The 135731-nt window shown below is 60.7% G+C and overlaps 7 protein-coding genes across 11 annotated transcripts; 1 reads left to right on the top strand and 6 right to left on the bottom strand.

Annotated features, from left to right (window-relative positions):
• Positions 1 to 14196: 14196 nt before the first annotated feature.
• On the top strand, positions 14197 to 19997 carry SOX13 (SRY-box transcription factor 13). 2 transcript variants are annotated; one of them, XM_086627355.1, is made up of 14 exons: positions 14198 to 14413; positions 14781 to 14789; positions 15018 to 15123; positions 15319 to 15405; positions 15505 to 15677; positions 16295 to 16363; positions 16536 to 16650; positions 16730 to 16812; positions 16894 to 17053; positions 17284 to 17393; positions 17523 to 17619; positions 17705 to 17848; positions 19388 to 19604; positions 19724 to 19997. In XM_086627355.1, exons 1-14 carry the CDS (start codon positions 14198 to 14200, stop codon positions 19995 to 19997), a joined length of 1860 nt encoding a protein of 619 aa, XP_086483481.1. The 2 variants fall into 2 exon arrangements, with proteins under 2 accessions (XP_009987586.2, XP_086483481.1); XM_009989284.2 differs by lacking the exon at positions 14781 to 14789 and having other exon boundaries at positions 14197 to 14398.
• Positions 19998 to 23884: 3887 nt separating this feature from the next.
• ETNK2 (ethanolamine kinase 2) lies at positions 23885 to 32029 on the bottom strand. The gene is made up of 8 exons (XM_086627327.1): positions 31751 to 32029; positions 27672 to 27931; positions 27042 to 27179; positions 25694 to 25836; positions 25495 to 25578; positions 24900 to 25069; positions 24130 to 24203; positions 23885 to 23957 (listed from the first exon to the last, which is right to left on the bottom strand). The coding sequence occupies exons 1-8, from the start codon at positions 32027 to 32029 to the stop codon at positions 23885 to 23887; spliced, it is 1221 nt and encodes a 406-aa protein (XP_086483453.1).
• A 3111-nt stretch (positions 32030 to 35140) lies between these two features.
• Positions 35141 to 39872, bottom strand: REN (renin). The gene is made up of 9 exons (XM_086627334.1): positions 39772 to 39872; positions 38997 to 39153; positions 38718 to 38841; positions 38319 to 38437; positions 37963 to 38168; positions 36658 to 36780; positions 35938 to 36082; positions 35729 to 35827; positions 35141 to 35302 (listed from the first exon to the last, which is right to left on the bottom strand). The coding sequence occupies exons 1-9, from the start codon at positions 39870 to 39872 to the stop codon at positions 35141 to 35143; spliced, it is 1236 nt and encodes a 411-aa protein (XP_086483460.1).
• Positions 39873 to 45605: 5733 nt separating this feature from the next.
• GOLT1A (golgi transport 1A) lies at positions 45606 to 47050 on the bottom strand. Its single transcript, XM_009979399.2, has 5 exons — positions 47026 to 47050; positions 46346 to 46437; positions 46058 to 46236; positions 45829 to 45892; positions 45606 to 45644 (listed from the first exon to the last, which is right to left on the bottom strand). Exons 1-5 carry the CDS (start codon positions 47048 to 47050, stop codon positions 45606 to 45608), a joined length of 399 nt encoding a protein of 132 aa, XP_009977701.2.
• Positions 47051 to 50846: 3796 nt separating this feature from the next.
• PLEKHA6 (pleckstrin homology domain containing A6) lies at positions 50847 to 100454 on the bottom strand. Of its 4 annotated transcripts, XM_086627348.1 has the most exons (28): positions 100372 to 100454; positions 99918 to 99994; positions 99223 to 99280; positions 68905 to 68985; positions 68595 to 68730; positions 68420 to 68524; positions 68241 to 68313; positions 67592 to 67692; positions 65121 to 65296; positions 64403 to 64891; positions 63501 to 64011; positions 62943 to 63029; positions 62089 to 62142; positions 59570 to 59650; positions 58014 to 58082; positions 57508 to 57588; positions 57106 to 57255; positions 56536 to 56631; positions 55988 to 56099; positions 55711 to 55850; positions 54817 to 54966; positions 53387 to 53513; positions 53155 to 53264; positions 52717 to 52899; positions 52380 to 52544; positions 52018 to 52151; positions 51735 to 51877; positions 50847 to 50962 (listed from the first exon to the last, which is right to left on the bottom strand). In XM_086627348.1, exons 1-28 carry the CDS (start codon positions 100452 to 100454, stop codon positions 50847 to 50849), a joined length of 3888 nt encoding a protein of 1295 aa, XP_086483474.1. The 4 variants fall into 4 exon arrangements, with proteins under 4 accessions (XP_086483474.1, XP_086483475.1, XP_086483476.1 ...); XM_086627349.1 differs by lacking the exons at positions 99223 to 99280; positions 99918 to 99994; positions 100372 to 100454 and adding an exon at positions 70922 to 70953 and having other exon boundaries at positions 68616 to 68730; XM_086627350.1 differs by lacking the exons at positions 68905 to 68985; positions 99223 to 99280; positions 99918 to 99994; positions 100372 to 100454 and having other exon boundaries at positions 52018 to 52189; positions 52367 to 52544; positions 68616 to 68717.
• An 8957-nt stretch (positions 100455 to 109411) lies between these two features.
• Positions 109412 to 115710, bottom strand: PPP1R15B (protein phosphatase 1 regulatory subunit 15B). Its single transcript, XM_009992943.2, has 2 exons — positions 114160 to 115710; positions 109412 to 110909 (listed from the first exon to the last, which is right to left on the bottom strand). The coding sequence occupies exons 1-2, from the start codon at positions 115708 to 115710 to the stop codon at positions 110706 to 110708; spliced, it is 1755 nt and encodes a 584-aa protein (XP_009991245.2). The 3' UTR covers positions 109412 to 110705.
• A 1656-nt stretch (positions 115711 to 117366) lies between these two features.
• On the bottom strand, positions 117367 to 131999 carry PIK3C2B (phosphatidylinositol-4-phosphate 3-kinase catalytic subunit type 2 beta). The gene is given in 33 exon segments (XM_086627155.1): positions 117367 to 117555; positions 117643 to 117771; positions 117856 to 117962; positions 118059 to 118140; positions 118365 to 118482; positions 118559 to 118683; positions 118818 to 119019; positions 119144 to 119253; positions 119337 to 119493; positions 119638 to 119807; positions 119935 to 120071; positions 120363 to 120492; positions 120615 to 120707; positions 120794 to 120901; positions 120982 to 121162; positions 121244 to 121338; positions 121413 to 121506; positions 121645 to 121833; positions 122403 to 122545; positions 122623 to 122734; positions 122916 to 123083; positions 123942 to 124064; positions 124996 to 125191; positions 125500 to 125533; positions 125844 to 125990; positions 126233 to 126296; positions 126377 to 126456; positions 126564 to 126675; positions 128716 to 128836; positions 128994 to 129148; positions 129275 to 129375; positions 131087 to 131503; positions 131505 to 131999. Coding segments are annotated over 33 exon segments (4884 nt in total).
• Between the last annotated feature and the right edge of the window lie 3732 nt (positions 132000 to 135731).

Genomic DNA, 135731 nt, shown 5'->3' with positions numbered 1-135731 from the left:
GCGGGACGCTTCGCTGGCTGCAGGGGAAGCCGGGTCACCGCCGCTGGCCCCAGCCCTCCCGTGTGCTCGGCACAGCCACGGCTGCTCGGTGATCCCACCCGTTCTCCGGCGTGTGGCAAAACCAAACTTTGAAGGATTTTGGTGTGGTGCTGGCGGGCTGGCGTCGCAGCAGTGCTGGCAGCTCTGCTTTTGGGGGTCCCCACTGCAGACCCAGCCGGTAAGCCCACGGCCCGTGGCCGCTTGCCGTCCTGCACGAGCCGGCGTGGAGCGCGGCGAGCCCCGCTTTGTCTGCGCGCCGCGAAGCCGCGTTCCTGCGTGCTCCAGCTTGATCCCATTGTAAACACTTACCGCGGGATTGTTGGTGCGTGCACGTGTAATCGCAGAAATCAGAAAAGCTTTTATTCCCGAAGCGACAACCTTCAGCAGCCGGCCGCCACCGGCTGTAGGGACGAGCTGTCAGTACAGCTCTGCTCTGTTTTTACACCCTGGAAGTTCCCAGCCGTGCTAAGAAAGCGTGTACTGCTCGTTTTCCTGAAGAAATACATTTATTGACAAAAAAATAACCCGCTCACAGGCAGGGCAGTCGGTACCCACAGCTGTGGAGAAAGCCGACTGGCCTCTTTTGTTCTCTCCTGCGGCCGCGCTGCCGAACGTGGCATCGCTACAAACTGGGGACTAGTGATGAAATATTTTTCGTTTCATTTTCCCTGGGCTAGAAAATACCGATGGGTCAAAGCTGCCTCTTTTTGTGCGTCTGACAGCAGCCTGGTCTGGCAGCGGGGCTGATGGAGGAGTCGTGCTCGGCGGGAGGGAGAGCCCAGAAAGACGGGCAGCCCCGGGGTCGGGCGTTCCCCGGCTGGGGGGTCTCTTACAGCATCACGGCCACCCCTGACCAGCCAGGGCTGGGCTATCCTCAGCTCTGCTGCTTTATTTTTCTCAAATTTTGTGGAGGTTTTGGTTTCATTGCACTGCGGGGAGGAAGGTTTGGGCCACTCAAAAGTTTTGCGCGATGCATCGCTGATTTCCACCCCATTTTAACCCAGTAAAGAACATGCGAAAAGGAAATAAATTAGTGCGGCTTGTGACAGTTTGGCTGGAAAATATCCCGGTGCCTTTACCCCATCCTGAACCTTTTGGGGAGTGACTTCAGGAGCCAAATCCATTCCCTCTGGTAGAGCTGCCGCTGGCCAGGCCATGCCCCCGTGAAGCTCCTCATGGCTGGGTGCTGCTTGTGCACGGCTGAGAAGTGCGTGGGCTCCTCTAGCACGAGGAAAGTTGGCAGGGTCGGAGGCATCAACTTTTCGGAAAATTTTTCTGCTGCTTGGAAGCCCTCCCTCCTTCCCTTCCTCCCACTCCATGTCCACCTGCTCCAGGACCACATGTCCCAAGCTGGAACCGCTCCAGCCCCCAAACAAGGGCCCTTGGTCTGCCCAGTCCCACCAGCTCGGCGCTGGCGGGGAGGGAGGCTGGGGAGGTGCAGGGGGCATGGCCAGCCGTGCGGGGCCCTGGTTCGCATCCGAAACGCTCCAGCACTTGGATGGGTCAGTAAAAAATACAAGTAGGGGATGCAGCAGCTGAATCTGCCTCAACCAAGCATTTGTACAAAGTCCACTGGAGCACATGGTTGAAGTGGGGAGTAGCAGTAGGGGCACTGCTGGAACAGCCTCATCCCCTTCGCCTCCGAGCACCCTACCAGCACCTTGGACCCCAAATGGCTCAGCAGCTGCTTTTAGCTCAAAAGTGTTGTTTTTCCAGGTGAAAGCAACTTCTGTGAATGCTGTAGTGGAGGGAAGCTCCCTTCCCTGCCTTCTTGTCCCGCTCCTGCTTGCAGCCCTTCAGCTGAAGAATGAAAATTGGGATATGGGTCTGAAATATTTGAAATTCTGCCTCTCTATAATTTAATGCTCCATTACCACCCAGGCCTGCTCGAGGCATGTGACCATTATAAAAGATGCAGTCTGGTGGCTGCAGAGGCCGGGCAGCCTCCCCTTGCAGACCCCTGCCTGTCTTATCAGAGAGGAACGAGATAATGTAGCTCATCATTAAAGCCACCTGGAAGATCCCTGTGAGCACCTACTAGCCCAGGCCAAAATCAGCTGGCCCAAATTGCTATTTTTCAGTTCTCCTCCCTGGTGAAGGCAGCTCGTGGCAGTTCATTGTCTGTTGGTAGGAAGGAAGAGAAGGTTATAAATTAAATATAGCAAAGAGAATTAAAAGAACGTGGGGCAGCAGTGAGCCCAGTGGGGGTATTTGATCCTTTTTGCCTGTGCAAAATGGGGTTATCGCGAGCTGGGCTGAGCCAGAGTCTAGCAGGAGAAGGAAGAGAAGATGTAGAAGCAGGTAGATAGAAGTACCCGATGGCATTGCCAGCACCACGCAGCAGCTTCTGCTGCTGTGGTGCTGGAGCTGCTGCCTTCCCCTGCCGCTGGCACCCACACTGCTGCCAGGTGAGAGCCACAAATCAAAACTTTTTGGGACATCTTGTCATGATTCAGTGGGGCTGGCAGGGCTGAATGTGGCCAGGTGACGCGGTGGTGGACCCCGGCGCCAGGCATGCTGGCAGAACCCGTCCAGCAGTGCTGCAGGGAGGGAGCGGGGGTATTTCCCAGCAGAGACAAGGCTGTTGGTGCTGCTGTGCTCAGCACCCATTGCAGCAGCAGTCACCTTGCACGGCTTTGGCCTGGGTGCCTGGATGAGTGTGGGTTTGCAGTGAGCAGCCCTCATCCCCCATAGTCTCCCTCCCTTGTCTGTCTGAGTGCCGACAGCACAGCGCAGCGCGGCTGCGGTTTGCAGCCTCGTTCAGAGCCTGGAAACCCACTTGTTTGAAAAAGCTGAGCTGGGTGACGGTGCGGGTCGGACGGCAGCGGACGTGCCGGGGTGCGCAGAGCTCGGCGGTCCCGGGCTCACATGTCTGCTCTGTTTGCCGTGCTGGCTGGCGAGGCCACTGGGGAACCAGTCCCCAGTGCCGGGCAACCCACATCCCTCCTGCCACCAGCCCATGGCTGGCAGGTGCTTTGTCCCTGTGGGATGCCAAGAGGAGAAGGAGCTCAGGGTGCGGAGAGGACAGGACTGAGGGGTGTAAAGAGGCTGGGCAGGCACTGGGCACCCAGCTCGTCCCCAGGGTCCTGGCACTGAGGACATGTGGGTGCCTGAGAAACTGGGGACCACGCAGAGCTGGGACAAAGCCCTCGGGGCAGAGCGAGTGTGGCTGCAGGGATGAGGTGGGGGGGTGTGTGTGCATGGGCGTGCAAGCTCCGAGCTGGGCAGGAGGGTCACACACCCCACAGCATCTGGTTCCCCTGCTGTAAGTGAGCTGATGTGGGAAGGGTTTAGAAAACCTCTTGCCCTGGCCCAGGGTGGCAGCTCTGCCTCCTGCCTGCCCACGAGGGCGGAGGGGAGGGAATGCCAGAGCCCGGCTTATCTTTTGTCTGGAACAATAGAGGGCTTGGCCCTATTGTTCTACCTTGCACGCCCGGCCGGAAAGCGAGTCCCCCGGGGCAGAGTTTTGCACAGGAGTGTGCCTGTCTGCGGGAGGGGGTTTGTGGGCAGGGGCAGGCAGGGTTGGCAGGGCCATCCTCACCCATCTGTGCTGGGTGGCCCTGCGTGTGTGCTGCCACCCGTGGGGAGCTCTGCAGGTGAATTCCCAAGTGTGAGAGGCGGCTGCTCAGGACCTTTCCTGCTCATTTTTCTTGCCCGTGGCGCAGGGATTTCAGGAGCTGGAGGGTTAATCTGGGGGAGGTCTCCAGGGCTACGCCTGGGTAGGCTGGAGGACCCATCGGTACCTGCGCAGGCTGCAGCGTGAGCAGAGGCAGAGCAGTATTTGCCTTTCTCAGAGGCTCTCGGGCTGTCATTTGGGTCTCCAGGTGCAGCACTGGCCTTTGGGCTTCCCGTGCCCAGTCCTGGCTGCTGCATTGCCTCGACTCTGTGGGTCCATCCTGGGAACTGGCTTGGGGAACACACGGTTCTGCAGGGAGGCGGTTGTGCGTGCGTGTGTTTCCACGTAAAGCTGGTACTGGGGGCTGGATAGTGGCCGTGGCTCTCGGTGTAAGGGGCACAGCCCAGGGGAACATGCAGCTCTGCCCGTGAGCACCTTGTGCTGCAAACCACAGCCCCACGGTCCCTTCCAGCCCTCCTCCTCCCTTCATTTAGGGGGGCAAAGCGAGGCTGACCCGTCCCCTCGAGGGTCCCAGCACCCTCAGCCCAGCAGCTGCTTGACTCCAGCTGCCACGTGTGACTTCGCCAGGGCAGCAGGAAACACCTCTGGTCCCTCTTGTCCTCCCCACGCTGCCCCAGACCCACCCCATGGCACATGAGTGGTGTGCGGCACCGTGGGGTACGTGTGCCCGCCGGTGCCTGCCCGCACGCCTGTGCAGGCAGAGCGACTGTGCCTGCCCGCAGCTCTGCAAAGCTGTGCAGGGACGTGGCACGTGGAGGCAGGAGCTGCCAAAGCCGCTCGCTGGAGGGAGCAGGATTGGGGAAATCGGGATACAGCTGGAGGGGGGGGGGGGGGGACACAGGTGCCACTGGGCACAAAGAGCCTCTTGTGCGCTGGCGTGTGCTGTGGGATGCGGGGAGCCCCGGGCTGGCGGGGGGCAATTGGACACCCCAGAGCAAACGGGGAGGGCTCACGGCTTCTTGCTGGAGCGCCTCTGCCCTCTGTGCCATGTTTTTGTTGTGCAATGAAAACTATCCCAGGGGGCCCGTAAAAGCTTGGCCCCAAATCTCTCTGCTCCCGCAGAGGAGAGGAGCCAGGCTGGGAGCTGCGGCACAACCGGGATTCCATCGGCTTTAGTTCCTCCAAAGTGAGTGGGGCGAGGAGGGGCGAGGTGTGAGCCAGGACAGTCACAGTTTGGCAGGTCGCTGCCCCTGGCTCCCTTGGGTCCGGCAGTGGGATGGGTGGTGGGGGACAACCCCCCCAGAGTAATGGCAGCGATAAAAATGGCATGAACCAGACCCCTGCTCCCTCCTGAGGTTTCTCTCTCGCAAATGTGAGACCTGCCCCGTTAACGCCACCGCCGGCCCCGGCAGGTGAGGCTGGTGGTGAGCCCCGTCGCTGCTGCTGGAGGATGCTCTGGCTCGGCCGCAGGGCACAGACAATGGGGGATGAGCTGTGTCCCGAGCTGAGAGCACAGGAGCCCAAATCCACACCATAAATTAGGGGCAGCGCCATCAAAGTGACTGCAGCTTACGCTAATAAGGGGGAAAAATCGGGCTGAAAGCGTTTTCCTTGGGGGGCCTTCATCCAGCCTCAGCCAGCCTGGCTCTTCTGCACCGAAGCACAGCGGGAACAGAGGCAGGGCTCCCATTAGGGAGGGTGTGATGATTTGGGGCAGATGATGGGCATCTACTGGCACCAAGCACCCGTCCTTCAGGCACCCTTTTCTTTCAGAAGGAGGTTGACCGTGGCCCTGGTGGCTCGTGGGGCAGCTCCCGTCATACCGGCAAAAAAAAAAAATCTGTTGCTGAAATGTCAAGTGGTCCCAGCAGCTGGAGCTCCCCCCGGCCCCGAATTTGGGCAGCAGCTGGGGAGGGCAAAGTGGCTCCATGGAGGCTTTGTACCTCCGTGTCCAAGCATGCGACAGCGCGGGCATGGGGACTGGTTTGCTGCAGCTCAGGATCCCTTGAAAAGGGATCTCGAAGGTTTCAGGGTGCTGACGGCCGCGGGGTGGGGGGCACTGCAGGTGGAATTTTGGCTGCCACCGTGGGCTTGGGTGCCACGTGTGAGAGGTGCCACGTGTGAGAGGTGCCAGAGCTGGCTCCGAGCATCCTTTTGGTGCTCACGTGTGTGCCCGGCTAATCCAGGGAAACATGGGTGCTAACAGGATGGGATGGCCCCCAGCCCCCGCAAAAAGGAGCCCCCCCTCCAAAAGCCTGGAAACTGGAAAAATAATGATATTAGTGGAAGATGTAAAATGCCATGAGAAGCTCAGCGAGGGTAGGGGTGATGGATGCCAGCCGATGCTGTGGGATGCCATTGGGATGGACCACGGGGCTGTGCCGAAACAGCACCAGATCCCACGTGCCACAAACCTCACCCGTGGCGCCATCATGGCACAGTGCATGGAAAAAGGGTTCGGGAGGTGCAGGGCAGATCACTGTCGAGGCGAGTGAGCCCCGTGTCTTTTTTTTTTTTTTTTTTTCCTAAGCAGGAGAGGAAAAGGGTCAGATGTCTTCGCCCCTCCGTCATGCGATAGGAAAGTATTGTTTACGAAGCAGCCGAGTCAAACGTGCCCTCCGCTCTGCCTGGAAACGCTGAGTGAGTGAAATTACACAAAAACGACGCTGAGATTGGCCTCCCTGATAAGCCCGAGGGCCGCTTTTGGGTGAGGGGAGGACAGAAACTGTGAAGAAAAGGAGGGAGACGCGCTAACCGCGCTCCCTCGCCGCGCCGTGCCGTGCCGAGCCGGCATCACCCGCGCCGTCTCGCCGGGGCTGGGTGAGTTGTCCCCATCCGTTGGCTCCTGCTGGCCGCCTGCTACGGGGGTGAATCTTTATTTGCTTTGGCTTTACTGATTTTTAAAATTTCCTTCCCAGAATCGATTATTTGATGCGAATTGGTTGAACTGGGGAGCGGGGAGATGGAAGGAGCCGATGGCTGTGCTGGGGTGGTGGGAGGGGGTTTGGGAGCAGCCCCAAGCACCTCCACTGGGTCCCAGGGACCTGGCAGCTCTCCTGACCACCCGCCACCCCGGGGACTGTTGGCCACTGCTGGCATTGATGGGACCACGGGCCTGATCCAGCCACCTCCAGTGCTGCCCATAAAGGCTCCGCACCCGCGAGCCGGGCAGGTTTTGCTGCCCCCCTTTTTTTTTTTTTTGCATCCAGGCAAAGCCTTGTGCAAAGGAGGAAACTTGTTTTAAAAATTATTTCTGATGCAGAAAAAGGGAAAGAAAGAGAAAATACCCCTTCTTCAGAGTTCTTCCCTCCTCATGCTTCCCCTGCATCCTCCCTCGTTCGCACGTTGTGGTATTTCTGTGTTTCACTGGCCTGTAGCGGGGGGGAAGAAAGGAAAGGCGGAGGAAGGGGATGCGATAGGAAATGGGGTCTCTGAAAATATTAAGATTATGGGATTTGTGCTTCTCCGTGGAGCGTTTAGACCTGTGGGGAAGGGGAGTTTCTTCTTTCAGCGCTTCTCTCCGGCCACCCCTGCCCGCAGACCCCAGCAAAGCGCTCACCTCTGCTGAGCACCCCCTGCTCCCGCTGCGCACCCCTGCGCCCCCCCAGGGCTGCCAGGCCTTTGCTTAAAGATGCTTTGCACCCCGTAACCTTCCCTGGACAAGAAACCCATCTGCTGCAAAGCCAGAGACGGTGCAAGGAGATTTTTTTCCTTATTGATACGTCTTCTGGAGTGGAAGAAAAAAAAACAAACTGTCCGGCAGACTGTCTAGTCTTGAGGGCAGGAAACGGGAATGACCAGCGCGGTCCCCAGCCGTCACGTGGGCAGTCACTGGGATTGTTCCCGCGCCGCCTTCCTCCGGGCTTTGCACGGTTTTGAATAATTCCAGCGCGCAGGAGTTTCCTCCGCTTCCCTGATGAGATCATTCCCCGTCTAATAAATCTCGCAGCCAGGAAGTTCCACCTGAGGTTCAGTTTAATTTTTCCCCTACTTAAAACCATCCCATCGCTCATCCCAGTAAAGGAAAAATGTGTTTGGGTCACGGCTGCGAAGGTGGTGGACCTGTGCCAGTTTACACCCACCCCGGGGAAGGATCCGACCGCCTCTTTGTATTTGATTTCATTATTTGGGTAGTTGTAAAACTACTGGCTGGTTTTTGCCTGCATCCTAACACAGCTGGGCTCACGGGAGGCAGCATCCTTTGATTTTGGGTTGTGCTGGAGGGGAGTCCCAGCAAAGCCCTTGTGCTGGGGGACAGCACGGACAGGGAGTGACTGAGTAATCCTTTATGGCAAGGCAGGAAGACGTTTGGCAGCGATGCATCCCTCTGCCATCTCATAAGAAACCAGAGCAAGGTGATAAAACCCCCTCAGAAGCCCTGTGAAACCAGTTGGCAGTAAGCTGCAAATTGTTAGTAAGGGGCATCGGGAGGCTGGGACGTGGCCCAGCTGAAGTGTGCGCTGGGCTGGACCTGACGGACCCGTGTAGCCATATGTTGTCCTTGTCTCATCTTTATCGTGAGAGGCTTCGTTTTTCTCTTCCCACCTGGAGCATCCTGCCCCATCACTGGCTTCTTGGGTCCAACTGGTCCCGAGGCAGCGGACAGCCCGACCCTGCAGGGATGGGGCAGGGCACAAGCCCGGGAGGGCTGAGGTGGATTCCAGCAAGGGGGATTATTCCACGAGTCTTAGAAAAGCGGGAGCCGAGTCTCTGGGGACAGAGCTGCCCTCCAAAAACTCGATCTGCTGCAGCTCAGTGCTCGCACGAGCCGTCGGCCGGTGCCCTGAGACAACCTCCGCAGAGCTGCGCTCTCCTGCTGGACGTGCAGCCAGCCTGTTAAGCATCCCAGATCCTTTTCTTCCTCCTGCCACAGCCTGAGAATTCATCTTTTTTCTCCCTGTCTTGCAAGCGTTCACTGAAGTGAATTTAGTGATTAATACAGTTTTTTTTTCCTCTCTCCCCCCAAGTTTTGAATAGCGGATTGATTCCATTCCCCCTGAGCTTCTGCAGGGTTTCTCTGCTGGCATGCATCAGAGAGATATGCATTTCATTAGCAGGTTTGGATATGGCCCAGAGGCCTTTGAAGAAGGCAGGTTGGGTGGGTTTTTTTGCTAGAATTAGTAAATGCCATGCTAGCTGGTTGTAATTGCTTTAGGGTTAAATCTTCCCAGTGCCATGTGGTAATAGGAGACCTGTGTTGCTGCTTTTCATCTTAGTAGATGGAGAATTGGTGCTCCCCCCCCTCAGAGAGCTGTAACGTGGCGGTGCTGAGGCAACAGGAACTCTTCCAAGAGCACAGGGGGAGATATCCTGCCATGGGGGACACCAGAACGGGGGTCCCAGGCCCAGTTGGAGAGGGGACAGAGGGGACCTGCGTGGAAGGTGGGATGCTTGGGGTGGCACGTGCAGAGGGGTGACCCCCTGCTCCTTCTGCGCTGGGAGTTTCTGCGATGCCAATGCTCCCACCGTAGCATCACTGCTTTGCTCTGACCTCGTAGAGACGTTTCCGGAGACCGTTATCCTTCGCGGGGAGAGAAATTGCCTTCAGGGAACTGATGGTGGATGGGGGTTGGACAAAGACTGCTCTGTTTTGTGTGAACAGCGGGAAAGCCCATGTCCTGCTGACGCCAGAGCTTTTCGCATGGGACCTTGAGTCTTGCCAGGATGGAGGGGGGCAGTTGGGATCTGGGGGTCTCTCTGGGATGGTGAAGCAGCCATTGGCCACTGCTGGGCAGGACGTGCCTGGCAGCTCACATGGGCATCATCCTGCCCGTGGCAGGTCTTGGCACACAGGTGCCAGCCTGCTGCCCAGCTCTACGCTTGCTGCTGCCCCTCTGCCCCCCGGGGCATTACCCTCCCAAAATGCCCCCACCCCGCCTGCCAAAGATCTCCCTTCTCGGCATTGATTTTGCAGCTTTTCCGGCAACCTGAGCTCTCGGCAGCCTTCTGGGCAGATGGAGGTTGTGGCTTTCTGTGAGAGTGCTGCTGCCAGGTAAGATGTTAAAAACGTGGCATTTGAGGATGCGTAAGGCGTTGGCTCGCTCTGCCCCAAGCGCAGAGGGTTTCCGTTGCTGCAGCACCCGGATTTGTGGGGCGGCACGGATGAGTTCGTACCAGTGACGCAGCCCCCGCGGAGGAACACGTGTGCCACGAGCACCGCTGCTCCGAGCGGCTGCCATCCGTCAGGGACACGTGGAGCCATGGCTCTCGCGTGGCGACAGCATTTCTGGGGCTGGATGTGTTGAGCATCCAGAGGTCTTCTGGGTTTAAACCTGCTTTTTCAGAAATGGTAAACCCTGTTTCTATCTTATTTTACCTACAGCGTGTAGAAAACGTGCTGGCATCCCTCGCCACCCGCGGCTAGGGATGGCTGGCAGAGCCTGCATCCCCCTCGGATGCCCGTTTTTGCCTTCCTGGGGAATAACCCACTGTCACAGGATGCTTGGCATCCCCAGGGAGGGCTGGCAGCCCCGTGAACTTCCCCTAGCTGGGGCCATTCGCCTCGACCGTCCCTGGCCATCCCTGCCCGGGCACGGCGGAGGAAGCCATCCATTCTTTTATGTGCGAAGGCACGCCGGGTGGAAATGCTTGGAAACAGCCCCAAAAGGACATTCCGAGTCTGGCAGGAAAGCGGCCCGCTCATCTGGCAGGGGATGGGCTATTGTCTGTCCCAGTGGCCGTCCGGGATTCCTCGAGTCCTGCTTGGAAGAAGAAAACGTTCGTGTGTGTCTTATTTTTTCCTCTGCCCCTCTCTCTCTTGGGGGTGCCAGGGGCTGCGAATGCTGCGCGTGGCGGGTGCGTGCACGGCGGTGGCATCGCGCCGCGCCAGCTCTTGTCGGATTGGTTACCTGCGCCACGGTGGCAGGATGCGTGCCGCTCAGGGTGGCTGGGTTTGTTTCGGGGTGACTGGGCACCATGCTGGGCTCCGGAAGGGAAGAGTCTGCCGTAACCCGTGAGCCGATCGCTTTCTGCTGTAATGGGAGAGAATGAGGAGAACAAAAGCGCCAGGAGCCTGGAGCCTCCCCTGCTGCCCTGGTCTGCCTGACGGACAGGTGGGGCCGAGCCAGCCCAAAAATCTGGGCAGCCCGGCTCCCCCCGCCGACCACCAGCCACTCTCCAAGTCCCCCTGCTGTGGGAGCCCTTTGCACCGCAGTCCCTGGGGTGGGATCAGCCCCCGGTTGAGGGGCAGGATTAGCCCCGAGGCAGGCATGCCATGGCACAGGGCAGGGGTGCAGGACCATTCCGGCGCTCACATGCTCTCCCTGGTCTGGCGAAGGCGGCCATGCCGTGGAGCGCCGAGGGGATCGGTGCTGCGGCTCTTCGCGCCCCGGTGGCACGGGAGACGTTGCGTGTTTGCGGCTTTCTGGCCTCCTGTGCTCTCCGGTATTTTGGTAAAGAGCTTGGGTGTCATGTAACCTCGGTGCCTGCTTTGTCCCTGCCCGAGCCGTGGGCAGACACCCCCCTGCCCCCCTGCCTTTGGCCAGCCTCCCCAGCCAGCCACCGGGGAGAAAGCCTGGTCCAGCCGGCACCACACCTTTGCCGAGTGGCTTTTCGGCTTTTCTTCCCCTTGTGCTCGGGGGACGATGCTGGCAGCCCCCTGCTCTGCAAAGCCAGAGCCAGACCAAGTGACCAGGAGGAGGCTCAGGGTGCCCAGGGGGGTCTCAGCATCTCGCCGGTGCTCCCCAGGCTGCTGTGGTGCTGGGCAGGGTGGGGGCTTGCTGGCGCCTTGGCTCCCCCCGGCATTTCGAGCTGTTCTGCTGCCACACAAACGGGGAAGATAGGATCGGCTGGCAGGCAGGAAGGGTGGCACAGCCACGGGGAGAATTGCAGGACGTGCCGTTCGGGGGTACGCATGGAGAAAGAAAGGCTGCCCAGCAGCTGGCTGTCGCCATCCCAAAAATCTCAGCCCTTGGACGTGCTGGGCTGGAGTTTGGAGGCAAGGTGAGCACATGGGTACCTGTGGAGTACGGGTGTTTTAGGGCTTCAGTAAGATGAGCCTCCCTCGAGCTCCCCAAAATGCCTTATCGAGAGGAAGCAGCCCCATGCTGGGACCCTGGTCCCTCACCCAGGACTCGTGGCTCCCCAGCGGGTCCGTTTGGGCCCTCTAGGCTGGTACTTCACGTCCAAACGCCGTTCCCTCCCTTCCCCTCGGCCCTGCATTAAATGGGAAACATTAAAGGCAAAGATCTGTTCCGCTCCCCGTGCCAAGGCAATTGTTCCCGTCCCTATTGTGTGCCACAGGCAGCCCCGGAGCCCGGCACCTGAGCCCGCAGCGCCGGGCTGCCGCGGGAGCCAGCCCTGTAACAAGATAACGGCACCGTTTTCTCCTTTTTCTTCTCTTTTTTTTTTGTTCGGCAAACCGAATAATAAACCCACAATGAGGCCCCTTTCAAACAGACCCCTGTTAAAAGTACCGGCCCCATTTTAAGAGCAAACTTCCAGTGGCATCGGGAGGTTAAATACAATGGAAACGTGACCTGCTGGAGGAGTGGGACGTTGCTTTTGTGCATGTCTCAAATGGAAGGCGTCGAAGGCATCGCTCTGTGTGGCAGCATTGCTGCTGCCACCCCATTCCCTGGGCAGCATCCCAGCTGCAGGGAGGGAGGGCAGCACCTGTGGCAGGGATGCACTCAGCGGGGCCTTTTGTCTTTAAAAACCCAAAAAGGCTGGAAAGAGGGAGCGGCCGTGCACCCACACCCGCAGGTCCCGAGTTAGGAAAGCGCCTAGGGCAAGGTGCTGCAGTCACCATACGTTCGTGCCTCAGTTTCCCCACCTGCAGCACGTCGAGAACACCGACTCTGGGGCAGCCTCGCAGGGCAAATCCTACCTCTGCGGGTTGTTGGAGCCGGCAGAGCCGCGGGCACGGCTTCCCGCTGGCTGCCTGCCACTGCCACGCCACTGCCAAGCGTGTCCGGTTCCTCCCCGGCCGAGGCGTGGCGAAGGCAGACGATGTTTTTTTGGGTGGGCGCTGCCCGTGCCCGGGTCACCCTCCTTATGGCTGAGCTGGCCAAGGTGAGCCGGGGGCAGGAAGGGATGATGCGGGCGGTGCCGCAGGATGCAGCAGATACCGGGCGATGCCGACGGCGGGAGGAAGGCCACCGGCCCGGCGAGTGTGATGGTTTGTGCAGCGGAGACCAAGGGAACTGAGATTAAAAAAAGCCCCGCTAAGATCAGAAAGGCTGGCGCGCACAGTGCCCATTGTGGAGCTGTCACACTTCCCTTTACTTTATTGCTTTTGTCCAACACCCTATTGTTCCACTTCCTTTTGTCCCCTATTCACAGCCCTGGCTTTTCATTACCCAGCCGGCCGTGTTGTTTTCGTTTCTTTTGTTTGAAGTTCCTGAGAGGAAGGTTTTATTTTCAACGGTTTGATTAATTCGCAGCTTGAGCTGAGCTTTGTTTGTTATGTAATTGCTGCCCCGAGTCGGGCTCAGCCCCCCTACCCCGGCTCACACCCCCAGCACCGATTTTGGGAAGCGGGGTCCTGATCAGCCGTCGGGGTGTGGGGAGGCGAGAGGGAGCAGAGCGCGGGGGTCCTGGTTGTGGGGTGCCAGAGCCCAGGCAGGGTGCTCTCTCCATCCCGCCACGGCCCCTTCCCACCTCGGCAGCCCCCGTGGTCCCGCACCGTGGATCCTGGCCCCTGGCAGCAGCCGGTGTAAATCCCTCGGTGAAGGCATGGTGAGCTCCCGGCGTGCTGGCACTCGCTCGGGGATATGGTCCCTGCAGCCCTGGGCTCTGCAAGGGACGTGGCTGTGACACTTTGTCTGGGGCAAAATCCATTGAAAATACTGACTCTGGATGTGCCTGGAGTCCCCTGGGGTTATACAGCTCATCCACCGTAAGAGCTCGTGGTCAGTTCTGCGGTGCCTGGCTGAGCGGCTGGCAGCACCAGGAGTTGGACTGGCACTGGCAACCGTCCATGTGAAGTTGGGAAGAACCATTCCCCAGGGCTGACCCCTCACCTTGGCTGGGGCTTGGCTGGTCCCAGCTCCGTGCTGTGCTGGAGACTCCCGGAGGAGCGATTCTGGTGGCTGTCCCAGCCATTGTTTGGCGGGGCCAGGATTTCCATTTTCCGTCGGAGCGGGAAACCTGCCTGCCGTCCTGCCGGCTTTCTAGGCATGGCTGCTGGAGCGGTGCGGGAAGGCGGCTCGTGAGCCAAAAGCTGGGGACCCCTGGGGTGCTGGCTCAGGTCTGGCACGGATCTCTGTCGTGGTGAGCCTTGGGTTGCTCTGCCAGGCTGCTGGCTGAAGCACGAAGGCATGTGCTCTTACCAGCCCTAAAGCCCATCCTCTAGGTCGCTTTCTTTAGGGCTTTGCTTTGTTACTCCGTTCCCTTTGCAGCCCAAAGTGTGAATGACATTTTTCCTTGGGGGCTTCTGGCCAGTGAGCCCCAACTCTGCAAAAATCTGAGCTCAGGAATTCAGGAACAAGAGCTCAGCTTCGCTGAGCCCTGGCAAAAAGAGTGTTACCCCTGAAAAACCAGCAGCACAGGGTACCCCAGTATGTGGCCAGGCTGGGAAAAGGGGTGCCCATGGCCGGGGGTTGGCCTATGGCTCTGCTGACAGCCCTGCTGCCCTGTAGGATGTCCATGAGGAGCCCCGTTTCTCCCCACCTGGAGCTTGATGGAGCGGGCAGCATGGTGAACTGCACCGTCAAGACGGAGGAGAAGAAGGAGGGTGGCTACGAGTCCCCGCCGGGGGCTGCCCCCAGCACGGAACCCCGTCCCAACGACCCGCCGGGGCCACCACCGAGGGAGGGCACCGACCCCCAGGCTCTGCCACAGGTGGGTGATGTAGCTGTGACCAACGCCGATCCTGGCCGGGGTCTCGCCAGGCTGGCAGAGTGTTGTGGCCATCCTCGCTCCGGACCTGGGCTTCGTCCCCTGGCAGAGGGGGGTGGTTGTTTCCCCCGGTGGTTATTCCTTGTCCCAAGGAAGCAAAGCTGAAACCTGAGGTTCCCCCAAGGCTTTCAGACTGTTGTTGATGCTCTCGGGTCCACCCTGGGGTTTGAGCACTTCACCTTTGGCGTGGAACCCCCATGGCCACCTCCAGACGTGCTCTGTCCCTTCAGCCTCCCTTTTTAATTGCTCTTGGGTCTTCCCTCACCCTGACCCGCAGCCTCAGCCCTCCCATTCCCCACGCTGCCTCCCGGGGGACAGGGCTCAGGGGAGCTGGGTGGTCTAAAGAAATAATAAAAACCTCCAGCAACCGATTCTTTGTGGCATGAAGGGCAGAGATGCTCTCAAGTCAGGCTGGGGGAATGTGCCTGGCAGAGAGTGGTCCAGCAGTCAGCTGGGCAAGGCCAGCTCCAGGCATCCCTCCGCCCCAGCATCTCCTGCCCGGAGGCCTGGGGATGTCCCCGTGCCGGGGAGCGGGTGCCGAGTAACGCTGTGTGTGGTGCAGGAGTCCCGCTCGCCCGCCGGCGATGCGCCGGAGCCCAGGCGCTCTGCCTTCGAGCCGGCCGTCAGCGGCCAGGAGAAGCTGGACTTCAACAGGAACCTGAAGGAGGGTAAGAAATGTTCTGAGTCACCTCTTGAGACCACCCCCCCGGCTCCTTTTGATCCCCTCAGTGTTTTCCCAAAGGTGCGGGATGGCACGAGCCACCCCGTGCCATGGCGCAGAGCCTCAGGCTGTGCTCACCTGCCCGTCGTCTCCCTCTCCCCATCCCTGCTCTGCCCACCCCGGTCCCTGCCGGCGCTGCCAGTGATGCCAACCATCGAGAAGTTACTGTCCAGCGACTGGAAGGAGCGGCTGCTGGGCAGAAACACCGCTGAGTCCAAAGAAGTGAAGGGTGAGGTCTCCCCCTGGCCACCCACCTCATCCCAAGGGTGGTGGTGATGCTGCTCACCCTCCCCAAGCCCCTGACCCGCAGCTGCTTGGCTTCTTCCAGGAACCCAGGAGAGTCTGGCGGAGAAGGAGCTCCAGTTACTTGTCATGATCAACCAGCTGTCCACGCTGCGGGACCAGCTCCTGACGGCCCACTCGGAGCAGAAGAACATGGCCGCGATGCTCTTCGAGAAGCAGCAGCAGCAGATGGAACTGGCGCGGCAGCAGCAAGAGCAGGTGGGCTTGGGTCCCCGTGGGCAGCCTGCTCGGGGAAAGCGTTTGCCAGGGACCATCTATCCCTTCAGGGATCCCTGTGGGATCTGCTGGCCATGGGTGCAGGACCAGGACCAGGTGCCCTGGGAGTGGTGGGGAGATGGCTTTGGCATCAGGGGCAGTGGGACTTCGCTGTCTGCCCAGAAACCCTCCCGTTTTCTTCTCTTGCTCCCTGGTGCCAGGAGGATGAGGGTCAAAGGAGTTGGGAATTGCACTCCTTAAAATAATTAAACCACACAGAGTCCTTCCTGACTGTGCTCTCTTTGCTCTTTGGACACCTATTTTTCCCTCTCCAGTGGCCCATACGGTGCCAAGGGCCAGGGTGACGCTCCTGGCACACCCCAGGGTGGGGGTGACACCGTCCCTCCTTCCCAGCCTGTTTCTCTCCCAGTGTCCCGGGAGGTGGCGCAGGGGCAGCTCAGCCACCCCTGCCTGCCCTCCCCGCAGCCCTCAGAACCCTCCGCAGACCCCTTGGCTCCATTTTGCCGGTGTTGGGCAGGTCATGCCAGGCCATAGCCCCACCGGGGCTGTCTCGGCACTGCCCTTGATGCCACTGAGCCCCACTGTCTCCCCCCTGCCAGATCGCCAAGCAGCAGCAGCAGCTCATCCAGCAGCAGCACAAAATCAACCTGCTGCAGCAACAGATCCAGGTAAAAATGGGGTCCACCTCCCCATGTCCCCTTTCCTGGGCTGGGTGATTGCATCCCTCTTGTGTGCCAGGCTTGTGTTCCCTCCTGGCGCCGAGCAAGGGGATGGCACCTGCCCGCGGTGCCCAGCAGCCGTTATCTGGTCTCTCAGCTTCTCTCCCCCTCTTCCCTCCAGCAGGTCAACATGCCCTACGTCATGATTCCTGCCTTCACCCCCAGCCACCAGCCTCTCCCCGTCACTCCCGACTCCCAGTTAGCGCTGCCCATCCAGCCCATCCCCTGCAAACCAGGTGAGCGGGGTCCCCCAGGGCTGCCCCAGCCCTGTGGGGTGGCCCTGTCCCCCAACCCCTCTCCCTCTGCTCCCCACAGTGGATTACCCGGTTCAGCTGCTGCACAGCCCCCCTCCTCCCACGCTGAAGAGACCCGCCGGCTCGGGCCACCTCCAGATGCAGGTACAGCCCCAAAGCACCTCCATCCCCTGGGCTGGGGTGCTGCAGGGTCTGTGCTTCACCCCCTGCTCCCCTCTGCCACAGGAGACCTCTCAGCCACTGAACCTGACAGCCAAACCCAAAGGTTCTGACCTCCCCAGTGCCTCCAGCTCACCCGGTTTGAAGATCACCAGCTGCCAGTCCCTCACGCCGAGCCACGGGGCCACCAGGGACCTGCAGACCAGCCCGTCCAACCTCCCTCTGGGTGGGTTCCCAAGTGCCCTCACTGAGGTCCCATGTCCTCCCCTGGCCACCTCCCAGAGCTGGGGGACATCGCTGCTCTCTGGGGTCCCTCCTTCCTGGGGTGGGCATCTGCTGCTCTGTGCCACCTGCTTGGGGCACGCGGTTGTGATTGCCGGGGTGGGATGGGGTGCCATGGGATGTCAGAGGAGTGGGCGCTGGTGCTGATAGGTGCCCATGCTGGTGTCGTGCCAGGGTTCCTGGGCGAAGGCGATGCCATCACCAAAGCCATCCAGGATGCGCGCCAGCTGCTGCACGGCCACAGTGGAGCCGTGGAGGGATCGCTAAGCAGCCCCTACCGCAAGGTGAGGGACGCCTGCCGGGTGGTCACCAGCCCCATCGCCGACCCCACCATCAGTGGCCAGAGCCGGGTCTCCATCTGTGGGTGGGGTCCCTGGCTTGGAGCTGGTTCCTGACTCCTTGCTCTCCTGCAGGACCACGTCGGGATTGAATCTTCCCCAGTGAAGGAGCGGATGGAGGAGACCCCTGCCCACCGGCTGGACGAGGCTCTGCTGACCTGTGAGATGGACGGTAAGGATGGCTGAGAGCACTACGATGTGACCCCGGGCTTGCTCCTTCCTCTGGCTCCTGACCTCGGCCGGGGTCTCCCTCGCAGGCTCACGGCACTTCCCCGAGTCCAGGAACAACAACCACATCAAGCGGCCCATGAATGCCTTCATGGTGTGGGCGAAGGACGAGAGGAGGAAGATTTTGCAGGCCTTCCCTGACATGCACAACTCCAGCATCAGCAAGATCCTGGGTGAGTGCCAGGGATGGCGGTGGGGGGGCTGGAGCAAGACCCTTCCCCTCTGCATCGCCATGGGGGGACACAAGCTCCATCCAGCTGCTCACTCCGCTCGTCCTCAGCCACCCACGTACAGGTGATGCCCACCAGGACAATGCATCACTCTTGGAGGTGCCTGTAGCAGCGTGGGCTCCATCCAGCCAACATCTCCCCCCGCCCCGACAGCAGCGGTCCTGCCGCAGCGCTCGGTCCCACCGGCTTTTCCCCGCAGCCACGTTGCTATTAAAAGCAGCGGCGCGATCTCCGGCGAGCCCGTCCGAAGGGCCGGGAGCCAGCGAGCGCGCCGCGGGTTACCCCAACGCACGCCTCCCCTGCCATGGCCTCGGTTTAGCAGCTCTGGTCGTTAAAGAAAAAAAAAAACAACCACGAAACCGCCAAGCCTTTCCCCTCGAAGGAGCGCGCGGGCAGGATCAGCTCTACTTACCTCTCGTGACCACGGGGGCTTGGTGTCACGGTAGATGTCCATGGCTTTAAATAGCTGGCGCGGTTCTGCCCGGAAGCCGGAGCTGCTCGCTGCTGGGGGGGTGCAAATTTAGCAGGTGGAGAGCTGCAGATGGACGAGGGGTCCAGAGCCGGTATGGACCCAGGTGTAGGAGGGGTTCGGTCCCTGTGTGCTCTTCTGCCCCTGGAAATGTGGGTCTGAGCCAGTGCCAGGGGCTGAGCGCGTGGGGAAGGAGCTGATGGAGGACACCTGCGCAAGGGGCTTGCTTGCCTCTGTGCCTCGGTTTACCTGGGCCGCCTGGCTCGTGGAGCTCCCTGGGGGAGCTGGACCATGCTAGCAGGTGAAGGACACCCAGGAAAGGGGCACATGGAGACTCACAGGAGGATTTAGGTGATGGAGGGATGTCTCTGGAGGTCTCCAGCCCAAAGCCCTGCTCAAAGTCCACCTAACTCCATAGTTCCATCAGGATGCTCAGGGCTGTGTCCTGTTGGCTGTTGAGCATCTCCAAGGATGTTGAGGATCTCCAAGCATCTCCAGTTTGTTCTTCTCTCTCCCAAACTGGACACTTGTCCCGTTGCAGCCTCCCAGGTGCTGAGCTGAAGGGCTTAATCCCTTCTCTCCGCCAGCCTGGTCCTGAGCCCCCTCCCAGCCCAGCAGCCTTTGTGCTGTGCCCAGCTTTGCCCTCCTGCTGAGGGTGCTGTCGGCGATGACAATAAAGGTCAGCCAGTGGGAGAGTGTGAGTCACATGCCGGCACAGCTGATTTTAGCAGCAGCACCTGCTCTCCATACCTTGGAGAGGATGGAAAGCTGTGGCTCAAGAGGTGCTGGAGGAAGGTCAGGGCTGGGGACCTGCTCCTGGTGTTCCCTCTGTGCCACGGGGCTCCCGTTGGCACAGCTGCGCTCGCTGGCTCTGTGCAAATTCAGGTGCCGTTTGCACAGAGGATGGTAGAGCATTAATTAACTCTCGTGATGGTTTTCCCAGCTGGGAAATGGTGTGGGTTTCGTCACAGCGGGCAGGGTGTAAGCATGCCCTGCGGCTCTTCTCTGCACAGGCTCCCGGTGGAAGTCCATGACGAACCAGGAGAAGCAGCCCTACTATGAGGAGCAAGCCCGGCTGAGCCGGCAGCACCTGGAGAAATACCCCGACTATAAGTACAAGCCCCGACCCAAACGCACCTGCATCGTGGAGGGGAAGCGGCTGCGCGTGGGCGAGTACAAGGCGCTGATGAGGAACCGGCGGCAGGACGCCAGGCAGGGCTACTTGATAGGGTAATGCACCCCTTCCTCCCATCCAGGGGGTCTCACCACGGGGTGGGTGCCCTGGGAGGCGGGGGGGCATGGGAGCACTTCAATGCACCAGTCGATGATTGCATTCCCCTGTTCTGCAGGCCCCAGGGCACCCAGATGCCCCCCGCCTCCTCAGACGTGCTGTACCAGCGGCCGGTGGGCATGCAGCTGACCCCTCCCCTGATGGAGCACTACCTGCCCCGCAGCGTGGACCCCAGTATGCCCGTCATCGTCAACACGCGCAGCCTCAAGGAGGGCGACGGCGGCGACGACGGGCACTCGGTGGCCGACGGTGAGATATACCGCTACAGCGAGGAGGAGGACTCGGAGGGCGAGGACAAGAGCGATGGCGAGCTGGTGGTGCTGACGGACTGAGGGGGGCCAGGGAGGGTGGTGGGTGGGGGTGGCAAGGCTGGTTGCCACCAAAAAGGAGGTCACAGCATCTCCTGATGGGATGGGACTCAGGCAAAGGGCTGTGCTGGGAGCAGGGGAGAGCTGCTGCCCTGGCAGGCAGGAGTCATGCCTGCCACCCCGCAAAGGTGGGCACCCAGAATTTTGGGTGAGGGTGCTCCCCAGGGGGGGTGATGAGTAGTGATGGGGTCATGGCTGGGATGTGCCAGTCCTGCTGGGCAAGCTGGTGAGGGCTGGCTCAGTCACACTCCAGCAGCAGGGACATGGGAGGCTGAGGCCACCTGGCCTGGGAATGCGGGTGCCACGGGTGCTGAGCTGTCACCCACTCACAGCCCCCTGGGAGGGACCCGAGGGTATCGGGGTGCAGGAAAACCTCCAGAGCATCTCCCAGCCCTCCAGCACCCCTGGGTCTCTTGCAGAGAGCCTCACCTGCAGCAGCTCCAGCCCCCACTGCTGGGGACACGGGCTGGGGACACAGGATGAGGACGCGGTTGTCCCTCACTCAGCCCACTGACCTCCCTGCTCTGTTTCCCACTCGGTCTTTAGCACCTGCCAGCAAATTCCCATGGAGCCATTTTTAGCTCTTGCCTGGCCCAAGTACCAGCCAAGGGCTCTGAAGAGCCCTTTATGTGCCTGACGGCTCTGGCCCACTTTGTAAATAAAGTGGGTGCCTGTTCCCTGGCTGCGCCGTTACCCCCACCCTGCACCAGCCCCTGCCCCGGGCATGAGCCCCGGCTGCGGTGGGTACATGCCCCGTCCATCCCTGGGCACCTCTCCCTCCCTCACCCCGGCTCCGCGAGCTGCAGGCTCCACCTGTGATGTGCATCGTGAGAAAACACAGAGGGAGAGAAAAATAACAGCAATGAAAAAAGAGAAAAAGAAATAATTTAAAAAAAAAAGTACCTTGCTCTGGTCAGAGCCCGGCCCAGGAGTTTTGGGGTGCAGTGTGGCTGTGTGCCCGGCTGGGCATGCAGTGTCTGGCTGTGTGTGTGCACGGTGCGCAGCTGTGTGCATGCACGGTGCCCGGCTGTGCATGCATAGTGTCCGGCTGTGTGTGTATGTGTGCACGCACGGTGCCTGGCTGTGCATGTACAGTGCCCAGCGGTGGGTGCACGGTGCCCGGCTGTGCATGCACAGTGTCCGGCTGTGCGTGCACGGTGCCCGGCGGTGCAAGCACAGTGTCCGGCGGTGGGTGCACAGTGCCCGGCTGTGTGTGCACAGTGTCCGGCGGTGCGTGCACGGTGTCCGGTTGTGCACAGAGCCCGTGCACCGCCCTGTGGCAACAGCCAGAAACAGACACCGTGGCTCGGGTTGCAGCCACAGCCCGGCCTCCAGCCTGGCACCACGGGGACCTTGCTGGGGGTACAGAAGGAGCCGTGGCCGCCCAGGCTCCAGGCTGCAGCGGGGGGACGAGCCCTGCAATGGGGGCTGTGCAGCAGACTCATGTCCTCAGCCCCAGGGTGGGGGTCCAGAGCAGCAGCTCTGCAGCATCGGGGCCCCGGTGCTTATCCAGTGTTTATCCAGGGGAGCACCCTGCCCCCTCGCCCACCCACCAAACGCCTCTCTTCTCTCTTGCCCTTTGTCAGTGCTTTATTTATTCCCCCTCCCTGTGCTGCTCTGGCTGGGGCCAGGGTCCCTGGGGAAGGGGTGCCCATGCCCGGGATGGGCTGGGCTGTGCTGCAGAGGGGGCTGGAAGCAGACGTGCCCAACAAATGCAGCTCTTCCTCTTTTTTTTTTCTTTTTTTTTTTTTAAAAAAAGACTGTAAATATAGATAGAGCTTTATTTTGTTAATAAGACGATGAGTAACTTAACCTGTATATTTCACATACTTGTTTACAATTGTCTCCCCACCCCTTGGCACAATAAAGATGACTTTTTGGAGCAGAGATCCGAGTCTGAACTTTCCCAGCCTGGCATCGGGGAGAGCCGAGGGCTGGATGGGGACCTGTCACCCCAGGCAGGCAGAGCACAGACAAGGGGTGCTTGTTCTCTCCCCTCCCTGCCCCCCTTCCAGCACAGCCCCCTCCTCAGACTCTTGCTCCCTCTTATCTTTTCACTTGTGCTGTTTCTCAGCTTTTTCTCCTGCCCTGTCCATCCCTGGTGGGTCCCAGGCTGCTCCCCCTCTCCTCCCCACCTCTCACCTGTGTTTTCTCAAGGTCTCACCCCACATGGCAGCAGGTTTGGGGTTCAGCCTCCCCCACCTGGTTCCCGCTGCAGCCCAGGGGTCCCGCCTGCCCTTGCCTGAGCCCAGCAGGGCCTCAGGGGGCTGCCAGGGCACCCACCATGAAGCTGGGGAGAGATGAGCTCTGCAGAAGGCTGCTTTAAGCCAAAGAGCATCACTCTGGGACAAGGATGAGCCCCAGCAGTTGCTGCCAGCAGGGAAGAGGCAGCGAGTGGTGCATGCAAACACCCTCCTGTGCTGCACAGCTGCTGCTGCCCTGCAGCACCCAAAGAGAGGTCGGGAGCACGAGGGGGACATCGTCAGCCCACCCTACCAGGGGACACCTCCAGCTGCAGGAGGGGCCAGGTGTAGCCCCAGGTCCCAGGGATGCTGTCCCTGCTCCAGCACCAGTCCCCATAGATCCGCCATCCCCTATTGCCAGCAGCTTTTATTTTGCACCAAAACGAACACCACATGTAACAACAGCCCCCGTTCTCGCTGGGGTAGATCCCATGCCCGTGCAGAGGGGACAGCCACCTTGTCCCCACGCCACTCACTGTGCAGCCAAGGCAGGGGCAGAGGGGTCTGAGCCCAGCTCCCAGTTGAGGCACAGCCACTGTCATGAGCTGGACAGTGCTCAGCAGGTCGGGATCACCCTTGCAGAGCCTGCGGCGGGGGAAGCAGTTGAGTGCTGACGGGATGAAGTTGTGCCCGGCTCATGGAGTAGGTCAGCTCCGTTCAACCTCCTGCCAGGGGGTCCCATGCAGGGACACAGCCTAAAAAAGGAGTACACGGCTGGTGTCCAAGTGAGAGGCAGGACTGACCCCTCTGGGAGACAGGGAAGGCAGAGTTGGGACCCCCTTGCTCTGGCAGCACGGGATGCTACAAGGGAAGCCCTGATGGGAGCAGGGAGCTAATGGAAGTCTGGGAGACCACGGCCGTGGGGAAAAGCAGGGCCAGCCGTGGGCTGAGCACATAACAGGGGGTGCAGGCACCCAGCGCCAGCCAGCAAAAGTCTGCTGCTGCCAAGTCCACATGGCTCACAGCCATCGCCTCCCCCCGCTGCTTTGGCACCATCCGAGCTGGAGCACAGCAGCACCCACCCCTCGAGGAAAAGAGTCCCATGTTCAGGGTCAGCCCCAAGCCCAGCATCAATACAGACCCAAGAAAGGTGCTGGTTTGGGGGTGGGAGCCTCAATGGCACCGAGCAGGCAAGAGGGGACAGAGGGAGCAGCGAAGGCGATGGGCACAGCGTGTGTGTTGAGCAGCTAAAGCAACTGGGCAGCTCTGGGGGCTCCCGGGCAGACGGGCTGGGGGACCTGTTTTCCCCCTCAGGGACAGCACAGAGGGAGCAAACTGGGTGCCAGGCCAAGCAGCAGTAGTGCCAGCAAAGCACAGACCTTCCGGGCACCGGGGCCAAGCTGGGGCTCGGCGTTAAGGCGATGGTAAGGCTTCCTTGCGTAGGCGGGGGCCTCTCTGAGGCCGTGGTCCTCTCCAGCATCTCACTGTCCAGTATCAGGCATGTCCAGGGTCTCCTTTAATTGGTGGCCGGGACAGAGCTCCTCTCCCCCTTCCCACCATCGGGACCTGCCCTCGACCCCCAGCTGGGGCGGGGAAGGGGCGAGGGGGATGTGAGGGCTGTGGATGCACCAAGGACAAAATAGCTCAGGGTCTCACGGGCCGGAGATGCTATTTAGAGATCTGCAGGGCTGTGACCACCGGCTTCATCTTGAAGTACTGTTTAAACCTTAGCTTTGCATATCTGCTGAGAGACGAGAGAGGGACAGACGTCAGACGCTCGTGCCCCAGCCCCGTGTCCCCTGGGTCAGAGGATTCCTCCAGCGTGGAGGGATCACCGGGATCCTCTTGCTCCCGTCATTGAACACTGAACAACAGCACTGGGAGCAAACATCCCCCAGCCCCAGCGGACTCACCTTAAAAAGTTAAAGTCTATAGTAGAGTATTTATCCTGGATCAGGCCCCAGCACGCCCAGAGGAAATGAGATGCCTGCAACAGACAGAACAAGGATCAGAAATGGGCACGGAGCATCCCTGACCGCAGGACGAGTCGCTGGCCAGGTTCCAGAAGTCCCGTGGCTGTGACGGCAGGATGTGGGGTGGCAGTCAGCTGGGGCTGGCCCACACATGTGTTTTTATATGCTCGGGAGGCTGGTCCCAGCCCGGGCAGGGATGCCAGCAGGAAGGATGCTGAACAGCTGCACAATGTGCTCACGGTACCAGCCTCTGCATTTGCAGCCAGGATGTCCCTCCTGGCAGCTCTAGCCAGGAAACCAGCTGGGATTTTGCCCCAAGTTTCCAGAAAATCAGCTCCGCCTGTCCACAGCATTTACCAAAGAGGATTTCCTCGTGCCTGGCTGTGCCCAAGGTCTGCCGGGCCCCTGAATGGATGCCCAAGGCTGCAGCTCTCAGAGACACACTGTCCCTTGGTACGAGTTGGTGGGACGGTGGGCAGCCAGCGCTATCTTTGACCTTGCCCGAGGGCTCAGCATCTCCAAGGTGCAGCTGGGCTCTTTGGGGCAGCCTCGTGCTGCAGGTGCCTCCACACCCCCAGGCTGCTACTTGCACCTCTATCCTCACCAGCCGAGCCGCAGCAAGAAGCCCCAGCTCACCCGAGAGCAGAGGAAAACCCATCCCATGGGCAGCCCTCAAGAGAGGCTGGCTCCTTCCCACTTCCACTACTCACCAAAGAAAACTTGTTCACTTGCACGTAGAGAGCCTCCAGCTCCTCCTTGGACACCCCCGTGCCTCCTTGGTCCCCCTGGGTGAGCTGCTTGTAGGCCTGCAGGTACGAGTGCAGCCACTGGAGCTGGGTGTCCTTGCTGGGGTAGAGGCGATAATCCACCTCCTTCATGCCTGCGAGGGGAGCTGGGGTCAGCGATGCCCACAGGGCAGAAGGGAGAAAGGGAGAGTTCCTCCAGGGCAAAGCTGGGGCTCCCCCCATGCACAACTGGGTGAGCTGAGCAAGACCCCTGCAGCTTCCAGGCTCGCACAAGCTGGGGATCAACCTGCCAATTCAAGGCACACACCCAGCCCTTGCGTGGTTAAGACCTGGACTGGTGCAGGCGTCACATCCCCGCAGCAGCCAGGCTGCTCACCGCAGACAGAGACCCTCCCTCGCACATCGCTCCAACCCTGGGCAGCCCGAGGGGAAAATGCCCCATTTCCCACCATGGTACTGGGGATGCAACCGAGTCCTCCGTCCCCCTGGACTGGGAGATTCTGGGGCAGCTGCTGCAACCAGGGGACACTTTGGGTGCCATGGGAGGAGCGTGACTCACCTGCAAACTCATTAAAGTGGTTTCCAATGTCAAAAGCCTGGTAGTTGTAGCCAGTGTACTCGTAGTCTATGAAGCGGACGTGCTCTGCGGAGGCAAAGGCAGAGGCTGGGAGAGCAGCTGGGCAAGGAGCCGCTGGCCCCCGGGGAGGTGGGTGAGGGACAGACCCCTCTGCTGGGCGCGCGAAGCTGCTGCCCCGAACCTTGTGCCCTGTCGTAGATGATGTTCTTGCAGAGCAGGTCGTTGTGGCAAAGGACGACGGGGGACCCCAGCTGGGAGAGCGTTTCCTTCATCCAGGCCAGCTCGTGTTCAAGCATCTCCAGGCTGGGCACATCCTGCTGGAGGCTGGGGAAGGGGATGGGGTGGAATCACTTCTGCTCACAGGGAACCTCCCTCGGGGGCAGAGGGGCAGCGTTGCCCCTTGGTTCCCTCCGTGCATTTTATAAACCAAATCATCAGTGACATGAAGCTGGGCTAATAAGGCTGTTTTCGGTGGGGAAGCCAGGTTTGGCTTGGACATCCTCTGGCGTGCTGGGTGGCACCCAGGGTGCCCAGCAGTTGCCACGGTGCAGCCTCAGCCCTTCCCTTCTCCCCACTAACACCCCATCCATCCCCCAAATTCACCCAACCAGCCACCGCTCTCATTCCCAAAGCACCCGACTAATCCCCAGGCAACAGGAATTTTTTGGACTCTGCCAGTGCCCATATCCTCTCAGTAACCTCAGAAGTTTCAATGCCAAGAAGAGAGCCAGTTAATGATTACTTAATTGGCCACACTGAAGGTGCAGGTTTGGGCAAAGTCTGCCTGCAGCGGGGCGAGTGCTGAGAAAAGCCCTGCGTCTTGCCACTGCTGCTCAGGGAGCAGGTTAATTATTCGCTTGCCTTCGGGTTCGTTCACCTCCACCGCCTCTTGGGGCTGCCCACATCCTTCCCAGACATCCCGGCACTCACCCGGCGTGAACCCAGGCTCCCAGAAATGGGATGAACTGGGTTGAAGTGGGAACTGGCTGGTTTAGTCTATACTGGGTTTCTTGCGTCCCCTCCAGCATCAGCCCAACCTTGCTGCTCAGATCCCTGCCATAAGAAGGGCTTGAGCTTCAGCTTATTCTAGGGAGGGCTTAAAATGCAGCCTAGATGTGCAGGGAGCAGGAGGAGGTGGATTATTACAGCAGGTGGGAGTCTCTGGCTCAGGTCAGATCCTGCCTGGGTGCTGTACAGACACAACCCAGAGCTGTCTCTGCTCTAACACTGCTCGTGTACTGGCAGGAGGAAAGGTGCTGAAGGGTGCTCGGAGATGCCTCCACCCCACCTGCTCTTGGGGGCTTGGCCACAAGTTCACTCCTGGAGGGATCATGATCCAGAAGTGGCCACGTGGCCAGATCCAGCCCCAGCACCATCCCCAGCCCCGCTCACCAACGCCAGGGTCCTACAGAGGCTTTACCTGGGAACTGGGGCTCTTCCCCCCCGTCCCATACAGGGAAGACTTCGAGATGGGTGGGCAGCGGATGCCCAAGCCAGAGCCTGGCTCTTTGGGATCCCTCTGCCTTTACCTGGGGTTGGATACCTTTGGGCTGAGATTCGTCTTCACGAGGGTGAGGTATTTGTGCAGCTTCTGCCAGAGGATGGGCTTGGGGAGGCTCCTGTTGGCGTGGATGGTGTGTACCCGGGCCATCTCCCGGGCCACCAGCCTGGAAGGAAACATGGGTGAGAGGTGGCTGTGGAGCAGCGTTCCCGAGAGGACTGCTCCTCAAAGCCAGCCTTGAGACATCTCGAGGGACGTTCCCCGAAAGCCGTGTTTAAAAACACAGGGTCAGCTGAACCCCCCCTCCACTTCAGCTGCCCCCGAAGCATTTCAGGACCCTGTCTGGGTCAAAAGCAGCATTCCCCTTTCCAGGGTGAGTTCAGACCAAAGCCGTGGTTCCTGTGAAATCTCTATTCACCAAAAGCCGATGCTTTTGAAACACGATGGTAAACCCATCTGCAGTTTGGCCCATTTATCACCCAGCACCACCCAGGTTTGCGCACACCAGCGATGCTCGAGCACCAATCTGGAGCAAAGGCAGCGCCAGGGAGAGCTGGAAACACGGAGCAAACCCCTCGTGCCTGGAGAAGCACTGGTTCCCTCGTGCCATGGCTCCCCCCTAGACCCACACATCTGAGGACATGGGGGTCCTGCACACCTGAAGATGTGGGGGTCCCGCACGTGGTCGGGCCCCAGCGCGATGCCCGGAAGGAACTGGTAGCAGAGCCCGTTCTGGAAGGTGCAGTAGAGATCGGGGGCACAGCCGTGGGCACGCAGCACCTGGAAGTTCCTCAGCTCCGTCTCCCGGTCCACAAACAGCTCCGTCTTCCTGCCATAGACACGGACCAGCACCGCGTCCGTCATGCCCTCATCCGTGTAGCAGGCCATGAGCTTGTTGGTGATGCCATCGGTGAAGAGCTGGAGGGGGAGAAGGGTGGCAGAGCCGATGCCTGTACATCCTTGATATGCCAGCTGGGCACCGGGGAAACCCCCTTCCCACCAGCAGACCCCAGGGAGAAGGCAACCTAGCAAAGGCAGGGACAGGCAATGGGCAAAAGAAAGCAGGAAGCAGCAGTGCCCACAGAAGCCAGGAAAGCTCCCAGGGCAGGTGGCACAAGTTTGCAAGGCCTCGAGGCTCGGGCATGAATGGGGGCTGGTAGTTTGGGTAGAAATCCTGCCATTTTTTCACCTGGGAGCTCAGGAATATCTCAGGCCAGATGTGCCACCAGCACGCTTGGCACCCAAGCGGCACCAGGACTCACTCTCCCCCCAAAAAAAAAATCAGCGTAAATCTTTTGGCACAAAGTGAAAAGGCAAAAAAAAAAACCTCCAGCAAACAACACGGGGCAAACACCACCACCACCTCATCTCCTCCTCCCGACCCTCCCCGCGGGCCGGGTCGCTGATAGGCAGGGACGTCTCTGCTGGGGACATCTCGTGTCATTGCTCTGATGGCTCCTCACAGATGGAAAGAGAGTTTTGTTCTCCCGTCGCCCCGGCTTGGCCGCCTGCCCGCGCACATGCAGGGGCTGCCGCTGCCGCCCGCGCCGGGTTCCTCTCCCCATCCCGCGGCGATTTCGGTCACCTCCGGTGCACCGAGGGGTTTGGGTCTCTCTCACCCCACGGGAAACCCCTGTCCCATCGTTCCCCACACAGGCAGGATGCTCAGCTCCACATGGATCCTGCTCGGCACCGAGGCTGAGCACCCCAGGGTGCTGCTGCTCCCCAAGAGAGTGATTTTTTTATCCCCTTCGTGTTTGGGGAGTCGGAGCAGGTGTGATGCTGGCGGAGCAGGAGGGGGTGAGGGCACGTGCTACGGCAGCAGCGGTGCTCGGGGGTGGGATGGCTAATTTTAGACATCCCACTCAGCAACTCACGCTCCTATATAGGGTGCCTATATATAGGGCTCCCCATGCAGCCTCCTGAGGGAAACTCAAAGCACTGGAATGAGACACGCCAAGTTAGACGGCGCTAACCCCCCTGTTACACAGCCGGCTGGTGTTGGATTTGGGGTGAGAACGGAGAGCCGGGCACCACATCTCCTCGGGCTGCTGCCTTCTTAAGCAACTGAGCTGCTTTTCCCAGGGCAGATAATCTGTGTTTCCATCGCGGTGCCACGCTCAGCTCTCTCCTCTCCTTGTCCTGCCGGGCCCCAGAGGCCAGAAATTCAGCAAGCACAAGGTGTCATGGCCCATCCACGCAGAAGATGGTGCACACCGGGGCTGGTGCCCTCCACCAGCCACCTGCACATCAGCCGCAGGTGAAGGGCTCCACGTTGAGATGCTCAGCGCTCCCTCACCTGCAAAGTCCTCGTGCTGCTTTGTTTTGCTGCTCCACAGCCCGATCAGCCCTTACCAGTGGGTTTAACGGGATTACTGAGCCTTATCCCCCCTGAATTCCAGGCCACTAACTTTGGAGACACACACGTGGTTTGTCAGCAACCTGCACGCTGCGCACACGGGTTTGCCAGGTTTGGAGGCAGCAGCTCCTCCAGCTCCTGCTCATGGCTGCTCGGGAGATGCCCGGTGCTATTCCTTGTAGATCCATATCAGCAGGGCCACAGCGCTGCTCCCAGCCCAAATCCTGCCCTGCTGCGGTTGTGCAACAGCAGGGAGTGAGGGAAAAGTGAGTGTGACTCCACACCAGGAGCCTTGCAGCAATCAAATGCGAAGCAAGATCCAAGCCTGGTGCAAAGGTGCCAAAGCGAAGCAGCTCCATCCGATGTGCCGGTGCCACGCCTGCCATGAGACTCCCTCGGCATCCCCGAAGCGCCGTCGCGTTGGCTGCCTCCCTGCCCAGGCACCCCCAGCACCGCTCCCCAGTCCGAGAGGCGGCCAGCGGCCTGCGGTTGGACTGCAGTAGGGCACCTTGTTGCCAAAGTGGGGCTAAAAATGTCCAGCCACGCCGGAGTCCTGGCAGGGCTTTGGCTCCACGTCGCTGCTGCTCTTCTTATTGCCGGATGAGGGATGGAGGAGACCCTGAGAGCGTGGCTGCTTCCCTGGTAGGGTGGCTGGCTGACTCACCGATATTGCCTGTGTCTTCTCGGTACAGAGATGCTTCTGCTCAGGGACAGAGCCTAACAGATGAGGAGCAGGAGCTCTGGAAAGCAGGCATAACCTGGAGCACAGCGGGGCTAAAGACCCCACCAAGAAGAGGGCAGGTGGGGGAGGCCAAGCACCCAGACCCTTCCTCCTCATCTTCCACGCCCTGCCCCAAGCGCCCAGATATGTTTCCATGCCACTGGCACAGCCTGGTACAGCCCCTGCAAGCAGCTGTGCACCGACACCGTGCAGCGAGGTGGTGTGAACCGGGCACTGCTCCAGGGCGAGGAGCAAAGCTAACAGGAACACTAATAGGAACCAGCTGAGGACCAGCACACCGCTCCAATCCCTTCCCGAACAGCTCTTGCAATAGCAGCTAAAGGAAACACAACTGGAGGTTTCCCCCCGCCAACTCCTAAGGACTTTTTTTTTTTTTTTTCCTTTTAATTAAAAACACACGCACGCACACACAAGCTGCTGTTGAACACTGACCCCCTCCGATGCCTGGAGAGAGCCTGGATACCAGACAGCCGGTGTCCTCCTCAAACAACCACTGCCACCGAGGTCTGTGCTTGGCGCTGCACAGAGCCCGAAACATTTCCTGCCCCTACAACTATGTCCTCTGAGGAACTCGAACCCCGAGCTTCCTGCTATTGCCATCTGCCCTTTCATATGTATTTTCCTGCAGCTTCTTGTATTTATTACACTTGGCTATTAATACATTTTTAATGACACTCCAGGCACACAGGAAGCATGTGCCTTCAGAGGACATGCACACGCACGTATATATGTTTAAGTGCACCCAGCTCCGCCACCTCCATGCTCCCGTGCCCATCGCCAGGAGCCCAGTGAAGACACAGACACCACCAGCCTTGCATTTCCACCCAGACCTGGCACCACTGAGCAGAAGCAAGGAGGGGGAAAGGGGCTCCCACGCCAGGCAGCTGCCAGTCCCACTCTTCCAGCCGCTGCAGCGAAGCCCTGTGAGCTCGGGACAACTGAGCCCCGTCCCATGCAAGGAGCCAAGCGCTGAATCCCAGCTCCCATCCGAACCTGCGCTCAGCCCATGAACGTGGCAAAGGTGCAAGCCAACTAGTAACGCGAGTGAGAACTGCTCCTGGGAGCAGCTACTCCTGCAAGCAGGGCCCCAGCAGCACTGGGCGCAGGCAGGGGAGACTTTTGGGGGACCAGCAGTGCAGGCTGCCACCCTGGCAGCCCCTCAGCCTTCACCCACCTTGGCAGCCTCGAGGGACCCTGAGGACACTCTTGCATTCACAGTCACCCCTCAGTGACTGCACGAGGGGTCCCCGAAGCCTGGGGGAGGGGCACGCGGTGTCACACCTTTGCACACCTGATGGGACCTGGTTACGCTCTTACAGTGGAGGGGAGAACTGGGGGTGAGGGGACAGCACGTTACACCCTTCTTGGCAGGTCCTACAGCCCCCCATGGTGGGTTCCACAGTCACCCTCACGTGGACCTTATAGCCCCCCCAGAGCGAGCACTATTGCTGCCCCAGTTCCACAGCACCCAGGGTGAGCCCCACAGCCCTCCTCGGGCTGACCCTATCGCCCCTCCAGGGTGGGCTCTGCAGCCCCCTCGGACGAGCCCCGCGGTGGGTGCGCAGGCAGCGGCGGCCGGTCCCGGGGGGGTGGGGGTCCGCGCAGGCTCCCCCCGCCCCTCCCCGGCGGGGCGTACCTTGGTCTTCACCCTGGCCGGCTCCCAGCCCGGTCTCAGCTCCCGCATGAGCCGCAGCGCCCCGGGCAGCACGTCGCCCTCGTCCACCGCAATGCCGAGGTGAAGCACGGCGGGGGTCTCCCCGCCCCCCCGCTCCCGCTCCGGCCCCGGGCAGTCGGGGCAGAGGCCGGGCGGGACGGCCATACCCTGCTCCGCTCTCCCGGAGCCGCGGCCCATGTGCCGGGGGCTGCCGCGGGGCCGGCGGCCGCGGGGAGGAGCCGCTCGCCGTTGGGAAGCCATGAGTCACTGGCCCGCCCCCCGCCGCCCGCCTCCCGCGGCAGCGCCCGCCCGCATTGTGAGGTCAGCGCGACCCGCACCGGACCCGCACCGGGACACCCTCCCCTCCGCACCTGCCGCCGCCCGGTCGCCTCGTCTATCCCCGCTCCATCCCCGGAGGCACAGCCCCACCATCGCTTTGGGATCCGGTATGAAAAGGATGGGGATGCCGCGCGTGGGATGCGCGCTGGGATGTGCTGGCAGCACCCAGGGCTGCAGGAGGGGACGTGTTCCCTGTGGATTGGCCCCTCCAGCCCACGCTGCCATCTCACCCACCAAGCGCTGACCCCCACAGCGGATTTACAGGTGGGCTGGAGAGAGGTTTGATAGTTACAGATAGAGCACGACTGGCCCCTTGGCACAGCCCCCCGCAGCCTGCTGACCCCGTGCCAGCCCGCCTTCATTATCAGAGGAAATAACGACCGCACATGGCTGGGAGCAGAGAATGCCCCCTCCAAAGTTTACAGCTGGCTGCGGCTGCAACCAGCTAAATGGACCATGGAGACTTGGGGAAAATCGTTTAAGGAAGGGGAAAAAAATAAACCAGCCAGTTCCCCGGGTTTCTAAATATAGAGTGAGCTCTGTCAGTTTTAATAGGATGGTCATAATTGCTGCTTTGCTGGGCTGAGCGCGGCCTAATTGCTCGCCCGTAACAACCGCGAGCGGCAGTCCTGGGCAGCGGCGGGCGGCAGTGCCTCGCTGCCAGCACCGCGCAGCAGCCAGCGGGAAATTGCCCTGGCACAGATGATTAGAGGCGTTAATAGACCGGCTTAAGGGGCCCAGGAGCAGCACTGCAGCAGCCCAGGCATTTTTCTCTCCCACTGCTTGTCTAGAATAGAGCTGGATCCACAAAACCATCTTATTTTAGGCCAGCCTGACCATTTTCCAGCTGAGGCCTTACGCAGAAGCCATCATGGGGGCTTAAGTCACCTGGTGCTTTTTCAAGCTCGCAACCACTCATCTTCTGCAGACCAGAGCCTTGGCAGTGTAAAATAGGAGAGAGGAGGCTTAGTTATTTTGAAGTGGAGAGTTTCCCTGCAGTAGGAAGGAAGAGGAGAAGCTTGCCAGCATCTCTGTACCAGAAGGTTGCAGAGAAGCCAGGCTGGAGCTCCAGTGCTGATCTGTGCAGAAATCCCCATGCCGAGGGTTTCTGGGCAGCTCTGCCCTCCCTCCTGTGCCTTCCCTGCCTGCGCTGCTGCTGCTTCCCAGCTCCTGGGGTTTCCTGCGCTGCCGAGCAGCTGCCTGGAGCACCTGGGTGTGCTCAGGAAACGTTGGACAAAAGCAAGATACGCCGAGCGTGGGGGCCCCATCCCTCCACCCCCAGGCCCCAAAAAAGCCCTCGCCACTGCTCTCCTCACCCCGCGTTGGAGGTGCTGGATCAGTGCTGCAGGAGGCGATGGTAAGAAACAAGTAACATCACTGGGTGCCTTGAATTTCCTGTCCTTGGAAGCCCAGGGTTGTGCATCCCGGCGTTTAGAGGTTTAAACGCTACATGGCTGCGGAGACCCCCCCGGGAGGGACAAACATCCGCTTAGGCACATCCTCTCTGCTGTAAGGCTGCGCTGCCGCTCCATGGGGCAGGGGACGAGGTGCTGTGCTGGGAGGGAGGGAGGGCTGGCAAGCGGTTTTGGTGCTGGAAGGAGCATCGCTCTCCCAAACATCCCTACAGCCTGAGAGGCAGGGATGCCTCATGCCAGCCTGTGCTTCGAGCAGCACTGGGAATTCATCAGCAGCCATCGCTGGTGGCAGAAATGTGGATGAGAAGCTTCTGCGAGCGATCGTGCTCAGATGGTGGCTTGCTCCAGGCTCTGCTTTACAAGCACATTTCCCAGGGCTCGGCTGCAGACCACGGCAGTCACAGCACCTGAGCTGGTCGAACCGGAGATGAGAGCATGTTGCAAACCACTTGGCATTGGGGAGAGCTTGGATTCGCAGCTGCTGGGCTGTAACTTGAAGCACTGCAGCTCTCCCGCAGAACTGGAAATGTCAGCCTCTCACTGGGAGCACTGGCCTGCCCCTCCTGCCAGGCCAGCGGGCACAGGGCTCGCAGCTCCAGTGTGCTCCTGCTGAGCATCTCAGCACACGGCCAGGACAGAGACAAGCCGAATTGTTAGCTCGAGTCAGCATGGCACTGAAAACGGATCCAGGCACTGGGGCAGCAAGAGCTGCCTTCCTGGTGGGATGTCAGCCACCCTTAGCCAGACCCGCAGGCACCTTCCCCTCCCCAAAGAGCAGCAAAACAGATGTACAGCCCTGTCCCTCTGTCCCCAGCAGTGCGACCAGTGGTCCTGAGCCCTCCACGGGAAGGCAGGTCAAGGCATGGGCAGCCCACACAACAGCTCATTGCCTGCAGAAAGGGCTTGTTTGCTGTTTGAAAAGACCTCGATTTCCCTACGCGCAGATGCTGTGACACTAACTGGGAGGTTGTTTCAGTCTTATGAAACAGGGAGGGATGTAAATGCTGTGTCTGCTGTGATGGATCCCAGCAGAGGGACACTTGTTGTCCAGTTCTCTTAGTAAAACTGTCCGGTTTTTCCCTTCTGCAAGAACAAGCATCCACTCAGCAGCATCCTGTTGCTCTGAGACTGTTTATTATTAAAGTCATGGAGAGGGGCAGCGTTAACACCAGCTAAATCTATCATTAAACACAGACATTATTTTTCTCCTGTCCAAAGAATAACACAAACTTTAGCAGATCATCCCTCCTCAGTCTGTCTGCAACCTGCAAGCACCTCCAGGTCAGCCAGCAGCGACCCACTGCATGCCAGGTGCTCTATTGCCCATCACCCTAGAAGTCCCTGGAGACGCAACTCTGGACACGGGATCCTGCTTTGATTTCCAGCCTGAACACGCTCGCTAGAAGATGTGTTTAAGGCTCAGTTCTCCCCAGCAGCAGAGGCTCTCGGGAAGCAGAGCGGGGGTTTTGGAGTGGGAGAAGGCGAGGTTTTGCAGTTGCCTCAGTGCAGAGAGGAGGTGGCTGAGCTGTAAGGAAACGCTGTTCTCGTTTGCACTTCAAATCATTTCTTCTGCTGGTACTTTTGCCTCCAGGCTGGTTCCCCCGTCTCTCCTTGGCCGTCAGCGGGACGTGGCAAAACCGATGCAGTTGTTGCGCCGGTCGAATTTGGTGTAGTAGTGCCCGATGAAGCTGGCGCCCAGGATCCAGAGGGGACCGGCTGGGGGTGGGATGTCCAGCCCTGAGAAAGCCACTACACAGATGTCCTCCCCATACTGGGATTGCTGCAAAGAGGAGGAGATCCGTGCAGTGATGGAGGTGCCGGGAGGGAGATCTGTACTGCAGCTTGCCCGAGGAAGGGCTGTGATCCCCAGCTCAGCACCCTCTGCTTGGCCTCAACATTCCTTCCTCCAGGAAGAAGGATCCCTGCCTGTCTCTGCTCTTTGCCGCTCACCCCAAATTTCCCCAAATCCACCCAAGGAAGCAGTGACAGGTTGGTCTGGCTCATCTGGACACCTCTGCCGAACAGGAAGGTTTTGGGAGAAAACAAGAAGCATCATTCTGGGGCTCATCTCAGCTGCTTTAGGGGAGCCAGGAAGGCGCAGGATGCTGCAGGAGAGCTGCACCCCGAGGTGCACAGTTCTCCCCAGCAGAAACACCCAGCCTGGGGAGAGCCACCCTCCCACCCTGCACGGAGGGGTGCACCTTACCCGAAGGATGTAGGCTGAGCCACTGAGCGCGTAAGCCTTCCCCCCCAGGTGGAAGGAGATGTTGGGCAGCTGAGGGACTCGGTCGCAGTCAACCACATACTGCAGGAGGAGGAGACAGCACTGAGCCCGTTTGCTGGGGCAGGGATGGGCCAGGGAATAGGTGGTGGGGGTCAGGGACGCGGAGCGGGGCAGAGTGGGGGTGTGCTCACCTCTCCTTCTGCCATTTCTGCTGCCCCGATGGCTTTCATCAGCACGGAGATGGGGCCAGCTGGGCCCGTGATGTAGGATGCTCCCGTGTCGACAGCCACTGAGCAGCCTTCCTTGCAGAACAGGATTTCAGCCCCTACAGACACTCTGGAGTGGGAGGGGAGAGGGGTGACCCTCAGCCTCTTGCACTGGTTGCAGCTTGGATCCCAGGGCTGTACGTGCCCACGGGCGAGTGTGCCACATCTTTGTCCAGGGAATATTGACCAAGCAGAGCATGTGCTGCTCCCAGTGCCTCCGGAGCACAGGCTCTCCAGTAGCACCAAGAACCACCCCTTCAGGCTTCTCAAACCTGAAAGCTAAGCCTCATCATGTGTGGTTTTTCTTTTTTTGAAATTAAACAAAGCAGAATTGTTTCAGTGCTTCACACTCCTGCAGAACTACAGGGGGTTAAACTTCCACTGCAGCTTCCAAGTTGAATCAGCCCACGGTGCCACCCCCTCTGCATTCCGGGCACTTGCAGAGCACCCGAACAGCTCTGTGCTGGAGGAACCCACCCCGCTCCCCTCCAAAGGGAAAAGCATCCGCCAGCGACTCCGAGGGAACACCCGCCTCCGTGGACCACGTTCCCCAGCACCTGGGAAGCTTTTCCCAGGCCAGCCCTTGCACACCCGGGAGGTTTGCAGGATGCGGCCCGGTGCTGTGCAGATGCTCCTCGGCCTCACCCCTTCATGCTGATCTGCCAGTAGCCACTTCTGCTGACATTCAGGTAGTGGAAGTCCCCGGTGTAGTAGGTTGGGTCGCTGCCTCCCAGGATTATTTCCCCCCCAGGTTTCAGAGGAGCATTCCTAGGGTGCAAAACACAGTGCAGTGATTCCCCCTTGGCTGCTGTCCCTGAAAAAACAGCGGGAAGTGACCAGCCTTGCCCGTGAGGCTCTGCTGACCCGGTTAGCAGTGGCGGAGAGCAGGTTGGAGCAGAAGAAACCCCGAGTTAGTTCAGAGGGGTGCGAGAGCCAGCAGGAGAGGGGGTACCACATGCTGAGGTCTCCAAGCAGGTCGGTGCTGTCTCCTGCACAGGGCAGGCATGCAGGCAGAGCCCGGCGCGGGGCTGCTGCCATGTGTGAGCTCCTACGGACCAGTGCCAGGGCTGGCTGGGGGCTGGCAGCACGAGCAGGGTCTGCTGCCCGGCCCTGAGGTGCACGGGTGACTGTTAGTGGGTGCTGTCTCGAGAGTGCTCGTGTTTTTCGTCTTCTTACTTGGAGGCTCTGCAAAGAGAGAGGTGCTCCGTAAGCCCGTGGTCCCAGGGCATCTGTGTCCCCAGGGTGACAAGGAGACCCAGGTGGCACCCAGGCAAGGCTGCGCTTGCAGCCAGCATCATTAGGCTTTGTTCATTATTGATGGATCCACCTTTAGTCGAGGTAAAGAGCCACCGTGCCTGCTGTAAGCATGTGCTTGTGGGTCTGTTTGTCCCTGCACATGTCCAGGCTGCTGTACCCAGGGCCAGTGGGGAGTGCTGGGGCAGGGGGACAGCATTCCTGCTCTGCCAGGATGAGCCCTCCCACTGCTCCTGCAGGTTTTGGTGCTGCTGGGAGGAGGGCTGCTTGGGCAAGAAATGAAAGGAGGTTTGGCTGCTGGTGCAGGATTTTCTTCAGTAGATTTTTGGGGTTTTTTGTATTTTGCCTGTAGATGAAACACTAAATCCACTCCTGGCTGGGATTGCTCCAGCCCCGCCAGCGGAGCTGGTGACTTTGTGCAATCTGACAGTGACAGACGAGCGGGGAGCAGCCGCTCCCAGCATCAGCACTCCCTGCCCAGCAGCTCTGGGTAAGCATCCACCTGGCTCTGCCTCTTGTGCGGCCTCATTCCAGCACAGCTCCTCCACACACCCGTGCCCTCCACCCCACCCCAGGCCCTGCAGCCCCAGCCACGGCTCTTTCCCAATTCTGAGACGTAAACCCAGCACCGCCGCGGTTGCAACACTCATGCCCTGCAACACAAACACCTCCCCAGCCCCGGCGCCTGCTCCCCACGAGACCCACCGGCTGTAGTAGACAGAAAACACGTCTTCCTTGAGGATCTGCTGGGAGAGGATCCGGTCAAAGACGGGGGTGATGCCGTCAATGGCCTGGCTGGGGTAGCCCATCCCCAGCACCCCGTCAAACCTGGCAAAGATGAAGGGGAAGGCAGGCAGCACTGTCGCCTCGGCAAACACCTGGATGATGGGAATGTCTGATACCTGGGGAAGGGCACAAGTGTCCTTGCAGGGAGCTGGTGGGGGCTAACTTCCCCAAAGAGCCCCCGTACTCTTGGGGGAGCAGAGCCACATGTGGGCATCTCCTGGCTGAGCCAGCGGCTCTGGGTGGGAGAATTCAGGGCACACACTCACCATGACGATGTCCTGGCTGAGGAAGCCTTTGACATTCCCTGTCCCATAGCGGATAGCGAAGCCGGTGCCGTTGGCTATGTATGTCCGTGACTTGGAAGAGTCGTAGCGGCTGTGGGAAACTGGGGAGAGGGAGAAGGTGCATCAAAGAAAGCAAGGGAGGTGGTGGTGGCAGGACTGGCTGAGGGTCTCTGCTCCCCCAGCCTCTGCAGGATGATGAACCCACCCTGCTCCAGTGCCAGGGGACTGGACAGCAGCAGACAGACCCCCCCATGCAAAGGTAAGCCCACCACAGCCCACTTTGATGAGCTCTTGAGATGGAGGGACTTGCCCACGTTTGCTGGAGCTGAAACTGGAGGGGTCCAGCCCCCACCCAGCTTCTGGCCGTGCCCCCGTACTCACTGCAGGCGCTGTAGAGGGGGGAGCACTTGTAGGATGGCACCCACAGATTGGCCGAGCCCGTGTCGAAGACCACCTTGAAGGTCTGCGCGGGGGTGCCGATGCTGATCTCGCCGAAATACTGGGTCTAGAAGAGGCACAGCATGGGGAGCATCACGGGGGGCACAGCTCAGACAGGACGGGGGGCTCACGCAGACCCCGGCAGCAAATGCACCATGGGGCGCAGTGGGTGGGACCCAGGGGGTGCAGGGCCGTGTTGGGGTGACACAGGGACATACTCACATCCAGGTAGTTAGTGAGGAGGGTGGGAGCCGTCCCGTTTCGGGGACCAGCTGTGCTGCTGCGTCTGCTCTGCCTCAGCTCGGGGAAGACGTCCGACACCTTCACACCCATCTCCTGCAGCGTCTGGCGGATGGAGGGCATCCTCCGCAGCGCGATCCTGCGGGGGGGGGGGTGAGGCCGGGGCTGGGGGACCGGGGAGACCCCCATCACTCCCCCAGCACTCCTGCCTTGGGAAATCCAGCCGGGTGGCTCTAGATGGCAGCAGCTCCCCGCGCCGTGGGGCTGCCAGCCGGGCCCCCGGGGGTCCCGGTCCCGCGGCACCGCCAGCCCCACACCGGCCCCGGGGGGATGCAGCAGGGGCGATGGAGCAGGTGGGATGCAGCAGGGGGGGATGCAGCAGGGGGGATGCAGCACGGCCCACCCCGGGCAGGGACCCCACGGGGTTCCTGCTGTAGGAGGCACCTACCGACACAGGGCAGCCACCCATGGGCTGAGCCCAGCCCCATGCCTCGTCTTGCCTCTTGGGTTATTTGGGAGACAGAGATGCTGCTGAGCCGTGCGGTGCTCAAGGGGAGAGAGGAAGAGGAGCAAGGAAGAGCAGGTGTGGTAGTGCAGGACAGAGAAGGAGGAGGAAGAGGGTTTCCCAGCACGGCTGCAGCACGTATCGCAGGAGGAGAGTCCTTCAGTCCTCAGCACCCACCCAAGCACCCAAAACCAAGGGGACACTGCAAGACCCGCGACGTTGTGGGCCACCTGTGACACGCAAGCCTTCTACCTCTGCAAAGCCTGGGCTGGCGAGGGGAAGAAGCTGGCACCCCAGGTCACAGCCAAGACCACCAGATACTGCTGCACCCTCCTGCTGCATCCTGCTGGCATCGTGCTCTCCAGGGCAGCTGCCTCCTTTGCCAGCAGCCTCATTGCATCCCTAAGGGGAGGATGCTTTTATAGCCTGGGCTTCTGCATCCGTGTGGGTTTCTCCTCCCCGCTGGCCAGGGGAGGGCTGGAGATCCCATGGGCAGCACTGTGAGCAGGTGGCTGGATGCTGACCGACCACGACAGCCCCCATGGAGGGTGACGTGGCTGGGAGAGCCCCGTGCCCAGCAGTAGGTGCGCACAACTGGCAAGAGTGCCTGGCAAGGGGAGCTGTGAATAGCTGGGAGCTGTGAACCCACGCTCCTAGCAATTACTAGCGTTGCTACATGTCAGCACCTGGCCATCACTAACACTGTGTGTGCAGGGCATGGGCCAAATGCCTGCTGGTGTCAATCAGGAGAGCTGGTGGGTGATGCTGACACAGGTGGTCGTGGCTTAGGTCTAGATGGCAGTCTGGCCAAGGAGGTGTCTCTGAGCTTCAGCCTGTAGAGGAAGGGGGTTTTCCCCAAAGAACTAGGGTGGGGAACAGCAAAGGGTGCTCAGCCACGCAGACACCAGCTGCAAATCCACCAGATCCCACTGCCCTTATAGGGGCTGCTCTGAGCACAGTGAGGAGGGGAAAGCTCCCCCAGCTTCATCACACCAGTGAGGGGGCAGAACCCTCACGCAGAGCCTGAGGCAGAGAACAGCTAAACTCTATGCAGTTGTTACATATGATATTAGACCAAGGTACAAGCACCCACAGCCCAGCCAGGCACGCCATGGTTGGAAGTGTGGTCTGTTCTCTGCCTTGTAGAAGCAGGGTGCAGAGGAGCCCAGTGTGGCCCTGGGTGCCCGAGCTGCTGTGCCCAAAAACCCCAGTGTGGGTTGCAGAGGACTCCTACAGTGATGTACAGGGTGCATCCCTAGCCCCCAGCTCACGCCCGGCTGTGTTTCCCCGAGCAGTGTACAGCCCAGGGTAGGGGGTGCCGGATCAGGCCCCGTGGTTCCCAGCCCAGTGCTTGACCTCAAGGAACCTTGGTGGGAAATGACTGCAAAGGCAATAAAAATGTTCTTGCAAGAGCCCTGATGACACACTTGCCCCTGCCTCGAAACCCCCAGCTACGCAACCATGCCGGCGCACTCTTGTTGCGGATGGGGTTTGTCTCAGGCACTGCTGCCACCCTTGTTCAGGGGACACTGGTGCTGGAGGGTGAGAAGGACACCCCACAAGGTCCAGACAGCTTTTGCCCAAAAACAGGGCTCCAAAGCCTCCTTCCCTCGGAGGATTTCGGCTGCAGCATTTGGAGCCAGGGGAAGGCTGACCTTGGTGGGCACCGAGGCTCTGCCCCGTGGGTCGCAGCTCTGCTCCCTCTGGCCCTGACGTCTTTTCCCACGCCGAGCCCCAGTGCTGCGTCACTCGGGGGAGCCTCGTGCCCCGGCGCAGGTTGCAGTGAGGTGCAGAGGTCAGGAGGCAGCAGCCCAGCCCGGGAGCCGCAGGGATGTGAGAGAGAGAGCCTGGCAGGGAGCCACCAGACATAAATCCCCTTCCCGGGCATCCCGTGGGCTCTGCCTGCTTTGCAGAGTCCCGTTCCCTAAAGGAGAGGTGCCATGTTGGGCAGGGGGAAGGTGGTCTCAGGATGCAGGGCCATGGGGATCCAGCGTTTCCAGTTCCCCTTTGGCCCAAGGCCAAGGGGAGGCATGTCTGCAGGAGCCCCAGGAGCGTTAGATGCTCCGGGCATGGCTTTCCCCTGGAAGGGACTGACAGACTCCTGTTCCATGGGGCAGCTGGAGTGGGATGCAGCTGGGAACACCGAAGGGAAAAGGCAGCACCCACCTGCTCTGGTCCTCAAGGAAGATAACCACTCCATGCCAAGGGGTTGGCACCACAGCCCTTTTGAAGGGGAACCAAGGCAATAGGCAAAACCAGCTTACTGAATCCCATCACAGGACTGAGGGCTGTTGCCTTGCAGTGGCCAGTGCTAGCCCTGAGACTGACCCAGGCAGCACCAGGGCTCAAGGATGCCCCTCAACACAGGGCACCTTCCCCCACACAAGGAAAATTCCTGCAAGGCATTTTCCAGCCATCTCCAGCAGCAGCGAGCAGGGATGAGCAGCTGCTGCACGGGAGCAGAGATAAAAACCCCTGACATTGGGCCTAAAATAACCTGCAACGGGTGTGCTCGTGCCCAGGGTTATAGGAACCAGGGGAGGGGGAAGGAGCATCCCTCCGCTGGCACGAAGGGCTGGAGCAGGAGCCGTGTCGAGGGCCAGGCTCCACGGAGGGATGGCCACAGGGACATCAGCCAGCTCTGGGATCCCTAACCCTTCAGGAGAACACTCTCAAGTTCTTTCCCTGCCTGCTTTCAAGGAGCCAAATGATCGAGCTAAGAGTGAATTCAAGGAAAACACTTTCCAGAGAGAAACAAATGCTTTCCTGCAAGATAAATGCGTTTCTCTCTAGCGTTGGGCTGAACAAGCATGTTTCTTAAAATAAAATTTGAAATATTAAGTACTTCCCTCTCTAAATGGAATCATTAGGAAGTTTCACTGAATAGCCTTATTTCTTGAGAGATCTTTTAGAGCAGCACAAAAAGGTAGGCGCATTTCTGGCCTTCCCACACATTCTACACACTTTTCTAGTCCGTGATTTTATCGCTAGTAAAAACACATGGGGCTTGTGAGGATCCTTGTTCCAGATGACCGAAAAGCTGGAGCATAAAAGCAACTTTTGGGAAGGACTTAGAAGAGGCTCTGGATGGCACCAACACCGGGGGAATTCAGCCATTGACGTCAGCAGAGCCAGGGCTTCACCCAAAGCGTTTGCTCAAAACCAAAACTGCTCTGGCAGGGCATGTTGGAACGGCAATTTATTGAACCAGAGGGAAAACATTCCCTGCAATAAGCTTCGGAAACGCAGGCTGAGGGGGCAGCCCCTGCTTGCTGCTGCCTGCTCCATCCCAGAGGCAGCTCCCAGCCATTCCCCGGGTCACTTTGGAGCCTGATGGGAAGCATCCCTCACTGCTGCCCAGGGATGACGCTCCATCCCGGCTTGATTTTTCCCGACAGGATGAAGTGACGGCATGTCACAGCACCCAGGCTGTACCCCCTGCTCACCCATGCCTGCTGCCATGGGGTTGGGGGCATTAAACAGCGGGAATCACCTTATGCTGCACGTGACATCTCTAGGACCGTTACTCTTCCTTCTAGTGAAGCTCTGAAGATGAAGCTTGACCAGGAAAAGTTGCTCTGCAGCCCAAGCCTGAGCTTCCAGCTGGGGTGAAGCGAAGACAGGAATCACAGACAGGCATTAGGGAGGCTGCAGCCCCCAACCACCCGCAAGATATCCAAGCCCATGCATCCTCTCCCGTCCTTCCTCCACAAGCAGCTGTGCAACTCTTGCTCTGCTCCAAATCCCTCCACTTACATCATCAAATCTGGTCCTGAGACCAGCAGAGCTGGACCCACCTCTACCTTTCTCCTGCCCGCAGCTGAGCTGCCGCCGAGAAGCTGCTAGAGCTTTTTTTCCCCTCTCAAGACCCTCCCACTACAATCTGTGCTCAAAGTCAAGGCACCCCCTCAAAACCAGCAGCAAGGAAGCAGCTTCTTCTGAGCCAGATCTCCCAGGGATGCAAAGGAACCATACCCAGCTTTGCTGGGGGAGGTCTACCCTCATTTATACCTGCTGGGGAGCTCGTCTGCTGGGATCCACGGCTCAGCTGGGTTGCTGGGGCTGGGTTTTGGGTGCCCAAATGAATTACCCCAGGTCAGCTGAGCCATCAGAGCAGCTCCCAGCTCTGCTTTCACCTTGTGCAAAGCCACTGCAAACCTGGGCATGGGTGCAGCACCTGCCAAGCGCCAGCAGGCACTGCCACCAGCTCAGCCAGGCAGCGTTTCAATCAAGAGAGAACAGGTTTAACGCAAACTCATTAATTAATTCTTGCAAGTTAAGAAGGGTATCTGCACAGGGACCAGCTTTGATGTGATTGCCTTGGTTTAATTAAACTCCTGCTCGCACCCAGCTTCCCAAGTGCTCATAGAAACCTGGCTCGCATCCATTTAGCTTGTGTCTCTGATCGCACAGGCCCAGGGAGTTATCCAACCAGTTCTCCGGCAGCGTTGGCTGCGCTCCTGGGGAGAGGAATTTCTGCAGCCCAAACAAAATAGCTCCTTTAAGCTCATCTGACGATGCTGTTCTCAGACCCCTGCCTGCCAGGACAGTCTCCCAGTGAGCAGCCAGCCCCTCGCACTGGGGGATGCTTGTCCCCCTGAGCATCCAGCAGCGCAGGTCCTGCCTTCAGTAGGGTTTAAAAGCACCTGATGTACCTGGGCCTGAAGGGTTCTTGAGGCCAAATCTGCTGCAGAGGGGATTCAGGGGGAATGTGGTGGGTGATGTGCCTTGATGGAGTCCCCAACAGCTGGCCAAAACAGCTCCTTTCTGTCCCGACAGAAACAGGCTGGAAAGCAGCATCACATTGCCCTGGCAGAAGGCAGCTGGAGCTGCGAGGATGCACGGCAGGTGAAAATGTCCTTTGAATGCCAGTGGATGGGGCCAGATCCCTCCCAGGGGCATAAATGTGGGTCTCAGCTGGCTCCCCTGGAGTGGTGCAGATGTCCGGATCATGGGTAGGCAGCCAGCCCCGCCCCAGCACCCATGCTGGCGTTGGGGTGGGCACAGGGTGCTGGAATTGTTCCCCTGGCTCAAACCCCAGCAGAGCTGTCCTGGTGCCCACCACCACCACAGCTCTCACCAGCTCCATCGTGCCAGACAGCAGCCAGCAGGTCCAGCTCCGCTCCCTCCCAGCTGCATCCCGCGGGAAACGGGTCTATGGGAAACGCGAGTCCTGGCCCATAACGCTCAGAGATATCAGCTCTGTAACTCTGTGGATTTGATCCAGCCCCCCCTCCCACCCCAGCATCTCTCAATTAATTAATAACCCCAGATGTCATTTGCTTTTTCATGGTTGCTGAATTTGAACGGGGTAATTTACTCTCCTCCGATCAGGTCATGAAATGTTAATGTGGTTTAATGGGTGTTTTCCTAACCCCCCCTGCCCTCTCCCGCGGCTGCCCCGGCTCTGCTCTCCGCAGCCCACATCCCTGCGGGACGCGTGGGAAGGCAGTGCCATGGCTGCTGCCTGTGGGCCAGGGCTGCCCACACTGGCCGGGGCTTGTGGCCAGGGCAGCTGGGGCCATCAGCTCTTCCTGACATGGGAAGGTCCCCCTGCCATCTCCAGCCATGGCCATGGGAAGGTCTCTGTGTCTTCTGCAGCTGTGGCCATGGGAAAGTCCCTGTGCCACCTCCAACCACAGCCATGGGAAGGTCTCTATGCCACTTCCAGCCATGGCCATGTGAAGGTCCCCATGCCACCTCCAGCCATGGTCATGCTGCCTTTTGGTGACACTAAGAGGAGCCAGAGCTGGTGCAAGCCCTGAGCCACGGGAAAGGAGCACGGTCTGAGTTCAGTCTCAGACACACTTTTTAATTAAATCTCTCAACAAAGGAAGACAAAAAGAATAAAATAACATTAATGATTCCAGAAGCCTGCCTGGCACAGTGTTTGATCCCCAGAGCCTCGCTCAGGAGCTGCTCACAGGATCCTCGAGGGACAGTGAGGCACTGTCCCCATGGCGAGGGTGGCTCTGACTGGCACTGAGGGTCCCAGGGCTGGGACAAGTGGCAGCTCACCGCGGGACGGCCGGACCCAGGGCTCGCTCACGCCGTCCCTTCTCCAGCGATGCGGCCCATCTCACAGGTCACACCATGGAGCTGCTGCCTCCCATCTTCTGCAAGAGCTGCAAGAGGGACAGATCCTGATTAGCAGGAAAATCCTCCAGTGGGTCCTCAAGGGGCTGCGGAGAGACCGCAGGGACCTTCCCTGTCCTGTACCAGCCACCAAATCGGATTGACAAGACCCAAGGACTGCAAACCCCAAGAGTCACATCTGCCCAGGAGAACCGTGCCCAGCGCCCTGCTCACCTTGTTCAGCACAGGGATGTTTGCCAGCGCGCCCAAAAACCCAAAAGCCACCGGGAAAAAACTCCTGCATTGAAATAAAAGTCTCGGTCAAGCTCTGTGCCAGGATTTTGCCGGGAGGGGAGCAGCAGTCACTCTGTCCAGGGCTGCAGAGCACGAGGATCACCTGGCTCCCGCTCTGCAGCCCAGGGCACCCTTACTTCACCAGGGAGGTGGGTGCTGTCGGACAGACCTGAAGAGGGTGACGAAGCCATAAGCCTCCAGCAGCATCCCCAGGAGGGGCCACCGCATGAGGACGATGAGGATCCCCCCAAGGAAGAAGCTGGTGCCCTTCAGCTTTGGCCGCTGGAAGAAGAAGGTGAAGGTCCTCCTGAAGCCGATGATGAATACCAAGCCGGAGAGGAAGAGGACCTGAGAAGATGAAGAGGAGTGGGTCAGAGAAGTCCTGCCCAGATGGACCCTTTGCTCCATCCTGGGCATCAGTGCCCACTGCAGGGAGCCCCAGCCCCACTGTACTCACGTTCCCGAAGGCCAGGAGCACTGAGTCGAAGTACAAGAGTATCCCAAAAAGGACAAAGAAGAGGCCAAAGCCGACCAGTCCCACGCCGATCCCTGCGGAGGACGGGAGGAGTGATGAGACGGAGGCTCAGGCACACAGCTCTGGTCCCACCTTGGGCTGTGGTTCCTCTCCTCAGCACCTCCCTGACCACTTCCCTCCCAGAAACATGCTTTGGATTTGTCCCCAAAGCTTAGAAACAACCTTTCCGTATGCCCAAGCCTTGGGGACACTGTCGGATACCCCAGAAACTCCTCTGGGCTGCCAGACGAAGAATAAACCACAAAGAAACAATGAAGGGGAAGGTCATCTCCAGCGTGTTCTGAGCAGCAGCATGAAGGGAGTCGGTGGGAGAGGCTAGCTGAGCCAGGCAGCCCCCCAGCTGCCATTCCCGATGCAGACCTGGGGCAGAGAGTGAGGACAAACCCGCTCCGCAGTGCCCGCGGTGCCAGTCCCCACACACAGCCCTGCCCGGTCCCCCGCGCCAGGACGGGGTTTGCCATTGCACCCTCTCCCCACCCCAACTGCCCTGGTCAGCAGCCTCCAGCCCTGCCCCGGTGCTGCGGAGCATCCCCACGGCACTCCCTGGTCCCACAGGGATGGGCACGGTCACCGGGACACGGCCACCCCATCCGCCCGCTTACGCTGGGAGTCGGTCAGAGACACCATCTTGCCGGCGGCAGGGCTGGGCGAAGCCGGGCGAGGGCGGCCGCCCTCCCACGTGCCTCCCCGGCGGTGACCCTTGGAAAGGCCTTTAGTCCCCACGTCATCCTGCAAATCATTAACGGCCCGGCAGCGCCCGCCCCGTGGGGACAGCACCTCTTTTGGGGGGGATGCAGTGGCCGGGCATCACTACAGGGTGACATATAGGGGCTGGTGGTGGCGGGTCCCTGCCTGGTCCTGCCCGGGAAGGGACGGACTGTGCCCAGAGCAATTCCCAAAACAGGAATGTACGTGGCTGCGGTGTCCCCTGGGATGTCTGGGTGGTACCCAGGGCACTGTGAGCCCCCGGCCGGGAGGGAATCCTGCATGGTGCACAGCGTGCACAGCTTCCTGCAGCATCATCACTGGTGCATCACACAGGGAAGGGACAGCCCCAGCTCACAGCCAGGCTGCACCCCTGCCCCATGGAGAGCAGGAGCGGGGAGCTCTGGCACCCACCGTACCCCAGCCCTGTGCAGACCCTCCAGGTCTGCAGCCTGGTGCAGGGTCAATGGCTTGGCCAGACCTGCTGCCTGTGGCCAATGACGGTCCCTGTGTGGCACATGCCACCCCACCGGGACCTCCACACCCACGTCCCTTAGGAACCAGCTCCACACATTTACAAATGATCCTTGGCTTTATACAAACTTGCCAGGTACAAACGTGGGTTTTACTCCTCCAAGAGCGCTGGCTATTGAGCAGCTACAGCCAAAACAAACTCCACTGGGAAAACAACCTCCCTCAAAACAGGGAGAGGGGGGAGAAGGTGCCACCAGCCCTGGTCTGAGCTATGGGCAAGGAGAGACCCTTCCTGAACTGCCAAAGTGCTGCAGCCACACGTCCGCTGCCTCTCCAGTCCAATATTAAAGCATTATCCGAGGTCACCTCTAGACAAAAGACACTGACACCTGGTTGTTTCTTAGATACTTTTATTTCTCTAACACTAGCAAAAAAACCCAGAAAACAAATGCCTCCCCTCCCACCCTCCCCAGTGCATAAATAGATTTCCTCCCGATGCAAATCGTTTCTCGGTTACAAGTCACTGGTATATGAAGTGTTATGAAAAATAATAACCAAAATAAAATTAAGAATTAGGTTGTTTGTATATTTTTTTTTTAAAAAAAAAAGGAAAACAAAATAATGATCACTGAGTTCCACAATAGGGCAGCCGTGGGATCCCAGTGCACCGGCTTTGTGGAAGGCTCAGACCCGGGCACCGCGGCACGGCTGAGCCAGAGCTCTCCGGTGGCTCTGGGCACGCCGGGGGCAGGAGCACTGGGATGCTCCTCATCCCCCAAGACGGGAGGAATCGCTGCCTACGGGTCTGCGTGTCCCCTCGGCTCCCAGCTGGGCAGCACAGCCTCTGCATGGGCCACAGCCGTGTGCCACGGTCCCTGGCATGTGCCCAGCCGCGTCCCCACAGCCGGTGTAAGCGTTCCACGAGCTGGGGAGCCCACCCTGGCTGCCACGCCGCTGCCCTCAGGGACAGGGAAATAAACGCGCCATCTCTTAAAACGTAGTCTCTTTATATTTTATTTTAAATAAATTTGCTTTTAATAAAAGCAGAAAATATATATATATATTTTAAATAGTTTTTTTTTTCTTTTCTTCTTTTTTTTTTTTTCCCTCTGATAAATTGGCAAAGAATCTGCTTTTGTAACTCATTGGCAGGGCTGGTGCCAACAACCCTGCAGAGAGAGAGCTTAGCACAAAACTGTACCTCCCAGAAAAGAAGAGAAAAACAAATATAGATATATATTATAAATGTATAATTTCCATAAAACATATATTAAGGCATGTAATAGCAAAATAAAGGGCCAGCTTTATGAGCTAAGAGGGCTGCGGGAGGCTCGGGAGCAGAGCGGGACTCGGGGCTCCTGGGATCCTACCAGTATTGCTAAAATGGGGTGTACGGGGAGCAATGGGGATGCATAGGGGGGAGCACGGGGCAGGGGTCCTGGTGGGTGTCAGGATCAGGCCAGGAGGGAAGCAGCAGCAGGATGGCTGGTGTCTAGCTCCTCAGCCCATCCGCCTTGGCGCCCCAGCCCCGCTGCCATGGGGACAGCCCTGCCACCCACACAACCTGCCCTGGGATGCCACTTTTCCAGGCAGAATCCACTTTTTTTATTCCCTCCAGAAAGCTAAAGAAAAGGGTAAACTTGCTACAGGAAAACCAAACAAATTGAAGGGTCTGGAGTGCAATGGCAAGGTCTTGGGGCGAGACGTGGTGCCAGATTTTCAGAGGGGCCGGGTCAGCAGTGATGGCAGGACCAGGGACAGGTGGGGTGCTGCTCCCCACGCCGAGGACAAGTCCCACTGCTACCACCTGGCCCCAAGCCCCTTCCCCTTCTTGTCACCGTCCCCATCCACCGCAGAGAGACCCCTGCCAAGCCCATGGCTTCGCCATCCCACCTGACATCCCAGCTCCCCACACCCCTCCTCTGTTCCCGTGCAACATCCCCATCCCTGTCCAGACCTCCTGCTCCGTGCCAGCGGTGCACCAGTACCCTGGGCAGCCCCCCCTACCACCTCGATCCTGAGCACATCACTCCCCTCGGCACCTCCATGTCCTTCCCTCAGTCCCATCTCCATCCATCCTGTCCCCAACGCAGCTCCTGCTTCCTCCTGCTGAGCCGCCAGCGCGAGGAGCGGTGGGACGGGCCGTTGACCACCCCCCAGCCAGAAGGATGCTAAAAGCAGCTTCTGGGCACAGGGAGGGGAAGAGGTGCCCGAGGGGCAGAGATGGAGCAACCAGATCCAGAGTAAGGTGGAAGCACCATCCACGGTGGGGGAACTGGCTGGTCTCCACCCAGAAGAACCTCTTTGCAGACCTTTGGGAGACCAACACATCCAGAAAGGGAGTCCTGTGCTCCCCCAGGGCTGCTCTGGCAGCAAGACAGCGACTGTGCCAGGGGCTGCCACTGCACATGCCCCTGCCCGGCTGTCCACGCAAGCCTGATGCCCAGGACACTGCTGATCTGTCCCTGTGCCAGCTGGCAGCCCGGGGGGCTCCTCAGGGACCACACTCCAGTGGACAACCTCCTGGCACCTGCACATCTCCTCCGGACCGGGCAGAGCAGCTGGTGCTGTCGGCGATGCGCGTCCCCGCTCAGCTGTGCTGGGTGGTCTCGCCATCAGCGGGAGGGAAGGGGGTCCGGGAGAACCAAAAGTGATGGCGAGAGGTTCGGTGTGGTGTCAGGTCGCTAAAACGTGGCCCCGTGGAACTTCATGGCGCCGGCAGCAGCCAGAGCTTGAGCTGGAGGGAGAGGAGAGGAGAGCGGGGCTGAGCGACGCGTGGGGCGGCCGGTGGTGGGGCAGCCCCTGTGCCCACCCCACGGACCCCTCCTGCCCTGTTCAGAGCAAAACCTAGCGCAGATCCAGCTCTGTGCCCCCGGCTCCCTGGGGGAAACCTCCAACGAAGCAGAGGGACATTGAGTCCCCCCCAGTTTGCAGCCACCAACATGGACGTGCCAGGGCAGGCATCCCCCAGAATCTGGTCATGACACCCTCGTCCTTCTTCTCCCTGCATGAGCCCCCTGCCCACACTGGGGTCCCTGGCTGACCCAGCCTGGGGGCTTTGCCTTGGAGGCCACTTGTGCTTGGTCCATGGGAGGAGACGGGGCTGACGTGGCTCGGGAGACGTTAGCTGGAGCAAGCAGCGATGGACAGACGCCGGGCGCAGCAGATGCGCCCCTCTGCTCGGCCCCCCGGGATGGAGAGAGGATGGGATGAAGTACGAGAGAAGAGGTGCTTACTTCATGGCTCAGACACGCATAAAATGGCTGTTGTCGGCGACCCGGGATGTTTCAGACGAGAGGGGGTTGGTCGGTGGAGTCGGGGAGGCTGGGGAGGTGGGAGGGCTTGGGGTAGCGCACTGAGCTGGAAACGAGAAATGGGAGAAGGGCGTGAAGAACACAAGCTGCGGGCAGCGGGCAGGGGAAGGAGGCGACCCAGCGAGAGGTGAGCGGCGGGGAGGAAACGCAGAGGAAGGAAGGAAGGGGGGAAGCAAGAGCGGTCAGGGCAAACAGCCACAGCGGCGCCCGGCCGTGGCGCGCACACGTGAGCTCCCCGCAGGGCTCCTCATGGACAAGGCATGGCAATGCCACCATGCTCGCCCAGGCACGGTGATGCCACCATGTTCGCCCGGGCACGGTGATGCCACCACGTTTGCCCGGGCACGGTGATGCCACCACGTTCGCCCAGGCATGGTGATGCCACCACACTCGCCCAGGCACAGCAACGCTGCCGTGCGCTGCACAGCCAGGTGCTCCCATCCTGCAGTCTTGTGAACGCTTCTGACAAGGTGCCGAAACCCAGCCGAAGCCGCTGCTCCACCGCACGATGCTCGGCACTGCCGCAGGGAAAGGCAGCCCCTGGCACCGCAGGCAGGATCCCAGCAGCTGCTGGCACTGCTGGGCAAACTCTCCCAGTGCACAGAGGTGCCCTGCGCCAGGACCAACGCAGCCCACTCTCCTGCCTGGATGGGCTCCTTGCTCTTGCTGCCTGGCTCATCACCTGCTCCTGCATCCCACCTGCCCCATCTGCCCTGCTCTCACCCCTCCTGCCCGCTTGGCACGTACCGCTCCCTGTGGTGCGCTCTCGCAGGGGGCTGGCAGGCTCTGACCCTCTGTGCCCCCTCCCCGTGCCTTACCCGAGAGCATGCGGCCCCGGCGGGAGGCCTCGGCAGCCAGAGCACACGAGATCTCTATCCTCTTCTCCTGCTCCTGCAGCTGGGTCTCAGGGTCCTGGGGGGTGTCCACCTCCCCCTCGCCCAGGGGGATGACGTTCTGCAGGCTGCACAGAGCACCCAGCATCAGCATCCGTGCCCGGCCTCAACGGGACAGACCCTGCAGGGATGGCTAGGGAAGGGGTGCAGGCAAGTGGTGGGGTGCACCCCAGGATGGCCAGCGTGGGCACGGGCACAGCAGCCTCACCTGGATTTGGCAATGAGGGTCTTGATCCTCTCCACCTTCTTCTGCTTCTCCTTCATCTCCTCGGGGCTGAGTGGCGTATCGGGCTCCAGTTCGATGTACCGCTCAGGGATGAGGACTTTGTCCGGCGTGGAGAGCTGGATGCAGCAGTAAGGGCTGAGCCATGTGCTGGCCACTGGGGACCTGTCCCTGCTCCAGCACCCACCTACCCCACTCACCCCCAGCTCCCAGCACCCGCCTGGGCAAGGGCAGCTCCAGGATCCTGACCGGTGCAGGAGGATGGATCGACTCACCTGGTGCAGGGTATAGACAGAGGGATGCCCCATGCCCAGGCTGCCCACTCCCAAAAGACATCCCATCCTCACCTCCTTGTTGATGTCCACATCATAGTGCTGTGGCTCCAGCTCCATCTTGCGCAGCCGAGCGATCTCCTCCTGGGGCGTCTCGTAGACCTTGCCGGGATCGTCGGAGCGCAGCGCTGCCTCCAGGTCGGAGATGTCTACCTCATGGATGCTGCGGTGCCGGCGCACCTGCCAGAGACCCCAGCCTCGCTGAGCCCCTCCAGGATGGCACGCTGTCCCCTGCCCCAGCGCCCACCCCTTCCCCAGCCCCCCGTGTCCCCTCTGCTCCATCAAGGACCTCAGGCTTTCTGCAAAGCAAACACCGGTTTGCCGCAGCCCCACGGCCGGTGCAGGGACTCACCACCTTGTAGGAGGTGGGTGCTTTCGTGCCAGGGGTGTCGGGCTGCTGGCTGCCAGGGAGCTGCAGGCTGCGCCGCTTCTCCTTCATCGAGCCGCTCTGGTGGCGCTTCATCCGGTCAATCTGCTCCTCCACACTCATCTTCACCTTCGTCTCGTTGGCGAACACGGCACTCTTCGGTCTCTCCTGAGGAGAAGCCCAGCCCCACAGTCACCCACCCCTGCCTGCAGCAGGGTCCGGCCCCATCCACCCACTGCCACAACCCTCCGGAATGGGGCTGCTCAGGCTGCTCCTGGTGTGGGGGGGCTCCAAAATAGCCCTGGGGGGTCCTGAGGACCTGGATGCTGAGTTGTGGAGCCATGCATGGACGGGCTCCCCTATGCACTGCCCCCAGATACAGCCCCCAGACCCACCACCCCAGCGCCTGGACACAAGTCCTACCCGAGAGCTGAGCCCATTGGCCATGCCACCGGTGCTCCTCCTTGGCACACCGGCTGCGGGCACCACCTCCTCCTCCGCTGGAGACTTGGTCCTGGGCGGGACGATGCCCACTGTAGAGCAAATCGAAACATCAGGATGAACCCCTCCCCGGACCAAGGGCAGGGTCCCAGCAAGATGCCAGGTGCTCCAGGGGAGCCCGCTGGGGCGGGATCCCCCGACCCTGGTGCCGTACCCTTGTTGAGAGCCGCTTGCTTCTCCGCCTCCTGCTCCTGCCGGCTCGGCGGGAGCCCCTCGGCCAGGGGTGCGGTGGGGGCCGGTTGCTGCGCCTCTTTCTTGCTCTGCTCGAAGCTCAATTTGGGCTGCAGGGGAAAGCAGGTCCCTGGTGAGACCCCGTCCTGCCCGGGGATGGACCCGCTGCTCGCCGCAGCCACGGGTGACATACAGCCTGGAGCCGTGCTTCTGGGAGTGGACGGACACACAGACACCTGCCAGGCGGTACCGGTGCACCCCAAAATGTGCAGGGAGAGAGGCTGGCAGGGCTCTGCAGCTCTTGTCTCTGCCATGCCCTGGCCCATCGGGGCTGGGCACTGATCACCATCCCCATAGGACAGGCTCCTGTGTGGGAAAAGCTTCCTGCAGGGGTGACCATCCTGGCATGGCTTGGAGATGGCACCCGGGACACCCTGGCTCTGCACTGAGCTCCAGCAAGAACCCTTGCCCACACGAGGGGACAGGGCCCCGGGGGGGCAGAAGTCGAGGCAGACACTGTGCAGCAGCGGAGAGCGAGCACGGGGCCATTCTAGGGCTCCTTCCTCTCCCGCATGCCCTGGGCACAGCCCACCCAAGGCCTGGGCACTGATGCCATAATGCTGGTACAATGGAAGGGTGTGACAACAAGCTGAGGAGCCCAACGTGCCCCCCTCAGCTGCTTTTAATGGAGATCATGCATCCTGACACCCCTTACACCCCGTGGATCAGCACGCAGCCACGACTGTGCCACTCTGCAGCTGCATGGCTGCAGGGGATTCCGCTTGCACTCGTGGTGGGATCCGTAACCCCCCTCAACTCAGTACGGCCACAGCTCTGCGGTGCCAGCCCCCACGTGCACGAATCCTGACCCTGCAGCTGCAAGGATGCTTGTGTCTCCTGATCCTTTTCCCCGGCAGGAGCCTGGCCGAGGCATTACCAGGAATTCCTAAATCTGGGTTTGCCCTGAGTGGGCAGCTGCGAGGGTCACCCCCATCGGCAGAGCTTGCCAGTACCCCACGGCAGGGAGCGGTGCCATGGAAGGAGAGTGAGAGAGGCGAGGGCAGAGGAAAGCAGAGAGGCTGATGCCAGGGGCTGCCCAGGAGGAGCCAGTCCCTGTCCTGAGTGAGGGCAGTGGGTGTTGCATGTGGGTGCAGGGGATCTGGCAGGGACAGGAGGGTCCTGCCAAGGCTGCCGAGGGACATTGCCCATTGCTCCCCTTGGAGAGGGCAGGTACCAGCCACGTGCTGCTGTCCCCTAGCCAAGTGCCACCTCCATGCCGTCTGTGTGCCCCCTGCCAGGGCAGAGGGTGGGCAGCCCCATCGCCTGCCTCATCCCAGCCCCTGCCAGTTGACGTTGCGGGGAGGAAGAGGATGGGGCCACTGCTGCAGGGCTGCCCTGGAGAGGTTTCGGTACCTGTCCCCTCTTCGCCTCGCTGCCTTGCTGCCAGGAAGGGGAGGTGGGGTACGGCCAGAGACGGCTCTCGCCGGGGAGCGGAGGAACGGTCGGAGGAGACTCCAGGGGTACGTAGGACTTGGGGAGGGGAGGTCGAGGCGGGCCTGGTTCCTGGGGTGGAGAGGAGCGTGAGGCGTGAGAGCAGAGACACTGAGAGCCGGGAAGGAAGAGAGAGTTAGAAAAAGATCGAGACAACACACAGTGGAAGCGTCGAGCCAAGGAAAGGAGGAGGGAGAGCAGCCGGCCACCGCTCCCAGGGCCCCACGGTCTCCGTGTCCCCATGCAGCGGGGAACGGTGCTTCCCACCTCCTGCATTGCCCTCGCTGCTGCACGCCCGCGGGGCCAGGCAGGGCTCAGAGGGTGCCCAGGCGAGGGGCTCCAGAGCTGGGGGCTGGCAGCCCCCGGGAGACATTGGCATCACCTCTGTGTGGCCAGACAGGGTTAGGGGGTTCCCAAATTCCACACTAAACTTTATATGGATGAAGGTGAGAGCAGCACCGCTGGACCTAGAGCAAGGGCAACGAGAGGGGACCGCGGTGGCAGCAGGAGCTGGTCCTGAAGACAAAGGCTGGAGCTGAGCAAATCCCAGCCTTGAAGGCTGCTTGTTGCAGAAGCCCGAAGGCTGCAAAGCCCAGCTGCAGCCCCTGCAAGGACCACGGACCCAGATGTCACCGGGGGACACCACAGCCCATGCACATGACCAAAACCATGACCCCAGAGCCACAAGGAAACGCAGCCACACTCTGTGCCCAGTGCCCACTCGTGCCACGAGAGCGAGAGCTCGGGCCACCCTGTGAGCCAGGCTGAGACCCAGCAATGACAAAGGGCTCCCCAGGGACACCCCGGCTCACTCACCTCCCCAGGTCCTGGCTTGGTGGGTGAGCCCTGGGAGCCGGAGACGAGGGAGAAAGGGCTGAGGGGGCTGGTGAGGCTGGCGGAGCTCAGGGGGCTGGCAGGGCTGTTGGAGCTGTACGTCCCCGAGGGGCCGATGGCCACTGTGGAGAAAAGCAGAAATAAGTGTGTGCACCGGAGCCTTCACCTCTCTGAGCGGGCACCACAGGCACCAGGGATGTCCTGAGCCGCAGCACGCCGGGGTTTGTGCTGGGCAAGGGTAGGGACGGACCCTGCTCACCTCTGTGCTTGGCTGTGTCCGTGCCACGGGATGGGTTGTTCTTCCTCAGCCCCTCCATCACGTCCTGGATCCGCCAGATCTCCTTCTGGATCTGCCGGTTGAGCATTTCGTTCTGGAGAGGAGAAAAGGCAGCGGTCAGAGGGGCTCCCACCAGCCCTCAGCCATGGCACCTATGGGTGTTCAGTTCAGCTAAGGCAGACACAGCCCGGGGAGCCTGAGCCATCGCACCCACGACTCATGTCCTGCCAGGAGCCCTCGTTCCGCTCACCCAGGTGCCTGCTGTGGGCTGGGGAGAGCTGGTGGAGTCCAGGGTGGAGCACTGGGCTGCAGCCCCTCGACGGCACCCAGGTGCCAACAGTTCCCCAGCCCCCCTGCCCTTGCCTGTGCAAAAGCAGGACACCGAGGGCTGAGGATGGAGCAACCACTTGCAAAACAGCTCCTTGGGGGGAGCAGAGGGCTGAAGGAACCAGGGGGCTTCCACCTCCACAGGGCCAGCGGAGGAAACTGGGCATGGCAGGGGGACTCTGGGGCCAGAGGGTCCTGCTCACCTGGATGTCCAGGTTCAGCTGCTCCCAGAGGTCGTCATGCAGGGCGGACACCTCGCTCTCCAGGCTCTCATACTCGGCGGTGCTGTTGGCCAAGGCCTGGCAGGGGGGAAGGTGGGGGCTTAGGGGGTCTTTGGCAGGTTTCTCCCCCGGCTGGCAGCAGCCCTGGCCAGCACAGCACGGGAGCACCCAGGAAGGCACGAGGATGCCGCACTCAATGTAACCCACCCTGAGCCATGGAGGGGCTGGCAGCGGGGTGTACCAGCTCTGCCATGCCCCAGCCAGGCTGTGCCCGGTGCCGACAGTGTGCCAGGCACAGCGGTGCGGGGCAGCCAGAGACGGAAGCAGAAGCTGAGATGGCTCCGGGCACACGCGCCAGCTCAGCACCACGAGGGTCAATTTGCTTTGTCCCCACTGAGGGACTTTGGCTCGTCTGGGACCTCCGCCAGCCAAGGGGCTTTGCTTTCTCCCTTTTTTTTTATTTTTTAACAGGAAGGGAGAAAAGGGACCGTGGCGGGTGGGGGAGACAGTCCCGGTGGCTGCGCAGGGACCGGGATGGGGGAAGCCCGTTACCGTGCTGGCCTGCGACAGCTCCACGCGGATGTTGATGAGCTGGTTCTGGAGCGATTCCTTCTTGTGCAGCAGCTTCTCCGGGTAGGCAGGCTGGCTCCCGAACATCTCCAGCTCCTGGTGCGTCCCCATCAGGGCACTCTCCAGGCTCTCCTGGGGTGGATGGGAGGGAGTGTGAGAGCCTGGCTGGTGCAGGAGCTACAGTCCCTCTCCGTAACAGGCTATTAATACATGGGGAGTGCTGGGACTGTGGCATGGCCAGAGCATCTCCCCTAGCTCAGAAACGTCCCACTGAACTGTTCCCAGGAGAGCAGGACGTGTCGCTTCCTCGCCATGAAGGTGCTGCCTGGGCATGGCCATTGCCAGGTTCGTCCCCGCATGGCAGTCTGAGCTGCCCCCACATACCTTCTCTGCTCGGAGCTGCTGCACCAGCCTCTCCTGCTCCCGCAGCACCTTGTTCTGCTCACAGAGCTTCCCCAGCAGCTTCTATCCCCAGGACAGAAAGAGAAAGGGAGGAGAGAATGAGAGCCCAGTGATGGGCTGTACCCACGCAAACGGCTCTGTGGTCAGCCAGGGTCAAGTCCCCTGGGAGAAAGATGCAACCGGGACATGGCCCACGGGGTTGGTTTGATGGGACAACGGGTGGTTCTGAGGAGGGTTTTCAGCCCACTGCTCTCATTGCAGGGACTTCAGCCCTGGCCAGGGTGACACTGGCAAAATCTGGACATGGGGTAAGACAAAGCCGCTAAGCTCAGCGGAGGATTTAATCCCTGGGCTGCCCATACCCCACCTGGGGCAGCACCAGGTCCCACCCCGGCTGTGCAGGAGCACTCGGCACAGCTCTCCCTACGGGGACAGGGACAGCAGCACGGGCCAGAGAGGGGACATGCAGGATGGATGGTGGCTCTTACATCAGTGTCTTGCTCGCTTATCTTGTAGGCGTGCAGCGTCTCCCTGTATGCTTCTGGGAAGGGTGTCACCTGTGAGCAGAGCGTGGGGTGAGCCCGGGGAAGGTGAGGCAGCTCCTGGCCCCTCTCCCCCAGCCTCGTGAGTGGGGAGAAGAGAGTTGAGAGCTGAGTCTCCGGAGGCAGTGGGTGCTTCCTGCAGCTGGCACAGCCGGACAGGCGTTGGCATCGGTCGGGAGGCAGCGGGTGCTGCGGGCAGCGTGGGATGTCAGTGCTGGAGCTCTCGCCCTGGCCCTGCCCAGTGGCTCAGATGAAGGTACAACCTCCTTCCAGTTCCCAGCCCTGATGCCCATCAGCTGGGTGAGACGCAGGAATTAGCCAGAGACAAGCTCTCCACAGGACGCCAAGAGCTGAGTTAAAGAGATGCCTCGTGAATCATTAACTGCCCGGTGTACAACTGCCACCATTTCACAGGCAGGGAGACGCAGGCAGAAGGATTAAGCTGTAATCCCACTTAGCCGAGTGGAAACACCTATAAATCAGCAGCTGCATCAGGGCCTGTTTACCATCCGGCTTCTCTGTGAGTCATTTTCCTTTCCTGGAAATCTAAATTACTAATGGGACCTCACCAATTAAGTGCCTCCAAGATCTTGAGATGAAAGGCATTAGATAGGAAGAAGGGGATCATTATTGCTCGAAAGCAAGACGCTACTTTAGAGCCACTTAAAACTACAGGACAACACAAATAGACCTGAACCCGGGAAATGCCCAGCACGGCTGGGGGCAGAGCTTGGCAGATGGGGATGCTGCTGCTTCCGAGCATCTCAGCAGCTCCAGCTTCACCCTCCAGCATGTCCCTGCTCCCTGCGCACAGCGGATGGGAGCAGGCACCTTCCCTTCGTCGGAAAACGCCAGCGATCGCCCAGGTGCTGCACGTTGGCACAGCCAGGAGATGCCCCAGGCAGCATGGCGGGACCCCGCCACCTCCTGCCCAGGGCTGGCAGCACGATGGGCTGCAGGTCGTAGTGATCCAGAGTCACATTCCCTGGTGATGGGACCCGCCTGCGCTTGGAGCTGCAGCCCAACAGCAGCAGGGACATCTGGATGCTTTTGCAGCCCTCTCTGGGCAGGGGAACAGAATGAGCCGGAGCATCAGCGAGTAAAAGGCTGTTTCCTCTCCCTGTTACAGGAGTCAGTACTTTGCTTTACGAGCCTTGGGCTGGATTCCTGTCTTTAAGTCATCCCACACCTTCTCCGTGCCTCATCAACACACGGTGGCAAAGAACCGGGTCCAGCCCAAACGAGGATGAGAGTTCAGGACCGCCACGTCCCCACCTTGTGCTCTTGACACAAGGATTTACCGAGTTTTAATGGCTCATGGATGGGTTAGCAAAGCCTGTGATGGACTAGCAGGTCCCCGAGAGCGTGATGTGCCAGAGCCGCATGGATGCTGGATTCTGCATGAGTGGAAATGGCAGGAGGTGACCTTGGGGATGGCACGTGGGGCGGCTGGCGTGGCTGCCATGCACGAGCCATGCACGGCCGTGTGGCCGGAGGCTTACTTGCATGTAGAGCTGAGCCCTAGGGGAGGAGGTCTCCACCATCCTGTTCACCATACTGATCAGGGTTTCGCTCTCGCTCATCTGCGGCAGACAGGGAAGGAAAGTTCAGAAGTCAGCAGAGAGGTGCTCGCACGCTGCGGTGCTCAGGTGCCGTCGGAGCAGCGGGGTGGCTCGGGCCAGGAGCCCACAGGGCATCGAGCTGCAAGATGCCACCTCCAAGAGATGTCCCAGGGGCTCGAGCCACACAGAGACAGCTGCCCTGGGCTGCTGCCACTCCATTTTGTGCAGTCATGAGCATCCTGGGCTGGTTGCATGCCCCGAAAACTTTGTTGAGGGGAAACACAGATAAAACCGAGTCAGCTTCGAGCCGGGCAGCAGCAAACTGCCCACACAGACACAGGTTTGCACAGAGATGCCCACGGCTGCAGCGCACAGCGTGGTCGCAGCAGACAGACAGACAGACGGGCCCCGCTCCTCGTGCTGACAAACGGCTCGGTGCCCTGCCCTGGCACAGAACTGGGGCTGGCGTGGCCCCGCGCAAGGCATGGATGAGCTCCAGGAACAGACGAGCTCCAGGCACAGGGGAAGGTGACCGAAGCCCGGGGCTGGGGCCAGCAGCGTCTCCCCTCTCCGGTCTGGCAGCCGTGAGCAGTGGAGCCGGGTGGGAACAGGGAGCTCCTACGCCAGTGGCACACCGCAGCCGCGCTGCCAGGCAAGGTGGGGATGAGACGGTGTTCGGTGTGTCTGTACCTCCTTGGAGCTGCAGCCGGCTGGCAGCACCGCTGCGGGCTGTGCCGAGCCCTCTGGCACTCCAGCTCTGCCCAGGGGAGCGGGACTGACCAGGTTGCCCAGAGCAGTTGTGGATGCCCCATCCCTGGCAGTGTTCAAGGCCAGGTTGGACGAGGCTTTGGGCAACCTGGTGTAGTGGAGGGTTTCCCTGCCCATGGCAGGGGTGTTGGAACTAGATGATCTTTAAGGTCCCTTCCAACCCAAACCGTTCTATGATTCTATGACTGACCCCGACCCCAGGGCCCATTCCGGGGCTCTCCCCCTGCAGCTTTGCTACTCTCAGGGCACTGCTGCCAGGGCACGCAGCCAGCAACGGCCACGGGGTCCTGCGGTACGGCGCCGTGGAGCTGCTCAAACCAGCAGCACCAGAGCTTCACCGCTGCCTTTGCCGGCAGGAGCCCACCGTGGACGATGCAAGGGAAGCCCCTCGCGCCCCATGGCCGGGACCCTCGAGGTCCAAGGGGTGATGGCAATTTAAGCACAAACCAGGGACCAAACCCTGACTGGGGGCAGGTCAGTAAGGTGGGGTGCAGGCGAGGGAGCTGTCCCCACCACCGGACAAGCAAAGACAGAGAAAAAAAGCAGCAAGCTGTTTGAAAAGAGATACTTGACAGCGTCGCTCCGAATGAGTCTCTCCGGAGGTCAGCAGGAGAGGAGGAGGAGATGCAAAGCCTTTTTAGGGAGCGTTTTAAAGCGCCTGGGAGAGCGAGCGCTGCTGCCGAGGGCTGTGAAATAATCCAGAGAGCTTTTATTGCAGCGAGTGCTCCTGCCCGTCCCTGGCTCTGCTCCAAGGCAGGCACAGATCTTGGCGATTACTGCACCGATGGAGATTTGCAGACTAATGAGATTGTCTCTGGAGCAGCTCCCTCAGTGCAAGCCTGGCTTTTGCAGGCGAGCGCCGGGCTGCAGCGCTGCCCAACAGCTCCCGTCCCCGGCTTCGGCTTCAGCCAGCGCCTGTGGTTCCCACCCTGTCAGGCCTGGGGGTCTCTCCCAGCTGGATTGCCCCTGCCTCGCTCCTGGGATGAAGTCAGTTCACAGCTTTCCTCCAAACATCCCCTGCCATGCAAAAACTTGGGAGCTGCTGCTTTGGTGTCAGTCCCGGCGGGTGCCTCACCCCAGCCCTGCATCAAACCTCTCGCCTTCAAGGAGACACAGGGCCAGCACGTCACCAAAACCACTATGACCCATTCGACTCCCCGTGGCTCCCCCAGCTACCCCCTACACGGGGAGCACCAGCCCCAGGACCCCTGCAGCAGCCCAGCTCACACCAATGCCAGAGGCACTGCTGGGAGTAGGGATGTGCCACCCAGCACAGCCACGCTGGCACCGGGGCTCTGCCCTGCAGTGTCCTGCACCGCCCCGAGCCAATGCGGTGCAGATTGACCTGGGGGGTTTCAGAGCCAGCTGCATCCCCTGCACCCTGGGAGCAGCTCTCAGAGGCCCTGGGCACGTGGGAAGCTGCCCCAGCTCCCCCCAGCACCCCCCACCAGCTCCAGCACACCACACGGAAGGCACTGTCAGGGGAATTTTTCTGCCAAGCAATGAGTGACCCTACGGCCGGGAAGGATGGAAGAAGCAAACCAAAGACAACTCGTGCTGCTTTAATGCCAAGAAGGGTGAAGATGGATGTTAGGGGGAAGAGATGCTGTGCTGGGAGGGAAGGGGACGCTGCTGGGGACAGGGCACACGGGGACGTAAGCAGCATGAGGCTCGCAGCCAGCTCTGCCTACCTGCTGGTCCAAATACTCTAGGTTTCTTTGCAACTGAAGGTCTAAAAGTTCATCCTACCAGGAGCCAGCAGGCATGTGACAAGAAACGAACAGACGAAACATATAAAAGAAGAAGCAAAGCAGTTAGGTGAAGGCTATGGAAATGCCAAGTCCTCTCGGCCATGGGAAGCAAGGTGCTTCCCTGGCACAGAGCCGGGAGAGCTGCCGGGGATGTGCCCTGCAGGAGACCCGCTCTGCCCCTGGCTCTCCCTCCCGGCTAACGGTGCCTCGGCAGAGGCACGGCTCTTCCCTGGCATCTCTGGCTAGCGAGGATGGATGGCAGCATGGGTGGCTTATGGTAACTCGTGCTTCTTCCTCCTCCAACGGCTGGTCCTGCCCCATGGGTGGGACCCCCTGGTCTCACCCACCAGCTACAACCCCTCAGTTCTCCGAGGGGAAACATGACGCAGGAAAAAGCAGCAGCTGTAGCCAGAAGTGAGGAAGCAAGAGGGGCAGAGGTGCAGGGTGCACGCCAGCCGCAGCCAGGGACCATCCTGGGGGTGACGAGCCTGGCCCAGCATCGCAGGGCATACGGGGGTGCAAGGGTGCCCCACCGCCCCCGCAACCTGGGGGCTGCAGGGCAGGAACTGGGGGGCCTTTTCATGACGGTTTCCTTTGGGCACAGCTGGGAGGGTCCAGAGACATCAGTAAAAGGACCTGCGGTCCCAACTTGCCCCAGAGCAGCCCAGCTCCGATGCACAAAGCTGCCTCTGGAGCGGAGAGGTTCCTCCTCCGCTGTCCCAGCAAGGAGCCCCCAAGCTGGCCCACCTCCCCAGCCCGCCGGCGCTCGCCCCCCGGTGCCGCAGCGTACGCACCATTTTGTCGTGGACGGTGGGAGATGCCGGGTAGTGGTACGGATACATTCCTGCAGGGACGGGCCGTCTGTCGCCCAGATAGTCATACTGAGAAGAGAGGAGACCCCCCAACCCCAACACCAGAGACACGTGAGAGGGCTGTGAGAGGCCAGAGAACGCGTGCGAGGGTGCAGCAGCAGCAGGACGGGGACACCAGCACTCCTTGCGCAGAAGCACGTCACTCATGGTGGTCCTGAGGACCCCAAGGCTCCCATCCCATCCCATCCCATCCCATCCCATCCCATCCCATCCCATCCCATCCCATCCCATCCCATCCCATCCCATCCCATCCCATCCCATCCCATCCTGCCCCGTCTCTCCAGCCTCGCAGCAGCAGCCAGAAGGGAAAACCACAACTTTTGCTGGATGGCAAGGGGGGACGTAAAGCCATCAGCTGCTGCAAACCATGGACTTGGTGGCATTTGTGCACGCAGAGGGGAGAAGCCGTGCTGCTGCACCCCTGCCCTGACACCCCCAGCGAGGGTCCCTCGTGTGCCTTGAGCACGGGTGGGCATTTACCTTTGGAGAACTGATGGATCGCCTCATCATGAAGGTGGTGGGGTCGGCGTAAATCTCCTCTCCCCGGGGCGGCAGCCGCTCGAAGCGGGCGCTGGGCGAGCGGACCGGGGAGTACACCCGTGCCCGGCTGTAGGAGCCCTGGCTGGGTGAGCGGGGCACGGAACGGGAGCGGGGCTGCAGCGACATCCGCCGCAGAGAGCCCGAGGCTGCATCCACCTCGTCCAAGTAGGTCGGTTGCCTTCCGGGACCGGGCAACCAGAGCGGGACATCTTGCCGGCCGAAACCAGGGTGTTCCTTCCAGTCTCGGAGCTGGTAGGTGCCACCATTGCGGAAGGAATGCCGCTTGTCCTCCAGCGCCCAGGGCGGGCTCACCCGCTCATAGGCGGGCATGGAGCAGATGCTGTCGGGGCGCACCCCCGGCGGGTAGTACTGGTAGTCCTCAGGGTACTGGGGTGAGTAGGGGGAATAGTAGTCGGGCACCCGGCGAGACACGGGGTAAAACCTGGTGGGGCTGGAGAGGGAAAGAGAGCCGTGAGAGCCAGGCTGGCAGCCAGGTGGTGCCCAGCCCCTCGCTCCGTATCCGGGGGTCCCCATGGGCAAGGACAGGCTTAGAGCAGGCAGCTCCAACACCAGCATCCAGAAAGCTGGCTGGGTGGCATCACTCTTCCCAGGATGGGGTCCCCACCAAAATCTACCCTGCTCGGCTTTTCGGGGTGTCCCACACAGAGCTCAGAGCTGGCATACAGGGAGAGCCCAGAAAGGAGATTTTCTGACCCCAGGGGGGGAGAAAGCAGATGGAAAGAGGAAAAAAAAAATTCCCAGAGCATCAGCTGAGGGGCAGCCCTGGTGAAACAGAGCAGGACCCCTCCCTCTGCCCCCGGCCAGCCCCCTGCAGCCCTCACCTGCGCAGCTCCTCGGGGGGCACAGCCCCCCGGCGCGAGTTCACCCACTGCTGCAGCTGCGTCATCGAGCTCTTGCGCTGGGCGATCTTCTCAGGGTTGGTGCGGGGGGCAAAGCCCCGGCGCTGGACCACGCTCTCCCCGTCGGGCGGGGGGTACGCGGTGCTGCCAGGGCGGCTGGGCGATGAGTATGGCCAGCCGTTGGGCTGGGGTGGCCGCTCCACGCTTGCCGGTACCCGGGGTGCCTCGGGGTAAGGACTGCTGGGCTCCGAGGGCATCTCCTGCCCGGCGATGCCATTGGCTTTGGCCAAGGGCTCCTTCTTGCTCTCCATCCTCTCTGACTTCCTCTCGATCTTCTCTGAGCCACGGCCGTCGCCTTCCCCCCGGGCCTTGGCGTCGGGGTCGGCTTTGGGGTGCTCGCGGTGGACAGCGTTGCGGTGGTGGTGGTGGTGTTTGCTGGGGGGGATGTTTTCAGAGTCTGGCTTCTCGTGCCTAGAGGGTGCCAAGACAGGAGAAGAGGGTTACCTTCCCCTTGCAACGCCCCTGGGATGGCCAGTAACGTCCCTGTCCTTCCCTCAGCCTTGGGGGCCAATGCTCCCCAGCTCCATTCTCCAGAAGGAGAGGGGTCCCAGGAGGACCCCGGTCATAACGCATGGCCCCTCTGCCCCACCTCCAAGGGACCAGGGGAGAGGGGTGGCACGAGGAGACGGTGGGTGCTGACCTCTGGGTTGGGGGGATCTGGACCCGGGCAGCTTCGCCCATGGCTTGGATCCAGGACTCCTGCTCCTCCGTGTTCTCGGCACTGAAGAAGTAGGTCCGGATGCCAGCGTGCTCGGCCTGGGGAGACAGGGACTGCTCGTTACTCGCTGGCATCTCCTCCACCCAGCACACCGTCACCTGCAGGGAGGCAGAGAAGTGGGGAGAGAGACAGACAGGAGGGTGAGAGCTCCATTTCCACCCCGGCACGGGGTCCTGCCGCTGCAGGAGAAGCCAAGCACAGACCTTCCCTCCCCTGCCAAAGCCTCACAGCCACATGCATCCTCAGCAGCACCGAGCAGGAGGAAGGCTTTGCAGGCAGAGCCAGCACCAGCCCTGTCCCCTTGCAGGGGATCCCCCAGGGCCACGAGTTCCCTGTGTTCACCCCCAGCCCTCCCCAGGGCTCTGCACCGGAGGAGCAGCACCCCAGTGCAAAGGCTGCTGCACCCCAGCATCGAGCGAGTCCCCGCAGGGTGCACAGGGTCAGCAAAGGGTCCACGTCCCAGTGAGAGCAGCAGCACTGGATGGAACGTTATCATTCATGCAGGGTTAGGGGGAAGGTGGCTTCTGGGCCCAGACAACATTTTGGGGGGGAAAAACGGTCCAAGATGTTGGTGCCCACTCTCGACCTCATGCTGGAAGGCAGGTCTGGTTATTCAGGGCCTTTTTGGAGCTTCCACCTTTCCCCTCTCTGGAAAGGGATGGGAGGCAGTGAGGAGGAAGAAAAGGAAGAAAGCAGGAGATTTTTCTCCCCAAGAAAGATGGGAAATGGGATTCTGATTAAAACCCTCCCTGGGGTTTCCATCTTCCCCTTCCCCAGAGCATGCGGCCGTCATGCCCAGCTGCAGTGTCACCTCCTGCAACCCCCATGCACTCCTGCCTCTAAAAGCTCTGCAGCCAGAGCAAGAACCGATCCACCCCCTGGATTAGTGTGCGCGGGGCGAGCGGAGCATGCCAGCAAGCCTGGGGGCCCTCGCCCTCCTGCATGCATCAGAAACACAAGAAGGTACTACCTAGGCGGTGGCTGGGCACTGGCGCGGTGGATGGGCACGAAGAGAGACCTCCTGTCCAGGGATCCTCACCCGCGGGGAGAGGAGGAAACACAGACAAGGGTCAAGCTGCAGCGTGGCAGGAGTGCGGGCACTGCAGCACAGACCTCTCCCGGCTGTCAGGACCCTCTCTACCCTTCTCTGAGCAAAACCACCCCCAAAAACCCTGGCGCGCAGACGGAAAAGCAGGCATGTGCCTGCAGAGCCCGGTTCGTGGGCAGCAGCTTCTCAAGGCTCTTTCCCCACCAGCATCACAAGCCAAGAGATGTTTTGACACCCCCGGGTCACTTCTCTGCCCTCACCTGCAGAAGCTGCTGGCAGAGACACGGCGCCAGCTGCCAGCATCAGCACAGGCACACGGGAGTGCCCATGGTGCTGCTGCTTGCCAGCGCTCGCCCCTAAACCGTGCTCAGCTGCAGCTTAAAGGCAGGTTTAAGGGTGGCAGCTACAAAAATCCATCCCTTAGATTGGAAAAACTCCTCCACAGCACCCTACGGAACCCCAGGCACTGGTCCCTGCCACGCTCACGGGCAGGAAAGCGCACGCTGGAGTTTTGCACAAGTGTCCCCAAGTGCAAGCCAGCCCGTGCACCGCTCCGTCAACACGCGAGCGCCAACACGACCGTGGGCAGCACCAGCGGTCGTGCCAGGGAAGGTGCACGGCGATGCCGACAAGTGCTGCGTGGTGCCAGGGATGCTCAGTCCCAGCTCTGAGCGAGGGATAGCCAAGGTCTGCTGCGGGGGGTGGGCGTGCGAGAGCCCCCGCTGCAGCAGCCGCCCTCCGCCTCTCGCTGCTCTCCCCTGCAACACCCACGGCAGCGCACGCTGACGAGCAGCGACTCGTTATGGGCTCCCCCCTTGCAACAACATTTCCCTTTCCTTCAACAGAAAAAAAAAATAAATCAGAGCTGGAGACATCTCCCCAGACCTGGCTCTGGGAGCGATGCTGGGAATAGCTGCAGCAGCCGGTGGGGACAGGCTGGCCGGGAGCAGTGATGTGGAGGGGAAAGCGAGGCAGGGAGAGGGCCGAGAGCACAGCCAGCACCGCTGCCCACCCTGCACCCAGCACCATCCCGGGATGGGGGGGCAGCAGTGCACTCCAAAGGGCAGAGCCCAGGAGCAGCTCAGACCTGTAGGGTGGTGATGAGCTTGGAAATGTTGCTTTGCCCCACGCGTGCCTCAGTTTCCCAGGCAGAAGGCACATCCGCACAGCACACGGGGTATCCCCGGGGGAATTACTGCGGTCACCCCACTCCCCAGCTTGCTCCATGCCCCACCACCAAGAAAGCAGGAAGAGGGAGCAGCGGGGACCTCGCGAGCATCACCGCCACCCCAGCGCTGTCCCAGTGCTCCGTCCCCTCCGAGCCCCGGCACAACCGTGCGCTGACCTTGAACGTGTGCTTCCTGCTGATGTTGTCGGAGGGCTGCACGGCCGCCACGCGGAAGCTGAGGAGGGGGATGCTGCCCAGGATGCTCTCCTCCTTCTCATCTGCTGGGCAAACACAGGGGTTACACACACGGAGGGGCTGGGAGCCCCGGCTGCCCCTGGTGAAGACCCGTGAGCCGCTGCAGGGGCACAGGCCCATCGCTCCTTCCCATGGCAGGCAGGCGGGCAGCCCACCTGTGGGAAACCTGCCTGCCGTGCCTGTTGCTCTCCGGCAGCTCCGCACGGCTCGGCTGAGCTCGCACAACAGCCTGCTCAATTATTCATGCCCGCCCTCGGCTGCGCTGCCAGGGCTGAGCCCTTCGAGCTGCCAGGGCTGAGCCCTTCGAGCTGCCAGGGAGGCTGGGGAAGGCGCCTGCATTAACCCCTGGGGTCCCTGGGGGTGGCAAACGCCCGCACAACAGGGTGCTGTGCACGGCCACCGCTCCCCGGCCGGCTGTCACCTCCAGACTCCTTCGTCAACGTTGGCAAAACTGGCTCCAAGCCCGGTAACAGCCCCGGGTTTGCTTGTAGGTGCCCAGCTGGTGGCCACCGGGTCCTACCAGGGGGCAGGAGCTGCAGGGGGCACCCAGGGCAGGTACTTGCTGTCGTACCTTTGTAGTAGAAGAGGCAGCGATCCACCAGCACGAACCAGCGCTTGTTCCACTGCTTCACTCCCGAGCTGGCCTGAGAAAGAGGGGCAGTGAGAGCAGCACCCACCTGGGCAGGGGGTGGCAGGGAAGGGGATGGCCCAGCACCAGGGGGGCACCTGGTATGGTGAGGGCTTGGGTACCTGCTTGTAGAGCCAGCCACTTTTGGTCACGGCGGCGTTGGGGTTCCTCTTCATGGAATTGGAGCGTTTCCCAAAGGCGATGCCCTTGCGGGAGGAGCGTGAAGCCTGCGGAGGGGGAGAGGAGCCACTCAGTGCCCGGGGGGAACCCCGACACCCCGTCTCCACTGCCACCTGCCGTGTGGCTCTGGGCACCCACCCGGCCTCCGGGGCGCTCCGGGGGCACCTCCGACACCATGGTGTGGTTGGAGGGCTCGCTGGTGATGGTCGCCGGTCGCTTGCCACCCGCTTTGCTTGACATGTCCAAGGTTGGTCTGTGGCACAGGAGGAGAGCTGAGTCAGCAGAGCTGCATTTCTCCACTCTGCAGGAGCTGGCCCCTGGCATCCTCACCTCGGGCACCGGCCCCCCCCACGTCCCAGCCCACCTTGGTCCCCCATCACAACCCGCTCCCAGGCCCTGAATCCAGGGGAGTCGGGAGCCAACCTACTTTTGCAAGTCAAGTCTTGAGTTGTCCTCGGGGACTTGTCCCGTCACTGGGTGCAGGAACGTGTTCCGCCTTTCATTGTGGCTGCGAGAGACGGCGGTGGGGCAGTGGTTAGCATCTCCCGTCCCTTTTCCCTCCCCACGACCTCTTTGCCTTTAGCACCACATTGGCTGCTCCGACCCCAGCGCCTGGCTGTCCGCACCGGCACCAGCTCCCTGTGCCCTGCCCCGAGCATCGCCCGCCCCCGTGCCCCCGCTAACCCCCCACTTCAGATCTGCTTGGCACATTTCATCCATGTATCCCAGAAAGCATTTGCCTCGCTGGGAGTTGAAACGAGGTCTCCGGTGGCCAAGCCCTCGATATTTCTGCTGGACACATCCCAGACATCACCCTAAACCCCACTCAGAAGAAGTAACTGCAGCAGCAGCCATGGCCCATCCCGGGCTGTGCCTGCAGCAACGTCCCCAACGTCACGTCCTCCCCTTCGACTTGCTGCTTGTAGAGCCATTTGCCAAAACAGCTCAAGTCAGGGTAAGAGCAGGGTCACCACACAGACCCCAGCCCTCAGCCCAGGGCCCACCAGCACGAGCTGTTGCAGCTGGATCAGGCCCAGCTCAGCCCCGGTGCTGCTTCGGTGACGCCGGGGTGCAGCCAAAGGCAGGTGCTGGCAGTGGTGCAGGGCTCCCCAGCAGTGCTGGGAGGAGCGAGGCAGGGCTCCCGCCAAGCTCAGCTGGCAGCATTTGCCATGTCCCTGTCCCATCCCGCAGAGCCGGTATCGCTGGGCACCCCGGCACCTCGCTGCTCCGGCTGGGGAACCCGCTCACGCGCCGCTTCCCGAGGGCTCTCGCTGCTGGAGCTGTGTCAGGATGAAAGGACAAGAAGCACCCACGTGTTCAGGGCTCCATCCCAGGAAGTTCGCATTGGACCCCATCCCCGTGACACCCCTCCTTCCCAAAGCTGCCAGGCACCAGGATACGGGTGCCCCCGGCCACCCGCAAAGCCAACGCGCCCACAGCCCGGCACGCCGCTGAACTTCTGCGTGTCAGCAAAACAGGGGAAGTTTGAGCAAGAAAACGCAGCTGCCAAGACCATCCCATCCACACACGCTTCACCCCGAAGCTGGGCTCCAGCCAGGCTCTGAAGATATTAACCACTTTCTGCCCAAAACAGCCTTGCTGAGAGCTGCTCCCCCTTGCGGGTCGCATCCTGCACCCTGCCATGATCTGCTCTCCTCCGCCAGCCCTCCCTCTCGCGTGGGGTCACCTTAAAAACCTGAGCAATGTGTGTGCACCCCACAATGAGGGGCAGCACTCGCTCCCCAACTCCCCCCAGCACCGGGCTTTTCTGTGCCATGACCCACACGAGTTATCCACGGAGACAGCCTGCCCGGCCCACGATCCCAAAGGTGTGGGGGGGTGTCACCCAGGGCTGGAGCCACTGCTGGACCATTTGCCCCTGGCAGGTGACTTCAGAGGGGCATAACGCAGTGGTACCGAGGCGGGTCCCAGGCCCCCCGTGATGCTGACACATAGGGAGGGAGCAAACACCGAGCAAGCAGCACCCCGACCACACCAGCCCTGGAAAGTGGGGGCTGCTGGGACCCATTGGCATGCCCGAACCCCAGCTGGGGATGTCCCCCCCAATCCTGCTCGTGACCCCACACCACAGCAGGTTTCTGTTCCCACAGGCTGGACTCGCCCCTTACCCCACTGCCAAGCTCAGGACACCCACTCTGCTTTGCAGTCCCTGCAGCTCCTCCTGGCACCCACCCTGATGCCTTCCCCCCACCACAAGCTTGTCCCCACCCCCAGACCCAGCAAGACCTCGGGAACAGCCAGGGAACCTCCTAAACCGCCCCCCCCCCCCACCCCTGGCATCAGCTCCCTCGGCTGACCCCGCTCCAGAAACTCCTGAGTTGCCATCGCCTCCCAAGCACTGCAATGCAGCAGCCACTGCCTGGGCTGAGGGTCCCCCACCACCCCCTGCCCACAGTCCCCCCCAGCCCACCCCAGGGTCCTACCTCACCCGTCGGTCTGCCCGAAACTTCAGCATGATGCCAGGGGCCCTGCCAGCTCAGCACCAGCTCCCGGCTCCCACCATGGCCGCGGCGGGCACGGCCAGCCCTGTGCCGCCCGCTGCCACTCTACAAGGCGACGGCACGTGCCACAGGGGCAGCAGCCCCGCGTGGGCAGGGGGACGCTGGCAGCGGGCGAAGGGTCTTGCTGTCCTCTCCTGAGTGTCCCAGTCCACCGAGCCCTGCGCCGGTGGCACTGGTGTTCCCGGTGGCAGCGGCGGCGGAGCTCCCACGGGTGTCGGAAGCTCCGGGGTTGGCGAGCCCCGGTGTGCGGCAGGCGACGGGGACAAACGGCTCCCGCTCGCGTCCCCGCGCAGAGGAGAGGCGAAGGGCAGCGCGGCACACGCCGCCTCCCCCAGCCCAGGTGCAATGCCGGGGGAGCAGCAGGCGAAGGGCGAGAGGGGCAGGATGGGGGGCTGCTGGGCACCCCCCACCCCCACCCCAGCAGGGCAGCGATGCGCAGGGGGCTGCCCAGGAAGGGAGGGGGGGTGTCGCGGCGAGGGAGGCAGCCGCGCCGCGATGAGCTCTGCCGCTGCCCTGGATTCACTGGCTGCATCCCTTCCCCCTGCTTCTGTCCCCAAAGCATCCCCGCTCCCCCCTCCCCGCCGTCCCTTCCCCAGGTCACGCCGGGAGAAAATCCCGGGGATGGGCACCAACCACCAAACAACCCAGCAGCCGCAGGGGAGGGGGATAGGACCCTGCAGGGCATCCAGTACCCCTAAAAGTGCGGGGAGCCCTTCACCCCTCAGCAGGTTAAAAGCGGGGAGCCCCGGAAGCAGGATTCAGGGTGACCCACCCTACGCCTGGGCACGGCACTTCCGAAAGCGAATGCAAATCCAAATCCATGAGGACTGTTATGATAATGCCGAGGGAGGGAGGGAGGGAAGGCAGCGCTGACATTTCAGCGAAACCTCCAAAGAAGGAAGCGGAGCACAGAAAGCCAGCTGGCCTCCATCACGCCACGTCCCCGCTTGGCCAGCACCCCGGGACCCCCTCGGGACACCACCCGTCCATGGTGCCCGGCCATTGCATCATACACCTGCTCCTCCCAAAACCCAGCGCCCCGAAGTTACAGCTATGCCAATTCGCCAGCCTGGGGCGAGCTGGGTCAGCACCAGCACCCAGCTCAGGGATGCTCCCGCTGCCCCTCGGCTGGCACAAGCGGTCCCTGCCAGGAGGGTGGCAGGGAACAGCAAGGGATGGGAACCACATCCCCAGTGCGGGCAGAAGATGCGCTGACACAGCAGCATTACCGCATCCAAACACCTAAATCCACCCCTTTAGGGCACCCTGGGCCGGAGCTGCTCTCTGGGAATGGAGGAGCCGAGCGGTGTGGCGGCCGCTCCCCTTGCCGGCATGCTGCCAGCCACCGAGCAAGACACGCGTACACGGAGAAATCTGCCCACCACAATGCCCGCGGGCAGCACCAGCCTCATGCCCACGTCCACACCACCGGCAGATCCACCGGCGCTGGCTGTCCCCACGTCCCCGCAGCAGCAACTCACCCACTCCTCAATCGCTGCCGCCCTCCACAGTGAAATAGCTGGGGGTCAAGGTCCTCCAACGGCCCACGGGCACGTGCCAGCCCTCCGCCGTGTGCTAAAGTCGATGCTCACCCAGTGGCGTGGCCACCACGGAGGAAGGGGAGCCACCAGCCGAAGCTGTGGCCCCTTTTGGGGCCAGCGTGGTGGGAGCAGGAAAGGCAGCTCCTGGACGTGCCGGACACTGCAGGTAGGAGCCACAGAGTCTGACCACGGCTGTGCCAGAGGCACCGTCCCCTTCAAGGTGGGGGTGTCCCCACTCCCCCGCCACCCCAGTTGACTGGCACAGGGGGCTACTGCAGGCTTGGGGGCTGCTCCAGGAGCCTTTAACCTGGGTTCAACCCCAGCATCACCAGCACGGAGCAGGCGCCGTTCTTCCTGCACCAGCTGGGCTATTTCACAGTCATTAGTATCCGGGGGTGGGCAGGGACACGCATCCTCCACGCCGATGGAGCGGACATGCTTCAGGGCTCCGAACAGCAGCTCAGGGCTGGGGGGCTCCCTGGACCTCCCAGGAGAGAAGAGCCAGTGCTTTTCCTTGGGGTAAACACCAATGAAAAACCCTCTAAACCTCCTCTTGCCTTTTCCTCAAAGGTAGGGAACAAGACAAGAGAATAAACACAGTAACTGAAGAAGTAAACTTTCACTCAATGCTGCTTTTCTTCCACCTCCCCAAAGCCAAAGTTTGTTGGGAGCAGGAGGACAACCCCCCCGGCTCCCCCCTGCCCTTCCACAGCCCCCAGAAAATCATGACTTTCTAGCTCTTGCAAACCACAAACTGTGGCTGGGGCACATCCCTGAGCAAAGCCTGAGGAACCCCACAGTCACCAGCACAGTGTGTGGGTGCCACCCCCCACCCACATCACCCCGTGGTGGGAGCAGGATCAGCACTGGGTGCAACCCAGCCACACCAGAGCAGCAGGAGGGTGGGATGGTTTATAGCTGCTCTCGGCTGCAGCTGAGGGTGCGAGAGGGTTAACACCCCCCCAGCTGGGAAGAAGCAGGTGAAATGGTGACAGGAGGGAGCGATTTCCCAGCACCAGCCCACGCCGGGGCTTGGTGCATCCCGGGTGCTGTCAGCCAGCTCCAGGGAAGTAGGTGCAGGGAGCAGTAAGCCCCCAGCATAGCTCGCCGTGGGGCAAAGCACCGGTGGGCGATGCCAGCCGTGCTCCTGCTGGGCAGGATTCCTGGGTGGGTCCATTGGGACCCCTCCTCATGGGGAGAGCTCCTCATCAGGCGTGGGGCAGGTGGGATGCATCGGGGGGGGTTGGAAAAAGCCCACGGAGGGCTGGCATGGGGCGCAGGGGGAGTCCTCTCTAAGAGCAGACAGCAAACCCAACTCGGCCCGCAAAACCTCCCGGCGTGCGGCAGACATCGGCTAATGGGAACCATTCCTGCACCGTGGCCCTCCCCAGGGCGTCAGGCCTCCTGGCTGTTATCTGGCAGCTGCGAGGGCGGCAAGCGGGAGGGAGGAGGGAAGCGTAGGCTCGCTGCCCAGGTGCCAGAGCCTGCCAAGCCCTGCATTCAGAGCAGGGGGGCTAAGGGAGTCTGACCACCCCCTCGCCACCAGCCCTGGCCAGGGTGCCATGGCAGAGCTGCGGGGCTCCCCTCCGAGTGCCATTCCCCCCAGCTCCCCGGCTGGCTGCGTGCCGTGGGGATCCAACCGCCTTGGCCTCCCACACCCCAACCCGAAATTCAGCTCTGGCAGGTGCCTCGTCACCCACACCACCCCAGCGCTCGGGGGGGGCTCGGAGGGGCCACCATCGCGGCCGCGGGGCTCTGCCACCGCTGGCCGGTGGCAGGCAGCAGCAGGAGGGGGCAGGTGGCCAAGGCTGCCTGTGACCCCTCCCCGAAGCAACAATGAAAACCCTTTGTCTGGAGGTTTTAGCCGTGTTCTCGGGGCGAGCGTCCAGGCGGCTCCCAAGCAAGGGGCTTGCGTGGCCACTGGCCAAACACGCCCTGTGCATTGGCCTCCTCCCTCTGTTTTTCCAGCCCTTTCTTTACCTCTCCCCCTCCTGCTGAGCCACATCCCTTTCCTCCCACTGGAAGCCTTGAAAACCCTTTTCTCCCAGTTAACCGCAGCGCTCAGCACCCATGGGACATGACGCGGGGTCACCCCATCACCCACAGCCCCTGTGAGGGGGCTGGCAGAGAAAACCCACCCTCAGATGGGCAAGTGCAAACTGCCGAGTCCCGTCTTACCGGGGCAGCCCAGGGCAGGAGCAAATGCTTTATAACGTGCTAATAAACCAGATGCTCCACGCTCCCAGGGCTGTCCCGCTCAGCACGGGGGGTGCAGGATGCTCGGCTCTGTCCCACGGGGCTGGCGCAGCGCGTGCTCGAGATGCAATAGGAAAAAAAAAAAAAAAAAAGAAAAATTTAAATTAAATTCTGCAGGCGCAGTGCGAGCGGGTCTGGCGGAGTCGCTGCAGCCAGGGGACGAGTGCCAGCAGCTCGGCTGCTCCAGCGTGTCCGTGCGGGGCCGTCCGCAGCTCCGGCTCTCTGCCGAGCGAGGCCCCGGGCTGCTCCATCACTGCAGCTCCTTCAACCCCCGTCGCATGACTCAAGCAGGAAAAAATAAAACCCATCCCTGCGTACTCCCCACGCCCTCGGCAGGGCTGAGCCGGCTGCGGGGCAGCCTGGGCCACAACCCAGTGGGAAATGCTGCTTGGCATTTCCCAGTCTCCCTGGACTTGTAAGAGCTACATGCCAGCCCTGGAGAGGGCAGCCAAAGGAGAAAAGGTTGCAGGGGAAGAGGAGACAGAGGCAAAGGCGGGATGGAGAGCTGCGAGAAACCCCCCGTGCCTGGCCGGGCACTACCATGGCTCATCAGAGCCAACCAGCAGTCTTGGAAATCCCAGCGCTTGCTGGATTTGCAGGGAGATCAATCTCTGGGAAGAAGGCGGCTTAGGGGCAGCCGAAAACCAGACCTCGGTGCGGAGCCGCACGCTGAGGTTTCCCTCCGACCCATCTCTGCCATGCTGCCAGCTGGCCGGCTTCCGTGGCTCCCGGCACAGCAGGGACCGGCAGCCGGTTCTTCTCCATAACCTCATCCCCATCCTAATCCCGGCCCCGCCATCCAGCTGAGCAAGCGTTTCCGGCACTGCGTCCATCAGGGCCGGGGGCCAGGAGGCAGCACGGCCCCCTGTGCTCATGAAACCAGGCTCCAGTGCACGTACAGCCTCCTCCTGCGCCCGGCTCAGTGCTGGCACGGGGGCTCGGCCAAGCAGTGCCCGCGCCCCTAACCACAGTGCCCACCTGCTGTGCTCCCCATCCAGCACAGCTGCTCCTGGGATGGGGCTAGGGAGGCCAAAACGAAGGTTAATTTTGCCTCCTGCCCTTGTCTGTGCTGCGGGATGCTGTGCTGGGAGCCTGGCCGAGGGGGAGGGCAGAAAAGCCTGAGCCGGGTCCAGCTGGGAAGCAGCACGGCCGCTGTGCCAGGCCTGCCGAGCCGGGGCAAAGTCCTTGGCAAGGGCAGACAGCGGCTCCCGCGCACCCACAACCCGCATGCAACGTCATCGCCGCCACGCAGCCCGGCTGGCGCACGAGGGGCAGCGGCCCCGAGCGGGGACATCCCGGCTGGCCAGAGTCCACGGGGATGGAGAGCAGGAGAAGCCCCCGCTGTCCCCGGCACGGCAGAGCGGGATGGCCGGGAGCAGGGGGAAGGCAGGGGATTTCCAGAGAACAAAGCGGCTGCTGGCAGCCAGCGTTGCGGCGGCGGGGAGGGCGAGTCCCCCGCTCCCGCTCCAGCTGGGGTCGGGAAAAGCATGAAAAGCACAAAAAACACCGGGAGTTTGTGTTTTATCTCCCTGGCAACCCCGGCTCCATCACAGGCATGGCCCATGGCAGCGGCTCGGCCAAAACGCGCTGCTGCGGGAGATGGAGAGTTCGGGGCGGGCGCAGCAGCACCCCATATGCGCGGGGTGATATTTGGGGAGCATCACAGCAGTGTGGCAGGGTGGGCGAGGACCTGGGGCACAGCAGGGCATGACTCGTGCCCTGGCAGTGCTGAGCACACGGCCCCGCTTTAACCACATCACTCCATCGTCCCTTCCCGGGGACAGAGCCCAGACTCCACGTGCACGGGATCGCCAGGCTCCCCGAGCCACCGTGCCCACGGCAGCTGGCAACTCTCCTGCGGCATCACTGGCCAAGCGTCCTTCCCCAGGAGCTGGTGTCCCCCTGTCAGGGGACCAACGCAGATGAAATAATCGTGGACAAATGCGAACGCACACTGCGGGGCTCGGAGGAGAGGGGCCACCGCGGGAGGCTGCCGGCACACCAAGCTGGACCACGGCAGACACCGAGAGGCACGGGGCACCAACATGGGCGAGCGGATGTGAGACATCAAGAGCCTTTATGGGATCAGGATGCAATCCTTCAGCCTCTCCCCTCGCACTCCGCAGCCTCCCACAAACCTGGAACCGCTGTGGGGCTGCAGACCTTCCCTCTCCCTCAGCCCGGTGCTGGGGCTGCAGGGCCTGGGATGGCAGGGCCACAGCTCGTGGCTGGGCTTGGCACTGCCATTGAAACCCAGCCAGGGGGTATGGAGGTGCCTGGGTGGCTATGACACCCCTGCCAAAGGGGATCCACTAATGCAGCCTCCGAGCCGCAAGCCAGACCCAGACCTGGAGAGTTTTAAACCTCTCGCTAAGCTCTTTAAGAAACCACTTCCAGCGGGCAGAAATACCCGTCCTAAGCAATCGCGGGTAGGAGGCATCAAAACAAACCCGGCCCCAAGCCCTTCCCAGCCACGTCGGGTCAGTAGCGCGGATTACGGCAGCGGCGCTGGGGAAATCCTGCTAGGACAAATCCTCGGCACCTGCTTAACCCATCGCACCCGATAATCCCACCAGCATCCCAACCGCAACGGGCACCGCGGTGCCCTCCCTGCCGCGATCTGCGCCTGCCAGGTCTCCAGCAGTGCCTGCCAGGTCTCCAGCAGTGCCTGTCACCGCACCGGCCGCCTGCGGCTCCCCGGCTGCTCTTGGCCACCGCTGGACACCGGCCGCAGACAATGGCGCACGTGTGCCATGCCCGGGCTCTGCGCCGACGCTGCACGCACGCACACACGCACTCACCGGTGCCACCGCACGGCCCCTCCGTCCACGCCGCTCACCGATTGCCAAGCCGGTGGTTCTCGTGCTGCCGGGTGAGATGATTTCCTTCCAAACCCACGGAGACCGTCATTGGTATCAATCATTAACAGCCACCGCAGCTGCCGGCAGCCTTAACCCCCTCGGCACCGCGCCGCTGCGGGACGAGCACGGCAAGGCGTCCTTCGCTCGCACCGAAAGCCCCTTTAGCGGCACCGCGGTGCGGCACGCCACTGCAGCCCGACCCACCGGGGATGCAAAGGTGCTCTGCACCCGCCATGGACCCACGGCCATTCCCACAGCGTTGTGTCTCCGCACCCCAAACCGCTCCCTCGGCAGCACGGGCCCCGGGAGCAGCCCTGAATGTCCCTGCGCAGCCCCGAGGGCCGGATCCTGCCCGTATCCAGCCGAGCCATAAGCAGCTCAGCCACGGAGAAGCTCCAGTCTCCTCCATCCCTGGGGGCAGCTGGCAGTGGCCATCCCAGGGGGCTGAGCCCCACAGCCTTCTGTCCCTGGAGGAGCGGGGCAGCGCAGTGGGGCTGGGGGCTGCTCCCTGCGGGTGCCCATGGAGGCAGGAGGCACGCCATCCCCTCCTTGCTGCGGGAGCTTGGGCAAGATGGGATCTCTCAGCTCAGGGGGCCCGGAGTTCTCCCTTCACACAGCTTTTCCAAGGAACATCAATAGCTGTAACTTTATCCCAGCGTGTTTACAATCCAGCCAAGGCTCTTGGCTCCCTTGGCTGTGACGGGGGCCAGCTCAGCTTCCGAGGCTGCTGCTCAGCCGGCACACGGTGGTCCAGTGCCCTGATGCCAGGGTCTCCCCCATGCTGCAGTACCCGTGAGGCTGTCCAGATCACCACATGCATCCCCACGGGGAGGGGGCACAGGCACCCAGAGCTGGAGGAGGAGCACAGGGGCCGTTCCTATGTCTGAGGTCTGAAAAGCAGATGGACAGACCCCCTCCCCGTCACCACCCACCCCACCACTGACTGCGTTATCCAGCCTGCAAAGGGGTTGAATGATTAACCCCCGGCCGCGCCGTCGCCAGGAGCCAGTTGAGCCCTGCTCTGCCCATGCACAGCCCCGGGGTGCGACGGCACCTGGGGAGCAAACCTGTGACCCCCCTGGACCCAAGCCCACCTGGCGTCACCGGCCCCCACTGCCCCAGGAGCATCCTGTGCCAGGCTGCACCGGCTTGGCCAGCCCGGGGCAGCCGCTGCATCTCCCTGTTAATGCAGATGGGCACAGAAGGGGCTCAGTCCCCATCCTCATCCCTGTCCCAGGTCCCATGGGTCTGGAGGTACTCACAGCCCGCAACACCCCGCTGGCACCACAGCCCAGCTCCGGCTTTCGGACACCGACACGCAGTGAATTTCGCCTTCTCCGGCCCCAGCCGCGGCCCCGGGGGCGTCCGGGCTGCGAGTGCTCATAAATAGCCTTGGACAAACATCTGCACGGCACCACCCCGCGCAGGCTGGAAAGCGGAGGGCTGCTGTGGGGATGGTTTTAATCATGATATAAGACCATCAAATGGCTAAAAAACCCACAGACGGGAGTGAGCTGCAAACAGGCGCAGACGCAGCAGCTGATAAGACCCAGCGGCTGCAGGACTCGGCTCGGCTCCCCGTGCCCGTGGTGTGCGTGGTCCCTTTGCGTACGGGCACGGCTTTTGAATTTCCCATTCCCCACACCCACGTGGGACACGGAGCTGACAGTTCCTTGCAAATACCTCGATTTGGAAGGACTTGGAGGGCGCCAGGCCTGGAGCAGGGTGCAGCAATCCTCCGGCACAGGGTGCCTCTGCTCCCGGCAGAGGGTCTCCAGGCTCTGCAGAGATGGGTGTTGCTATTCCCACTCACCTCCGAGCCCACCGGGACAGGGAGCGGGGGTGAGCCCCAGCCGGGGCTCGATCAGCCACGGCAGGTTGTGCCGCTCCCTGCAGAGGCTCTTGATTGTTTTTGTCTAAATTACCAATTTTCCACTGCCGGATCTCCCGCGGGCTGCTCTCACTCCGGTGCTTTAGCAAATGGGTGCGCTCAGACGGATGAAAAACAAAGCCATAAATGCAGCGGGGCGCGGGGGGCACGGCTCAGCGCGTTGCTCTGCTACCACTGCCGTCACCAGCCTGCGTGGCACCACTGCCATCATGGGACCCTGGCAGAAGGCTGCCAGCATGCTTCCCACCGGCGTTTGGGTTCGGGGTGACTCTGGGTTAAGGGGTTGCGGCAACTCTGGCTCTGCCCCAGCTCAGGAGCTTCACCACGCCGCTGCCAGCCCACCAAGTGACTCACCGGCTGCTCTGCGCCCCGACCTCCTGCAGTCAAGTCCCAACGCATTCGGCACATTCCTGGCATAGCCGGCTGTGCCTTGCCGTGCCGGCGTAGAGCCCCACACCTGCCGGAGCGGCGAGGCTGGATGGAGGCCAGCGGCATGCTCAGGTCTCTGCAAAGAGGTTCACACGTCCCCCGGGCTTCGTCACGGTCTGATGGCCACGACGTGGCCACGTGTGCCCACAGGGATTTAGCCCTGGGCAGGAGCAGCGCAGCTCTGCCTCCTGTGCCATGGCAAAGCTGGCCCAGCCGGCAGGTTGTCATCGCGGGCAGCCTGTCATCCTCCCCAGCACCACAACTACTGTCCCAGTTGCCTTCCTGGTGCAATGACATGCTTCCCTTACGTCGGCATGGGTGTGATGGCAGTATATGGGGAAACTCTCCATTTTTAGACCTGATCCTGTACCTTCACAGGCCTCGGAACAGCTTGTAACTGATGCAATAGTGCACGTGTCTCGGTTGTGCAAGTGCATTGCACCAAACAGCTCCCAAGGACGGGGCGAGCACCGGCTCCGGGCAGCTCAGGGCTGGCCGAGGCTCCCTGACCCCGCAGCCATCTGCGGTGCATCCCACAGCCCCAGAGAGCTGCCCGCGATCACAGTGTGGGTGCCAGTGGGTGCCATGTGTGGAGCTGTCAAAAGTGCTCCCAAGTGCCTGGGAACAGCCACCACAGCGGGGAGCCGCCGTGGGCAGGAGCCAAGCCTGGCACCTGCGCCATGGTGGTGCCACCGATTCCTCCTGGCCTGAGCACCAACAGCCCCCAGCCCCAGAGCCGCCCGGGTGCGTGCCCGTACCACCAGCCTCCGTGTACAAACAGAGCAGGAACCAAAGGTCCCCCAAACCGAGAGGTTTGTTCTTAAGCAAACAGACGAAACCAAACACACACAAGTCCCCCCCAGTCACAGGCTCGGGATCCACTGCCTTTGCCAAGCTTGCCTCCAGCTCCAGCAGTGGTGCCATCCCGGCGCGGGGCATCCTGGGGGGGACCACAGCTGACTCCTGAGCCCTGTGCTGAGCTGACACAGCCAGAATGGGTCTTAAGAGGCAAAGAGAAATCACCATGCCAGGACTCTCTGCACCAAATCCCAGCGCTCCCATAAACTGCAGCTGACCAAGGCACTGGACCCCACTGCCGAGCTCAGAGCGCACCAGGACGTGGGTGCTGGGGAGCCAGGTGCTCCCCATGGGATCTGCCAGCTGCTGTCTCCAGCACAGCCATCCTGGGGCACAGCCTTGGGCAGGCAGGTGAGGCTGGATGCCGTCTGGTTCCTATAAATACCTGCCGAGAGCTCGGCTATCTGCAGGTCCTTGCCGTCTCAAGCCATTAGCCTCCTCCACCAGCCATTAAATGCTCAGTATGGCCATTAGCACCAGGACTGCGCAGCAATTCCTTCTCTGCTCTCTGATGGGACCGTCCCATTTTATTGCTGTCTCCAGCCCACCACACCCTGGTGCAGCAGGGCCGTGGCGGGGGCAGTCGGGCACAGCTTCCCGCTGAATCACTGGTCGTTTCCAGCTTCCTGACTGCCTCCTAATTAGTGCACGAAGCTGACAGCAGCCCTGGGGGGCAGCTGCAGGGGAAAAGCAAGGAATTTGCTGGGGGAAAAGTAGAGGGAGCTGCGAACCCTCTGCACCCACCAGCCCGGACCCTGAGTTTCCCCCAGAGCAGGGACAGGGGACACCTCTGTGCCACCAGGGCTGTTTGGTGCCCTCCTCCCTTCCTCGCCCCGCTCCCCGCAGCCACCCCCGCAACGGTGCGAACGCCGCGGGCGAGTTCAGTAGCGCGGCGTCGGCTCCGCAGAACGGGATCTTCCCCTGAATGAAGTTTAGTCACCGTGAGATGTTTCCAATTGGAAATCAGGACAGTTCCAGGCTGAACACACGCCAGCTTTCCACTTCCCAGAAATCCCATTTGCAAGCGAGCCTGTTGCCAGTTCCCCCCTTCTCCCCCAGCATCACGTAACTAATCGCCGCCCCGGCCCTCCCTCCGCCCCGGCGGGGAGATGCAGCCTTCGGGCTCCGGCTCCAGCCCCAGCCCCGCGGCCGCTGCCGTGCCCGGGGAGAGAAGCCGGTGAGATGGGAGTTGCTGAGCCGGGCTGGCGCTGGAGCTGGGCCAGTCCCAGCGCGGCGAGGGCCCTTGGCGATGCCTTTGCCGACGGCAGCACAGCCCGGATGAGCCTTTCGCCGACGCACCTGCCTGCGGTGTCCCCCCGAGGATGCTCGCAGGCAGCCGGGGCCAGGGAGGTGCATCAGGTTCAGGGGAGGGGAGTAAGCGCAGTGGCTGCCCTCCCCAGTGAACTGGTTTGCTCGGTGCTGGGAAGAGCCGGAGGCTTGTGCTGAGTTTCCAGAGGGCAGAGACGGGCCAATAACACAAGAAGAGCAGTTGAGTGCAGGAGAGGTGGAAGATCCCTTTGCTGGGTGCTTCCAGCATGGTGGCTCCTGCTTTCCTGTGGGTTTGGGTCAGGGGAGGATGTTCCACATGCATGGAGACGAGTGACCCAGCCCAATTTGGCCTAGAAATGACTGGGAATCAAGGGAACAGTCAAGGGAACGTGATCACAAACCTCAATTCCTTAGGAAACCAGTAAGTGGAAGAAAGCCAGCCACGCACTTGACTTGCCCCAATGCATTCTCCCTCCCCACGTGTCTCCCTGCCCCAGCGGGCCAGAGCAGGCACCACGTGGGGACTGCAGGGGTGACATCCTGGCTCTGCACAACACTGGGCATCGCCAGAAGCTGCTAAAGGTCCCTCCTTGCCACAAAATTAATTAGTGGCCCTGTGGCACTGGGACGGAGTGAAGGACACGGTGCCGGGAGGAGGAAGTGCTTTGCTCCAGACCAGAGCCTGGTTCTTCACCCACCGTTGCTGGAGCAATAGAGAGGAAGGAGCAGGATGGTGCCAGGATCAGGCTCAGCTACGAACCCACCACCCTGTCAGCGCTGGAGAGCAGTGGGGAGGTTGCTCCCATCTCTCAGGCATCCCCGTGAATGTCTGGGAGTGGTGGGATGGAAACCGCAGCCATCCCACACTACAGACCACAGAAGACCTACAACAGCCACACACTGCTGCCAGCTGCCTAACAGGGGCCGTGGCACCCACCGCTGCCCGGTGCTGGAGCATCCACAGGTGCTTGCACGGTGCTGGCGTCATCGTCCCACCCAGCTGCTCTGTGAGACAGCAGTGGCTGGGCTGGAGGGTCTGGGGAGGAAGGAGCTTTTCCAGGCTCCAGGGAAGCAGAAGGGCATGGCAAGGTACAGCTGAGGGTATAGCAGGGTACAGCAGAGATTTACTTTAAAAAAGCTTTTCTTAAAACATCCCTTTAAACAGAAAAAAGCAGGCGACGCAGCCGGGTCTCTCCCCCAGGAGAGGTGATTTTAAGCAGCACCCCCAGGAGATCGCAGCGTTATTCCCAGGACGGCGGCTGCCCCGGGGTTCAGAGCCAGCCCATGGCACAGGGCACGGGCACAACCCCTCCCAGCCACGCACCTCCAGCTGCGCCCCGCATCCCGGCTGGAAGCGGAGCTGTGTGTACGCGCTCGGGTGCCTCTGCCCCACTCCCAGCCCTGCCAGCCTTATCGTGCCGCCACACCTTCCATTTAGCTCCCTGCGAAGAGTTTAACCCCTGGCAGAGCGCGGCCGGGCTTTCCCGCGCGCCATGTCCGTGCCCATGGGCACGCTGCAATGGTGCCAACGCTTCCACCTTGCTGACAGCCAGGACTGAGCCCACAAGCCCCTCTCCTCGTGAGCCCTTGCCCCACGAGCAGCTCTGCCACCGTCCTCTGGCACAGCCCAACTCGCCGCCTGCCCCCGCGCAGTGCAAACCCCTTTGGCATCTCCATCCCCTTCGCTCCAGCCCCGGGGGTTCTTCGTCCATCCTCCCCCGGTCCCCCCTGGCCACGACCCCCGCCGCAGTCCGGGCTGCCAAGGCTCAGCCTACCTGTGCGCCGGGCGCTGCCGCGGGGAGGGCGGTGGGCTCGGTGCCAAGGCAGGGAGCCGCGGGGTGGCGGGGAAGGGGGAGAAGCGTCAGCTGCCTCCGAGAGCCGCCACGTCCGAGCGCGCCAGGGACGGCGCGGCTGATAAGCGAGGTCTGAAATCTGAAACTGCAGGTTGGCTCCTTCCTATATAAACAGGCGCTCGCACACACACACCCCCCCCGTGTACGCCAGCTCTCACGCCACTCCCGCTGCTCCCGGCCACGCCAGGCACCTGCCAGCCCTCCACCGGGAACGGCCATCCAGCCGATGGGCACTGCTGCCCAAGCCCCCCGCCACCAGCCCTGGCCCCGACCACGCTGGTACGGCTCAAAGCAAAGCCTGATGCTGGTTTATGTCGAGTTTCAGATGTATTTTCGTTCCCCTGGCAGCAGGAGCAGGGTCTGTGCTTTGGGAAAGGGGCAGGGACCCACCAATGGGCACCGGCTGGGCACCACCTGCCTGGGTGCTAAAACCAGCAATGTGGGAAAAGCAAATAGTGCATTTTTTAACCTCATAAAACAGGTTGGAGGGGCTCAGCATCATGCTGGATCATACCACAGGGTGCCTGTGGTCACAAAATTTCGGTCCCCCTCACCCAGCAGTGATGGGCACTGATGTCACATGCATGACCCAGGGTGGTGGGTGCCCGTCACCGTCCCCGATGAGCAGCACACGCAGCTGAGCCCCTCTGCTTGCCAGGGCCACGGTGGCCAATAGCCAGAGCGTGGCCGCACCGTGCAACCACGGGACTTCCTCGTGCCAGCGCCGCCACGGCCACACTTCCTCCAGCGGGAGGAAATGCTCAAGAAGACAAAACCCTGCCTTGTTTTTCCCAGTTCTCCAGGCTCACCGACAGCCCAGAACCGGGACAGCCACATACCATCGGCGAGGCTGGGCCGCGCGCTCGGCTGCTGGCTTCACCCCAGCTCCAGCCCCCCGGGGCGAGCGGGGCCGCGCAGTGCGTCCTGCTCGGGGATGCGGGGCCAGTCCCGGGCATCACCTGCGGGAAAGGAGAGCCCCAAAACTGCTTTGCCTGCTGGGGATGAAGCCACTTTGGGGCATGGAGAGGCTCTCAGTGGGCATATCCATGAAGATTTCTCCATTGCGCGGCTGCATGTGGCATCCCCATGCCGGGGAGCTTGGTGCTGAGAAGGGGCAGCTGGTATCTGGGGGCTGCGGGCTCTCCTGAGCGCAGTCCGGGGGTCCCCTGTGCTCCTGGAGCGGAGTCTCCATCTGGGCTGCAATGAGCTCCACAGTGCTCCGAGCCAACTCCTCGCCCCGGTTGCACAAGCGGCTGCGGGGCGCTGCCGGGCGGTGCACAAACAATAACAGCCTGTTTACAAGCTGGCAGCACGAAGCCCCAGCGGTGGGCAGGGCATCACCACAGTCACCTGCCTCCGAAGATCCTACTGCTCCGCCTGATCCCAGAGAGGAGGAGTGGGAGACACATCGATCCCCAGCCCAGCTGCCCATTGCTCCCCGGGCACCCTGTGCCATTCATTCTCCCGGGGCAGGGCCACCAGCTGTCCCCAGAGCCCCCACTGAAATGCTGCCACGGTGCAGGGCATGAGGACCCTTGCTGGCACAGGCACCGGCACCGTGGGTCTGCCCCGCGCAGCACCCTGACCCCCCAGCATCTTGCAAAGGTACTTTGGAAGAGCAAATTTGCCTTCAGAGCACCAGGATTGACCAGGCACGAGGGGGATGAGATGGCCTCAGGCAGGGATTTCCACCCCAGGGCCACCCCAGGGGACTTTGGCCCCACAGCAGGTCCTCCTGCCCCGCCAGCACAGCACCCACTGTGCCTTGCAAGCAGCCTTGGCACTGGGCAGCACAAACATCCCCTCTCCAGCTCCTCTGGTGCACACCGAAATGGCCCAGGAGCACCTGGATTGTCTTCTTCCAGCAAACCATGAATGCCCTGGGAATGGAGCAGAGACCACCACCCAAGGCCGGGGGCTCCTGCCAGCACAGATCAACACCTTGGGGTTGGGGAAGAGAAGCTGGGGGCTCCCCTGCAGGTATTTTGAATATATCACTTCTAGATGAGCCCACAGTCATCTTCTTGGTCTAAAAAAATTTTTTTTTCACTTTCTTTCTCTTAAAGAGAAGAAGAGACGGGGTCAAACCTGACACGCAGTCCCCAGCCCCAGATTCTGCATCATCCACGCAATGAAAGGCACGTCCTCCCCCCGCCCGTGGGAGCACCGAGGCGTCGGGAGGCCGAGCCCAGCCATGGAGGGACCCTGCACCGGTGCCCCCACCCCGAGTGGAGGGACTCGGCCCCCACGGTGCCTCCCTGCTGCCCACCCGGGACACTGAGCATCGCTCCCCCCAACAACCCGCGTCTGAGCCCAAGGTCCTGCTTATCTGCAGCACAAGCATGTCTGGCGATAAGCCCAGTGCACGGGGGATAAGATAAGGCCCCCCCGCAGCCTCGTCGCTATCACCAGCCCTTCCTCCGGCACTGCGCCCCAAGGCTGAGGGGTGCTGCACCCCCCAGCCGCCCCCCCAGCAGCCTCCCCCTGCGGCACGCTCACTTTGATGAGCTTTAAAAGATTCATCACGTTCACGCACAGCGGTTGCTTGTTGTCTTCAAATCAAATGATCCACTTGATTCAGGGCAGAGGGGAAAAATAATAATAAAAAAAACCCAACAAAAACCCTACACCAGAGCAAACAATTTGTCTGGGGAAATCTGGCAGCAAAGGTGGGGGGGTGACGGGGAGGCACACAAAGCCTGACTGCATTAGGCTCCCAATAAAAACTGGAATTGCTAATCATTGCTGCTCGGCTGACCTGAAAGGAGAGATGCTGCCGAGGAAAGCAAACCACCAGGACCTGAGTGTGGGGCACACGGACTTCACCTGGGGCTGGCACACACACCTGAGCCTTCCTTGGACGACTTCTCCTCCTCACTGCCTCTCCCCACATCAGCCCTGCCCAGAAGCGGAGCTGAGCATCCCCCGTGGGATGATGCCATATCCCCGGGCAGCAGGATGCAAACCCACCCGGGGGAAAGAGCAGCTCTTGGGGCCACCCCAAAAGATGGGCTCTCCCCTGGTGCCCGTCCGTACCCAGCCCCTTCTCCCCCCTACCCAAACTCCACACCACACAGCGCCTGGGCACGGCGAGGGGAAGAGATGGGGTGGATTGGCACGCTCGGTCCCATTCCCAGGATCTACACACGGAATCTGCCAGCGCCTGGGCACCCCCACCTCCAGTGGAGCCAGCCTGGCCTTTAGAATAAGAGGATTGAGGAAAAAAAAAAAGACCAAAACAACCCCCTCTCCATGCGTTTGCCTCCCAGCATCCGTGCCAGGCTATAAATACCTGGCACTCTCCGTTCTGGCTGCGGGGTGGAGGGTTTTGAATGGGAGCGGAGGGAAACGGCCCCACAGGGTAGGAGGAAAGGAGAAGAGTCCCCTTTGCCAGGGCCAGGATGGGGTGGCTCCTCCCCCAGGGCAATGTGAGAGCAGGGCACGGTGGCCACAGGCAGGGCAAGCCATACTGTGCCAGCGGGGTGGCCGTGCCAGCAGGGACAAGCGGGGGCGAGGCAGAGGAAATCCCCAAAAGGGCCCTGGAGGCAGTGGGGTGGGTGCCAGGAGGCAGTGAAAGGCAGCGCTGATAGGAGCCGGGGCAGCCTGCCAGGCTGGCGTGGGCACTGCTGGGACACGCCACCTCCTTGTGCCCCCAGTGCCACCACTGGAAGAAGGAGCAGAGTAGGAGGGGGGCAAGCGCAGAGGGGACCCCTCTTTCAAGACACCCTGCCCCAGATATCTCCATCCTGCTCCCAGGAGGAGTGGGGCCGGCACTGACCCCATGCCAGGCACCTGCCCACCTCGGCACCCTGTGGAGGAGGACGGGGCACAATGCCGGGGGGCTGCGGGGAGCAGCCAGGGGTGGGGGAAGCCCTTTTAGGCGCAGCCCCGCCGCAGGATTGTTACCTCATTACAGAGCAATTACAGACTAATTATGTGATGGTAACACCCAAACCCCGATCAGGAAATGGGACTGCTGGGTGCCAGACAGTGCACGCGTGCACGGGCGCACACACACACGCACACTCACCCCATGGAACCTCAGGAGCTCTCTGGAGAGGAGATAGGACACGTCACAGGGAGGCACCCGGCCCGAGAGAGGTCCCTGGTTTAAATTCCCACTGTGTCGGCTCCGTGCCTCAGTTTCCCCACTTGTGGGTAGGCGTCCGGCTCCCAGCTGCTGCCCCGCCTCTTGCCACCATCCCACAGCCACCCCAAACGCATCAGAACACCCCTGTGCCAGGCTGCCCCAGCCCTGCCCTCCACCACGGCACCCCCTGCACCCCAAAAGCACCACCAGCAGCTTTGCTTCAGCAAGGAGCATCCCCATCCCACCAGTTCCATCCTGCTGCCCTCAAGCCAGCAGCGGGATGCTGCCACCAAGCCCCAGCCCCACTGGGCTGAGAGTTGGGGTCCACATCACCCCGCTGCCCAGGAGCATCCTCATGGGAGCCAGAGCAGCCCTGAGACTCTGCTCCCAGCAGGGCCAGCGCTATGGTGGCACCTGGACCAGGGCCACCCTGCCACCCCAGGGACAGGGCAGCCCCCGTGAGCATGTGCTCAGGAGGGCTCCTAACAGCAGGTGAACTTTAACCACAGGAATAACATTCCTGTTGGCTCCCGGCCGGCACAGCCCATATCTGCGGAGGGCTGGCGCAGGGCTGTCTGCAGCCCGGAGGGGCCACCGGTCCTATCGCCGTGGCCAAGGACGCTGGGGAAGGGGACAGCGTGAGGGGCCAGTAGTCATGGGCAGGAACCAGACCCTCCGCACCGGCACCCAGTGCTCTGCCCTGTCCCCCCACGGCACCACAAGCTGGTCCCAGGCTGCCAGGGACCCTCGGGGACAGCGGGGATGCTTCACCGCCGGAGCCTCCGACGATGACAGCGGGGACAAGGTCACACCAATAACAGAATGCAGCAGCTAGCAGGGAGGAGATGCCGGGAGGACGGGCACAGGATGCAAAGCAGCAGCGCTGATGGCGGGTGAAGGGCCTGGCATCTCTGGGCACACGGGGAGAGATGGGAAATGAGCTCTTTCGTCCCCCCCGGGAACTCATCACCACGATTGCAACTGAGTGTTGGAGCCCAGAGGCCCTGGAGTTTGCACGTAGCTCTTGAAACCCTCATCTCCCTGACAAGCGGGAGAGCAGCCGCAGCCAGAGCCGGAGCTCCGGGCGGCCCCCGCGAAAGGTCACTGCGTTTGCACATTCACAAAACATGCATTTAAAAAAAAATAAAAAAATAAGGAGGGAAACAAAAAAATCCCACGTGGGAAGATCAGCGCAGTGGAGCAGCCGGTGACCAGCAGCCCACCTTGCCCCAGCCCAGGGACCCCCAGCGCCCCGGACTTGGCAGGCTGGCACCATGCAATTGGCTTTAAATTAATCAGACACAGAGGCGAAACCAGCTGATTTCTATCTCCTGATTTGCTTTTGCTTTCTGGGCCCTGAGGGTGCAATCGCGTTTTCAAATGCTTCCGAAGAATAAAGGCTAGAAAATTAGTTTCAGTGCATCAAGCAGATGGCCGGGGGCCGGGGCTTTGGGGGACCTCCCGCCCCCCGAGCGTCCCCCTGAAAGGGGGGGCAGAGCTGAACCCCACCAGGGCTGCGGGGCCTCGGGGTGCAGGTCCCAGCCGTGGGACCCAGGCAGCCAGCCTGGCCCCGAGCATGGCTGTGCAGGGGGGCGCGGGGACAAGTGACAATTGATGGTGACTCCAGGGACTGCGAGGACGGGGGTGAAAGGGGGAGCAGGAGCCCGGAGCAGGAGCTGAGCTGCCTCCGGCCGTGCTCGCGGCGGGTCAGGGATGCTAAAGCTGCGCGAGCTGCTCTCTCCAGCACCGCTGCAAACAGGCAGCGTTGTCTCATTGCCGGCCTCATCCTGCACCCAGCAGGCCCCCAAGGAGCACACAACCCCACCAAGAGCCAAACCAACCAAGGGCTTTAACCAGCTGGAAGGGAATCCTTGCAAAGCCGGGGGGGGGGGCATCACCTCCCGTAACCGCGAAGGGAGGCAGAGATGGCAGTGCAGGAGGGGAGGCTGGGCTGAGCCGCCGGCACAAGCGAGCAACTGCATCGAGCCCACGCCAAGCTGCAGCCACGCTCACCCTCGCCAGCCCCACCTGCGCCGGCAGAGCCCTTTGAACCCACCAGCGCTGGGCTGTAATTAGCCCTCACCCACCAGATCACAGGCACCGCACCACGCACCCCCCGGCTGCAGCTCAGCACCTGCCATGGAGGGGCTGGGACCCCCATCCTGGCTGGGTCTCTCCAAACGCTTCCAGGTGCCCAGCCCGGAGTGGGGGGCGTGAGGCTGTTGGGGATAATGCCAGTGGGATGGAGTTTTTAAGCTATTCCCCCCTACCCCAGCCCAGGATGCTGTGCCCAGTGCTGGCCCTGCCGCGGGCACACACGTCCCATCCTCACCCAGCACTGAGTACAGTTTCCCTAGGGACCCAGCACCCCAGGATGGGTGCTGAGCCCAGCACCCACTGCATCGCCTGGGCGTGCAGCAGCTCTGTCGTTCGGGCACCCGGCCGGCGCTCCGGGAAGCGGTGAGCACGGGGTTCGCTGCTCCAGCTGGTGCAGAACCGGCCAAGCAGGGCTGGGAGGCAGCCGGTGCTGTCGGCACTGCCAGACTGGTCTTGGCTGTTCTGCCGGGCGCCAGTGATGGACGGCAGCCTGACCCACTGCACATCATCCCCCGGGTCTCTGTGGCAGGAGTGGCACCCCCATCCCGGCTGCACCCGGAGAGGCAGCTCCCACTCAGCCCAGCCCCAGCCAAGCCCGGTGATGCCGATGCCGGTGTCCCCGCTGCGCGGTAGAGGCGGTCGGCAGCCACACGCCTATTTCCAACGTGGTGCCGGGGTGGCCCTTACCTGGCTGCCAGCAGCCGGTGCAAGGCTGCAGGCCCCGGTGGCACCGAACTGCCCGCGTGCTGCCTGCGGTGCCGGAGCGGCTGCGCTCCTGCTGCTGGCAGTTACGTAAGGAAGCTCGGAGGCGAGCGCCAGCTCCGAGTCCCCGGCGACTGCAGGCAGGCAGAGAGGAACAACAGCCTCTCGCTGCTCCACAGGCACGTGCCACCCTGGCAGCAGCGGCAGCGGGAGGAAGACGGGTGCCGGAGCGATGCGCGGTGGGAGGACGCGGGAGGATGCTCTCTGCTCGGCCACCAGCCCCAGTCCCCAACCACAGTCCCCCAGGGACTGGGGACACTGCGAGGACGGCGAGGGATGGTACCTGGCAAGGGGAGGTGGTGGCAGTGGAGGGGGCAGCCTGAGCCCCGCGCCGGCCAGATCCTGCTCCGAGAACAAAGGGCTGCGCTGCAAAGGCTCCGGCAGCCACGTAATTACCAGCAGGACTGGGGGGCTCAGAGCAGCCCAGCTGCCACCCGAGTCCCACAGAGCAGCAATGGGAACTCCTCTGTTTTAATTAATCAGAGGAGCATCAAGTGGCTGGTTTTAGCCCCGGTGCTGAGGGGGCACGGGGTGGTGGAAGAAAACCCCGAGCTGCCCCTGGTCTGCCAGGCTGGAGCAGTGGGGCAGGCAGCGGGGCAGGCGGGGAGATGGGCCAGTGGGACACGGCGAAGAGGGATCAGGGACACGGCACAGGGTGTTTGTAGCAGGGCGTTTGTCTACACGATGCCAGGCACACACAAAAGCCGTCTCATTATCCCCTAATTAGTGCTTTGCCAGCTCCTGCAATTAACACCCATGCAAGCGGCTGTTGTTGAGGTAAACAGAGGGTTAGAAGCACCCTAGAGAGTCGGGGGCCCTGGCAGGGTGCAGACCACCCATGGGCATCCACAGAAGAGCAGGTAGCCCTGGTGCTGAGCCCAGGAGGGTTCAACCCACTTCCCTGAGCCCCTCAATTGATCCAGGAGAGCCTTGCAGGGAGCAGCAAGGCAGCGGCAGGACCTTGTGAGGTGGGTGGCACTGCTCAGGGCATCCCAGGGGAGCAGGACATCACCCAGCACTGCGCGGCAGGGAGCACCCGTGCTCCGCAGGGAGAGAAGGAGAGACTCCTGAGCTCAGCCCATGACTCGGGAACAGCCGGGGTTGGACTCCAGGCTGCGGGTCTGGCCTTGGAGGTGGCTGAGCCACACACCCTCCTGCACAGCGCAGGCTGGCAAGGTGTTTACTCGAAAGTCAGTCTCCTTTAGAAACATCAAAGGGAAACAATCGCCCAGGTCTTAAATGGCCTTTCTCCAGCTGACCCAGAAACACGGATCAAGAGCTGTCTCATCCCCTAATTGAGAAGTTGGTGACTTTGAGTCTTTATTAAAGAGCTTTGGTGAATTCACAGATTAAGGGCACAACTGGCCACTGCGATCATCCAACCTGATTCCCTGCATACCACGGCCGGCCGGAGCAACCTTGCCCCGCAGCCGCTGCTCCCCGGGGAGCCCTCGCCGGGCTCCTGCCAAGCTCTTTGCCCTGCTGCGGAGTGAAAACTGAAATAAAATCACAACTGCGCTGGAAACCAGGAGGCCCCCAACCTGCCTGCGCAGAAACAACCCATTTCTAGGATTTTTTCCAGCTTCAGATGCTGGAAGGAGCAGGCAGGGCTGGGGGGGGGGTCGGAGCACATGTGCCCCCTCCCTCCCTCTCCCTGCAGATCACCTCTGCCTCCCTGTGTTCCCATTGTCCGATACCGGGGCATGCTCTCCAACAGTGCCATGAAATCAGGGGTGTTTCAGAGAGGAGGGCTGGCAGGGCACAAGGCACCCACCTCCCTGTGCTGCCCGTAGGGCGGGAGGAAGGGGCTGCGCGGCCGCTGCCGGAGCAGGGCTTCCCCGGGTGGGTGCAGAGCTGCCAGATCCCGGGGAAAAACGAGGCTAAAGAGGAGAGGGCACATTCCTCAATGTACTATTTCTGCCTGCTGCGGATTATCGTGTTTCCAGCTAAGGAAAACAGAAGGGGGGGATGCTACTACAAATGCCTGAGAGAGAGGAGCAGCTAAGGAGCTGTGCTTTCCCCTCCAGCGAGCAAAGCCAAGCAGGAGAAATCCCAGCCCAGTTGACTCCCAGCAGCACAGATGGAGCAGAAAACAACCCAAGACCCTGCCCGGCTGCTAAGGGTTCAGGCGGCCTCGGCAGCGTCAAGGGGATTAAGCCCCACGCTGCCCATCTGGGCTGGTGTTTGCGCCCGACACCAGGCCTGGGCACAGAGCAGCAGCGCAGCGGCGTGCACGAGTGTGCACACACACACGGGTGTGCACACACACACACGGATGTGCACACACACACCCACCCCCGACACCGTGGCACGACGAGCCACAGCCAGCAGACAGGGTGATGCTGGTGCATCTACCCTGCGGTGGGGAGCAGCCCGGGCACGGCTGCTGACACCCGGTGCTGTCGCTTCATCCTGGCAGCACCAGGCATGGAGCTCACCCTCCTGCCTGCTCCTGCCTGTCCCTCCTCTCCCTCGTCCCTGCCAGCCCAGTGGCTGCTCCCGCCGGTTTCTATGGGAACTCGGCAGGAAAACACCGTTTCCAGCAAGGCCAGCACCATCCTGGCAGCCCAAACCTGGGCAGTGAGCTACCTGCATCGAGGGTTTGCCCAGGGACGCCTGCGCCTGGCCTTGTGCAGGACGGCAGGGACCCCTCGCCACAGCCCCTCTCCCCAAGGGGACAGCCAGGGACGTGGGCAGGGTGACGGGGTGCTTGGAGCCAGGATGGCGCTGGTGGCCCAGTGCAGCAGGATGGGTGCCACGGCCCACTGGGCTCCCCAGCATGGGCTGGGGGTGCTGGGGCTGCTCCCCCCAGGCAGGCTCCAGCCAAGGCAGCCAGAGAGCAGCCAGAAGGGACAGGCTTTGCGCTCGCCACGTGATTTTTAGCAGACGCTCAAGAATTTTAATGCCTCGGCCACCCCCTCTCCGGGAGTCCTAATCCCAGCTCTGGCTCCCGGAGGGGTTGGCTCAGGGTGGGCGATGGGTCTGGGAGCCCCTCAGCCATGGCTCCTGCCAGGCAGAGAAGGGAAGGAGGCTCTCCAGAGCCACGCGGGCAAGCCCCGTTCTCTCCCGTGGAGTGAAGGGGACAAGAGGGACCGGTGCAGATCGGAGCGACATGGGAGCTCCCCTTCCCCATAAGGAAATGCCAGCGGGATTCGGGGAGGGAACCTGAAGAGCCACATGCACAGACAGAGCCCGGCGTGTGTGCATGTGTGTACACACACGTGCATGGCTGTGCACCGCAGGACAAGTCATACTGGGGGTGATGTTGTGGGGAGCAGCAGTCCCAGCTCCTGCCCTGCGCTCAGCTCCGGGGATGCACAGCGGGATGCACAGGGACGCAGATGCTCTTGACGTGGAGAAGTGGGAGAAACCAACGGGTGCTGCTGATTCCCGGCTGCAGAGCAGCACGCAGCGCCGCAAACAGTCTCACCTGCCTGGAAGGATGTCTCGCCCAGCAAATGCCACGCTGGTCCCCTCTGTGTCGGGGCCCTGGCAGGCTCGCCTGCACCCCTCCTCACCCCGGGATGGCCACGAGCCCCCTCCCTGCCGCAGCTGCCCTCCTGCCTCCCTGCACAGAGGGATTACACAGCCGCTCCATCAGCCATCTGGAGGAGGAGGGGGGTTGGCCCCCCGCACCCAAGGGACCATGGCACACGTCATGGGTGAGATGGCGAGGCCAGGCAGTATGGACCGAAGCAAACCGTGCACACAGGACTCAGCCCTCCCACGCCACAGCACGGCCCCACGTCACAGCCCTTGGAGGATGGCAAAGACCCTGCAAAGAGGTGTCGGAGGGGCTGGAGCTCCCTCCGCAGAGGGGCACCGCGGCTGGAGCTGGAGTCCCCACCGAGACCCAGGGGAGGATGGCCTGGGGTGGCCAGTCCAGCCCCTTCCGCCGGGGTTTAATAGACTCGTGGCGTATTTAACATGCCCCATCATGTGATGAATCAGACCCTGTTCCCTCAGATCTAACAGCGGCGCAACAAAGCTGCGATTGACGGCTCAGGGTAGCGGCTGCGGCTCGCGCGTCGTCTCCGGCACCGCCAGACACCTCGATGCAGGGGGGGCCAAGCAAGCACAGCATCTCGCAGGCCACACGCATCCCCGAGGCGGTTCGCTCTTGCTCCCTGCCGAGGAGGGGGAGGCTGGCTCTCCGCTAACAAGCTGGCAGCGAGGTGGGAGCCACGAAGCCCAGGGAAGCGCTCGGTCCCTGGGAAGTGCCAGACGACATCTCGGGCTCCATCCATCACAGCCCGTCCTGGCTGATGGGGACCAGCCCTGGCATGCAGGGCTGGGAGGTCTGGCCCATCCGAGCCCCCAGTGCTGATCAGAGGGGTTTGGGGGTGCTAAGCCAGGGTTCCAAAAGCCAGGTCTCTCCCGAAGCCTCGGCGCTGCCCGCCTGTGCATGCAGCCGGGTCCAAGCCCGGGAGACCTCAGCCGGCCGCAGCGGGGTCCGGGGACACGAGCCAGCACAGAGCACACAAACACACCGCGTGGACAGCTCGAGGGGTCCCCACTTCCGGCCGAAAGCGTGGCAGGAGGGGCGGGGGGTGCAGGGGGAGTCTGGCCCCCGGCCCCTCGGGCAGCGGGGAGGTTCTGGTCCCCGCAACGCACCCCGCTCAGGGGACCCCCGTGGACAAAGCACAGGTGCCCCTCACCCTCCCCTGAGAAAGCACCCCCTGCACAGCTCGCTGCCCACCCCGCCTGCCCCATGGCACACGTCCCCGATGGGGGGGATGCTCTCCCGCCCCCCCGCAGCGCCCGGGAGGAGGAAGAGGAGGAGGAGGAGAAGGAGGAAGAGGAGGAAGAGGAAGGGAGGAAGGGAGCCGCGCTGGGGGTACTCACCGTCCGGGGCGGGCAGCGGCCGGGGCCCCCCCGCTGCCTACGGGCGCAGCATCCTCCCGGCCAGCCCCAGCCCGAGCCGGAGCCGCAGCCCGAGCCCGAGCCGGAGCCGGAGCCGGAGCTGGGCATGCTCGGGGGCCGCCGAGCGGCACGTGATGCCGGGCTGGCACCGAGCACCGCGGGGGGGCCGCGCCTGCCGCCGCCGCCCCGCCGCCCCCCGCTCCGCGCAGTCCTCCTGGCATCACCCCGGGGGCGGACCGCACCGCACTGCCCTCCCCCAGCATCACTCGGGGGGAGCCGCGATCGTGCTGCCCCCCCCCACCCCCCCCGCAGCACTTGGAGGGGGGGGCTGCACCACACTGCTACCCCTGCGCACCCCCTTGCATCCCTGGGGGAGCAGCCTGGACCATGCTGCCAGCCTGCATCCCTTGGGCGTTGCAGCCCGATCTTGCACTCCCCCCGGCATCCCAGCATCAGGGGGACAGCCCGAACCATGCCCACCCCGCATCCTGCATCTCGCTGGGCAGGGGAGCCCATTAGCTCCCAGGCAGACCCTTGGGACCCACTCCAGTGGGTCAGGCAGCACCCCCCGGCTCTGCACCCCGGGGAGAGCTGCCTGCAGGGAGAGGGTGCAGCAGCCGGAGGACGGGCAGCAGAACAGCTCAACAACCACGGCTTGTTCTCCGGGGCACAAAGGCCACCGCTCGGTCCCCTGGGCCGTGCCGAGGGCCAGCGATGGTACAGGCAGGACTGGCAGGACCCTTCCCCAGCCCTGGCCCGGTGTCAGGGTGACTCCCGGTCTGCAGAGTCGGGCACTCGCAGAGGTGCTGGGGAGCTGCAAACTCCAGCCCTACAGCAATGGCACTGTGCCCTGATCTATGGCACTGCCCTACTTCTGCCTGCCAGAGCTGCCAGGCACCATGGCCGGGACCCTGCCTGCACCCAGCCCGCACGGCTGGAGGCTCAGACCCTGCAGCACACAGGGACCCTTCATCCTCCGCAGCCGAGCTGGCGTGGGGAGGGACAGGGGCTCTCCAGGAAGGAAAAACTGGCGGCTGCCCTTGATCCCATAATCCCCCCATTAGCCACATGGCATTAGGGGCTGGGGAGGGGTTTGGCTTTCACTGGATGCTCCGCATCCTGCATCTCTCCCTCCTTCCCCCCAGCAACAAGCGGGATCCCCCCTCCCCTCCCTCTCTTCCAGCCCACAGCAGAGGGATTCCCGCATCCCCAGAGCTACACGCTGTGCCTGCAACTCGTTCCCTCCCCAAGGTCACTGTCCCCAGCCATTCACCTGCTCTGCAGGCAGCGGGGACCTGTTGGGGTGGCTCTACACCCCGCTGCCCTCCTGCTGCCCTACACCTCGCTGCCCTCCTGCTGCCCAGGAAGGCCCTGAGAGCTGAAAAACAGCCCAGGAAGCCCAGGAGCAACTGGGGAGCTTTCAGAGGAGCCCCTCCTTGCCCAGCCAGGCAGCCCTAAGCACTAGCCATATGTGCATCCCAGCCAGGTTGGGGGCTGGTTGTTCCGTACCCCCTTGCACAGACAAGAGGTGCATGGTGCTGCCGCACTGGCTCCCAGCTGCATCTTGGCCCGAAGGTGCAGACGCAGTGGGGCTTTTTCTTCTGCAGCAGAAAGCTGGAGGCAGGAGTGGGGCAGAAAAGAGCCCTTTTACCAGCCATGCTTCCTCATGGGAGCACCCAGCTGGGGCATGGGACTGGGTGCTGCCCTCCCACACCCTGGGCTGGCACAGGTGGGAGGGTGCCCAGCATCGTATGGAGCCAGCAGGTCCCTTCCCCGCAACCGGGCCCTGCACACGTGTGCAGCAACGTGCAGGGCATGCACCGCTGCGCCAGCCTCAATGCCACCTGGTGGGTGCTGTCGCAAAGGCAGGAGCCAGCGCAGCCCACCACAGCCTGGGCTGGGGGGAGCAGCTCCCAGTCAGAGTCCCCCACCTCCAGCCCTGCCCCTCTCCCTGCTCAGCTCTGGCGTTCCCAGCTGGCGTGGTGCACAGGAACCACGAGCACGGATAATATCGAGCACGCAGCGATGGCCGACTGCAGGGGAAGACGGTCCCTGCCATGGAGCAGCATCGCAGACGTGCTGTCAGTGCGCAGCTTGAACCCAACAGGGAGGTTCACCACCACAGCCCTCACCCAGCAAGTCCCACTCCCAGCGGCGTTTGTGGCTGCTCAACTCAAACATGGGGCTGATTCAAGGACACCTTGGCTCTGCTCGACAGATTAGACCAGATAATCCCGGTGCTTTGCTCCAGCCCTCAGCCCACCTTGGGATCTTTGCTCTCGCCAGGTTTACTGCTGTCTGAGCACACAGAGAAACCTCCGTGCGCACCAGATAGGGACGGGCTCAAAGATCCCGTCTGAAACACGCTCACCCAGCAGGACCTGGAGCCCCGTGCGAGGCAAGACGGCGGCGGCAGCAGCCTGCAGCTCAGCCTGTCTAGACACCAGCATCACCCAGTCAGGGTCCCAGTTCCTGGACTGGAGGCAGGGAGCGGGCAAGAGACAATGGGAAACATCCCATCGAGATGAACCTGGGCTCTCGGAGCAACACCTCAGGCCAGATCCTCACCGAGTTACGCATTCGGCCCAGCGAGCACAGCCAGCTCTGCACTGCATGTCCCGGGGACTCTTGGCACCACTGAGCTCCCTCCCGCAAGGGCAGGGTGCTGCAGGGTTCTGGAGGAAGCCCGCACTCGGCTCCAGGGGACCTTTCCCCCAGGGATGACGCAGGGCGGGGGGCTGGCTGGCTCACCCATGCCACCCTGGAGCTCCCAAAGCCCTCGGAGGAGACATTTGCATCCGAAACGGTAACTTGGCACAGGAGCTCCCTTGCACGCAGGGACGGGGTGAGATTCGCCTGTCCCAGCAGTGCTGGTTGCAGGATCCAGGTGCAGGACATAGCCCGGAGCTGGGTCTGGTCCCTGGGACTGCCACAGCCACGCAGGGACAGGTGACTCCAGCCTGGCCTCACTGCGCTGTGCTGGCATGAGATTTAGCCCTCTGCTAAAGCTCGCCGTGCCCGAGTACGCAGGGCTTGCTCACCGCAGCATCCGAGCAGCCTCCGAGATGTGGCCCTGCATGTGTCTACCAAACCCAACATGCTGCTTGCTCCCTGAACTCACCAGTTCAGCCTCTGGGACCACGGGACCACCACAGCCACATCCGCAGCAGCGTGGGATGAGCCGCAGCAGTGCCACGGGCACCCATCCACCCACCCGCCTGCGCCCAACACGCACGAGCAGCACGGACCCTGGCCCCATCCTCTAGCAACTGCGATGCTCCAAAGCCTCCCACACCACATCTTCACTGCCCTGGTCCTCCACGAGGATGCACTCCCAAGCGTTTTGGTAGCAGCTGCCTCTGGGCAGACCAGGCCAGGGAACAGCATCCTCCGAGGGTGCTGCCCTTGTGAGCAGGAGGCAGAAGCTTCTTCCCCCAGTCCCTTCTCACTTACTTGATGAAGTAGAAGCCCCCGTGCAGTGTGGTGTCCACCTCCCAGCCTCGGGGCAGCCCTGGAAGGACAGGGCAGAAGCAGCAGTCACCCTCCCTCGCCCTGCACAGCCCCTGCCCTCCCTGCCCGTGCCCTGTGTAGGCTGGGATCTTGCACGGGAGCAGAGTTCTTGCCCAAAGGATCTGCTGCCAGATGGTTTGCAATGCCCGATGTCACACCAAGGCTCTACTTCACCAGGGGACAATCGTGGAGGAGCCCCCCTTGCAGGAGGCAGCACTGGAGAAGGGCAGGAGTGCATGGGCAGGGAGCCACGGGACTATCGTGACACTCGTGGGGTGCTGTGCCCTGCCGTGGTCGGCTCTCATACACTCAAACTGTGTTTTTAAAGTGGTTTTGGTCCCTTCCACATCAGTGACAGGTCTCAGAGACTGCAGGGAGTCTCTGCGGAAGGGAACTCTCCAAAGCCCCCCCTGAGAACATCTCTCCAGCTAGAAACACTGTGCCCAAGAGATGTGGCGTCGCCTGGTGCATCGTTCAAAGTCCCCCAGCCCTCCCCACCTGCAGGGCCGCCCCGGCTCGCTCAGCTCTTCGGGGTCCCCATTGCATTTCTGGAGGATTTCACTCCACACCTCCAGATTCCGGTCAGTGTCCGGGGAGAGCAGGGAGCAAATGCAGAGACCCCGGGAGCCATCCCTTACCGGCGCAGGAGAAGTGCCCGCTCTGGATGGAGTAGCCTGTGCTGGGGTGCACCCAGCTCGTGGACTTGGTCTCATCACTGCAAAAGACAAGGAGTGGGGTTGTCAGCACCCACGGGCACCCAGGGAGCCCCTTCCCATCGCCAGGGAAGGGTCTTTGCAACACAGGTGATTTTTCCAGCCAAAGGAATGGAAGCACTGGATTTTAGGGAAAGAGGGGAACAGCATCCATCAGGCTGGGACAGAAGCGGGGGGGAAAGAGAGATGATGGTGTGCGACAGGAAAGCAGCCAGATGCAAAGCCTTGCAGCTGAGGTTATCCCTTGGTTCCATGCCAGACTAAGCCCCCCATCCCCTGCAGCTCCCCCAGCCACGCACCCGGCTCCCCCTGCACCCCAGCTTAGACCCCATCCCCACGGCAGCCCCCACTCCTCGAGAGCAGCCGGGCGGGACCGTACTTGATGAAGAAGATGCGCCCGTCCCCGCAGACTCCGTAGGTCCACCTGCCCGGCAGGTCCAGCCACTCGACGTCATCGCCCATGGGGGCAGCGGTGGGGGGCTCGGGCGCAGAGCAGCCCCGCGCTGCCAGGAAGGATGGCACCCGGTTCGGGAAGTGCCAAGCAACTCCCGGTGTCCCCAGGAGCAAACACTTGCTCAGCTCAGACCTTCCACCCAGACTCTGTTTGCTGCGAATAACCAAAGAGGGAGGGAAAAGAAAAAATCCCAACCAAACCCATCGACTTAACCCTCTCGGAGCCGGGCTGCCACCCTGCCTGCGAGCCAGGGTTCTGAGGGCATCCTCCCAGCACCACTCCTCCCAGCACCACGGCAGGGCTCTCCAAATGACTCTTCGGGGGCTAGCCCGTCACAGCTTCCTCCGCTGCCTACTCAGTGTAATTACCGTCAATTAACTCGGGGTGAGTAATTACAGAGTTGTTACTTCCCTCTCCTGTTCATTTTAAACAATGTCAAATTCTTCTCCCCGTCTGATCTCGCAGCCAAGCCGAGGCAGTATGTAGGGCACCCTGATGATTATCTGCAGCACTTTCAGAGCTGCCCAATGGGTATTTTCTCTCTGCTTGTTCTTAGCCGTCAATTAAGTGTCTTTTAAGGGGAAAGGTGGGGTCTGGGAGGCACCTGGGCTGGGTGACTGTGAAGGAGGCAATTGCCCTCGTGTCTCAGCAGCGCCTTTGTAAAGTTTCTCGTGGCACAAGGGAAAGATGCTGGTTTGGGAGAGGCCTGAGAGGTGGAAGGGAAGGAGCTGGTCCCCAAAGCAGGGAGGAAGGGGCTTGCCCTTCCGAGCTTAAGTGCAGCCCCCACATCAGAGCAGTTCTCTGCCAAGACTTGGGGAAACCAGTTCACTTGAAGCCTCAGGAAGACTCGTCCTATAGTTCTTTGAACCACTGGGTAGGAAAAACACGTCCAGTTAGTCCCACCAAGCCCATCGGAAGAGCATCTGAGGTGACCCTGGTGTAGCAGGGAGCGATGCCACGGTCCTGGGCATTGGTTCACCCAGGGAAGCTCCATTTCATGGGAAAAACATTTGGCTGCCAACCATGCGAGCTCATGTCCCACTTGTGCCGTGGATGCAGCTTGAGGACTGCACGGGTGGGCATGAACTCAGACCCCCACGCTTGCAGTCCCGGGGGGCCTCAGAGCACAGCATCCCCAGGATGACATTAAACATTGGCATTCTGAAAGATTGGGCTTTTTGCCCGGGTTCGGGCTGACTGGGGGTAGCGTTCCGCCCAGCCTGCCCGCCCCAGTTGGCTTACGGTCACGCCGGGGAGTTGCCACCCTTATCACGGTACCATCTGTGAACCCGGCTGCAGAGCTAAACCGATTAGCGACCACGGGAACTCCCGGGGCTTTGATGCTGCGATGTGCCCCAAGATTGGGAAGGTCACGGCATGACCCCAAGGTTGGCAGCTCTGCTTCCTCTGCCTCCGCTCTGCCTCCTCTCCCTCGCAGCCACCCAGGACCGAACCACAGCGAAGAAATCCCGGAGCTTAAAAACTCGTGGCCAAACCTCGGGAGCACGCGAGCAGCTGGCTGTGGTGGTGCTTCATCCTGGCAAAAACAGGTGCCTGTGGACAAAGCCGCCACCTTAAACTGTTTCCATCGTGGTTTTTAGGGGGGAACCCCCACAGCCAGCCCTGGCTGAGTGATGGCTTGTGGCACGTGCTGGCTTAAGGCAAAAATAGTTTTATAAAGTCAAACACGGCAAGAGGTCTGTTCCTAAGCTGCCCTAATCCTATTTCAGCGCTGGGGGAGGCACTGCAGGGATAACCACGGTGCTCCTGGAAACGACGGGTCCTCCTGGCCACCCTGCCTCTGCAGCCGCCCGCAGACCGGTGTTCGTTACTGGGAGCAGCCTCTAACCCGGCTCCCGGCTCGCACGGTGTCAGTCCTCAGCACAAATACTTTGGGGATCTGGGTCCATGAGCAGCTCCAGGCACCACTCCCAAGACTCCTCTGAGATCTCCCCAGCTTTCAGGACTGAGCTTTCAAAACGGATGCCAATTTATATATATAGACGTGAAACAGAACCTTTAAGAGAACCAGAACCGGAGCAGCCCATCCGGCAGTCCCAGGGTCGGGAGCTCCTCCTGCACGGTTCCAGCCCAGGGCAAAACCTTTCCCAGTAACTGCAGAGTTATTCTTACACGTACCTTGAGGGTATGTGGGATCAGGGTCTATGCCAGATAAGCTCATCTGATCCTAAAAGATTTCCTTCCTTCTCTAGGAAGCCCCAGGGAGGGATGCATTTCCCTGACATGTTCTCAGGGTCCCCCTCACTCGTCCCTGGCAATCCCAGGGGACCCGACAGACACTAACGGCAGAAAGGAGAAGGGGATGGTGCAGCCCCCGGGGTAAATAACGCTGAGGCTGTTGGAGGGCTTTGTAGGACCTTCAGCCAAGAATCCCGAGCAGCTTCTGCCAGGTAAATAAATCAGCTTTTATTGCTTTCCACAAGAGAATTTTTTCCCTATTTCTTTATATCTTAATCCAATGGAAATTCAAAGGGGAAATACCAGTGGGGCTTTTTGTTTTCATTTGGTTTAAAATCTGTTTAAAAGCTCCTTGTTCACAATCACCCAGGTTAAGAAGGAAGGCGACAGCAAGCGGGCACACACCGAGGTTTTCTTTGCAAAAACACCCGTGTTCACTGCTTCTACTGAGGGTCCCGGGGAGGCTCTCAGCATCGGGCACTGCCACCTCTGCCCTGTGCACCGCGTCCTTCCTTCAGCAGGCACACAGAGGGCTGGGGAAGCCACTGGTCTGCCACGGGACCATCCTGAGAGCAAAAGCCCCCCAAGTGGGGAAATGGATTAGTGTCAGGACTGGGCACAGGGAAGAGATGAAGAAGAAAACCCAGCAGATGTATTCACTACAGCAAGAAACAGCCCCAGCACATCAGCCATCTTCTGGAGACATGTGGCCGCTGGCTAGTCCAGGGACACCAGGTCACCTTTGTGCGTGAGATACTGGTTTGGGAAGAAGGATTTCACTTGCCAGCGTGCCAGGTGCAGCCTGGCACCATGGTCCCCGCGGAGCAGCCACCAGCAGCCACCTCCACCTACATCCACGCAGCGCCGAGCCCTCGCTCTGAGCCACGGTGGGACCACGCGGAGAACAAAAGGCAAAGGGAGCGAAGCACGCGGAAAAGGGCTGCGACACGGGCACCGCTGAGGCTTAGTTGTGGTCAGAGAGGACGTCTGGCCCCGGCCGCTGCCTGACACCCAGCCCGGGGTGGGTGACCTGCCCTGCCGAGGAAAGCAAACAGAGGCTGGGGACGTTTCCTGCACGGAGCCCTCGTGGGTCAGGCGGTAGGAATGTCGCCAAACCGGGCGCTTCTGCACAGAAAGGGGATGGTTATTGCGCTTGCCCCACATTTGCCGATCCCGCCCTGATGCTCGCTCCAGAGCAAGGCGGCACAGCACCTCCGGGCCACCGCGGAGGGATGGGTGGGAGGGGGCTCCGCAGAGGGGACAACCAGGGGCCCAACTAAGCCAGAAGCACCTTGGGGTGGCAGGGGCCCTGACAGCGTTACCGGCTGCGAGTCCCGCGCTGCCGTACGGTTCTGGCACCATCTCCTGGACAAAAGCTTCCCCAGAAACAAGATCAGAAACGCAGCTGCAGAACGAACCAGCCAGGAGCTTCCACTGGGCCCAACCTGATGCACCCCGAGATGCGCGTCGTGCCCCCTCCCCGACTGTCGATAGACAACTGTCTGCCAGCCATAACTTCAAGCTGTCATCTCCTCCCTCCCCTTCACTCCACACGCTGCCCATCCAACTGCTCAAAGGTCCCACCTGGGAGCCTGGTGGGGAACACGATGGCCATGGCACCACCGTGCCTCCCAGCACCGGGGCAGGCAGGAGCGCGCTGCTTGCTCTTGGCTTTCCCAGCTCGAGCACAGACACCAGTAATCACCTCAAGTGAGAGAGAGTTGCTAAGCAAAAAAGCTAATTGCTTCATATTCTTTATGTCTGGTTGTAAACTGCTTGTAATTTGATAGATGGTGCCAGGGAACGCCGCTGCCGGGAGCGCTGGTGGGTGCTGCTCCGTGGATCCTACCAGGCTGGTACGCCGGAGCCCAGACACCCAGATTGCGAGCAGATGTTTAACAGCCTTTTATCACCAATCTGAGTAACACATTTACCACCCGGCACGGCACAGCAACTTACCGCTCCCACATCCACCCCAGAACTCCAAACCCATGGACGGCTCGTTACCATAGCTCCCAACGGCCAGCATGGGAGGAGGCATGGAAAGGCGCCAGCGAAACACCCCTCCAGCTCTAGAAGCGAAATCTTTTCAACCTGCTCCTGCTTCCCCTTCACCAAAAGCCTCACTTAACCTCAGGGTCCAGCCTAAATTATCTCAGCAACCTGAGACAGCAAGTCGAAACCAAACAGCAGGGCGCACGAGAAAAGAGGAGAAGGTGCTGAATCCAAACGTCTCTGCTGGGTCTTTGTTTCTTTTCAGCACAAAGCCCCTGCCAGAGACCTGGGACCGTATCCCAACCGCTCTTTGCATGCAAAAGGGCTGCAGTCGGTGGTTGTTTTCCATCTGGGATGAGGTGTGGGGTCGCTGGGGCCGGGGAGGGCAGCTAGCCGGCCTTTCCCATGGGGCAAGGAGCAGCTCACGTGGGGCTGTCCCGCAGCAGGGGGGTGGGAGCAGCTGCTCCAGAGCAACATTGAACATGCTGCTTCCATGACACAAACCTCCACAGGTCCATCGAGCATCAAAGCCCTATTTTCCAAGCAGGACCTTTCTTTTCTCTGCGCTGTACGTATCAGCTACACTTTGTGGCAGTTATCTTCCCTAAAGCCTGGCTTTTAGATTTAGCTTAAGACAGCGCCATCCAGAGCTGTATCCGTGACAAAGACAGCAGGAATTCATGTGCAGCAGCGTCTTTGCAGGAGCTGGTGGGCTCCCACAAACCAGGTTTGTCCCTTGAACCAGTAAACCGTGCTGAGAAAGATCTCCTTTCCCAGAGCTGCTTCAAAGCTTCGGGTCCAGCCTGCTGGAGCTGGATGCTCCAAACAGCACATTTCTACAGGCAGGGGTTTTGATGGATTATTAATTTTTATTATTTTTTTTTTTTGCGAGAAGGAACACTCCTAGTGATTGTAGGACAAAGAATGAAGATGACGGTCGGTACGTCTAGCAAAATGCCACATGCCATCCTGAAAACGCCAGGCAGGCGAGGAAAGCAACGAATGCCCGACGTGCTTGTACAGCCAGGATGGCTGCACCGCAGCCAGCGCTTTTATTGCCAGCACTCTTATCGTGAGCATTAGGCAGATGGATGCCCGCTACTAATGGGCTTGAAGACTTTATACCCTCAAGACTAATGGATAGCTTTTACAAGACTTCCTTTCCCTCACCCCACACTGAAATAAACCATGGATTATATTGAGTTACAGCCCACCAGGTCGAGGCCGTGCCGCTGGGAAGCAGCGGACCCTCCCTGGAATCGTGACTCACGGTGCCATTGTCTTCTCCTGCCTGCCAGTTTCAGAAGAAACTTGCTTTTGTGGGACCAAACGAGCTCCACGGCAGCATTAATTTGCAAATGGCATTTTAGTGGACGCTGTCAGCAGCGACTCCAAAAATAGCAGCTTGTTTACTCCCCGCGTGCTTTGCCGACAAACAAGTTCTTAAGTCCCGCGGAGAAGATACAGCTACGAGAGCAAGAACAACTCTGCTCCAACACAGATAAATTGTCAACTCAACTCCAACTGCAGACCTCAGTGCTGACAGAACAAAGAAATCCCAGTGGGATTTCTACATTCCAGATGGCATCTGGATGCACTGCCAGATTCAGGGAAGCTTTCATTTAGCACACGAACTATATTTCTTTCAGCTATCTCACAGAATAAAGAGAAATTACAATATTTATTTTGAAGGCAGATTTTAGAGCCAGAACAGGGGAATATGACTTTAAAAAGCCACTGTGGTTCATAACTATGTTCAGCTTTGTTCACTATTTCAAACAGAGTATTGCAGAAAGTTCAGAAAATTTTTTGTCCTTGTCTAGTCCAGCAGTTTTCTACCCAGAAACAAACATACTCTTACAGAAACACACACTGCACCATGGTGCTTTCGAGATGTCCACACAAGATGCAAGTAGGGGCTGAAACACGGCTTGTGCTGCCAGACAGGAGCGAGTAGGATATAGTACATTCCCAGTACAGAGCTCTAAGCAGCACTTTTCCTTAAGGCATGAACTAAACAGCCAACAACTTGAAAGCTCTTCCCCCAAAATATTGCTCTAGAAGAGATGGGACCAACCTGCAGCCCTTGAACTCATTCCAGAGATTCCTATGCCATGACCATGCCCCATGCAGAGCAGAGCTACCCTGACGCTCATCATCATCATCGGTATTGGTGACGCTCATCATCAGTATCACTGCTCCCAAGGAAGCTGGTCAGCAGGGTTTTGCCTGAGGTTAAAATCCTCACGCCCAGCCAGACCAGCCCTGTTTTCCAGTGAACTCCTGGAAAATCTGATTTGTGCCCAAAAACCCCTCCAGGCACCTTCACCCCATAACTCTGAGGTCTAAAACCAGGTCTTGCTGCCCGGGTCCGTGCCACCAGCAGCACAGCACTTCCAGCCTCCTCCTTCCCACCCAGCCCCAGCCGAGGGGCACAACGCCCCAGAGAGCACCCAGCTCCTGCCAGGCAGTCTGGCTTCACACCCCTGATAGACCGTGCCAGAATTACGGCATTCCCTAGTCAAAAAACACGGAGTGATAGACACAGCTTTACACGACAAAAAATCCTTCATTAAATATAACAATGCTGGGCAGGACTAAGTGTCACTGGGCATTGCCACCTTCCTACGCTCTCGTGTATTCTCAGCTCCTTACCAAAACCACTTAACTTCAGTTCATTAAAATATAAACAAGGGAACAAATAATTCACCGCATTATAGGACAAAGCTGCATGGTAGAACACAGGGAAGCGTTCTGGCTCCTCTAATTGAAGAGAGATCGCATGTTTGGCACCTTGTGAGTCACTCCTACTCACAAAGTGACACCTCAAATTTGTTGCAGCATGAAGCCTGAAAATACTTCAAAAAAAAACCCTGAAATACCTTCAAACCCATGCAGTATTCATATTTAAAGTAATGCTAACCAGCCAGCAAACTAAAACCAAATCTCAATACTCAGCTTCAATTAGGGCAACAAAACACGAACATCCCTGCCCGCACCAGCCAACACCTCATCTGAAAACAAGTAATTGCACTCACAGTATTTTAATTAAAAAGCTTCATCAGCACAAGGAGCCCTCACCAGCAGAGCTACTGGTTCAGAAGGAAATTCACAGGGAAGGGTGCCCGCATCTAAATTACCACAGCCTCCTCTGAAACATCAAAGGGGACAAAAAAAGAATTTAATATTCTCATAAAGCTAAACACACACACAAACGGTGCTTTTGCAGTGACTTGATGTCTCCCGTAAGTTGAAAAAAAGAAGAAAACCAATAAGTAAGAAAAGTAAGTAAGAAAACCAATTGGGCTTTATCTTGCAAATATCTTTATTACAATTTACAGATTAGTTCTGAATAGTTTTATTATGTACAGAAATATAACTTTAGATATAAAAACCCAACAAACTTGACACAAATCAATTAAAATCTGTATAAAGCCAATGCTGAAGGTTTTCTAACTTTCTCTAAATTATACAAAAATAAAATCTGATAATTACAGTTTTGATTTAAAGTTCAACAAGTGTTATTTTTACTGTCTCGCTCAAAGCACTTATACACATCCTGTATGACCATTTTAAGATATGTTACAGGGAAAATGGGGACAAGCAAGCTTGGCTTGAAGATGACATTTATGGTGATGGATTTAGTGTTAATTTCCTATCACCTCACACTGGATATTTTGAAAACACAAGGTCTGAGAGGGGAAAAAGCTTACCAAGCAGGTATGTTTCAGTGAGAATCAGCAGTGTTACAAGTGCTTGATACACTGCAGGTTGGAAAAAAAAAATAATTTCTCCAACATCAGAAGCACTTTGGAAATGGCACTTTTCAATCTGGTTTATATCTAGTTTGTCAGTTCTGTTTCCAGCTGGAGCCTTTTCCAAGCCTCTGCAAACAGTGCATCAGTATTTGCAGGTGTTAATTCACACCACTCTAAAGCTTCTTATAAGCACCAGTAAGCCAAGTGAGTTGTCCAGAGTAACAGAAGCACCAACAAGTTCTCCAAGATCGAAGAAACCAGGAGAGTCATGGAAAAAACGACTCTAACATTTTCCCAAGAGCAATGAGCAGCATTCTCACTGATCAGTCACACTTGGACCATAAGCCAACAAATTTTCTATTGTGATTTGACATTCATCATCTTGAGTGCTGTTCCTAAACAAAAAAGCAGAACACCTGTTATCAACAACGACACAGGGAAATGAACTCTTAAAACTAGAAGTTATTTCACAGGATTTGAGGGCATGATTAGAATTACGATTTCACAACTAAAATTATCATTTGTAGGAAAGGAGAATTGCATTTTTTTATGTCATGGGGATGAAAAACAACATTGCTGCCTTGCTTCCAAGCAGCCACTCTGTAAGGCTGCTCAAGTTTCAGATGTATTTTAAGTTTACACGACAACTCTACTTGTAGTTCACAGTTCACCCTCTGAATTTCCTGACTGTAACACTTCTAACTCATACCAAAGGTAATTTTTATATTCGAAGAACATACTTCATGCAATAAGAATAAAGTATAAACCCAAAAACTCTGAAATTTTTGAGAGAGAATTAAAAGTAATGGCACAATAAAGCAGAAAATCCAGTAAAGCTCTGTGAAGCTCTTCTGTATCTGTAATTTTCTTTTGAATTAAAAATTGAAGTCATTAATGAGATGACAAATCTGAAATGTTTTTAGGTTTCTCCCTTAAAGGGAAACAATTCTAGTCAGCTGAATGAAGCAAGTAAAAATAATTTATCCACACAACTTCATACAAATAGATAGGAATTCTTTGATGTTCAGTATTTTTATTCCATTGCATGACCTCATACCTGCTTGGATAACAGCCACACAACATTCTTCACGTCCAAACACCCATCCAAATGGTGCCGCTTTTTTATTTTGACTGAAACAATTCAACATTTTACATTAGGAACATAAATAAGGAGTGTTTTCTTTCCACCGAGTACCTCAACTTTCAGACCCCAAACGTGAAATGTTATTTCGGTACCAGACGAACAAAAGTGCAGACACACAGAGGTATTAATACTGGCTTTTTGGTACAGAACACAGCGATCCATAGCCTTAGGTTTCCCTAAGTCAAAGATAATTCTCCTTACAAGTACCAGAACGAGCATATTGGATACAGGAAATATGAAGAATTCTCCACTTCAATCCATCCTCAGAAAGCAGACTCAATTACAGCAAAGTTACTCTAAGATTAACTAAAGAACTAGGGCCTAGTTCCCTTTGCATGGCTACCTAAACTCAAAATGACCAGCCATAGCCTTGATGCTTTAATTAGTGATCAGGATGAGGCCCTCCATTGCCCTGAAAGTAAAGAGGTTTGGTGCACAAGCAGCCAACACCCTTTGGAACAGTACTGGGTAAAGGTATTATTGAAATAAAGCCAAACCAAAGGGCTTGTAGAGCACCACAGTTCCCCCAAACCCCCCAGTGTGCTAGACTGAAATATCCAGACATCAAAGCATTACAGAAACACCCAAACACTGCATTACATGCAAAACTGGGATCTTAAGAGGAAGGAAGAAACTATCTGCTTTGCACAGGAAAGTTAACATTATGAGCTAACAAAATTTGAGGCTTTTGTACAAGTTAGAGAAAATGGAGAACCACAAGAAAGTAGCACATACCTCTAGAAACTTTAAATCAAAACTGCAATAACTAGGTTCTGAACCCCATAAATATTTCCTTCAAAATAGGTTTTGTTTTTTCAAAGTGCAAAAATCCAACTCAATAGTCACCACTTCTCAACGTACGGCAGGCAAGGCATTTTTGGAATGGATTTAACCTAAAGCAGTCTGTTTCTCAAGTGTTACTTAAAAGGAATGCAACTATACCACCCCCACCCCTGACGATACTCAAAAGGTTTTGTCTGGATATCAAAATGGGACACACAGGTATATTCATCAGCTGAATATCAAACTGGGAAAAAAGAGTTAAAACCCCACTTCTCCCCCCTCTTCAAAACAGCACATGCAGCTGCCACTTCTTGTTCTGAAGATGTTCACGAGTGCTTAGGGTCACGCAACTACCAGATCTTTTAAGGTGCTAGAAGAGATCAACCCTCTTGTAGGAGGGTTTCTTGGAGTCTATCAAATACTCTTTGTCTATGCTCTGTTGTGAAGCAGTATCCTATGGCTTCTTCTGTTTCTTGGATACGTTTCTGGAACCTGCATCCATCTCGTGCAAGCTCTTCCCAGGGTCCTTTACGATCCTCCTCACTGCTTATGTAATACTCAGTAACTTTTTCAAGGAAGGTTACCTGGAAAAGACAAGTCATTTGGTAAAGCATTAGCCAAGCACTCATGACAAAGGAGCTTAATATTTATTTGCACATATGATTTTTTTTTTTTTTAACAGAAGTTATTAAATACCTACAATAGCAAAAAGCCTCAGATATGCTACCAGTTCATACCAGGTCTCTGCACCAGCTAGGCCAGAGTATATTTCACCTCTCAGCTTTCAAAGTGACCAGGTGCTGACTTCTCCCTCTGCCAAAAGCAGTGCTCAAACTACTACAGAGTTTCTAAACTGCTGCCTAAGGGGTTTCTGGAGGCTGCTGGCAGATCACACAGTGTTCCCTGTGAGGAAACATACCCTCGACATCAGCACTGGGTTACAACCTCACAGATACAGCTGAAGCGGGTTACAACCTCACAGATACAGCTGAAGCGGGTTACAACCTCACAGATACAGCTGAAGCGGGTTACAACCTCACAGATACAGCTGAAGCGGGTTACAACCTCACAGATACAGCTGAAGCGGGTTACAACCTCACAGATACAGCTGAAGCGGGTTACAACCTCACAGATACAGCTGAAGCGGGTTACAACCTCACAGATACAGCTGAAGCGGGTTACAACCTCACAGATACAGCTGAAGCGGGTTACAACCTCACAGATACAGCTGAAGCGGGTTACAACCTCACAGATACAGCTGAAGCGGGTTACTCAGATGTCAGGACACTCACTCAAGGCTAGAAACACGCTACAGGCCAACATCTGATTGCAGAAGCTTACACAATAAAAAGAGAGGAAGAATCATTGTTCTGTAGAGTAAGTAATCCTGTGAGTCAGCTTGTACTTCAGCACCAGGAAAAGAAATCCCACTCCGATACACGCGAGGAAGCAGCACTCATCACCACGTGACTGGAACAAACCCATCTATTTAAAGCTGCTATCGAATTCCAGGGTATTTCAGTTCATGACGTGAAACGAAGTCAAAGCCATGGCACTTTAAAATACATGTGGAAACTTTCACTCTTTGCCACTTTTAAGAACTATTAAGCTATTTTAAGAAAACAAAGAAACTTACAGGCTCAGGATCTAAATCTGACAGTATTTAGGCTATTACTACACTAAGTATTTAAGTCTTTCTGTTACTGAGCGATAAGCAAAAGCCAGACTATTTCAGGCTCCTACTGAATTATGAATTGCTTTTCATTTAGCTGTACAAAAGCCATAAAACTGAAGGACAAACTAGTTGTCAGCATCCATCAGCTCTCAGACTAGGACTAATTGCTGAAAACAAGCCAAACGCTGTTGTTACAGACGACTGCTGAATTTGCTGCAGGACAGCTACTTCTGGAAGGTCAGGAAAAAAAGTGGGGAGGTACAAAAAAACTTGCTGCTCCATTCCTGTGTTTTATTAACACAGCACCCTAGTTTCACACTCAGTTCATGCTAATGCAATGAGAAGTGTAGAGATTGTTTTGTGTGGTAGAGCCATCTTCCAACCGTCGCAGAAACCTTGAAGATAACATGAGAATTATGGACGAGATGACCTACAAGAACAAACAGCAGTTGAGGATCTGGAGCCACAAGAGACTGTGGCAAACCTCCAGAAGTCATCTAATTCTAATGACGGCCCAGCTGTCTGTGCAAGCAGGGCCATCAGACCCCCACATCCTCATCCTCGCAGAGTTTTGATGCTGACTCTGAGTGAAACAGGATGGTCCCAGGTTATATGACTTTACAAACACGAATTCTGCTGCTGTTTGATTGCAGGATGCGAGATAGGAAGTAGCCTGGAGTAGGATGAATGACTTGATTTCCTGGGAACACCTCAGCCACTGCTCGGCAGTCTCTGCTCTGTTTTGCAGACCAGCCTAATGAACCATCTGCTTTCAAGCACACGGAGTTGTTACATCAGCCTGTCCCTTGGCGAGTTCCTACCTTACATCCTTTTTACATCAGTCTAAGACACCCTTGGGCACAATTACTGGATTTTGGAACATCATGCTCAATATTGCACCTACATCATCATTCTTTCACCATGTCAACAGATCATGGAGTCAAACAATAAATGAGTCAGAAAATTACTACTGCTAAGCACATCCCAGACACACAACAAGGTTTTAGGTCGCAGCAGCAGGAACTGGTGGCACGGCTCATCAGTGCCACCCTGCAGCATTCCAGAGACGCTGTCAGCTACAAAGGACCTCCTGCAGAAAGCGTTTACCTTGGAGTATTTTCCATTTACACGGAAATATAATAGCTTGTGTCCTGTGCGAACCATTAAGATTGCAAACGCCACCTGCCCTCGCAAAAACAGGTAGGAAGCTACTTCCCAGCCAGGCTCTCAATGAAAGGAGCAAACAAACGCTAAAGCAGGCCCCAAATAACTTTTCCATTTGGATAACTTGTCACACTAGTGTATTACTCTGGGACTTGGTATCACAAGCTATTACTCATACAAACGTCTGAAATACCAGGCAACACTCAGACATCCCGCCTGAAAAGCCACCTTGTGCATCTGTAGCACCACAAAACTCAAGAGAGGACCAATTTGTTTACCATTTACCTGAATCCTAGCGCATGTATTAGCACTTTTTTAATGCACTAACTCCTCATGAACACATTACACTTCCAGTTTGTGCTGAAAAGCTTGGTTCCAGGTTGCATTATCTTTGTAAGTGACTACTGAAGTATTATAGTCTCAAATTGAAATGGGAGTATTGAAACTTCAGTGGCACGTGTTAACCCACAACAGGAGAGTTCTTCCTACTCCATAAGATGTTTGTAACTGCAGCAGGCTTGTCATGAGTCCCAAAATGCTAACACAGTGCATAAAGTCTTGATTACACTACGCACATGCAAAGGTCCTAAAACACTTTATCAACGTTATCTGACAGAAACGAGCACCTCCCATAAGAAAACCACACGTCACAGTTCTCGTCATCGCTACTCTGAATACGAAAACCATGTTACAAGACAACACAGAAGTAAAACTACGTCTTCAAAGTGAAATTTAAGTCTAGAAAAGAAATTCTCTGCCCTGTGCCACTGAATTACGAAATCTACCATCACGTGTAAAAGGATGAGGCACACTCATTTCAGCCAAATAATCACGGGGGTATGATCTCCCTACTGACGTGGCTGGAATCCTGGCACGAGTGACCTCACCCACTCACATACCACTTTGTGCAAGGTGGGTTTGTTGTTGGTGATGGTTGGTTTTTTTTTTTTCCCCTAAGCATCCCCAAATCACAAAAATATAAGCGAAGTCTATACCTTTTTCCGCTTGGTACTTCCACATTTCTCACCAGAAAGAGCGCCATGCTGCTGCACAAAGTCAGGAACCCCACAGTTATGTTTTTCCAGCTGCACCCGACAGACAGTTAAGTTGCTACGTTCAGAAAAGACCGAACTCGGCCTCTCGGTTCCTTTTAAACCAGGCGTCCCTTTCTTTGCTGTTTGAAAGGCTGCCTTGAAATTTAAAGGATTATATGGATCATCTGAGGTACAGAACGAGTTCCAAAGTTTCAAGCTTTCTGCCTCATCCACACTGCTACAGTCCCACTCGTCCTCCTCTTCAGAACTAGGGTGAGGAGAGCCTGAAGACTCCTCTGCCCACGAAGAATCTTCCTCCTCCTCCACTTCTGACATATTCCTTCCCTGATCGCTGGAAGATGTCTGAATGGTGGCTGTGAAGTTCTGAGGGTTATACGGATCCAAACTGTAGAAGGAATTCCAGAGATGAAGCCTTTCCCCATCCTGGCTACCGGCATCTGAATCCGAGGGGAGCCCTTCGCTATCAAACCCGTCGTCGTCATCATCCCAGTCTTCCTCATCATCCGTACTCTCTTCCTCACTGGAAACTCCCCCTATGATATAGTCTATTAATTTATTCGCACAGGCAGGTCTGGCTGAAACTGGAAGGTTTCGTTCTACTTCGGAGTCCTCGCCATCCTCATCAGTCAGGGCATCCCCCTCCAGTGCTCCCTTCTCCGCCGAGCCCCTTATCCCCTGCTGCTCCACGGGGTCACCTCCAGGCTGTCCCCCCGCGTCGCTCGGCTCCTCGGTCCGCTTCAGCTCCCCGACATCGCACCGCTGCTCCCGCCGCCCTCCTTCTTCCTGCCAACCGCCCCTGCGCTGCTGCTGCTGCTCCTCCTCCAGGCTGTGATAGCCGTGGTCGGGCTCCGGCACGGCCAGGCCGCCGCTCGCCAAACGCCACGGTTGGAGAAAAGCCAAGCGTTTGCTGCGGAGGAACTCAGCCTCCGGCAAGCCGCCGCGGGCCGGGCAGCCTCGCCAAGCCTCGGCTCGCAAGGGCCGCGGCAGATGGCTCTTGCTGGGGCAGCCGGCCCGGCCCTGCTCCGGGCCCGCCACGCACAAGCCCACCCGCGGTGCGGGGAAGGCCACCAAGCTGCTCCGCACCAGTCCGGCTCCCCAGAGCCCCGCCGCGGGCTCCGCGCCACCCTCTCGCCCCTTCTCCAGGGGCTCCTCCGCCCACGGCGGCGTCTCCTCGGTCCAGTCCAGCGAGGCGGTCGACTCGGCCAGCACCAGCAGCGGCGGCAGCAGCGGCGGGGGGGCACCCTTGGCGGGCGGCTGCGCGGCGGCGGGGCAGAGGGCACTGCTCAGCGACGGAGCGGGCAGCAGCCGCTGCAGCAAAGCGGGCAGCGGGGAGACGAGCTGCGACACGAGCCGCAGCCAGGAGAAAGGCGGGCTCGCCTGGGGCGGGGCGCCGGCGGGGGCCGCGCTGGGCCCGGCCGGTTTAGGCCAAGCCGCGGCGAGGCCCAGCCAGGCCCGCCCCAGGCCGGTGCGTTCCCGGCCGCTCGGCTCCATGAGCGGCGGCGGCGCGCAGAGGAGGCTCTTCAGCGTTCCCAGCGGTGCGGTCGGACCTCTAGAGCGGTGCTCCGTCGGGGGGCTGCGGGGCGGCGGGCGCGGCGGGCGGCGGACTGCTCCTCTCGGCTACACGACTCCATCCTGCTGCGGGCGGCGGCACAAAATGGCGGCGCGGCAGCGAGCGCAGCTCCTCCACCTCCCCCCTCCCGCCCGCGGGGGCGGAGCGCACCCAACGCGCAGGCGCATTCCCGCCCCTCTACCGTCACCTCGCGGAACCGCCGCCCATTGGACACCTGCGCGGCGTCACGAGGGCACCGCCCACCGGCGGAAGCCCCGCCCCTCCGCCCGCGCGAGGATTGCATCACCCGGGGGGCGGCGCGCGCAGCAGCGCCCCCTCCGGCCCCGCGGCGGGAGCGCAGCGGGACGCGGCCGCCATCGCGGCACGGCGGGGGCGGCTCCGCCCGCCGTCAGCCTTCCGCGGCACGCTCGGGCAGCCCCGGGGGTAGCGATGGCCCACGGATGACTATAGACGCGCTGGAGGGGGCCGATGTCCCCGCCGGTGCCGGGGGAACGGGGCCCGGGGCCCGAGGGAGCCACGTCCCTGTCCCCGCAGCGCTCCCGGGCTCTGCTGCAGGCAGAGGTGCGGGCGGTGCCCGCACACCGCCCCGTCCGTTTCATCTCCTTTATTTTCACGCCATCGTGTTACTCCCGGGAGCAGGCGGGTCCCGGAGGCGGCAGGGTCCCGGGGGCAGGCGGGTCCCCGGGGCAGGAGGGTCCCCGGGGCAGGAGGGTCCCGGGGGCAGGCGGGTCCCCGGCGCAGGAGGGTCCCGGGGCAAGGAGGGTCCCCGGGGGCAGGCGGGTCCCGGGACAGGAGGGTCCCCGGGGCAAGGAGGGTCCCAGCTCCAGCAGCCCCAGCCGCCGGCGCGGCCAGGCTGCTTCCCCCCTCTCGCTCCCCCGCCTCCACCTCCCGCTAGATACAGTATTTAAAACTTTTAATATAAAGGTTAAGTTCATTATTCTCGATCCTGAGAAACATTTCGTCCGTTTACGGAGCTCTGGCTGTAAACAAAGCGCCACAGGCACCAAGCCCGCACCCCGGCGCAGGCGGCCCCGGCTGCGGGGCCCGACGGCAGACGAGGAGACGGATGTCCCTGCCGGCACGGGGACGGGAAGGGCGGCCGGCAGTCCCCTTCCCGTGGCGTTGGGGGGGTCAGCCACATGGGACCGGCTCCGTGCACAGTCCTGCTACACCGCTCTCCTTTGGGAGCAAATTCCCGGGGATGGGAATTGCCCGGATCCAGGCAGGCAGCTCCTGGCTGGAGATGAACCCCAGGGCTCTGAGGGTACGCGCAACCCCAGCCCAAAGCAAACCTCCGCGACGCCTCCCCTCTCCTCTCCATCCCGGTGCCCGGCTGCACGCTACTCGTTATTAAAAAAAATAAAATACAGATATCCCAAAGGAAGAAATACCCCCTCAAAGCACCCCACCGGTCCTCCCTGCCCCCCCCCCCCACGTTGCTCCCTTGACACAAGGTAAACTTAAAAAAGAAGATGCCTGCAGCACTGCCCATTGGTGCCCGGTCCCTACGGGCACATCCCAGGGAGGGCAGAGCCGCAGCAGCAGTGCCGGGGGTCCCCAGCCCCGGCAGTGGGACCTTAGAGGGTGCCGTGGCCACGGGATCCCAGGGCAAACCAGCCCATCTTCTCCTGGGCCAGGTCGAGGTCCCGCAGGCGGATGCCGACCTCCCCGAGGAGGATGTTCTCCCAGAAGCCTTCCTCACTCAGCACACTCAGGCGCAGCTCCCGCTGCTGCAGGTCCCCCCTGGGGATCCCATCGTAGACCAGCTGTGGGGCAGAACAGGGCAGATCCTCAGCCATGGCCCCCCTGGACGCCCCCATCCCCATCCCGATCCCCATCCCCATCCCACCTACCATCTCATTGTAGGTGGGGTTGCAGGTTTTTCGGGCCACTTTGGTTTTTCTCTTGGTGGTTTTTTGGGGGTCGGGCAGCAGGTAGGTCTTGACGTACGGGTCAGGGTCATTGCCATCTTGCAGTGGCGGCTGTGGGGCAGAGAGGGGGGCACCTCGTGAGCCCGGCAGTGGGGCAGAGTCCCACCCCACTGCCACCGGGCGCCGCGCACCTACCAGCCCCCGGATGTGCATCACCATGATGAAAAGCTTATTGTTCTTGTAGGAGATGGAAAGCTTCACCTCTCCGCCGACCTTCCCCAGGGGCCGAGCCCACGTGGCATCTGGAGAGGAGAGGAGGGGTGCGGGTGGGACGGGAGTCCCCCGCCATCACCTGTGAGGTGCCAGCCAGCTGCTGGCACTGCCATCAGCCCCCCTACCTGCCGGCTTCGGTGTTGGGTTGGTGCCAGCCGCCTTCTCGTCCCGTGGCAAGGGGTGGAAGAAGGTGTAGATGAGGTCGCACTGCGGGGCGAGGAGGTGAAGTTAGTGGTGACGGTGGTCACCATTCGGGACTGGTGCATGATGGACTCGCCAATGCCTTACGCACGCAGCGCATGCACCGATGCTTTACATGGTGCATCAGCTCCCACGCGCTTTCCCACCTTGCCGGTGTCCCCGGCACCATCCCCATCTCTCAGGAGGCAGCAGCCCCCCTCTGCCCTGCTGCGACCCCCCCAGCTCCGCACCTCGGCCACCTCAGGGGCTGCGTGGATGAGGTGCCAGATGTAGCCGTTCAACTCCTCCTTCCGCCGCTCGGCCACCGCTTCGCCCCGCGACCGCCCGATGACGAACCTGCTGGGGAAGCTGCAGGGATGGACACTCAGCAAAGCCCGAGGGGTGGTGGGGAGCCCCGGGGGTCCGCAGGGGTCTGCACAGGTACCTGGGCAGCAGCGAGGAGGGGAAGAGGAGGCGCAGCTTGTTGTGCAGCTCCTGGAACTCCTCGAAGGTGCGCTGCACGAAGGCCACCTCACCTGGGCTCTCCCGCTGCACCTTCACCACGTAGGTCTGCAGAGAGATGAGGCTGCGACATGGGATGGGGACACCCCGGGGTGCCCCGAGCCCATATAGGGCCGGGGAGGAGCACTGGGACAGAACCGCCCGAGTTGTCCCTTTGCCTGTCCCCAACTGTTCCTACTCACGTAGCCCTTGCTGGGGTTGAAGACCCTCTCGTGGCGGCAGAGGAAGACATCACGGATCCGGCCGGATGTCTTGATGGTGTGTGTGCGGGGGGCAAAGGAGAGGGTTGGGCGGGCATCGGAGCCCGTGAACTTCATCTGTGCCAGGTTGTGGATGAAGAAGTTGAGCTTGGTGGCCACACTGCCCAGGCTGGACTCGATCAACCTGCGATGAGACCGCCACGTGCTCAGCACCGAGGAGCCCATCAGCGTGCTGAGCTGGAGCTGGTGCCTCCATCCAAAGGCTCCCTCCATCCACTCCTGCCCTATCACCCACCCATGTCCTCTACCTGGTGAAGTAGGTGGTGGCATCAGCATCAGAGTCCTGCGGCCTCAGAGCATCGTAGACATACTTGAGGTCCTCCAGGTCGGAGAGCTCGGGGATGCCACACGACAGCATCTGGGGGGCAAGGCAGGGGATGAGGGCAGGAGCACCCCTCTGCTGTGCCCGGAGGGGTCAGACATGCGGTCCCCCACTCTCACCAGCCCCAGCAGGTTGAGGAAGAGGTGGGTATGCTTGCGGATCAGGTTGTAGGCCTGGCAGCACAGGTCGACGAAGTCGTGGAAGCGGCTGGAGGGTTTGTCCCCGCCATTGATGACGTATGCCATGTCTGAAGTGAAGACGAATGGTGCCCGGTCCCTGTGCCAGGGAGGGAGGGACAGAAAGTGACCACAGCCGGGGCTTACCCACCACCGGGACAAGGAGAGGGGGCATCACCCACAAAATCGCCCCACAGGGAGGAGCCCAGGCAAGGGGGAAGGAGATGCCAGAGGCATTTCTCACCTCTTGATGTTGCCGAACATCTGCGCATGGCCCAGGAACCTGCCGAAGTCAATGTGAAACATGTGGCCAGTGGTCTTGAGCATGATGTTGTCATTGTGCCGGTCACAGATCCCCAGCACGTAGGTGGCCACGCAGCAGCCGGCACAGGAGTAGATGAAGTTCTCCACGGCCTGAGTGGAGGGAGGGAGGGATGGAACCACCAGGCGTGGAGAAAGGCTGGAGACATTGGGAAGTGACAAGTCTTGTCCCTGGAGAGGGGGCTGTGAGGAGTGAGGACCCTGCCAGGGTCCTCCTCACCTTCTCATACTCATCCTCCTCAGGGTTGTGTTTCTGCAGCCAATCTGCCAGCGGCCGGTCTTTGAAGGAGCCTGTCACGCCGTGCTCCACCTGGATTTTGCGTAGAGTCTCGGCGTTGGGGATCATCTCCACCATGCCTGGCAGCCGAGACAGCAGGGTGAGACACATCCATCCTGCTCGGGGGGCACCAAGACCCCAGCCCCACTTCGCCACCAACCCAGCCGCTCCCCAGCCGTCACTGTCGAGTGACAGCCTACCAAGCCACCTTCCTACAGATGGGCTGGTGGGATCAGACCCAAAGGTGGACCATAATTACTCGCAGCATCTTCTTTCTAGCAGACTCACAGGACCTCCTGTCCTGTTGCCAGCCCAAGAGCATCGCAACCTGGCACCCAATGCCGCCGGGGGACACCCTGACGCCGCGTTACCTCGTCCACGGCCGGTGGAGAAGCAGCGGAAGATGACCATGCGCATGTCCAGCCCCTCCTGCACCCAGATCTTGTTCATGATTCGGATCATCTGCAGCGTCAGCATGTCCTGCCGCAGGTCATCGCCGCACTGCGAGCCGGCGGGGAAGAGTCGTCAGAGCCGGGGGGTGGCGGGGGCAGAGCTGAGCCAGCCCCACGCAGGCTGGGGCAGCCGTGCTGGGGGTTTGGGCATCGCTGGGAGGATGGGCTCACCTTGAAGATGACTCGGATGTTTTCCCCAAGGGGATCAACATTCTGGAAGGAGAGCTTCAGGGGGACGGCGTTGGAGTTGAAATAGGAGCAGTCCTGCCGCGGGGAGGAAGGCACAGCCCGTCAGGGTGAGCCAGGGGTGGGCAGAGGAGCCCCCCGACACCCCCAGCTCCGGCACTCACCCGGGGCACGATCCCCTTCACCAGCAGGCTGGGGCTGAGCGGCAGCCGGCACGACCCGTTCACCTTGAAGAACTGTTTCACGTCCTCCAGCCCCTCGCGGAGGATGCCCTGCGGGGTGGGCATGGGATGGGGGGCTGAGGCACAGCCTGGCACCCCCCTGCGCCCCCTCCCACTGCCCCGGCACCCACCTGGCGTGCAGACGGGGCGGCATCCCGCACTTGCTGGGCCAGCTTGGAAAGTGTGTTGACGAGCAGGCACTGCCGGTCAAACTCCTCCCGCAGCCCCTTCCCGCAGCAGCACAGCAGAGCTGCCAGCAGGTACTGGTAGCGGATGCTGAACTGGGAGTCCTTGAGGCCATCCTTCAGCAGCCTGCTCAGAGCAGGGGCCCGTGGGGTCAGGCAAACCCCAGGGTCCCCCCTCCCACACTGCTCCCGGTCCCCCCAAACCCACCAGAAGAAGTAGTGGGTGATCTTCAGGTCACAGATCGCTCGCTTCATGAGGAAGCGCACCAGCGGGCTGTCCAGGTAGCACTCGTACTTCAGGGCCTGGAGAGGGGACAGCGTTGGGACACAGCGGGACCAATATGTACCCCATGCCATGTCCCAGTCCCACCACACACCTGGACCAGCTGGGGCAGGTAGTCCAGCAGCTCAGTGTCAGAGATGGAGTCGATCCACCGCACGGCTGTCCTCCTCACCTCCTGGTCTGGGAACCTGCAGCCAGGACAGATGTCGTGGGGACAGCATGCTCAGCATGCCCCCACCCCAGCATTGCCACCGCTGCCTGCATGTGGAGGGCAGCGGTGCCCAAGCATGCATCCCCGCGATGCCCACAGTGCACGGGTGGCTTACGTGGCGTGCAGGAGCCCCAGGGCATCCTGGTGGCTCATGTAGGTCCACTGGCTGAGCAGGGCGTAGATGTCGGGCAGGCAGGCCCACTCCCAGCTGGGCGCGCTGGCCAGCAGCATGGGCAGGGCACCGGGCGCCGTGTGGCAGTAGTAGCGCTTCTCCCACAGCCGCTTGCGGTCGGCGTCCATCAGCCTAGGGCAGCGGGGCACGGAGGGCACGGCTCAGGCTCGGGGCAAGGCGGGACGGGGCTGGCAGGTTGGGGATGGGGCATCCTGGACAAGCCAGGAGCCGAGTGCCCGCGCACAGGGGTGACTGAGCTGCTGCAGGGTCGGCCCTGGCTGTCCCCCTGCCTGGGGACCCCCACACTGGCCGTGGACCCCCAGGCACTTTGCAAGGAGCGGCAGCACCGCCCTGCGCAGCGGATCCCGGCGCAGCTGCCGACACCTGATCCTCCCATTTATAGACAGCGCTGGAGGACTCTGGCCGGCTCGGCCATGCCAGGCTGGACAAGGGGCCGGGCAGCTGTCCCCACGGGAGGGGACATGGCTGGAGAGACCCTCCGCAGAGAGGGACAGCTGGTCAGGGCAGAGTGCACCAGGACCGACGACCACCACGCTCCAGCCTCATCCTCAGCCACCAGCAGCCAGAGGCAGGGTCAGGCCCCCAGATCTCCCCGTGCATGCCAGGGCAGTGCTGGGGGGAACTGGGCAGAGCCCCCCACCCCAGCAGGGTGATGCTGTCTCCCCCCATGTGCTGCTTACCAGTAGAGCGATTTCTTTTGCATCACCTCCCGCAGCTTGCGCTGGTCCTCCTCCCCCAGGCTGCCGAACTCGTACTTGGGGCTGAACTCGGCGGCCGGCGGGCTGGTGAACTTCACCTCGAAGGCGGAGGTGGGGAAGTCGATCTGGGGCAGAGGCAGAGGGTAAGCGGGGGCCACGTGCGTGTGCGCATCCCCCGGGACCCCCCATCGCCAGGACGCACCTGCAGGATGACGCTGTCAGGCTGGTTGAAGTTGGAGGCACTCGACCTGGCTCTGGAGTTGTCCTGGGTCGCTGGCCACAAGCCCAGGAGCTTTCGCCCACAAGTCAGGACCCTGGAGGAGAAGGCAGGGTGAGAGCCTGGCACTGGGGGCTGCTCTGACAGGGCAGGAGGGTGGCACTGCTGCTGTGATGCTGTCCCCGTGCTGAGCCGAGGCACTGGGACCCTCCTGCCCTGCTCCAGGGGTGCTGGCGCGGTCCCTCGCCGTGCCCGTCGCGGCAGGACACCCCACGTACTGCCTGAAGTTGAAGAGGGGGGTGGTCACCCAGCCCAGGGCCTCGGGGACCCGCCGCTGCTTGTTGGCGTCAGAGGAGCTCCCCGGGGGCAGGACGGGCACGGCGAAGAGCGTGACACTGAGCAGCGTCTCCCGCGGCAGACGGTTCACCTGGATGGGGAAGCAGATCCTGCAAGAGAGAAGGCAGCGGCTCAGCCATGCCTGGGACGGGCACTGCCAGCACCCCGTGGCACCAGCCAGCCCCCCGCCTTGGGATGCCAAGTGTGCCCTGGGACAGCCCAGCCCAAAAACCGCCTTTGCTGCTGGCACAAGGGGTGCCATATGCCCCCCAGCATGGGATGGAGGTCCCGCGTCATAGGCAGGCCCCCTGTGGGAGGCAGCCAGTTTCGGGGAGAGCTGGCTGCTCGTGTACCTCCATCCTTTCCTGGCACTGGGGAGCCCGGCTGCTCTCTGTCCCGGTAAGGTGACCGCGGGGCAGGGGGGCCGCCATGGTGGCCCCCACTGCACACTGACCTCGTCCTATGGCCAGGGGGGGCTGCACAGGACCCCGGAGCTGAGGCTCCTCTCCGACGCTCCCAGGGAGCCCAGGGTGGCAGCTACATCCCACCCACAGGAATTGCCCCGCAGAGGGGACCGGCACGACTCTGCTCCCCGCCGTCCCGCCGGCCGCTCGGTGCCTGTCCTTGGGGGGCACCAGCACCTTCTAAAATTATCCTCTTCCCACCCCCACCTCCTCGTGCCACTGTGAATGCCAAGCGTGGCAAGGGCTCGGCACAGCCTCCCTGCCTGCTCCCGGGGCTATTTTTGGAGCAGATCCCCTTTCCTGGGTGCAAACACGCAGGTCCGGGGAGGGCAGGGCTGGCGCCGGGGCTGGTGCTATTCCCGGGGATGACACAAGAGCTTCCGACACCCAAAAACCAGGGAGAGGCGCGGAGAGGAGCCCCTGGCGCAGGAGAGGAGGAGGAGGAAGAGGCAGGGGATGACAGCGGGCACCCCTGCCTGCCCTGCAGACGGGGTGCTGCCTTACTGCTGGTCCCATATGATGAGGTGGAAGAGGTATTTGTAGACGTGGGCCTTCCTGGTGAGCAGAGGGCTGCACAGCTCCTTGCCACCATGGCTGAGGGAGCAGGAGAGGTAGAAATCTTCATAGCTGCAAGGGGAGCAGAGGGAGCTGTGAGCCAGGGGGACTTCACCTGGGACCCAGCACCCAGGGGGTTCACCCCGCCATGGGGCAAACCCCATGGCAGCGGGTGGGGAGGATGGAAGGGGTGCCCATCCGCGCCTTCCCCAGGCTGGGCTTGGGAAGGGGGCTGCGCCAGGGAGGGCAGCCGTCCCCACCGCCATATGTCACCGCGCATACCGGCACACGGGGGGCTGCCGGGGGGGCCCTGCCATGTGGCAGGTGCCGAGCGACAATCCGGGGAGGGCTGCGGGGCGCGGGAGGTCAGGGGATGCCGGCATTTCCCAGGCTACCCGCTTTGTTCGGAGCCAGTCACCAGGGGGAATACATTAAGGACAGGACAAAGGCGAGGGGTCCCCGGCAGGGCGGCTGCTGCCGGCGCTGCTGCCTCGCACGCCTTCCCCGCGGCGGGCTCCTGCCGCCCGCCCGGACCCCCACCGTCCCCCCGTGCAGGGCCGAACGCGGGTACGGGCACCGAGGCACCCAACAAAAGAGCACGCCGCCGATGCGGGGCGAGGGCAGCCCGGTCCTGCCGCAGCGGGGCCATCTGTCACATCCCCAGGGCAGCAGCGAGTGATGCTGCGGCCACGGGGATTCGTGGGGTTGGGATGGGAGAGGATGGCAAAGCCCGTTCCGCCCGTTCCACCCAGCGGTTCTGGCATGAGCTGGCTCCGAGTATCCCTCATCGCCTGTCAAGCACCAGCATCCCCACATTGCTGCCCTTTGGGAGTCTTGGGGTGGATTAGCTCGTATTCCCTCCACGCCTGCCGAGTATCTGGGACAGGGACACACTTCTCGGCCACCCAGGAGAGGGACACCCCTGCTACGGTGTCTTTAACATGAGTGTGAGCCCCACGATGGGCAGGCAGAGGCTGAGAGAGGTGCAGGCAGCTGCTGTTACCTGGCAGCCCAGGTGATGGGGATGCGGTGGGTGGCGTAAACGGTGAAGGAGAGTGGGCAGGAGAGCAGGCGAGCCTCCTGCGCCGCGCCGTGCTCCCGGCTCCCGTGCACGGCCGTCTGGAAGTCGGCATTGAAGGTGCTGCAGTAGAGCTCAACCAAGTTGAGGATGGCAGCGGTCAGGCTCTCCACGATCCTCTCTGAAGGGGCGGTAGGAGAGGGGCGAGTCAGGGCGGCCGCCAGCCCCACCACCCCCGTGCCGCCCCGCTGGGCTGGGGTCAGGATGCTGGAGGGACCCCAGGACAACGCGGGTGACAGGGAGAATTTCAGGCTTCCCGTTTTGCTGAGTTCACGGGGAGGAACAACAGCCATCGCCTCCAGAAACCTTCTTTTCTTAACCAGAATGGTTTCAAACACATTTTTGGCCTTAATAATTGAGGGGGAGGGGTTTGAGGATTAAAAGCACCAAGAACTTGAGCCCAGGAGAGGAGGAGGAGAATAGAAATACCTCGATTTTCCCTCTTGGCCAGAACATTTGGATCCTGTTGAGGGGAAAAAAAAAAAAAAAAGAAACCACAAGAGCAACGTCAGAACCAGCCCCGCGCGGCCGGCGGGAGCCGCTCGCCGAACCAGCTGCTTTACGGAACCCGCCCGGCTCCCCGGCTGCCGGAGCCGGCAGCACCGCCAGGCAGCTGCCTGCTCCCAGCTATTGAGGAATTTTCCACGTGGTGCAGCAGGAGGAAGGAGGGAAAGAAGCCAGATATAAGCATGTGCTTCCCCTCTGCACCTCCCGGCCGAGCGCCCCAGTCTGGCACCCCCCCAGGGACCAGCCCCCCGGTGCCCATCACTTACCTTCTGGATTTTGGGCTGCATGCGGGAGGGGCAGGGGGGCATCTGGTTGAGGGCTGCTGTGATCTCCTGGGTCTCCACGGCAGCCAGGGCATTGCAGATGGCCATGACCGACTGGATCACCCGCTCCGCCTTCAGCGGGAAGTCTCCCTAAAGGGCAGAGGGGGGCTGATGTGGGACCCCCAGGGCAGCCAAGGGGGCAGGGGCTGCTCCCCGCAGCCCACACACCATGCATGGGAAGGTGCACCAGCCCGTGCCTCAGTTTCCCCGACTTTCCCGGCCTTTCCCCTTCTCTGATGCATCCTTAGAGCCCCATAAGGAAATGGGGAAAAAGTCTGCAGCAAATAAGACAAAGTGGCCCCAAAAATGCTCCTTCCATCCCTGGTGCTCACCTCAGCGGCCAGGAAAGCATCCACCTCGTTGTGGAAGGTGTCGAAGAGGAGACTCAGGGCCTGCCTGGGGGACAGAGAACAGAGCTCAGCCCTGGCCAGGCAGGCACCCGGCACGGGGGGCCGGTCCCGTCGTGTCCCCCCTACCTGCTGATGGTCTGTTTGATGGGTCTCTCCTGCAGGTGGATGTAGTGGTTGAGGGTGGAGGGGCTCTGGTCATCATTTGCCTGGAGATAGAGAGATGCTGTGTCATAGCCCGGTGACATATGGGTGGTCCCGTGGCAGGGAGGTGCCATGGGCATCCCTGCGCTGCCCCCCACACCCGGGCACCCACCGTCCGGGCCAGGTCGCTGCGCACGCCCTTCCTCTTCATCAGCTGCAGGTGGATGTCGATGTCGAACTTCCTGCAGTGCTGGATGTACTCGTGGCTGCCCAGCGCGTGCTTGCTGCGGGCACAGAAATGGCACACTGAGCCCACGGCCCCGCTCCATCCCATGCAACACCCCGAAATCCAACCCGGGGTGCTGCACCCCAACACCTCATCCCAGGCAGCGTTTGGTGGGGCTCAGCCACGGCTGCCTCGCTTGCAAACGACGTTCATGGCACCACGTCGCCTGCGCTAGGAAACCCGAAGAATAAGCTATTGTTTTCACTCTTTCCCCTGCGCCCTCCAAAAAGCCGTGCCCGGCCCAGCTGGCGCGACGGAGCCGGGAGCGGGTGCAGAGGAGCTCGTCATGCCCGGACCTGCCCACCCATGTGTGGGAAGCGGAGCATGGAGCTGCGGAGCTGGAGGATGCTCCAGCTGGAGCAGTGGGTGACAGCCTGCTCCCACTGTGCCCACCGGCATGGGAAACCCCCCGGAGTGGGACCCACAGAACTTGCCATCCAGACCTGCTTCCTCTGCCAGCTGTGGGGCAGAATGAGCTGATTCAGCCCTGGCAGAGCTGTGGGCACGGTGCCGAGGGGGTGCGGGAGGCTCCAGGCAGGATGGAGCTGCAATGGCAGGATGCAGGCAGGGGTATGGGAGAGGCACCCCCGGGGGCTCACGGGGCTGCAGGGGACGGGGACATGGAGTCCGATCTGCACGTGGCCACCGGCACCGTGTCCTGCCCCGTGGCCTGCAAAAGCAAACAGGTGGCAAGTGACAGCAGCTCGGGCTGGTTTGCAGAGCTCAAGGGCCCCGAACAGCTCTGCACAGAGGGTTTTGGCACTTCCAGCATCTCCTCCAGCGGGGGAAAGACATGGAAAGAAAAGATCGGCAACAAAAGGGCTTTATGTCCCGGGGCTTTCTCAAAGATCCTTTGAGGGCCCCGGGAGATACGGCAGCGCCTGCCCGCACCGGCTCCTGGGGAAACGCTCGCCGGGGACAGGCTGTCCTGCTCCGTGCCCAGGGTGCCGTTCCCTGCCAAAAAAGCAGGAAGTTCATCCCTTTGGGAAATGCCCTCCACGCTGGCTGGACCTACAGCTGGGTGCTCCCCGGCAGCCCTGAGCCACCCCCGGCAGAGGTTTGCTGTGTAGGTCGGATGGATGGGAATGCTGCTGCACCCGGGGCTCGCTAACAGCTCGCACCCCTGCTGCGTGCAAGCACACGTGCACACACGTGCACACACACGTGCACACACACGTGCACTGGGCTGCTCAGCAGCAGGAGGGCTCAGCTCCGATGGGAATAACCCCTTCATGGAGCTGTGCCGGCCGGCCGGGAGCTGCAGCTGGGCTCCGCTCACTCTCCGCACCGGTGCCACGCAGGCTCTGCCGGGCTGAGCAATTCCCAGCCGCCCCTTTAGGGCCTAAAGCGGCAGCTCCTGGAGTCCGTGGCAAAGCTCCCGCAGATTTCCCGCGGCAGGGCCAGGCCCAGGGCAGCAATCCAGCAGCGGGAGCTGGCTCGCTGCACCCAGCTGCCGGGACGGATGGCGTGTGCCTGTGCACGCATGGCTGCTGCCGCTTCCCCTGCAGGGCTCTCCCGAGCCGTCGGACCCCAAAACCCCTCTGAAAACCCACCTTTCTCCGAGAAAGGCATCAAGGCAAGGAGGGCAGGAGGGATCTGTGCAGGTTGCACTCCACATGATCCATTCTCCCCCAACACCCACTCTCCCCCAACATGTCCCTTTTCCACCTTCTCCTGCATTTAAGCAGCAGGCTGGGAGAAGCCGGGCTCTGCTGAGTGACACGGCTGTTATTGATACTCCTCCAAAGAGCTTTTTTGGCAGCTCCCTGGTTTTCAGGCCCTTCTCCAGGCAGACAGGGGTCAGCGTGACGGATACCCTGCCACCGGGAAAGATGCTCCCAACATGCTGCCTTTGGCAATAGTGTTGCCGTGGCTTGGGAGGCAGGAAGCGGAGCGGAGAGGCTCCTGCTGTGCACGCTGGGATCAGCCCTGACCATCCATCACACCCAGCCGGGGCCACGCAGGGGGCGAGCGCGGCCGAGCGCGTAAGCCCTGGGATGCCTGGGTTGGGTCGTGTCCCCCTCGCCCCGACACTCACTTCTGCAGGAACTCCTCCAAGCCGCAGATCTTGAGCACGAAGTCCTCGACGTCGACGGCGTGCAGCTCGTCGTGCGTGTAGCACAGTGCCTGGTAGATGAGCAGGTCCACGGTGGAGGAGCCTGTGGGGAGAGGGAGCAGCATCCTGAGCCTCGGAACCCCTGCCCAGATCCTCCACCCAGGTGTTGGTGGGGTCTGTCCCTGCCTCGCGTCACCCCGGTCCCCCTCCGATCGCCGCACGGGGGGACGGGCGAGCGACTGCGGGCACGGGACACTCACAGTCGCAGGTGAAGGTGAGGGGCTCACGCAGGCTGTCGCACACCACCGTCACCTTCAGGCTGATGCCATGGCCCAGCTGCTCAGGGCTGAGGTTGACAGCGTTCCACACCAAGCCAGTGATGGAATAGTCCTTGGTGCTGTAGCCGGATCGCAGCCTGCGGAGGCAGGGACAGGTCAGAGATGCTGCCCTGCTTTTGGTTTTGCCACACTTTCCCCCCTACCAAAATGCCTATTTTGGGGCATTTTGCAGTGGGATGCTCCAGTCCCAGCCGGGTACTCACACTTCCAGCATGTGGCAGAAAGCAGCCACCTCCTCATCCCGCTCCTCGGAGACTTCGAAGAGCTCATAGCCGTTGGCGAAGGAGTGTGGCCGGGGGGCAACCTATGGGACAGAGCATGAGCCCGTCAGCCGGTGGCAGTGTCCCCAGGGGCTCCAACCCGCTGCCCAACCGGGACGGGCTTTACTGGATTCCCCCATTACAGCACCGGCCACCGAGAGCCTTTGCTCGCCCCGGCATTGCTGCGGCCGGGGGAAAGGCAGCTCTGCAGCGGCATGGGGGAATGTGGTCCAGCAGAGGAGGGGTTTGGGCCACAGGACACATCATCCACCATCACTGGCACCTTCCCCACGGCTGGGAGAAAGGAAACCCAAGGTCTCGCTGCCCCCAGCCCCCTGCCCACAAAACTGGCCATTTCCAGGCGGTTTCCAAAAGCCCCAGCGGGGACGTTCCCCAGCAGAGACAAGGGATGGGCAGAGATGGACCCCAGGCTGGGCAGGGACTGTCCTCAGGCCGCCAGGGAGCTGCAGCAGAGCCCTGCCCATGCCCGGGCCCACATGCCACTCTCTCGCTGCGGTGCTGGGGCAGACAGCACCACCGTGCCAGGCTCCCCCTGCGCGTGGGGGTCCCTGGGCCTCCATCGCTCTTTCGGAGCGAACAATGGCCCCACTGTCAGAGCAATTAACCCAGCCAACAGCTAACGGGAGGCAGAGAAAGGCAGAGAACACAGCAGCCACTAAAGACAATTTTAATGCTCTTTTATAATTAGTTTCTGGCATCAAGAAAGCTGAGAGTGACTTACGTAGCCCCCACCAGCAGTCCCTGGCTGCATCCCCCACTCCCCGGGGAGGGGGGACCCTGCGAGGAGGCGACTTCTCTGGTTATTTATCTCCTCTTCTTGCTGGAGGCGGGATGAGCCGCACCAGAGCTGGGGTTCTGCCCCTGCAACGGGCACCCCGGATGGGACGGGGGATCTGGCAACCCTGGGAGAGTGCCAGCGGCAGCGCCAGCCGCCCTGCAACGCCTCCGCGTGCAGAGGAGAGGTATCCCGCCCGCTGCACGACAAAGGGCAGAAGGGAGCCGGGATAGGAAAGGACGTTGCGAGCTGAACAGGAAAGCGATCACCCAGCTCTCGGGAGGAGACTCCCGGCTTTTTCCGGAGGATCTTGTGACATTTCATGAGCTGGCGGGACACGAGTCTGCTGCAAACCACCTGCGGCATGGCCTCTGGACACGGCAGCGCTGGCACCCCCGGCACGGCAGCTCCAGGGTGCTCGTGTGCCGAGCCAGCCGCGGGGCCAGGCACTGCCCGTGCCTCCCTGTGGGCACTGGGCTCTGGCTGAGCAGTGCCAGCGATGGGCAGGGTGACCTGCGAGGCTGCGCACAGCCCCAGCGGTGTCTGGGCACCAGGGTGTGGAGAAGAGGCAGCACTTGGGATGGCTGCGCATGGAGCATCCTGCCTGCACGGCAGCAGCGGGATGAGGACCAGGTGAGACTTGCCCGGCTGCTGGGCTTCCCAGCCCCAGTTCACCTGCCCTGGAGGGTTTTGGTCATGACTACGTGATCTGGAAAGGTCTTATTAATCCCCAGAGACAGCGTCTCAGGGCATGGATGCCTCCGACCATGATGCCCAAACAAGACTCTGAGGAGTCCCAGTGATGGGACAAGTAAAACCCACCCGGAGCAAAGGAAACGCAGCGAAGCCGCAGGCGCCCACGGCCCCGTTCGCACCCCGGCGCTGTGTTTCCAGCTCTCCCCAGCACCTCAGCTCCATCCCGGCTCCGCTTCCAAGGCAGGGAGAGAAAAGCATCTTACCGGGTCAATGGAGATCCTGCGGTTCTTGTTCGGTGCCAGATTCTTCCGGTTACCAAAGCGGGAGACGTATGTCCGTGGGGGGACCTGGGGAGGCATGGTCTTGCTCCGTGCCACCGGCTTCCCGCTTGACTCCTTCTCAAAGATGCTCCTGCCCTCCTTCCAGCCACGGGTGGCTTCCCGCAGCACCTCCGACTCGTAGGTGGACTTCAGGTTGAGGCAGGTGATGGCATCGTTGATGCCACCGTAGTCGGTGATGCCATAGGGGTCCTCCTCGGAGATGTGGCGGCCGAGCAGCTTGCTGTGAGCCCGCTCGTGGGCTGCTGAGAACATGTTGATGTCCCTGGGCTGGGGTCCTTTGGAGGATGGGGGGGACCCCTTCCCCGAGCGCTGGTTCCCCTCAGGAGAGCTCCAGAGGGGGGTGCCGAGGGGGCAGTGGGGGCGGTGAGAGCTTTTTGGGGGAGCTGCCCCCGCTGTCATGGGGTGAGGTGCCATTGAGCGGCTCCTCGAGGAAGTCCCCCTCGGACCCGTTGAAGATGTACAGGTAGTCCCCGGCCAGGGGTCCCTTCAGCCAGGGCTGGGGGTCCAGCTGGGATGGGCTGGGGCCGGGGGGGGGTCCAGGCACGGAGGGACTCTCAGGCACCACCGGGACGTTGTAGCTGAGCGTGGGGTCAGAGCCGGAGAGGCCACGTGCGGCTTTGATGCCATCGCAGCCGTTCCTCTCGACGGGGTCGTCCCAGGAGATGAGAGGCTGGTCCCCCCGCTGCTTTGCCCGGTTCTCCTCCTTGTCCTGCCGCAGGCGGGAGAGCGCGTCGTACTCCATCTGCAGAGCCTCTGCCAGCGCCAGCTCCTTCCGGCTGATACCCACCGACTCCAGGGACTTCCAGTGCTCCCCATTGCCGCGCGTGGCGGACATCTCTCCAAGGACCAGGACCTCTTCCTCCTGGGCTCAAGGGTCAGGAGAAAGGCATGCTGCACCGCCGGCCACCTGGGCAGAGGGGAAAGGCAAGGATTAAGGGCTGGGCAGGCTCCTCAAGGGCTAGATATCCTCAAGGATAACTATAACGAAGGTTAATGAGGGTTGGGCTGGCAGTGCCAGCGGCCGTTGGCACTGCCAGCCCAACCCTCATTAACCTTCTGCTAGTTGGCTCCGCAGCAGCTCCTGGGGCTATTACTGGAGCCCGACGTATTTCCCCGAGGACAAAATAAGTATTTTCCTGAGTCTGAGGGCTGCGGTGTCCCATCCCCAAACCCCCTTTCCGCAGAGGGAACCGTGCGTGGCCCAGGATAACTGGGGGCACTCACTGCTCACCAGCTCCCGCTGCTATTCCCCAGTACGACCAGCTCTGGCAGCTTCAGCGAGCAAGAATCAGGGCACAGCGAGGGGCACCCAGGCATCACGCTCAGCTCTAATAACCACTGCCAACCCCAGCCCCCTCGAACGGATCCGTGGGTCCCTCCGAGCCTCTCTGCGAGCCCCACCACTGCGCAGCCTCCAAACCAAACTTTTTTGTGCAGCGTTCAGCTGCACGAGCAGAGAGGCGAAACAGCCGGACTGGGAACCGCTCCCTGGCCCCCGACCAAAAGCCGCCGAGGGCGGTGACCGCAGCGGGGGCTCCGCTCTGCCCGGCCAGCACCGCGCTCGCCGGGGAAGGATGTTTCACCTCCTCTTCCCTTCCCAGCAAAATAAATAACGAAGTGGATGTTAAACAGAAGAGTGGAGCGAGGTTGAACCCCTGGGGACGGCCGGTACTTGGAATCTCTCAAGCCGAGAGGCAGCTGAGTGTTTTCGGGCTCTGGCCAGGGCTGGCTCACGAGCCGCAGCACGGGGAGGACACGGGACATGTGTTGCCACCCCGGGCTCTCCTCTGCCCCGCACCGCGCGGAGCTCCGGTCGATGCTCTGATTTAGGGTAAAAGGGTGCAAGCAGCCCTTCGCGGTGATCGCAAGCGTCTCTGCTGTGAAGCACTGCCAGGGGCTGTGGACACAGCCAAGCCTGAGGATCTTCCTTCAGTGCCCGTGGCCTGGGGAGCCGGCGCCTGCAGGGCAGGAAAACCCTTAATCACGGAGTGCAGGAGCGGGGAGAGGACAGGCAGCCCCCGCCACTGCCTGCTCTGACCCCCAGAGATGGAGGAGCCCATCTGGCATGACACGTGCCCCCCATGGCATGAGGCAACCACCTCCAGCCTGGGCTATGGCAGGGACCACCCTCCTCTGCCACACAGCACCCGGCAAAGCATCACCCTCGTCACCAGGCTGGTCCCTGCTGTCCCTTCCCAGCCCAGTTGCATCACCCCCTCCCCACCCGCAAACCCTCCTGACCCCAGGGCTGTGCAGGAGCAGATGGCTGCTAATTAGCCCAGCCCAGCTTCGCCTGCTGCAAAAACATCTCCTGCAAGCGAGGCCAGCACCGTGTGGGTTTATCCCCCTCACTGGCACGGATCCCCTCTTGTCCCCCAACACCGGGCTGGCCAGGCACCTCATTCAACCAGCTGCTTTGTGCTTTCAAATGGAAAAAATGGCTTCGAGGGGGCTGGGACAGGCTGGAAACATTCCCTTTCACGGCATTTTGGACTCTGCCAGCAGCCGTGGGCTTCTCCTGGAAAAACAGAAATCCCAAAAGTTGGCAGTCCTGGGCTTCTGGAAGCTGAACAAATAAAAATCTGCTTTTAACCCAAAAGCAATAAAATCAAACCGATTTTTGTGGCTGACAAAGCCACAAACTGGTTCTCAACTCCAAGAGAAGGATCTCGCTGACGTTTCGAGCAGAGAAATGCTCCTGCCTGGTCGAGTCAAGGCTCCCACGTGTGCCGGTGGGATGCAGCCAGACCTGCATCAGGGCAGCAACAGCAAACCTGGTCCTGCCTCCACTGTGAGCGACCAGGACACGGGGATGGGGAGGCAGGCTCAGCCCGTGCTTGGCACAGCAACCCCACGGGGCCAACATCAGCTGGAGGCAATCCATGCAGGAGGGGGCTACATGCAACCTGGGGGGATGTCACCTCGGCTGGGGACACCTCCAGCATCCCCGAGCAGGCGGCTCAGCCTCTTCCCACCCAAGCCTGTGCAGCAGCTGGACCAAGGCGATGCAAACTCATGTGGAAGAGCCCCAAACCCTCCTGGTTGCCCTCCAAGCCCTCAGCCAGGGGCAGGACCGATGCTCAACCAGCACCTCCCGCTGCAGGCTCCTGCTCCTGAGGGTTGGTGAGCAGCCGCCTGCACTTCCACCAAATGCCTTTCTCCTCCCAGCAGCCTGTTATAAAAATTACTCGGGACTGCGAGCCGCCGGTTAGGTCTCAGCACGGGAGCTCCTGAGGCAGGAACCGAATTCCAGAGGAGCAGAGACAAGCAGATTTTTTCCTCTTTAAAATACTATTACTAGTAACATAGGGATAATTTTCTGACTTTAAATTTCCTGGCATTTGCCACGGTCACGTCAGCCTCGGGAGACCCATCCAGCTTGGGATCCCACCTTTCGGAGAAACGCTTCGCTGCGCTGAGTTACTGCTGCCACAGCTCACGGCTCGGCTGGAGGCACGCAGGAGGGAAAACCACTTGTCTCCTGGAAACCCTTTGCCCTAAGCCCTGAATTATGGTTTAACACAATTTTCGTCACAGTTTGCACCAGCACAGCCCCATAAGGCAGATTGCAGCCTTGCAGGGAGCCACACACGGGCACCACAACCCTCGTGTAAACCACCGGCAGCCGCTGCTCTGCCCTGCGTGGCCACATCAGCAGAGCGGAGGGACGTTTCCCCATCAAGGCGGGCAGTGCCCAGCTGCACGAAGCCAACCTCCTCTCAGGGACAGCTCTCGAGAACGCCAGTGCTCAGACAAAAAGGCAGCAAAACCAGCTTCAAATCCTCTTTTGGGAACCTCTTGCGCTCTTAAATGCGATTTCAGAGCATCTGTTGGTTGCAGCATGGCCCCTTGTCCGGCTCCCAGCATTGGCACCCTGCCTGCCAGCCTGGCCAACACCCCCCCGGGGCCCCACACGCCCCGGGCACCCTCCCAGCATGGGAAGGAAAGGGCGGCTTGGGGTGAGGCTTTCACGCCTGCGTGCCGGCTGATCCCGCAGTTTGTTTCTCAAATACCAGAACAGTCGGATCCACCCAGGAACAGCCCGGCCTGATGGCAGCGGTCAGGTCCCCCCTCCCCAAGGGCTCCATTAGCCCCCTCCAAATCCCTCCACCCCAGCCGGTCCTACTCGGCGGTGGCTCTCTGGGACACGAGAGCCTTTCTGCAGGGCTTTGGGACGGAGGATACATGGGATCCCCATAGGGCTCTCCCTGTCCCCGCACCCAGCATCAGTGGAACAGGGAGGGACGATCCCAGTCCTCATGCAAAGAGCTGAGCACCAGGTTGGGAAGAGGTCAAGGAGGACCCAGGGCAGGCTAGGGGGGAACCTGGGGGGGCTTGGCACCACGTGCAGCCACCCCTGCTCCTGGCAGCTGGGCAGCACCTGCTCGGCATGGGGAGGGACAAGGGAAGCAGAGCAGAAAATTGTCCTACACGATCCCACGGCGGAGCAAACGCCACAGCAGCCAGCCCTGCATCCCTGTGCCGGGAGCCCAGCGCAGAGCTGCTGCAGCCGGCGGGGGCTCGCTGTGCACCCCCAGCTCTCCTCATCCCTCCCTCTCTCCCTCCC

Source organism: Tauraco erythrolophus, chromosome 27 (genome assembly GCF_009769465.1).
Source record: "Tauraco erythrolophus isolate bTauEry1 chromosome 27, bTauEry1.pri, whole genome shotgun sequence".
Taxonomy (NCBI): Eukaryota; Metazoa; Chordata; class Aves; order Musophagiformes; family Musophagidae; genus Tauraco; species Tauraco erythrolophus.
This window is presented reverse-complemented; position numbering and strand designations above follow the sequence as displayed.

Excerpts from the sequence above, each read along its gene's own strand:
- SOX13 (XM_086627355.1), top strand. The coding sequence starts at position 14,198 with ATGTCCATGAGGAGCCCCGTTTCTCCCCACCTGGAGCTTGATGGAGCG. Across the intron at positions 17,394-17,522 it reads TAAGCAGCCCCTACCGCAAG|GACCACGTCGGGATTGAATC; the intron begins GTGAGGGACGCC and ends GCTCTCCTGCAG. Across the intron at positions 19,605-19,723 it reads AGGCAGGGCTACTTGATAGG|GCCCCAGGGCACCCAGATGC; the intron begins GTAATGCACCCC and ends CCTGTTCTGCAG.
- ETNK2 (XM_086627327.1), bottom strand. The coding sequence starts at position 32,029 with ATGGCTTCCCAACGGCGAGCGGCTCCTCCCCGCGGCCGCCGGCCCCGC. Across the intron at positions 27,180-27,671 it reads CGGGACCCCCACATCTTCAG|GCTGGTGGCCCGGGAGATGG; the intron begins GTGTGCAGGACC and ends GTTTCCTTCCAG. Across the intron at positions 24,204-24,899 it reads AAGTGAACAAGTTTTCTTTG|GCATCTCATTTCCTCTGGGC; the intron begins GTGAGTAGTGGA and ends TGTCTGTTGCAG.
- REN (XM_086627334.1), bottom strand. The coding sequence starts at position 39,872 with ATGCCAGCAGGATGCAGCAGGAGGGTGCAGCAGTATCTGGTGGTCTTG. Across the intron at positions 38,169-38,318 it reads TCAGCCAGGACATCGTCATG|GTATCAGACATTCCCATCAT; the intron begins GTGAGTGTGTGC and ends GCCCTTCCCCAG. Across the intron at positions 36,781-37,962 it reads TACTACAGCCGGTGGGTCTC|GAATGCTCCTCTGAAACCTG; the intron begins GTGGGGAGCAGG and ends TTTGCACCCTAG.
- GOLT1A (XM_009979399.2), bottom strand. The coding sequence starts at position 47,050 with ATGGTGTCTCTGACCGACTCCCAGC. Across the intron at positions 45,893-46,057 it reads GGCTTCGTCACCCTCTTCAG|GAGTTTTTTCCCGGTGGCTT; the intron begins GTCTGTCCGACA and ends ATTTCAATGCAG. Across the intron at positions 45,645-45,828 it reads ACATCCCTGTGCTGAACAAG|CTCTTGCAGAAGATGGGAGG; the intron begins GTGAGCAGGGCG and ends TCCCTCTTGCAG.
- PLEKHA6 (XM_086627348.1), bottom strand. The coding sequence starts at position 100,454 with ATGGGCGATGACGTCGAGTGGCTGGACCTGCCGGGCAGGTGGACCTAC. Across the intron at positions 99,281-99,917 it reads CGGGCACTTCTCCTGCGCCG|GGCTGCCCCGAGGCTGGGAG; the intron begins GTAAGGGATGGC and ends CTGTCCTTCCAG. Across the intron at positions 68,525-68,594 it reads TGGGTGCCCAGAGCCACACG|GCTTCACGCTCCTCCCGCAA; the intron begins GCAGGTGGCAGT and ends CCCCCTCCGCAG.
- PPP1R15B (XM_009992943.2), bottom strand. The coding sequence starts at position 115,710 with ATGGAGCCGAGCGGCCGGGAACGCACCGGCCTGGGGCGGGCCTGGCTG. Across the intron at positions 110,910-114,159 it reads GAAGTACCAAGCGGAAAAAG|GTAACCTTCCTTGAAAAAGT; the intron begins GTATAGACTTCG and ends TGTCTTTTCCAG.